Raw genomic sequence first — 144,179 nt, forward strand, 5'->3', positions numbered from 1 at the left:
GCATAGATGGTTTGTTCCAGGGCCTCCCCAGGTGGCTCAGTGGTAAAAGAATCTGCCTGCCAATGCAGGAGACACAGGAGATGCTGGTTCAATCCCTAGATGGAGGGAAGATCCCCTGGAGGAGGAAATGGCAACCCACTCCTGTAATTTTGCCTGGAGAATCCCATGAACAGAAGAGCCTGGTGGGCTACAGTCCATGGGGTCACAGAGAGCTGGGCAAGACTTAGTGAATGAGCACACACACAAGCTAGCATTGACACAATTAGGGAATATTCTGGACTTCTCACTTAAGCACTGGAATGGGATGGGAATTATCTGGGGTCTTAATTAGCTCACATTCTTCATTGTGCATTTCCTCATCCAATGTTCAGGACCAATAGGTAAACCCTGCTGGCTTTTACCTTGCTCTGTGACAGTCCATAGGATATCAGTGACCACGGGTGCATGCTTGCTGACCTAATGATGGTCAGTGGAAGAGTTCCAGCACCAAGACACTTAAGAGAATCCAGTCATTCAGTATTTATGATGGATGTTAAACACCATGGAATGCCAAGAGATTGCCAGGAGGAGGGGAAAAGATTCCTTCTAGGAATGGATGAGGATGTAGCACTGAGTTGCTTCACCCTGTCACACCTTCTGATGCTCCTTCATCTACAGCTTCCTCCAAACTCCTCATCCAGGAGTCATATTGGTTAAGTGCTTGGAATTTGGAGGGAACTGGGAAAATTTAGCTTAGTTTTTTTTGTAAAAATCTCTCATATTTCTTCACTGTTTGACACCCATGGCATAGAGTATACCTTGAATCTGTAAAAGCTCCTACATTTCTACTAGTTAAATTGCTTTTATTTGAATTTATATTTTGGTAAAACCTCAGGAGCCATGGGCACAGAGGGGATTTGTCCTAGTCACTAAAATAGTTTTCAATGTCAGAAATATTCTTGACAGCAGCAGAAATAATGCATGTGTCTGAGGGCTTTATCTTGGGACTGCACTGCTATCTCTTTCACTTTCACCAATGGGGATCCTCAGTGATGATCTTTTTTTTTTGGACACAAATAGTACTTGAATATATTCTTGTTATAATATAATAATATATTCTGGCAATATATTAGTATGTAGACCGAATTTGACAGTCCACCCTTAATTGCCTTCCCTTCCCACATCGTTCCCAATCTCACAGGTAAGTACTATTAACAGTTACCTATATCCTGTTTTTTTTTTCTATTTAGATGTACATAAATATACACAGAACTTCTTTGCATAAATGCAGTCATACTGGCCTCATTATTCAATTATTTCTTTTTTTTGAAATAGCATTTCTTGGTGAGCTCTTCATATTTGTATAAAAGTCAAACACATTCTTCTTCATGGCTGTATAACACCCATAATATGGTGGCTTCATAATTTATCCAACTATTTCCCTATTGATATTTGGAAATTAAGGGTTTTTTCCTTTTTTTTCTTTCGCATTAGCGACAAAGCTGCAACGGACTTTGTGGAATATTCATCTTTACACCTGTTTACATATTTAAATTTGTTACACAAATGTTTTTGCAGGACTCTTTCCTAAAATCAGGACATACTCAAAGGGCATGCACTTTAGATATTTATATTTACAACTATAGCTAAATTGTCTTCCAGAAAGACTTGACCAATGAACTGTCCTCCTTATCACTGAAAGATGTCAATTTAAATTTTTAGATTTTAAAACTTGGCAGTCAAGAACTTTTTCATCATATAAAATGATCTTAAAGGATATATCCATCCCAATGGTCATTACAACACTGTTTACAATAGCCAAGACATGGAAGAAACCTAAATGTCCATTGACAGAGGAATGAATAAAGAAGCTGTGGAGCATATATACAATGGACTCTTACTCAGCCATTACAAAGAATGAAATAATGCCATTTGCAGCAATTTAGATGGACCTAGAAATTGTCACGGAGAAGGCAATGGTAACCCACTCTAGTACTCTTGCCTGCAAAATCCCATGGACAGAGGAGCTTGGTAGGCTGCAGTCCATGGGGTCGTGAAGAGTCGGACACGACTGAGCGATTTCACTTTCATTTTTCACTTTCATGCACTGGAGAAGGAGATGGCGACCCACTCCAGTGTTCTTGCCTGGAGAATCCCAGGGATGGGGGAGCCTGGTGGGCTGCCGTCTATGGGGTCGCACAGAGTCGGACACGACTGAATTGACTTAGCAGCAGTAGCAGCAGCAGAAATTGTCATGCTGAGTGAAGTAAGTCAGACACAGGAGGAAAAATATTATATGACACTACTCACATGTGGAATTTAAAAAGAAATGATACAAATGAATTTACCTACAAAAGAGAAACAGTCTCACAGAGTATGTACTTTTAGTTGCTGGGGGGAAGGATGGGGGAAGGAACAGTTAGGGAGTCTGGGACAGATATGTACACACTGCTATATTTGAAATGGATAACCAACAAGGGCCTACTGTATAGTACATGGAACTCTGTTCAGTGTTATGTGGCAACCTGTTTGGGAGGGGAGTTTGGGGGAAACATGTGCGTATATGTATGGCTGAGTATGTGTATGTATATATACATATAAATATATATATAAACATAACATGTATATGTTTATATACATATAAACATATATATATAGAGCCCTTCACTATTCACCTGAAACTATTACATAATCAGCTATACTCCAATACAAAATAAAAAGTTAAAAGAAAACCTCATTAATTTGTACCCATGTACACTGAGGCTGAATACATTTACACATACACATTCTAACTTGTTCCTGCAGATAGAAAGGGAAGCTGTTAATTTTTGCTGACCTTGTATCTAGCCAATTTAAAAAACATCCTTGTTAATTTTAATAATTTTTCAGTTCATGTGTTTCCTAAGTAGCCAAATATGTTGCAAATAGTAACAGGCATTTTTTTTTCTAGCCAATACAGAAAACTATTATTTCTCTTAATTTCTATTACCAGGAGTGGAATATTCAGAACATGAATTGTAGAGGTGATCATGGAGACCCTTGTCTTGTTTCAAACTTCTTCTCTGGGAACACTTCTAATGTTTCTGTATGACCTGTAATTTTTGCTGTAAATTTCTAATATTGGGTTAGCCAAAAAGTTTGTCTGGATTTTTCTGTAACATCTTACAGAAAAAAGAATGAAATTTTTGACCAACCCAATAAATACTTTCATCAAGTTAAAGCAGTTTAATTCTACTCCTAGCTTTCCAAGTGTTTTCTTTTTGTTTTCTGAAGAACAGTGTTGAATTATCAAGTACTTTTTTTGGATTTTTATGAGATCATAAGTTATTCCTTTCTTAATGTGATCAGTGATGTTAATGTGATAAATTACATCCATAGATTAACTGACACTGAACTACCCTTACATTCTCAGCATAAATCCTGCTACGTCATGATATCTTAATGCACTGTTGAAGACAAGTTGAGTAATAATTTAGGATATTTATGTCTATGTTCAAACTAAAATAAATCTGTAAGTTTTTCAGTGATGTCTTTGGCTGACTTGAAGAACTGGAGAGTTATCCATGTCTTTCCACACTTTGTAATAGTTTTTATAACAGGAGAACTATTTGCTGAACAAAGACTTAATAGCCCTACTTGTAATCCCCAGCATTTAGTGCCACACTAGGAGCAGAGTTTTGAATACTTTCTATTTCCTCTAGAGCTATTGATCTGTTCATATTTTAAATCTATTTTAAAGTAAATTTTGATTATATTTTTATAGAAAGTCATACATTTATCTAGATTTACAGATTTATTAACAAGTTGTACATATTACATTATAAAAACTTTACATCATTCTTATGTATAGTTCTAACCCTTTTGGTTTCTAACATTTGTCTTTTTTTACCACAGGTCTATTTTATCAATCATTTTAAAGAATTATTTTTGTGTATTATTGATCAAGCTTTTTTGAATCTTTTAGTCCAAGTTTTACTTTATTAATTCTGTTCTATTTTCCTTGGGTTTATTTTGATGTTTTCATCTTATTTCTTGAGAAAACTACTTAGTTCATTTGTAGTCTTTTTCCTAATATGTATGTGCGTGCATGCTAAGTCCCTTCAGCTGTGTCTGACTCTTTGCAACCCTATGGACTGTAGCCTGCCAAGCTCCTCAGTCCATGGGATTTTCCAGCAAAGAGTAGCGGAGTGGGTTGCTATGCCTCCACCAGGGTATCTTCCTGACCCAGGGACTGAACTCTCATTTCTTACGTCTCCAGCATTGTCAGGCAGGTTCTTTACCACTAGCACCAATTAAGGCTATATATAGCTATATATTAAGGCTATATATAACAGAAGAGCTATACAAAAAAGGTTGTCATGACCCAGACAACCACGATGGTATGATCACTCACCTACAGTAAGACATCCTGGAATGCGAAGTCAAGTGGGCCTTAGGAAGCATCACTATGAACAAAGCTAGTGGAGGTGATAGAATTCCAGTTGAGCTATTTCAAATCCTAAAAGATGCTGCTATGAAAGTGCTGCACTCAATATGCCAGCAAACATGCAAAACTCAGCAGTGGCCACAGGACTGGAAAAGGTCAGTTTTCATTCCAATCCCAAAGAAGGGAAATGCCAAGAATGCTCAAACTACCGCATAATTGCACTCATCTCACATGCTAGCAAAGTAATGCTCAAAATTTTCCAAGTCAGGCTTCAACAATATGTGAATCGTGAGCTTCCAAATGTTCAAGCTGGATTTAGAAAAGGCAGAGGAACCATAGATCAAATTGCCAACATCTGTTGGATCATCAAAAAAGCAAGAGAGTTCCAGAAAAACAACTATTTCTGCTTTATTGACTATGCCAAAGCCTTTGACTTTGTGGATCACAACAAACTGTGGAAAATTCTTCAAGAGATGGGACCACCTAACCTGTCTCCTGAGAAATTTGTATGCAGGTCAAGAAACAAAAGTTAAAATGGACATGGAACAACATGCTGGTTCCAAATCAGAAAGGAGTACGTCAAGGCTGTATATTGTCACTCTGCTTATTTAGCTTATATGCTTATTTAACTTATATACATTGTGTGAAATGCTGGGCTGGATGAAGCACAAGCAGGAATCAAGATTGCCAGGAGAATTACCAGTAACCTCAGATATGCAAATGACACCACCCTTATGGCAGAAAGCAAAGAAGAACTAAAGAGACTCTTAATGTAAGTGAAAGAGGAGAGTGAAAAAGTTGGCTTAAACTCAACATTCAAGTGAAAAAGTTGGCTTAAACTCAACATTCAGAAAACTAAGGTCATAGCATCCGGTCCCATTACTTCATGGCAAATAGATGAGGAAACAATGGAAACAGTGACAGACTTTATTTTGGGGGGCTCCAAAATCCCTGCAGATGGTGACTGTAGCCATGAAATTAAAAGATGCTTGCTCCTTGCAAGAAAAGCTATGACCAACCTGGACACCATATTAAAAAGCATAGACATTACTTTGCCAACAAAGTCTGCCTAGTCAAAGCTATGGTTTTTCCAGTAGTCATGTATGGATAGAGAGTTGGACTATAAAGAAAGCTGAGTGCCAAAGAATTGATGCTTTTGAACTGAGGTGTTGGAGAAGACTCTTGAAAGTCCCTTGGACTGCAAGGAGATCCAACCAGTCCATCCTGAAGGAAATCAGTCCTGAATATTCATTGGAAGGACTGATGCTAAAGCTGAAACTCCAATACTGTGGCCACCTGATGTGAAGAACTGATTCATTTGAAAAGACCCTGATCCTCAGAATGATTGAGGGCAGGAGGAGAAGGGGACGACAGAGGATGAGATGGTTGGATGGCATCACCGACTCGATGGACATGAGTTTGAGTAAGCTCCGGGAGTTGGTGATGGACAGGGAAGCCTGGCATGCTGCAGCCCATGGGGTCACAAAGAGTTGGACATGAGTGAGCGACTGAACTGAAGTGCATAGCTGTAGGAGTGTAGGAATGAAGCAGGGAGTCCAAGCTGCCAGCAGTGGAAGTTCAGATATAGAGTCAGATTCAGGATATATATTCTGAAAGTAGATCCATCAAGATTTTGCTGAGTGTAGGAGAAAGTGGGAGGTCAAGAATAATGCCAAGTTGTTTAGCCTAATCAGGAGAGGAAGTTTTGTAGGGGAGCAAAAAAAGGCAGTTAGAATTCAGTCCTGAAAAAAAAAAAATAAAAAAGAATTCAGTCCTGAACATGTAAAGTTCGAGATCTATCATTCAAGTAGAGATGTTGAATAGACAATTGGATATGTAAGTCTATAATTTAGAGAAGAGGTCAAGGCTTGAGTTACAAATTTAGAATTATTTTTAAAACAACAACAAAAAACAAATTACATGAAGCAAATGAGTGTAAATAGGAAAATAACGACCAAGGACTCTGCTGTAGGGTAGTCTGAGCATTAAGAGCTCATGAAAAAACTAAACACCCAGCAATGGACACTGGGAGTAAGGTAGGAAAAACCACAAGATATTCTAATTTCCTAGAAGAAAAATGAAGGAAGTGTCTGAGGAGGTAGGAGTAACTTGTTTCAAACATTGCAGAAAGTTCAAGAAGGATGAGGGTTGAGAATTGATGATAGGATTTAAAGGAGTGATCACAGATGCTCTTGACCACAGCAGTTGCAATGGAGAGGTGATAAGGAAAGCTTGACTCGAAAGAGTTTCAAAGGAGGAAAAGCACTGGTGACAGCAGGTATAGACGACACCTTGGGGAACTTTGCTGTTACAGGGAGAAGAGAAATGGAGTAGCAAAGCTGCAGGGAAAAGCGAAATTGGTGGGAAGATTTCATTTGTTTTTAGGATGGAAGATATATTCATATGGTGATGGGAATGGTTCAGTATATAGGGAAAAAAGGATGAAATGGGAGGAAAAGGGAAGAATAACCAGTGTGAAATCTATGAGAATATAAGAGGCGACTGAATATGGGGGATTGACTTTAAATAGGAACACAGATGATTCATCTGTAGTATCTGGAAAGACAACAGAGTATGGGAATAGCTGGGGGAGAGTTAGACACAGGTGAGAGTCTGTGCAAGTTCTCATCTAATAGCCTCAACTATCTCCAAGAAGTAGGAAGTCAAATCTAACCTCAGTACTTGCACTTGTATCCATCCTGCAGCAACTACAATGTCTGCTGCTTTCTCTTTCAACAGTCCCCTACTTTTAGCTTCTGCAGCACAGCAAGTTCCTGACATCCCTCTTCTTCCTCTAATTCCTCTGAAGTCTTCATCTTTCTACTCCTTAAATGTTGACACACAAGATCATGTCTTTAACTCTTTTCCCTATTTATCACTCACCCCTTTAGTGATTATAGACATTACTAGTGTTCACTCTATCTGGTTCTCTTCCTTTTTGGGCGCCAAAACTGTATTTCTGAGGTCCCTTTCAGTGGGCAAGGCCATGTGACTTCCTCTGGACAATGGGCCATGAGCATGAGTGACACTTCTAGCTGGAAGCATTTAATTAACAGGGTACAACCCTTCACTTTCTCTATTCCCCTTGTAGTCATGATTGGTAAGTCTCATGTTCCAGTGGTGCAACTACAAGATGACAGAGCTTCCAAAATCCTGGAGTGATGAGCTGCCACATGATAGACAGTGGCCTGAAGATTCACCCAACACAAAATCTTGGCTTAAGAAAACTTTCCTTGTGTTAAGGGACTGTGATCTGGGGGGTTATCCCACCACAACTAGCCTAACTGAATGGTGGTGGTTATTGTTCAGTTGCTAAGTCATATCCAACTCATTGCAACCTCATGAACTGTAGCATACCAGGCTCCTCTGTCTTCCACTATCTCCTGGAGTTTGCTCAAATTCCTGCCCACTGAGTCAGCGATGCTATCTAACCATCTCATCCTCTGCCATCCCTTCCACTTTTGACTTCAATCTTTCCAACATTAGGGTCTTTTCCAGTGAGTCAGCTCTTCACATCAGGTGGCATAAGGACTACAGCTTCAGCTTCAACATCAGTCCTTTCAATGAATATTCAGGGTTGATTTCCTTTAGGATTGACTGGTTTGATCTTGCTATCTAAGGGACTCTCAAGAGTCTTCTCCAGCACCACAATTCAAAAGCATCAATTCTTTGGCACTAAGCCTTCTTTATGGTCCAACTCTAATATTCATACATTACTACTGGAAAAAACATACCTTTGACTAGACAGACCTTTTTCGTTAATGTCTCTGCTTTTTAATACACTGTCTAGGTTTGTCACAGCTTTCCTTCCAAGGAGCAAGCATCTTTTAATTTCATAGCTATAGTCACCATCTGCAGTGATTTTGAAGCCCAAGAAAATAAAATCTGACACTGATTGGTACGGTGACTTAATTAAATGGTTCTCAAAATGTTGAGACTTAAGATTTAACTCATAAAAATTATTGAGGACACTCACCTTTTTTGTAATTATAACTGAGAAATTTGCTAATGATTTTTAAAATAACCCATTATATATAAACACAAATAATATATTTTATGATAATCTTTTAATTTAGTAAAATGAGTGGCACTGCTTCACATTTTTGTAAATTCTTTAATGCCTAGCTTAATAGAAGACAGCTAGATTCTTATGTCCACTCTTGTATGTTGTTTTGCTTGAAGTATATAGAGAAAATTAGGGCTTAAAAAGATATGTAATTAGAAAAAAGTAGTTTCATACACTTTTCAGAGAATTATGAATATTATTTTCGATGGGCCACCAAAAATAAATAGCAGCTTCTGAAATGTGTTAGAAACAATGTGTTAGGCACAATCTGAAGTCATATTAGTGAACTTTACAGACTCTGTTATATTAAGTTTCATTGGCCTGTCTTATGCTTTGAGTGGATCTTTTACCCATGCCTGATTTTATAATATGCGTTGGTCATTCAGAAAACATTGGCTTGCTCAGTTTTGTAGATCTTCCAAATGTTGACACATTTCATTGTAGTAGATCACCAACAATATCATCAGAACAGTTTTTAAAGTTTTGGAGAGCTAACAAGCTCAGTGACATATCGAAATTTTCTAAAGCTCTAATTTTTGTTTGAAAGCTCATTTTTACAATTATAATATATATTGTTCATTGTTTTCCTTGGAAAAAAAAATAGGCTAAGTTCATTTTTGAGGAAATGCCAGCCTCACACTCCATTCTGAATAACTGTAGTATGTCTGCCAGTCATTTTTGAAGATAAAAGTTGTGTTCCATGAAAAAAATCCACAAGGTCAGCTTGCAACTCAATCAGACAAAGGCTCTTCCTCAAGAATGAGACTGTATTTCAATACACAGCAAGACAGACCATTTAAATTATACTCCAGCATTCCTTTCTCGGACTATTGCATTTCTACCCATCATGTTATTTGCCTCACTGCCTCTGCGAGCTCTCTGATTGTAGGAGCTATGTCCTTTTCTTCCTTGTATTCTCCATAGTATTTGGTAGTCACTGTTACTGGATAAATAAATATTCCTATATTCCCCAGTAGACTGTGAGGACATTGAAAATGGAAACTCCATGTTATTCTTCCTTGAATCACCAGCACCTAAGACAGGGTCTTGGGCACAGCAGAGTACAACTGTGGTTGCTTATGATAATCAAATTTATTGTGTCCATTATATCAGGATGTCCAGTAACGATCTCGGTAATAATTATTCTTTATTATTTTTCTTTCAATACCTACTGTGGAGGAGCAGCTTTGTAGGTTTGCAGACTGGTAGGAAGAACACACACACACACACACAGATTCCTTACAGATTCCTCCTCAAGAAAGAGAAAGTAATGGGAACAAGAAGGTGGACTCAAAGAGCAGGGCTAGATGTAGCACGTTGGTGTGTGGTTTCTGCCTCCATGGGATGTGTGGGTGACACTGAACTTTGCACAGATAAATCAGAAGAAAGTCACTATCCATTTACCTTTACATCACCATTCTGGAAAAATTATGCTCACAATCTATTTCTTCTCATTATAATGAATGTTTACAATCATTAGGATCTTCTAGCTCTAGAAATAGTATCAACAATGTCATCCTCAACCTGGGTGAAGAGCAGAATCAGTACCCATGTGTCACTGAAAATCTTCATGTCTCCAGCTTCCCAAGGTCCCAGAAAACCCACCTCACTTCAAGAAGTCGACAAAAGACATTTGCTTTTAGAATTAAGCACATTAGTGAGAAAAGTGTATGTGACCATTCTTAGCTTGAAGGAGGAGGTTAGCATGTAGTTTAAATTCTATGAATACCATGATAAGGACAGTTGGCTCTCAATCCACTGTTTAGGACAGCAACTAAATCAAGTTTTGTTAGCAATGCTTTTGAGCTGACCAATTTCATCACTTTTGCCTCTATTTTGAAAATCATAGACTTAAATATAGTCCAAGTAGAAAATTTTCATTACAATGAAGTTAAATATTTACACATTAGTTATACTCAAAAGTGTCTTTAGGATGTTTATGAAAGGCACATCAAATTATTCTTAAAAATTAACATGAGCTACCATATAACTTCTAAGAAGACTATATTCTGATATTGAATGCCTTTCTTTCTTTCTAAAAGGCTAATGTCACCTTTTGTATTCTTTATCATAGCCTTCTTGATATTTGTAATTCATATGCCATACAATTCCCCCATAGAAAGTATACAATTCAGTGGATTTTAGTATATTTACAGAGTTTTACACTGTCACCACTAATTTTAGAACATTTTTATCAATTCAGAAAGATACTCTTCTTCTCTCTAGACCCCGGCAACTACCAATTCACTTTCTGTCTCTGTGGATTTGCCTATTCTGGATATTTCATATAGTTGAGCTTATTCAATTTGTGGCCTTTTGTGTCTGACTTCTTTCACTTACTATACTGTCTCCAAGGTTTATCCATGCTGTAGCATGTTTCAATCCTTCACTTCTTTTTTTTTTTGCCAAAAAATATTTAGTTGTAAAGATAGACTACATTTTGCTTATCCACATATCAGGTGATAAGACATTTAGGTGTTTCCACTTTTTGACTGTTACAAATGATGTTTCTATGGACACTGTGTACAAGTTTTCATGTGGACACATGTTTTTAATTCCTTTGGGATATATCTATAAATGGATCAAGAAACACTTTAAGGATTAAGTTTGTGCAAAGTGAAAGTAAAAGTAAGTTCAAAGAATTTTTTTCACAGGTTTGTCAAGCCCTGAAGACTAAAGGGACATTAGAAGAGAAAATCAGTTTCTAAATAACAACAGAGAGAAAAATTAGAATAAAAGATAATAGAAAAATATTTATCTTTTCCTTGCTGTAATATAAGTAAATCTTAATATTAAGCAATTATTTTAAAATAAACTTAAAAACACTAAGAAAACAATTACAAATCTGTCCTGCTCTTTTAAGACATACATTTTTAGGTCCTCTTAGAATATAAAATATTAGTGCTTAACGAGGAAACTTTTGGTTTATGATTTACAATTTCAAAGCTATATTTACTGCTGTTTGTACAAACCCAAATTAAAGATTATAAACTATATTTCAAAGATTCCAAGTCACGTAAAATGAAGAGTATTACATAGCCTAAAGGAGTTCAAGAACAGAGATGCAGAAATATTATACTATATAAAACTGGAGAAGAAGGGGTTCTTCTTGAAACAAAAGGCCAGAATCTTGAATGCTGGCAGACAACTTGATACTCTCATCTGAGGATAAAAGAACTAATATAATTTGAGAAAATTATGGTTAAAAATAATTCCTATATTCTTAATTTAAGAATAGCATATTGAGAGTTAAAAGCATCAGGCAGCACTTGTTTGAGAAAGAAACAGTCAAATTCTTTCAGGTTTTCTACTTTTAAACTCAGACATATAGTAAATTACAGACTTGGGACACAAAATAACATTCCCTGCATGGTGGACATTTCTGTAGTCTAGTGGAAATCTATTTTCAGTATCCATTTTGTACTAATTTCCCCAAGTTTCAAAGAATGAAAGTAGTCAATGAAATTGCAAAGCTCACATCTAGGACATTAGAAAAAATAACAGCCATTATATGATGGCTGGTATTTTTTAAAGTCTGGTTCTGCTTTAAGAATTACTTCAACAGGAATGAAAGAAGCATGCTTTCCCACCAGTTACGTAATCTGCCTGGTTATACTTGTATAGTATTCTACATAAAGATAGAATCTTTGGAAAAAAGAAAAAAAGACCTGTGTTTTTTTGCAATCTATGATGTTTACTTTTTATTATAAAGTACATGAAAAATATCAATTATTTCTTTTTAACTCTGTCTGCTGATTATTTCCAGATGTTTGAAATAACATAGAAAAAGCAAAGCAACAGAACAAATTTCATCCACTGCACTGAAGGGTGACATTTGAATGTTTCATTTGTGAAGAGTCAATAGTAAAGTTGTAGCCATAAAAAGCAGAAAAACAATTGTCCCTTAAGTGCTTCCTGAATTATTTTTCCATAAAGAAACAGTAAAATATGAGCCATATATTACAGTAGAGGAGTCACTTTTTTCTTTTCATAAACTTTTTTGCTTCTTTCAAAAGCCCTTCCATATCTTCCTTCTCTAGGTCTTCCTTTTCTGGTTCCCAGTCAGAATCTTCGTCTGTTGGCTCGTATCCTTCTTCCTCATCATCTATAAAGCTGTCATTCAGGTTGTACTCATTGGGTTGCTCAACACTGTCATCTTCATCCGAAATGCTTCTCACTGAAAAATAGTTTAGTACATAGCACGTCAACTGTTACTCAACTGGGTTTAGAAACCTCTAACTGTAAAATATCTTTGTCAAGAAGATTTTACTTAATACTTAGCTAACAATTACAAATTTCTAGAAAGGGGGGCTAAAGCTATTATTTTTATTTTATTTTTTAACATTTGCTTAAATCAAACTTCCCCTACTATGAGGCTTCCAAGATTAAAATGTCTTCTGAGATTCATCATAATGGTTCCTCAATAATATCATAATCAAGCTACACCACCTTCCACAAGGGCAGAATATATTTCTGTCCCAGTTATTCACTGTCCCTCCTTGCGATGTGATTCTATTTACCCATTCCCATTGACGTCAGACTTGGCCAAAGAAAAGTAAGTAGAAGTAGCGGCTCCCATGGAGAAGCCTTAAGGGCCTCTGTGTGATTCTGCTATTGCCATTTCCCCTCTGCTAGGAGAACAGTGTGCCCCAGATAGAGGCTGATGCTTCAGCCTGGATTCAGGATGAGACAAGCATGAGACAGAGCAACGGCCAACATGCAGCCACATGCATATTAACATGACAGAGAAATACACCTATTTGTTATTATAAGGCACTGAAATTTGAGGACTGTTTATTATCACCACAAAGCTAGCACAATCTGATTGACACACCAGTGTGTGTGCGCTCAGTCGCTCCAGTCCTGTCCGACTCTGGTGACCCCATGGGCTAGAGCCCACCAGGCTCCTCTGTCCATGGGATTCTCCAGGCAAGAATACTGGAGTGGGTTGCCATTTCCTTCTCCAGGTGACACACCAGAGTTGTGACCAAATGAGGAGATATAAACTTACAGACTTTGAAAAATTTAGCTTTACAGATCTTATAGCTTACACTTTGGTAAGACTAGAATTACTATGGTAACAACCCTCAGAATTTACAGGTTTCTAAATAATATCATAATAGTAGAATTACAATTCTAAAATTCTTCTGTCTCAAAACTAATTTCTTCCCTCATTCCACTGTTTTCTTTTCACAGGGAGCAAGAGTTGGTTTAAAATAAGGCAGTGAGAGACCCTAGGGTGATGTGGAATGTTTAAAGGTTAAAAATGTTTGTACTTTTGAATATGCTTCAGTGGGGGTTTCCTCAATGGCTCATCATGTAAAGAATCTGCCTGCAATGCAAAAGACAAAGGAGATGCAGGTTTGATCCCTGGGTCAGGAAGATCCCCTGGAGGAAGAAATGGCAACCCACTACAGTATTCTTCTCTGAAAAATCCCATGGACAAAAGGAGCCTTGTGGGCAATAGTCCGAAGGGTTGCAAAAGGTCGGATGCGACTGAGCACACACATATGCTTCAGCTAGCTTCTTCCTAAAACATTCATATGTAACAGATATAACTTAAATGAAAGTTAAGAAATTTGATAGGAAAATTTTTCATGGCAGAATGATGACAAAGAAAGTGATTTATTTGTCTTTTTAACTTTCATAGCCCAGACAGTTATTTCTTTCTTAATATCACTACTCATTCCAGGAGGATTTGAGACAGCTTATAATCATGCACTTACTGTCATTAGTCACTCAGTCGTGTTTGACTCTCTGTGACCCCATGGACTGGAAACCCCCAGGCTCCTCTGTTCATGGGATTCTCCAGGCAAGAATACTGGAGTGGGTTGCCATTTCCTGCTCCAGGGGGTCTTCCCAACCCAGGGATCAAGCCTATATCCCTTAGCCTCCTGCATTGGCAGACAGATTCTTTATCACTAGCGCCACCTGGGAAGCCTGTGTTATCATGAGATAACACAAATAAAAGTAGAAATGAAGAACAAAGAAAGCAGAATGTAAGCATATCAACCTCAATTTTTAACATAATCAATATAGACTGAGCATCAAATTTCTCCCTAAGTTTCTTGGTAGCAGAAAGCCAAAAAGGCTACACAAAAACACACAATTCTCATTAGCACAAGAAGCACACCAGTTCCTTGAGGGAAGTCTGAGATTATATTTGTGTACACTTCTTATCTCTTGTAAGCCTCTTGAGGGCATGCTTTATAACAAACCTCAATTCCTCATGTAACTTTTATGACAGAAAACAATTAAAAACCATTTAGAGGATAGTTTGCAGATGGGAAAGGAAGTGAGGAAGAAAGAACACCAATGTTTCTGTTCTTGACCATTCTGCTCTTGGAAGTATCTCATATATATAAATACTGCCATCTCAATTAACAGTCTCATTTTAGATTCAGAAATTAGTTTAGCAGATTTAGAAGGAAAATATATATAAAGCTGAAACTACTTCAGGTTCTCCTGCTTTATTGGCTGTTCCTTCTCCATCTTCTTTGCTGGATCTTCCTCATCTTCTCAACCTCTAAATTTTGGAGTGCCCAAATTTCAGGCTGGGACCTCTTCTCTAAGATACTCCTTATGCTGTGTTCAGTCACCCAGGGGTGTCCGACTCTGTGCAACTTCATGGACTGTAACCTGCCAGGCTCCTCTGTCCATGGTATTCTCCAGGCAAGAAAAACGGAGCAGGATTGCCATTTCCTTCTCCAAATATAGTCCTTAGATGATTCCATCTAGTTGCATATCCTAAATTCCCAAATTTATATTTTAAGCTCTGACCACAGTGTAAATTCCAGACTCATTTATCTCACTGGCTGTGTACCATCTCTACTTAGTGACTAACAGAAATCTGAAATGCAACACTTCCAGAACACAGCTCTTGAGGTGCTTCACCCAAATGTGGTCATTCTCTTATCAATCTTGAACATATATGACTCTTCCAACCTTCCAGTTTTTTTAAAAATTAATTTTATTTACTTTATTTTGGCTATGCTGGGTCTTCGTTCTACGCAGACTTTCTCGAGATGCAGTGAGTGGGGGCTACTCTCCAGTTGTGGCACAAGAGCTTCTCTTGCAGTGGCATTTCTCACTGCGGAGCACAAGCGCTAGGGCGTGTGGGCTTCCGTAGTTGTAGCACATGGGTTCAGAGGCTGCAGACCCCAGGCTGTGGAGCACAGGTTCAGTAGTTGTGGTGTGTAGGTTTAGTTGTTCCAAAGCATGTGAGATCTTCCTGGATCAGGGATTGAACCCATATCTCCTGCAGGGCAGGCAGATTCTTTACCACTGAGCTACCAGGGAAGCCCGTTCCAATCGTTCTGGCAAGAAACCTTGGAGTTATCCTTGAATATCCTCAAAAATATTTAATGTCAAGAGATCCTATTGGCTCTACCATCAAAATATATCTACCACTTCTCACATCCACTCCAACACCCTCGATCCAATAATACCATCTTCTTCCTGATCTATTCCAATATCCTCCTAGATGGGTTCCCTACCTCTACTCTTATCTGTTCACAAAGAAACCAAAAAAACCTCCCAATAGCTTTTTATCTCACTCAGAATAAGATCTGAACTCCTCAATTATAGCTCTTGGTCTTCAGGGCCCTACAAAACTGGTTCACTAGCTTTTCTCGTCCCACCTGCCATTCTTCACTTACACTTTGTTCCAAGTCTATCCTCTCTTCACTGCTCCTTGAATAAACCAACAGGATCATCTCCAGGGCTTCTGAAGCATCCTTCCTACTGCCTAACACACCCATCCCTCAGAGAATTACCTGGCTAGGTCTCTCCTTCAGCCTTCTGCTCTAATATCAAATTATCAGAGTCCTTCTTTCACTGTCCTATTTGAAATGGAACCTGCTCCCACCCCCATACACACCCTTGCCATTCTGTCCTCTTGAGTCGTTCAGTCGTGTCTGACTCTTTGTGACCCCATGGACAGTAGCCTACTAGGGTCCTCTGTCCATAGGATTTTCCAGGCAGGAGTACTGGAGTGGGTTGCCACTCCTTCTCCAGGGGACCTTCCCGACCCAGGGATCGAACCTGGGTCTCCAGGACTGCAGGCAGACGCTTTACCGTCTGGGCCACCAGGGAAGCCCACAGCTTCCTTCCCTCTGTCCTCTTACACAGCTTTAGTTTTCTTCTCAGCAGTCATCACTACACGACATCACATAATTGTTAACATGTGCACTGTCCAGCTTTGTGAAATTCCACAAGGGCAAGGTTTTGTCTCTATTGTATCCTCAACTCCTCCAACAGTGCCTAACACATAAGACACTTACAGACACATATTTGCTAAATATATGAGTGAATAAATGAACCATACTGCTGAACACCTTCAGTTTACAGAAACGCTTTATTATAACCTACACTTTTAATCACTAGCCTGTCTGTCAACAAAATGAATTATATTACAGACTTTCATTTAAATCCCGATAACTGAAGGAGTTTTAAGCTTCAATGAGCCCTGGGAATCTTTAGCAACTTACTGGATAGGTTCATTTGCTGAAGCAATTGCAACATATTAATCAGAAGAATCCCACTCATTTCATCAAAAAATTGTTTTTATCTATAAAATCATAACATCACACTCATGTTCCTTTAGCAAGAGGTTTAGAATCTGAAATAACCATCTAACAGAACTCAGTGTAGCTGGTATTCCCGCCCCTCTACTTCATGTGAACTGGCACTCTGAGCTTTATTTATTTTTTTTTTTTTTAAATTATTTATTTATTTTTTTTTTAAATATTATTTTATTAGTTGGAGGCCAATCACTTTACAACATTTCAGTGGGTTTTGTCATACATTGACATGAATCAGCCATATAGTTACACGTATTCCCCATCCCGATCCCCCCTCCCACCTCCCTCCCCACCAGACTCCTCAGGGTCCTCCCAGCGCACCAGGCCCGAGCACCTGACTCATGTATCCCACCTGGGCTGGTGGTCCGTTTCACCATAGATAATATACATGCTGTTCTTTCAAAACATCCCACCCTCACGTTCTCCCCCAGAGTTCAAAAGTCTGTTCTGTACTTCTGTGTCTCTTTTTCTGTTTTGCATATACGGTTATCGCCACCATCTATCTAAATTCCGTATATATGTGTTAGTATACTGTAATGTTCTTTATCTTTCTGGCTTACTTCACTCTGTATAATGGGCTCCAGTTTCATCCATCTCATTAGAACTGATTCAAATGAATTCTTTTTAACGGCTGAGTAATATTAAGCTTTAAATGAAAGCACCTGAAGAACTGCTTGACATGAGCAAGGCAAAGTCACGACAAGGGCAAGTCAGTGCCAGGACTCAGCTCTATGTCCCTTCCTAGTGGTCCCAGGTCCACATTTCACGACAGGGTTTTGAATGCTGACATTTTTTGTGGAACCAATTAAATGGACCTTCTTGTAGCAAATTCTGTAGTAGTGACTTCAAATATTCTACAATACAAATGTCATCTAGATGGGAGGGCTTTTTTTTAAGTGCTGAAGGTATAACTGGGCCATAGAGATGATGAAACTTTATTTACTAGAAAATGCTGAATGCACTTGGTGATCTGAGTCATTTCATGATTTCTTGAGTCATGGGATTAATCTCAGGAAGCACGGTTCTGAATTAAATATAACTAGCACATAACCTATGAATAAAATGTCTGTCTTTACCATAACAATTGAGTTTTATGCAAATGGGCATTTGCAGAAAGCAGGACTAGACACCCATACATGTACTCCCTGAGCAAGCTGAAGCATGGTATCTGAGTATCTGGATTTAAAGTGATGAAGCCAGTAAAGTTCATATAAACCTTGCTATAACACTGTTTGCTACACAAAAAATTCAAAGAAACCCTCTCAGACAAGGAAGCATGTTATTTAGAGAACTCAGTCATGAGGAGTCACATTATAGATGATCCCAAACCAAGATCCCAACACTGTACACAGAACACCACAGTTAGTACAAAGCTTACTGAAGTACAACAGTGAGAGCCTGAGATGGAATAATAAGTGTCTAATATTTTTAAGCAATAGCAAAAAACAATTTTTGTGGCTTTATTTTTTGTAGTTGTGACTTCCAATGGATTTCCACAGAATTAAACAGTATAATGCCATTTTTGGAAAAATAAGAGCCTACATTTAGCATTTTCTTATATTACAAATAGTTTATTTGAAACCTAATTGTTGAGCATGTCTAAGAAATCAGAAATAAGCATGCTTCTTCTAAGTCAAGGTGAGCTCAGAAGCAGTCATTTTTTTTCTCTATCTTCACTTAGGTCACTTTTAAGTTTCTAGCTGCTAGTGTCTATTTATCTGTGATGTTCCAGTTCCCTCACCCAATAAGAAGTCTCTAAAAAATAACATGGTTTAAGAAAAAAATATATACTAGGAGGGTAGAAGTTTGAAGATCTGTGTCATAAATCCCTTAAAAATGAACAAGGCATTTATTAGAGTTTATCTTTTTATCTGTGAATCAAATGATGTTGATTAAATGACCTCAAAGATCCTTTCCAACCCCAAAGTTATAATTTTAAGAACAAAGCAGGAATCTTCATTTTCTCTACAGGAACATGAAGCATACAGACAAGCTGACAGCTTGACTATTTGAAAGCAGCACAAGAGAAATAAGCTGTCACATATTTTTTAAAAAGTGATGGATAATACTGTTCTACCATAATAATGAAAAATAACAAACTCTAGAAAAAGTAACAAACTCTTTAACATATTTGAAAGAACGTGCTATTAACTATTTGGTATTATTAGGATGTGGTAATTTCTGACTTTTCTTTTTTTGCAGAAGTATTTATAATATTTCTATTATATGAAATTTGTATCTAACATTTCCTGTACAACTTAAAATTTCACCATCAAATTCCTATCCAAAGAACCAAGTCTGCAGAGCTACTAAAGAGTACACTGTGTTATATGCATGCTGGAAGATGTTTATGTGGAGGAAAAAATCTTTTCAAATTGCTGATTTTTTCCAAATAGTTTTCTGGTAACAGGAAACAAGAAGACAGATGTCTCATAGCAGATTTATAGCTTAACACCAATAATTCTTCAGGTTTTATTTTCCTTTCTTGTCCAGTAAATCTTAGAATTAGGATATTAATTTTCATTTAAGTGAAAAAATATTTTAGCCCAATATTTCTAAAGATGAAAGCTTACTACATACTACAAGAATAAAGATGTTTAAATGCCTCATTTTACTACTGAACACTGATTTTTGTAATGAACCAAGCTATTAGTCGGGTATTCATATTTTAACTTTGGAAAAGCAGTTTGTACAGGTCTATCCACTTTATTATATTAATACATTAAGTTTATTTCTTTTTAAAACACCACTGCATTTGCCTTTTTCATGTTCTAAAATCTCTCAACTTTTCCCACAGTAAGCAGCAGTTTACAAAATCCCATTTAGCATCACTAACCTTACTTAATAGCTTACTTTCTAGATCTTTTAGTTTCTACTTCTGAAAATAAAAAAGCCTATATAAGCATATGTATGCATATGACTGGAGAACTAGAGAAATACTGAAATAGTTTTCAGATCGGTAGAACATTCTAAATTTCAGCCATGAATAGTACGGATCCCCTCAAATCATGACTGTCACATAATAATAGGAGCCAGAGAGAATGACTCCAATAATCAAGTGATACAACACTGATGATAATTTCTTTCAAATGTCAGCAAGTAAGGTAGCTAAGAAAGTTTAAAATAAAAATTTCCTAGCATTGATTACTCTTTTACTCGATATGCTGTGCTAAAACTGTATGTAGCACTCTGAAAAAGTGTGGAAAGCTAGTGAAACTTTAAACCAATTAATTAGATAAACAAGAGTTTAACAGATGATTACAGTCAAACCTACAAAAATCGAAATATATGGCATAAATTATTACATGTGCGGGAAAATTTTAGTCTGAAGTGTTTTAGAAGGGCTACAAATCAGAAATTAAATAATAAAATAGTTTCATATAGTTATTTTATATTATAAAATTCTAGAGTAGTTGGTACATAGTATATGGGTCTCTATTATAACTTTTATTGTTTTATTACAGATTATTGACACCCCACCTCAAATTTAACATGTATAACTTAAAAAAAAAAAAAAACAAATCCACAAACTATTTAGTTTTTCCTCCTGATTTCTATTATCATCTCTAAGCTCCTGATATGAAGCTGAAACTCCAACACTTTGGCCACCTCATGCAAAGAGTTGATTCTTTGGAAAAGACCCTGATGCTGGGAGGGGTTGGGGGCAGGAGGAGAAGGGGACGACAGAGGATGAGATGGCTGGATGGCATCTCTGACTCGATGGGCTTAAGTTTGAGCAAACTCCGGGAGTTTGTGATGGACAGGGAGGCCTGGCGTGCTGCAATTCATGGGGTCGCAAAGAGTCGGACACGACTGAGCGACTGAACTGAGCTGAAGCTCCTGATAATTTGTACTTTAATTTTCATTCATTCCTATTTCCTTTGATTCATCCCATCCCCCACACCACGGCCAATCAGTTGGAAATTCCTCATTACTCTTCTTTCAAAACCTCACTTGTATCAAATCCTGTTTTTCCGTTCTCAGGGCAGCCTGGTTCTGGTCCTTCATCCACCGACCTAACTAACATCCGTCAAGCTTCCTCTACTCTGATTCGGGCAGCTCATCATTAAGCTGTGGGTGCGGTTATTTGTCACCACCCCCACATCTCTGGTCTATCTTTCAAGAACTTCTACAATCTGACCTCAATGCATTCCTCTAGTATCATTCACAGTCAACAAACAGATCATAGAGAAAGCAAGAGACTTCCAGAAAAACATCCACTTCTGCTTCATTGACTATGCAAAAGCCTTTGACTGTATGGATCACAATAAACTGTGGAAAAGCCTTAAAGAGACAGGAATAGCAGACCACCTTACCTGTCTCCTGAGAAACCTGTTTGCAGGTCAAGAAGCAACAATTAGAACTGGACATGAAACAACAGACTGGTTCAAATTGGGAAAGGAGTATAACAAGGCTGTATGCTGTCATCCTGCTTATTTAACTTATATGCAGAGTACATCATGAGAAACTCTGGGCTGGATGAAGCACAAGCAGGAATCAAGATGGTCAGGAGAAATATCAACACTCTCAGATACGCAGATGATGTCACCCTAATGGCAGAAAGTGAAGAGGAACTAAAAAGCCTCTTGATGAAGGTAAAAGAGGAGAGTGAAAAAGCTGACTTAAAACTCAGCATTCAGAATACTAAGATCATGGCATCCAGTGCCATCACCTCATGGTAAACAGATGGGAACAAAGTGAAACAGTGACAGATTTTCTTTTTCTGGGCTCCCAAATCACTGCAGACGGTGACTGCAGCCACAAAATTAAGAGACACTTGCTCCTTGGAAGAAAAGCTATGACAAACCTAGATGGCATATTCAAAAACAGAGACATCACTTTGCTGACAAAGGTCTCTCTAGTCAAAGCTATGGTTTTTCTAGTAGTCATGTACAGATGTGAGAGTTGGACCACAAAGAAGGCTGAGCACTGAAGAATGGGTGCTTTAGAACTGTGGCACTGGGGAAGACTCTTGAGAGTCCCTTGAACTGCAAGGAGATCCAACCAGTCAATCCTAAAGGAAATCAACCCTGGCTATTCACTGGAAGGATTGATGCTGAAGCTGAAGCTCCAAAACTTTGGCCACATGATGTGAATAGCCGACTCGTTGGAAAAGACACTGAAGCTGGGAAAGATTGAAGGCAAAATGAGAAAAGGGTGGCAGAGGGTGAGATATTTAAGAGAGCATCACCGACTCAATGGACATGAATTTGAGCAAACTCTGGGAGACAGTAAAGGACAGGGACGCCTGATGTGCTGCAGTCCATGGGGTCGCAAAGAGTCGGACATGACTTAGTAACTGAACAAGAGTATCATTCATTCACAGTAACTGCAGAGACTCTCCCTGTCAGTTAAACTGACCCACCTTCTAATTCCAAACACAACTTACTATTTTCTAACTCAATGTCCTTGACCAATCTATTACTCACTTTGTCTAGGATATCCTATACCCACCTATCCAATGCTAAGAAACAAAGATAATTGAAAACCTACCACCTTAAAGACCAATTTTACTTAAAATTCCCTAAGTTATCCTGATTAACTGTAACAAAAAGTACTCCATCTCTTTTCTCCAAGACTGTAGAGCATCTCACCACAAGCAGGTGGATCCACAGCTGGTTTTCATGTATCTCTGTAGTTCTGCTCACTCGGAAGTCATATAATAAACAAATAAATGCGTGCATAAGTGGATCATTACATAAATGAGATTAAAATCTGGGTAATGCTAAACTTTAAGGATTTTGGAAATAATAAAAACATGAATGTTAGAATTATATATCAGGTATCTCTAAGAAATATAGTGAGACTTACAATATAAAATTTTAAATACCCCTGAGAGTTTAATTTATATATTTTATAGTGGGAAGAGATATCCTGACTATACTGCCACATAACAACTCTTGAAAGTACATTAAATATATAAGGCTAAATTATTATGTTAAAATATCCTATTTTTTTAAAAAAGGATTTCCAATGAAAGAAAAATTTTTCTTAAAAAAAAAGCTAAATATTCTAAAATTATGTTCTTCATTCCGAAGATACTTCAATGATAATTCAAAGAGATTTTTCAAAGAAAATTGAGGTACTTTTTAACAATACCATATGATGTATATTGACAGTTTTCAGGTAAATGGTTCCTAGTTCTACAAAGATAAACAAATCTGTCAAATGCTCTTTCATGGGAAAATGCTAAAATTTGCCAATAAAACAGAGTTTTAATCAAATATTATTATTGTTCAAAGTAATATTTTTGAACTTTTGAAACTTTTGAAAGCTAACAACCATGAATGCTATAGCTTCAGATACAGCCTCAGTAAGGAAAGTATAACATATAACCACCATATCATATTAACTGAGATAAAGTGATCATATTTGTATCTGGAGTATTAAAACACTAAAGTGTGCTTTAATAAGAAACAGTAAATAGAATTCCCTTGTGGTGAAATTAATTATCTTTATCACTTGGTTACAGGTTGGCTGTGTTTATACATATACAGATGCATGTGGGCATAGCCTGGTATACAGTTTATTCTCTCTCTTTGTGGTCAGACATACTGGATGCTGAACTGGCCACTGCGTTATATGAATGATACAAAGAAGCCAGAATTTATTAAAGGGAAAAAATACTAGAGTTCAGAAGCAAGGGAAACAGAAGGCAAAACTGGTTGATGTAAGCAGGACTGATGGTCATTCGATAGTTGTTGCTTTGGTGTTTGTCCCCTACTTCTCTTCCCCCAAAACAAGAGTTTCTATTAAGAATCTCTGGTTTTGAAGAAAGAGACTCTACTTTGGTTCCAAGGGTAGAACAAACTAATCAGTGGTCACAGTGATTCATTCAAGAATAAGAATGTGATTTAAACCAGTTTTTTTTTTTTTTTTTAAGCTAGTTTCATGATTTTTCCTAGGAATAACAAGAATCAAAGTTGTTTTCTCTCTCTCTTTAGGTGCAAACATGGATGCTTATCATCCCAGCTGAATAAGGATGCATATAGTTCCTTGCTGGGGAGAGCAGCCAGTCTTAGGATAAAAATCACTCCTCTAAGGACAGTATGATGGAAGGAAAGTGGGTTATTGGTGACATTATTAATGAGCTGAAGCAACAAATCTTGTCTAATCTAGCCCTACTTCTGGACTTTTCAGTAAAAGAAGTCAATATGCTCTCTTTATCATTCAGGCCAGTTGGAGATTTTGTTTTAAGGTACCTGCAAACAAAATAATTTTAACAGATACAAAGGAAAATATATATACACTGTTAGACAATGATTGCAGAAAAAATCTTCTATATAAAAATTTATCATTTTTAAATCAAAGAAAATCATTAAAATCAATAATTCAACAAATTCACAGAAGCAGAGATTTTTAAAAAACTCATTAAAATAAGTGGCAACTGTCTCTAGGTTTAACAAGAGAATCCATCTGAAGGTTTCATTTTGAGTTTCCTCAAGTAAAATTACTTACCTGGAAATGTACTATGTCTATATTCTATCTTGTGCTGGGGATTCTTCCTAAAAAAAAAAAAAAAAGAAAAAAAGGAACAAAAGAAAGCAAATATAAGGTCAGGTCTGACAATCACTAAAAATGAATAAGACTATTTAAATTAAACTAGAGCACTCAGTAAACTACAAATAAAATTAGCAATAAGCCTCTTGTTGGTAAACATTTGCTTTGTTACTGCTGTTAACTACAGTTACCATGCTGTACAAAGCACCTGCTTTTTAATTACAACATTTACTGAGTGCCTAATCCATGCCAGGTATAGTGTTGGATGCAAAGTGTGGTGAACCAGACAAAGTTCTTCCCTCTTGACTTACATTCTACAGAAAGGTAATATGAGACAAATAAAATACAATATACTGTATTTTTAAAATGTCAATATCATATATCACATAAAGACATGATGTCAATTAGTATATAAAATACATAACACAAAGTATCAAATAGTGTGTTTGTGTAATATCTAAAAGGATACTTTTAAGGCTCTTTTAGAACCCAAAAACAAAAGCATACAAGTCATGTGTCTCCAAAGGATACCAATCAACTGTTATGAGAAAATAAGAAAGTCAATACGCATTGAGAAACATATAACAACATATCCCAAAGCCAAACAGAAACCACTGTTTGAATATCTACTTTTGATTAAATATATTGACAATCTCTTCTATCATTTTATTAAACAAATGTTTGGGTACACTGTATACACATAAGACATTCTCCAGATAATGCAAAATTGCCCAGGCAGCAAAACTTCAAAGCATTAACTGGTCCACCATGCTCCACTTGGTGGTTACCTTTCTCTTAGGGGGCTAACAAAGGAGAGTTGGGGAGTGCTGACAACAGACATATCCTGAGATGGACATAGGAAGCTATTGTGAGGATTTCTTAAGTTTAAGGGCTTAGTAGGTGGTAAGTAATTACTGTTGGCTATTCGTTCATTCATCAGTGGTCCAAGAAATAGTCACAGGGCACTTATCACATGCGAGATTCTGTGTCAGGTGTCAGCGACATTTCTTCTTGCTAATCTCTCTTCTTTTGGGATAACTTTTCCTACAATATGAGCGTAAACACAGTACAAGAGTGCAGCCACACAATTAATTAGGGTCATAACTCAACAGTTTTGAAAAGTGGAGAAAATATTCACCAAAAGACTGTGTGTTTGGGGTAATTAACCCAAATCTGACTGAATGAAAAAGAAACCTCAAGGTTCAAAGAAATAAACTGGACAACTTAAACGTGATGAAGGGAGCTGCAAATGAACAAAGCTTCCATGATGCTTTGTGGGAAGATCTTTCCTCACTGAACACGCTGGCACAGGTCATTAATTTGTTTAATTCAATCTTTATTAAAGTACAATTAATGTTGGATATCAGGAGAGGTAGAAAAGAAAAATGAAAGACATTAATACCAGAGGTAGTTTTCATCAATAATCTAGAAAAAATTGCTGATCCTCTGAGATTATTTTTGGTAATATTCTTAAAATCTTTTTGTTATTATTACTGTGGTAAAATACTGGTGACTTTTTTTGTTTTAAATGTCAAACTACTGAAAAGTAGTCGACTGGTACACAGAAATTCCATATATCCTCTTTGAAATTCTTCAAGTGTTAACATTCTACATAGATGCCTCACTATTGTCTATCTAGAGTCATTTGCGATTTAAAGGCTTTTTGTCCTTCCTTTAATACGTTTCCTTTCAGAAAGCAGTCTGAAAGCAGTCCTATCTTTTCCTGCTTTGCCATGAACGGAGCAGGATTATTGCAAAGCTCAATGTGATATTAATTGTTTGCTACTGGAGTCTCCTTCAAAAGCTGCTTTAGAAACTCTCAAGGATCTAAAAACAAGCACAGAAAGAAATCAAGTGAGCTAATGGAGGTAAGTACAGTTTGTGTACCAAATACCAGTTAAAAGACTGCTGACATCAGTTCTCAGGCTAGAAAGACTAAGAGGAAAAGTATCCTTTTTAAAGGGCCAAATGAAGCCTGGTGGGGACAGGGGTAATGGTTCAACCTTAGAGTTACAGAAGGTGGTTATCTTGGGACACATCCACAGCTGCACTCATATACCGATCTACATAATCTAACCTCACATACGACTTAGGAAAAGGCTAGCCCTTTCAGAATAAATGAATAGGGGGAAAGGTTTACACTGGTACATTCCAAAAAAGAAGAACAGAAGTAAGTGTTATGAAATTTTGTGTTCAGAAAAGGAAAAGATTTTCAGCTCCATGTGCAGATTTTCATCTGCCTTAGAGGGGGAAAGGGTGTTTCTTTAAGGTTTCCTTAACAGTTTCTATCCTTTTGTAAGAGAACTTGACACTATTTTCATTAAAAGGCAGGTGTAAGACTGCAATGTAGACCAGAAGAAACTAGATGTGCTGGTGCTTTTCCACATTTAACTTAGAAATTAAACTTCCAATTTAAAATAAAAGAATTAATATCAATATTCTGCTAGTTATTTCATTGAAAATGAGAAAAAATATCCTTTGGGACAGGTTCAAAAGTTTTCTGTTTTAGGGTATTTTCAAATATACTTTCTTCTTTCTTGATGATATAACTCACAGGATAGATTTTAATAAGAAAATAAGCCAAAGCAGAAACAAAAATATATCATCACAGGCAAAAGCATATTCAAAATAAAAACAAATTTTAGACATTTTGTTTACATAGCAATTTAAATGTAAAAAAATTAAGTATTCTGAAAGTTAAATTCCTTAAATCATCCTCTCCTTCAAGGTCCCTCATAATCTTGGTCTGTACCTTTATTTGCAGCCCAATCCTTCATTGGGAAAACAGCTTCTGATTTTTTGCCATCGATAGGCACTTGCTCACAGCCAAGAATATTCTTCTAACTCTATACTACCTACCTAAGTACCTTCCTCAGGCAAACAACTCTGATAATTACTGGGTAATAACTCCAGAATATATTGTCTGTATCTACCATTTAGTACTCACCACATAATTTCTTATACAGTCATTTAAATTTTCGACACAAATGTGAGTGTGTGTGTGCGTGTGCATGTGTATGTATTATCTCATCATCTGTCAAATGAACTGCTGGAGGTTGTGGCTTTTTCTTACATTATAAATATCTTTTACAGCTCCTACAAGAGTACCTTTTACAAGGTGGCATTCAACTATACTTTTCATAAATTACCTACCTATTACAATATAATCAACTCTTTCCCTTCAAAGAGTTTTTTTAATTGAGCTTTTACATGAGTTTCCAAAATGATGAAATATTTTCTATTTAAGAGGAAAAAAAAGACACCTATTTTTTGTTACCTTTACTATTATTTCAAAATGATTACTGAACTTGCAAGAATCATTTGCAATACAAACCAAAGTTTAAAATTCTCATTGGCTGGTACAAAAAGCAGTTCCAATCATTTCTAGACTGACAAGTTTTCTTACGTTTTTTTTTCTTTTTCTAGTAAATCGTAATCTACAGATCCTGATGTTTTTAGAAGAATTTCCTTTGAAAGGCAGTTTTTCTATTGGGTACAAGCCTATTCTCATTATGTTGAAAAGAATGTTCACGTGCTGAAATTACTCTGTGCTCACACCTACAAAGTTAATAATCAAAGTATTCACGGAGCCTTTTTACACAAACCTAGGACTAAAATGTGTTAGAATTTCCTGCCATTAACAGTTCATATTACCTCCCCAGGAAACAATGAAAATCTGACAACCACATTAAGCAGACTCCACTGCAAACAGGTTCCTGAGATACTGATTGCTCAGCATCACATGACACTTAGCTCTCATCAATCACTCACTCCAGTCAACAGGAACACAGAGTCCTTCACAAACGGTTTAGGGACAAATGCCACGGTGACTTGGACCTGTTCTCATCTGGCTTGTTAAAGTTTAAATCACCAGCATTATGCTGTAGAAGGTGTTCAAGGTTTCGAGATTAGAAGAACCGAGTCTGAATTCAAACTACATTGTTTACTGGTTTTGTGATTCGGGGCAGGTCCTGTGAACAAGTCTCCATGTCCTGATCTGTAAAGCATGGAAAATACTGCCTACCTCACAGAGGTAGTTTGAAGTACTAAATGAAGTGATGTGCATAAACATTTGTGGACCATTAAGCATTTTACAGGTGTCAACTATTTTTACAGAAACAAATCAGTTTTACTTTAAGATAGCCAACAATGTCTGAAAACTCTATGCAAAAGTTGGCCAGTAAAAGTAACTGCCAGCTAATATTAAACAGCTGAGTTTTTCCTTCAATAATACAGTTACTACCCTTGACTATTTCCCCCATCGCCCTTCACATATTTATAGAATATTTTATAACATTTGCCCATGTGTATCCTATTTTAAAATATCAGTTATTAATAATACAGCAGAAAGTCTTTTTCATATTACCCTGGGTTAAAGCTAAGTGGCAATACTGTACAGCTCTTTGGGAACATATGAATATCCGAAATAACTTTCAAGGACAATGTAGCAAAATTCCACTCAGGACTTTTTCCTAATAGTAATTGGAAATACTTAGATTTCATTCATAAAAAATTTACATCAACCTTTTTCACAAATAGCATTTTTGTAACTCAGCAGGCCTCAAAATCCTGTTCTTTAACATTTTTTTTTTTAGTCTTCTGGTTTTTAAACACAGACATACACACTTATAACTACATCAGGTTTTTATGAGCTGTTTTATATTTTAAAATACACATTTTAGAAAGCATTTCTGGTCTTATGAATGATATGAATAACAAATACATATCTGAAGGAAAAACATTCAGAAAGAGAAAACAGAAAATGTCTTCAAATTTGCTAAGGTCCTGAGGTGGGAACAAGCTAGGGTATGTGGACAAATACAAAAAGCTTGCATAGCTCTACAGGAATGAGGGAGAGGAAAGAGTAGGAAATGAAGTCAGAGAAGAATTTGAGCCATGGTAAAGAGTTTTGTGTGAGGCTACTGGACAATTTTGAATAAGAAATCAACTTGATATGACATTTTTAGAGAACTGCTCTGATTGCTGTGTGGAAATGAACTATTAAAAGGCAAAATAAGAAATAAGGATGTCAGTTAAGAAGCTACTATTGTATGTACACCAGATCTGAGATGACTGTGGTTATGACTTAGATGACTGAGGCAGAGGAATTAAGAAATGGTCAGGTTCTAAACATATTTTAAAGGCTGAAAGGGTAAGAACTGCTGATGAGCGATGTGAAGAAAAGAGAAGGATCAAGGTTGCATCTTGGTTTGGAGCCTCGGTGTGAGAATGGTGAAATCATTTACAAAGGTGGAAAACACTTGGGAAAGAGTTGTTTTCATGACAAAAATCAACAGTTCTGTGTTGGATATGATAAGTTTGAGCTATTTTATAACCCAGTGGAGGCACTTAAACAAATGAGTCTGGCGCCATTACACTGAATGAGCTCACCTAGGGAGAAAGAACAGAACAGCAAAGGTAAAGAATCAGAGAACTGCACCCCGGGGCTCAGCAATAATTACAGACAGGAAAAAGGAGACAGCAAAGAAGGCTGAGGGAGACTAGCCAGGAGTGTTCACCGGCCTGACTTTATGAACTGGGCTATATTTCTCTCTGTTCTAGATTTCCCTACTATTGAATGGAGGCCCCCAGAGCACAAATGTTTCAACCTTCTTGTTTTCATGAGGAACTAAGGCCCAGGAAAATCAAATGGCATGCAAAGTTTTGCTACACAATTGGCATAACCATAACTAGAACCTAAGTCTGCTGATGTAAAAACTCATTATCTCTCCATCATAGAAATACCTAAAGATTAATTAGGCAGCGATAAGAACAGAATAATAATTTTTATTTTTACTTCCAAAAATTTGATAACTTAATACTAAACTTACCACTCAAAATTTTCAAATGAACCTAAAGTACTGTTTCACCTCAACTTTTATAAAATGGACTTTCATAGAAGTCTTTTACGAAAGACTTTATAAAAAAAAAACTTTTATAAAAAGCATGTCTGATGCTCAATATTCACTCAAGGAGTATCATACTATGCTTTTGTTTTCATTGCAAAACAATTTATTTTACACTAGTGAAATTCAACATTTATTTTAAAACCTAAAGCAAAAACATGAATCTTATGATTTCAAATATTTAAGTCTCAAATTTAGGAGAAAAAGAAAAATTAAAAATATGATCTTACTGAAAGAGTAAGTCAACATAAAATAAGAGAAACTAACCAATCTGCTATTTTAAAATCATTACAATTTACTATCTCTGAAAATGTGTTTATATATATATGTGTGTGTGTGTGTGTGTGTGCACAATTAACTAAATATAACAAAGAAAAACAGATTTGTTAATGTACATTCAAATAAAGAAGAAAGAAAAACAAAACCACATAAGGCACTCCAGCACATTTTGTCCAGGCTACATGACACATCACATATCAAGGAGCAATGTTGTTACTACTATTTCTCTTTTGATGCTTTTACTGCTACTTCTAAATGAAGTTTAAAAAAAAAATTACAGCCATGTCTCCAAGTAAAACTGTGTAACCAGTGATTAACATTTACTCTAAGATACTTTCTTCTAAGACTGTATTCTTACACATGATTAAAGAATTGTGAACATGACAGGTTACTTCTATATGCAGGTCCTATAAAAATGGGTGGTGTTATCAGCTTTGATTATACTTAACTCGACAGCCTAACATGACTGATTCTGCGAACCTCAACTATGAGGCAATTAGTTTCCCTATGAAAACCCATTTATTTTGTCTCAAATAATATATGAATTTATACTAAATACACATGTTCCTATTTTTATTAAGCAGCTTCAAAAAATCAGCATTTTGTAGTTTAAGGTGTACATTTGCATACATGATTAGGATAATACTGCAAAAACAAACAAAAGATAATACTGCAATAACTTGGAAATCTTTGAAAATAAAAGAGAAAATAGCAAAAGATTTTATACGATAGTTGGACTTTCCTGGTGGCTCAGCTGGGAAAGAATCTGCCTACAATGCAGGAGACCTGGGTTCGATCCCTGCGTTGGGAAGATCCCCTGGCTCTGAACAGCTATCCACTCCAGGATTCTGGCCTGAAGAATTCTACGGACTGTATAGTCCATCGGGTTGCAAAGGGTCAGACATGACTGAGCGACTTTCACTTTCACTTATATGATAGTTATAAATCTGAATCAGCAAAGAACAAAAGATAGTAATTTTAACATCAAATATAGGTTTTTTAAAATGAATTATGCTTGTGGCAAAAACACTGTGTTCTTTCACAGCATACAGATCATGTCGTAGATTCATTATAATGAGAGCACTTATATGGTGACTGACACACTTCCTTACGTCATCCCTCTTAGAAGGTATTACAATTAAAAAAAAATAGTGGAGCTCTGGCTTCTGAAAATATGAAGGTACCAACACTTTCATTCGTATAATACATGCCTTCCTAAGGTTCTGTAAATCTAAGGCAATATATGTGAGTTTGACTTTACATGTTGATACTAAGCCAGTTGAAGATGGCTTCTGCTCATTTTAGTGTATATACATTCTAAGTTTAGTGCTTAATTTAACAAATAAAAACAGGAGTAATACACTGCATAAAATCCTATTATGCGCCAGAGGAAGTGAGTCAGTGGCAAGCACAGCAATCACTGGGTTATCCTGGACAGTAAGTGTCTAATTTAGACAAGTACCTTAAGCTAATCAAATGCATTAAACTGAACGAGCCTTCTGACAGATTGCAGTATATAGCACAAAAGGGAAAAAATCAGTTAAATGGGCAAGATACTGAAAATGATACCATGACCTAGTTCTTTCAAATTACCGATTTTCAAGCTGATTTAATTTTGTTATATTTTTAAAAGTATAACTTCAGAGAAAATGTTAGTAACGCCTATAGTTTTAGGAAAAAATAAAATTTAATAATTAAGGATGGTTTTTTCAACATCAACTTCCTATATTATATGGGAATTTTTATTTTTTACTGCATAATATATTTATTAACATGTGTTCCATATCTGTCTTACTCATTGAACAAAATATTTGAAAATTAAGTATATCCATCTACATACAGTTTTATGTTTTCATATTTGCTCTATAGTGATAAAAACTTTGACCACAGATGACAATACTTGCAAATACAAAACAATACCACATAAATTTAGGTAGCTGATGCAGTGTATAAGATTAAGATTATGATTATTCAGTGTAGAATACAACATTTGAGATCACCTAGATTTACGAATAAGAAACTGACTTGGACTCATTCAAGGGATTAGAAGGTAAGACTGGGAAGCAAACAAATTAAAAACCAACCTAATATTTCACTTGAGAGAATACTTTTTACCTGAGAATAATTCTTACCCTGTTTTGTGAAGGCAAATTTTTAAAGATAAAAAGCAAAGATATTTTAGCTCATAAATTTCACCTCCTTCAAATGAATCAACCATCACAGAGTACAGGCATATCACAACTTTACTTTTAGAACACATATATTGATATATATTTACTTTTATAAATATAATAATTTCTGGCTGATTTTGTGCTTTATTTTATGATCAGTGAGGCTTCAATATTTTTCTTCTGCGGCGATAGGAAAAATCTGACATGCACTTACATAAAAACTCTTTTAAGCAAGCTAAATTAGAACATTTTTCTCATTCTGAGACAATAGGCTTATATTCTCAACACTGCTGAAATAAACATTTAGACCCAAGATGGAGCTGCTTCTGCCTAGGGTGCCATGCCAGCAAACTGAAAGTTAAGGTAACTTTCAGGTCCCTGAACATGCTCTACCTGATCAGAGACACAGTGTGTCCAACCAGCCAGTCCCCACAGGCCATACCAACTCTGGGCTCCATACTTATTTCCTTGTTCCTTCTCACCCCAAACAAGGTTGACTGTGTAGCCCCAGCCAGTCAGATATTTTCTTATTCTCTACCTTGTTCTTTATTCTTCAGCCTTTAACAGCTTCCTGTCTTCAACCCTATTTGCATTTCTCCAAATGGAGACTGCTTCATGAAGTGTTAGATAAAGTTAATTTGTATCATCCAAATTGTCTTCTTTAAATCATTTTTTAACAGCACGAAATGTGTGTGTGAGGCTAAAAAAAACCAATAGCTTATTCTTGCAAATCAAGATTGTTAAATAATAGACTGTTCATAATATTTTATCAATTTAGTTATGGCAATGATACAAAATAAATCTACCAGATCCTGTTTTCTGCCTAACTAAAAATTATAATGTGACAAAAAAGGGTATACAAATATATATCATGCTTCTACAATCTGGTTTCTAGTATCTTATTGATTTGAAAAATTCACAATTTCTTCAATCAAAGTACTTTATCTGGTTTTTTCTTTTTTTCAGCTCCAAAATATTATTTTGCCATTTGGCTAAAAAGACAAGGACTAGCAATACTTGAGAAGCCATGACTAGCAACGGTGGAAACAGGCCACACCACAGAGAAAGGCTGAACTGGAGGAGAGAAGAGACTTGGTTTTGAGCTCACTAGCTTTGGTGTCTTAGGCAACTAATTTAACCTTTCCTAGTCTCCATTCCCTTATCTGTAAAACAATAGTCAGAGTAAGTGATAACATCTAAGATTCTCTCTAAACTGTAATTAAAATTAATGAGGGAAAAAAACTTAAGATTTTATCTTCAAGTAGAAACAAGGACACTGGAGCAGCTCAACAGCTGAAGAAGAAAAGCACAATGTACATACATATAAATATATTTAGATACAGACATGAAAGTTTTTGCTATTACATGTGAGTCACCGGCCTCTGAGTAATTTCTCTTGACTACTCCCTACTCTGTCCCCATTTAAAGTGATTGATGAAATAAAGGGTGATGAAAGAAAGGCTGCAATTTTTTTACATCATTATTCTTAGCAAGGCTTTGCATTTTGTTTTTATCCTCCTAAAGAATAAGCATACTGCATTCTACTTCTGAAAAGGGTGTAGGACATCATGGCAGACAAATACTCTTGTTTTAACAACGAGGTGGGGGGGGGTGGGGGGAAACAACTCTGATATATTGTTAAAATTTTATTTATGAGAGAATTGTGGGAACAATGAGAATTTTATATTATCTAAAATTCCAAAGAGAAAAAGTCCTTCTTAGGGGAACTGACAATAACTCGTGCTTCTCTTCCAAAGAGAGCTTTGACAATTCTTAGCACAGGCTAAGGATAAGATTTGGACCAAATGGAGACACACTATTTGAGGAAAGAGAAACTAGTAGAGCTTATCATGGTCTCACGGGGCTGTCACCACAACAGTCTAGAAAGTCAGGGAATTTCAAACACAAGGCAGATTTTTCCCAAGAAATACTTGCTGAGAGGAGCTCTGAGAGGCTTAAGGTCTGAATTTGAATTTTCAAAAATGCAGAGTAAAATTTCTAACCCAGGTAGTATCTCAGAGACAAAATACCACTAGAAGGAAGAGATCTGTAACAAACACATAACTAGTCTCTAGCGAACAATTACTAGGAAATGCAAGGGAATATAATGAATGACAATCTGGTAATGCAGTCAGCTAAATCCAGACTAAGGGATACTCCTCAAAACAAAAGTCAGCTTCCTTCAACAAATGCATTGCAAGGAAAAGAGAAACCTATTGATTAAATAACTTAAGAAAAATGGCCACTTTTTTGTCATAGATGGACCTTAACTGGATCCTGATATGGAGAAACAAAAGGGGGGGGGGAATGAGACTATAAGGAAACTGGGATACCTGACAGAATATCTAAGACAACTATGGATAAAATGGGATGAAAAAGATAACAATGATTTCAACATAATCTAGGAGTAGGGATAAGATGGAAGGAAATGTGATATGTATGAAAAAATACTGGCCATGACTTGATAATTATTGAAAATAAGTTACAGCTTCATTGGAACTTATTCTACACTCCCCACGCCTGCCCCGACTTGTGTATACATATAAAATACTGCATTACAAAAGTTTTTTAAAAATGAAAAGGTCTATTATCATAGTGCCACAAATTTTGACATGAGCTGTGAAAGCTGTTTTGTTCCAAAAATCTAGATAGACAGACATAAATAAATTTGTTCTACAAGTAACCTCACTCAACATTGTTTCATCAGTCCTTGATATTTAATGATTCTTTAGGAAATATCTGTTGAATAAATGGGAGCAATGAATTAGTTACTTCAAGATTGTGTGTATGTGAGTGTATGTATGTGTGTATGCGAGTGTGTGAAATTTCCCTGATTAGTAATGATATTGAGTATTTTTTCATGTTTATTCATTCTAGATGTTCTTTTCAGCAAAAAGTCTGTATATGTCACTAAGAGAAAAACAACAGCAATTTATAAGTCTACTTTCAGGATACAGAACAGTAGGATATAAGTCTGTTGTCAATTATGTCACTGTAATTATCTTTTTCTCACTCTGTGGCTTATTTTCACCCTCTTAATGGTGCCTATTGATGGAACAAACCCTTAATTTTAATGCAGTAAAGAACTTTTCCATTTTAATTATTGATTTTTATTGAAATAGAGTGATTCAGTTGTACATATATATATTTTTTCAGATTCTTTTCCATTATAGGTTATTATAAGATACTGAATATAGTTACCTGTGCTACACAGTAAATTTCTGTTGTTAGCTACTACTTTTTATATCTTGTCTTAGAAAACAACTCCTACTTTGGGATTGTGAAATTATTCTCTTATATGTATCTTTAAAACTTTATTGTTTTCTTTCACATTTAGTTTTATGATCCATCTGGAATTCAGGTTTTGACTATGGTGTGAATTTTCTTTTTTTCATTAAATACTTGTATCCCAATAAAATTAACTGAGAAAATTCATACTTTTCTCACTGCCTGCGATGACTCTTTTCATGAACATGTCACCTGTGTATGCAGAGGTTTGTTTTTGGGTTCTGTTCTGCTCTGGCCTTCTTACTTTATCTTTGAGCATATACTGACCTGTCTTAATTACAGTAACTGTATAACAAGTTCTGCCAACTTTTAAAATTTATTTATTTTTAATTGGAAGCTAATTACTTTACAATATTGTAGTGGTTTTTGCCATACATGGACATGGATCTGCCACGGGTGTACATGTGTTCCCCATCCTGAACTCCCCTCCCACCTCACTCCCCATTCCATCCCTCTGGGTCATCCCAGTGCACCAGCCCTGAGTATCCTGTCTCATGCATCGAACCTGGGCTGTCTGCCAACTTTCTTATTTAATATTGTCTTGGCAATTTGGGGCCCTCTGCCTATCCATATAAATTTTAGAATCACATCATAAATTTCTATACAAAAACTTTTGTGATTTTGAATGTGTTTGCATACAAATTAATTTTGGGGGAAACTGCAATTTAAACAATATTGAATCTTCTAATTGTGAAAACTTCAGTCTTTATAATTAGGCTTTTCTAACAAATTTTTTCTTTCACATCTTTTATTAGATTTATTCCTAGGAACTTGATATTTTTTGATGCTATTATAGATAAAATCTTTCAAGTTTTTTTTCACAATTGTTGACTATGAAATATAAAAATATAATTGGCCTTGTGTACTGATATTTGTATCGAACAATCTTGCTAAGAACTTATTAAGACTTACAATTCATTAGAGACTATTTTGCATTTTCTATCTCTATAATAAAACCATTTGTCAACAATTAAAGTTTTACTTCTTTCCAATCCTTATTCATTTCCTTTTTTTGTCTCATTATACTATCTTGATCACTAGGAAAACATTGAATAAATAATATTAGTAAGAAAAGGCATTCTTGTCTCATTTCTGTTATCAGAAAGAAAATGTTGAATATCTCACTTCTAAGTAGATATTTGCCGTAAACTTTTTTTTTCCGTAAACTTTTTTATAGATAACCTTTTATTATATTAAAGACATTTCCTTCTGTTCCTACTTTAAAATGAATTATCATAAATGAATGGTCAGTTTTTTAAAACACCTATTGAAACAATTATATGATTTTATATAGATTTTTTAGTCTGATATGATTTTCTACTTAGTCTGATATGTAGTAAATTACATTACTTTTTAATATTAAACAAAGCAAGCATTCCTTGAATAAAACCAATTATTTAATTCACTTAATGAACCCTGTTTTTTTAAATTTACATCTAAGATCAAAGGTAAATTTTCATTCTTATATTATTCTTGCTGGATTTCTGTATCAAGTTGGGGAATATATTCTCTTCTACATTTTTTAGAATATTAACATTCTGAATAAAAATTGAGTATTTCTTCTTTAAGTGTATGTGAAAGTGAAAGTGAAAGTGTTACTCTCTCATTCATGTCCAACTCTTTGCAACCCCATGGACTGCAGCCTGCCAGGCTTCTCTGTCCATGGAACCCTCCAGGAAAGAAAACAGGAGTGGGTTGCCATTCCCTTCTCAGGGGTTCTTCCCAATCCAGGGATTAAACCCAAGTCTCCTACATTGTAGGCTGATTCTTTACCATCTGAGCACACAGGGTATTAGCCATTAGCCATTAAAGTCATATGGACTTAGAATTTCTTTAATGGAAGCCTGTTATTTTTATATACAATTTTTCTAATGTTACAGGACTATCCCATTTTCTTTCTTGTATCTTTTCTACAAGTTGTATTTTCTACAAATTTGGTCATTTCTCCTAAATTTTCATGTTTATTGATATAGTTGATGACAACATAGCCATTATTATCTGTAGGATGCTCTGCTGGAATGGAACACTTAATTTTCAAATGGTAAAGTACAGGCTTTTTGATTTTTCTTCCAGCCTCAGAAACTTACTCTGCTTTTTTATTGAAAACAAAGTCACAGAAATAGTAACAATTTCAAAAAGACCAGTGGGTTCAGTTACCTGTATTTGAAAATCACCTAAGAAAAATAGCTATCTAGAATTAAAGCTCTCCAAGAATGGAATCCTACTTCTTTCCTTGGTAACAAAGTTGCAGATAGAAAAGTACTTACTGTCAAGGAACTTACATGGCCTGGAGGAGAAGCCAATCCAGGAAAGAACCAAACAGAGCCTCGTGAGATAAATTCTACTCTGCATGACACAAATGAGCACAAGACCCTATGGAAGGAGGAAGGAGTGGTATTGTTTTCTTTTAGGGGTGAGTTTCACATGGTCACAAGAAAGGTGGAGTGGTAGGAGTTGAGGGAGCAGAGATAACATCCTGAAATGATTTATGTCAAACTAAGGCGTCACTAGTAAAGCAAAGCTCAAAATTCTCCAAGCCAGGCTTCAGCAATGCGTGAACCGTGAACTTATAGATATTCAAGCTAGTTTTAGAAAAGGCAGAGGAACCAAAAGATCAAATTGCCAATATCCACTGGATCATAGAAAAAGCAAAAGAGTTCCGAAAAACATGTACTTCTGCTTTATTGACTATGCCAAAGCTTTTGACTGTGTGGATCACAATAAACTGTGGAAAATTCTGAAAGAGATGGGAATATCAGACCAGCTGACCTGCCTCCTGAGAAACCTTTATGCAGGTCAGGAAGCAACAGTTAGAACTGGACATGGAACAACAAACTGGTTCCAAATAGGAAAAGGAGTACGTCAAGGCTGTATACTGTCACCCTGCTTATTTAACTTATATGCAGAGGACATCATGAGAAATGCTGAGCTGGAAGAAGCACAAGCTGGAATCAAGATTGCTGGGAGAAGGATCAAAAACCTCAGGTATGCAGATGACACCACCCTTATGGCAGAAAGTGAAGAGGAACTCAAGAGCCTCTTGATGAAAGTGAAAGAGGAGAGTGAAACAGTTGGCTTAAAGCTCAACATTCAGAAAACTAAGATCATGGCATCTGGTCCCATCACTTCATGGCAAATAGATGGGGAAACAGTGGAAACAGTGGCTGACTTTATTTTTGGGGGCTCCAAAATCACTGCAGATGGTGATTGCAGCCATGAAATTAAAAGACGCTTACTCCTTGGAAGGAAAGTCATGACCAACCTAGGCAGCATATTAAAAAGCAGAGACATTACTTTGCCAACCAAGGTCCATCTAGTCAAGGCTATGGTTTTTCCAGTGGTCATGTATGGATGTGAGAGTTGGACTATAAAGAAAGCTGAGCACCGAAGAATTGATGCTTTTGAACTGTGGTGTTGGAGAAGCCTCTTGAGAGTCCCTTGGACTGCAAGGAGATCCAGCCAGTTCATTCTGAAGGAGATCAGTCCTGGGTGTTCATTGGAAGGACTGATGTTGAAGCTGAAACTCCAATACTTTGGCCACCTGATGTAAAGAGCTGACTCATTTGAAAAGACACTGATGCTGGGAAAGATTGAAGGCAGAAGGAGAAGCGGATGACAGAGGATGAGACGGTTGGATGGCATCACCGACTCAACGGACATGAGTTTGGATGAACTCTGGGAGTTGGTGATGGACAGGGAGGCCTGGCGTGCTGCAGTTCATGGGGTCACAAAGAGTCAGACATGACTGAGGGACTGAACTGAACTGAAGGAGTCTGGATAGAATGTATAATGGGGTAGCATTGACAGTTCTTAAATTATCTGATTTGCAATGTTAGGAAAAATTTCAGGCATTTCTAATGTTAATAATTTCAACAACTTAGAATTGTCTAAAAGAATAATCATAATCCTACCTAGTAATAAAATGAAAACCTATTACCTATAGAAGCTTAAAAAAAAGTTAAAGGCTTGAGATGAGCAGCTTGCCTGTAGTTTCTCCTGAGTAAGTTAACAGAAATTAAACAGAAAAGCAATGTAATCAAACATTTCAGGTTTACAAACCTATAACAAGATGCTCCATAGGGACATTCAGGCCGGTCATCAGCTTCATCTTGACACGTGATGTTTACATCTCCATAATCACTATCACCAGGGTGACTGAAATGTTGAAAATGGACAGGATTTTTCCTATGAGAGTGACAAACATACTGTCAGAAAAAATAATTAATAGGATATACTAGATTTCTAGATAAACTAGAAAAAATATTAGGATATAGAAGAAAATCAAACGATACACATTGGATTATTCCAGAACATGAACTAACACTACATTGTTAAAAATAAAACTCATGATAACTAGTCAGTGCAGAACTCTCATAGTAGCAAAATTAATTTCTGGTGACATGGGAAAGACCATGATTGTCAACAGACAAACTGCAAACAGTACTTTAAATAGGATATATATAACAGACTATGTAGACTAATATATATGTAGGATAAAAATATTACAAGCATATATAGCTTTTAAGGGCTTTCCTGGTGGCTCAGATGCAAGAATCCACATGCAATGCAGGAGCCCCATGTTCAATCCCTGGGTCAGGAAGATCCCCTGGAGAAGGCATTGGCAACCCACTCCAGTATTCTTGCCTGGAAAAATCCCAGGGACACAGGAGCCAGATGGGCTACATGCAAACAGTAGGACATGATTGGGCGACTGAGAACATTTAATCTATTAGAAACTAAAAATGAGAAATTTTTAAAAATACATTTAACTTTAAAATAGCAGTAAACCCTTTACACATTATCATAAAAAGCAAATCTCAACATAAATACCTATCTTCCAAAAAAAAAAATTGATGGAGACACTGTTTTATACTTCAGAAATTTCTATAACGTCTGGCTTAAGGGAGGGCATTTGCATTCTCCTATCTGCTTCTGCATTCAATCATTAACACAAATCATAAGCCTCTGGGAAATCCTACTGCACACTTGTGAGTGAGAGAATCACAGCAGAAAGGCATATACACAGGAAGCATTATTATGAAAATGGTTTTGGCCCAACAGTTTTCCTAAAAGCATCTTGGGGACCAGGTCCTGCAAAGGCCTCTGGACCATACTTTGAGAAGCAATGTTATAAAACAGTATGTTAGTTAAGAATCTGCCTGCAACGTGGGAGACATGGGTTTGATCCCTGGGTTGGGAATATTCCCTGGAGGAGGGCATGGCAACCCACTCAAGTATTCCTGCCGGGAGAATTCTATGGACAGAGGAGCCAGGCAGGCTGCAGTCTACGGGGTCACAAAGAGTAGGAACTGACTGAAGCGACTAATCACAGCACAGCACAGAATTTAGTGAAGCTAATTTATCAACATAAATTGGAAAAGTGGTTGGGACAAAAGAATGGACGTGTCTCAGAGGAAGAAACACTAGCAAAAATCTTCACATTAAAGAAATTATCAGAGATACTTCACTACAAAAGATAAAATATTGGAAGCTAAGGAAAACTTCAAAAAGTGTATAACAATTTTTCTTTTTATTTGTAGCACATCAGGCTCTTCTGTCCATGGGATTTCCATGGACAAGAATGTTGGAGTGGATTGCCATTTCCTCCTCCAGGGGCTCTTCTCAACCCAGGAATCAAACCCGAGTCTCCTGCTTGGCAGGAAGATTCTTTACAATGAGCAACCTGGGAAGCCCCAATTAGCTCAGGCATAGAAATGATGCTTGTTCCATGCTTAATAAGTTATGTGAAGAGAATAAGACAAGTACTGTTCAAACGACTCTTGATACATTGTTTTTACAAAGAAATAAAACATCTTAGTGCCAAAAAAAAAAAAAGTCTATTAGTTTTGTCTGTACTTGAATTAAAATGGAAATATGCACTTCTTTCAGAATGACTTTTTAAGTTTATATTATTACTCCATACTGTTTCATGTAACAACAGTATACTTTTATTACTGTGCAATGTTCCAATGTATGATTTTTTGTCCATTCAATGAAGGTGCCAAGACCATTCTAAAAGGAAAGAATACTCTTTTTGACAAATGGTGCTGGGAAAACAGGATATTTACATGCAAAAGAATGAAGTTGGACCCTTCCCTCACACTATATACAGAACTAACTTAAAATGTATCCAAGACATAAATATACGACCTAAGATACTAATACAAAACTTTTAGGAGAAAACGGGAGAAAGCTTCAAGACATTGGATTTGTCAAAGATATCCTGCCAAATGCAAAGGCAAGAAATGCAAAACTAGGCAAACTGGATTACATCAGAATTTAACTTTTCTTTGCATCTAAGGATGCAATTAATAAAATGAACAGGCAACCTACAGCATGGGAAAAAATATTCACAAGCCATGTACCTAATGAGTGGTCAATAATCAAAATATACACAAGACTTGTACCACTCAATGACCAAAAAAAAAAAAACCCTTGAATCATGAATGAGCAAAGGAATGTCTATAATCCAAAGAAATTTCTATTCACTACACAAATGAGCAATAAGTATAAGAAAAGATGCTCAAAGTCAGTAATCATTAGAGAAATGCAAATCAAAATCACAATGTATCATGCTTCATACCCATTAAAATGACCACCACCAAAAAAACAGAAAATAGCAAGTGCTGGTGAGAAAGTGTAACACTTTTTGAGTATTGTTGGCAGAAAATGTAACAAGTGTGGAGAAACTGTAATGCTTTGTGCACTGTTCCCAGAAATATAAAATGGTTTATCTGCTATGGAAGATAGTATGATGGTATCCTGCAAAATTAAAAACAGAATTGATCCAGCAATTCAACTCCTGGATTTATATGAAAAAATAATTGAAAGTAGGATCTCAAAGAGTTATTTTCATACCAAAGTTCACAGCAGCATTATTCACAACAGCCAAGAAATGGAAGCACCCCAAATGTCCATTGAAAGATGAATGGATAAACAAAACAAGGTATATACATAAAATAGAATATGATTCAGCCTTAAAAAGAGGAGAAATTCTGACTCATGTTACAACACAGATAAACTCTGAGGACCTACATAAAGAGTTGGGTCTGACTCTTTGAGACTTGTATAGACTCTTTGAGACTGTATAGTCCATGGAATTCTCCAGGCCAGAATACTGGAGTGGGTACCCTTTCCCTTCCCCAGGGGATCTTCTCAACCCAGGGATCGAACCCAGGTCTCCCACATTGCAGGTGGATTCTTTACCAGCTGACCCACAAGGGAAGCCCAAGGATAATGGAGTGGGTAACCTATCCCTTCTCCAGCAAACATTCCCAACCCAGGAATTGAACTAGGGTCTCCTGCATTGCAGGTGGATTCTTTACCAACTGAGCTATTAGGGAAGCCCACATAAAGTTAAGACAGTTACGAAATAACAAATATGGTATTCTTCCACAGGTATTGTAACTATAGCCAAAATTTACTTGTTTTAATCACTGACCACGTCTGTACTATTTTCATGTATTTTAAACAAATACATTACATAACACAAAAGTTATTACTGCTTTATATAGTCATATTCAATTTTATTATGCTTCTATTTTCCCTCCTGAATGTCTATAACTTCCATATAGGGTCCCTCCCACTTGGCAAATACTGAACTCCATTGTTGTTGCCTAAGCTCTATGAGACTGCCCAAAGCTCTGCCTGTTCTCTTAGCCCTCAGCATGAAACATTAAAAATTTGGCAAATGCCACAAGGGAAAAAGAAACCTTAAAGTGTGACTGCCTCTAATGTTCTCAAACATGGGTGTTCAGTTTTGTTAGTTGTTCGCAGTGGGAGGTTTGGTCCTCAGTGAGACACTGCACATGTATTAGAGATTAAAAAAACCCTTATTTTATACACTATTAACTCATAATTTTTATTATCTTATTCAGATAAAACTACAAGTTTTAATTAAAGTATTAATTTATTACATGCTAATAACAGATGTTTCAATTTCTGCCCAATTTTTAAAAAAATCAGTTTACTAATGGAACCATATGCTATTAAACAAAAAAACTATATGACCCCAGAAGAACAAAATCTTTCAAAACAAGTTTTTTGGAAACAACAGTTTCTACAAAGTTAAATGCTTGTTTTGTTGTTTTCAGTTTCACAAAGGATTGAAAGAAGATGTGACTGCTTTAGACAAGGCTGAACTTGATGTGTCTGTGATATAAACAGTGATTATCTGGATCTAAAATTTAGTACAGAAATCTCTGTTGGAGATACAGACTTGGGAGTTAATAGCATAATATCAAGGGAGAGAGTAAGACTTCTTGTGTGCAATAATTTTCTGTTATGACAGAACATGTAAATAATTGGTGGTGGTGGTGGTTTAGTCGCTAAGTTGTGTCCGACTCCTGTGACCCCCATGGACTGCAGCCAGCCAGGCTCCTGGCTGGGATTTTCCAGGCAAGAATACTGGAGTGGATTGCCATTTCCTTCTCCAGGGGATCTTCCTGACCCAGGAATCGAACCTGAGTTTCCTGCATTGCAGGCAGATTCTTTACCGACTGAGCTATGATATTAAATATCAGATCTATAAGCACACTTTAGAAACTGTACGAGGAAAAAAGTTGTGTAGGATAGAGGCTGAGCAATGTAGGGAAGAATAGGCATATCAGAAAAGGATGAAAAAAGGAACTGAATGAGGCTTTCAGCAGGACAGAAGGGAGGAAACAGCAACAGCGCATCCAAAGGACATAACAACAGCCAGACAGCATGGTGCAGCTGAAGAATCACTGGCAGTTCAGGGCCTTCTGGACTCTGCTAAGAAATCCAGCCTTTAGACACTGAAGGATTCTGTATAAGAGAGTAATATTGTCATATTTTTTTTTTCTCTCTTATTTTTTATCTTTGCTTTTATTTTCTCAGTCAGATCATTCAGGCAAGAATGAGGAAGAAATATGAACCTGAGGGAAAGTGTGGAGACTTCGGAGATTATTTACTAGCTCCAGAGGAATCATGGCATGAGCTGAAGCAGTGGCTTTGAGGCTGGAAAAAAGATACATTGAACTGATTGCTATGATATACATGTATAACAAGAACTCAATTCGGGTTTTTTTTCCCCTTTATTACAAATATAAGCGTTCTGTCGTCAAGATTTCAGTTGCAAATATTTCATGGGTATTAATTACGTATATCAAAATGAGGGAAAAGGTAAAAAAATATTCATAAGCTATGACTGATTAACGTGTCATTGTCAAGTATGACTGAATTCATTATGATCTTGATAGAACATTAAATCATGTTTAACAAAGACAAATACCAGCTGAACACTGTCATGGACTGAACTGTGTCCTCCATCCTCAAACTTATATATTGAAGCCCTAACCCCTAGTGTGACTATATATGGAGGCAGGGCCTTTAAAGAGATAATTCAGACTAAATAAATTCATAAGGGTAGGGCCCTTTAATCCCAAATGACTGACGTCCTTGTAAGATGAGGAAGAGGCTCCAGGGATGCGCATGCACGGAGAAAGCCCATGTGAGGACACAGTGAGAAGGCACCACCTGTAAGCCAGTGAGAGAGACTGCGGGAGGACTCCCCTGCCGACACCTCGATCACAGGTTTCTGGCCTCCTGAACTGTGGGGTAATAAATTTCTGCTATTTAAACCACCAAATCCGTGGTATTCAGTTATGGCAGGTCTACTGAACTGACACAAATACCAAACAGGATTTTTCAAAAATTCAAAATAACAGATGGTTTATATACTTCCAGTTCACAAGTTTATCAATTATGGTCCATACGCGGGACTAAAGCCATCATAAATAAGACAAAATTGTGAATAAATGCATAAATTATAATGGCTAAAATTGGTTATTCAAATGTTAAAATGGCACTGCACTTTAAAGAGATACGGTGAATGAGAAATTAACAGAATATGTGATACACAAATGTTATTGCATAGAAGATAAACTATACTAGAATGTATTCCTAAGATATTTGGCTTGATAAGTTGCAATAGCAAAGAAAAACTTCTGAAGTAGGGCTATGAAACATAGAGAAAACACAGTATAAACATACAGCGTAAAACTAATTCACAAAGTATGAAATTAGAAAATATGATACAATATAATCAAATGAAGTAAGTAGAGGAGTAGCCAATCAATCCAGAAAATATATATTCAGTTGTTTTAGACGGCATCATGGTGATTTAAAAGCATTTTTAGAAAAAAATAAAAGAAAAGGCATAAGTATAATAAGATGCCTAAACACAACTTAGAATTCTCTTGAGAGTTATACTGTATACATAAACTACTTATGAAGCTATCTTTCTAACACCTAAATAAGACATTAATAAACAGGTATTTAGGTCTGAGTGATTCTGCTTTCAAGTCTGTATTCCCCAGTTCAGATTCTTGTAGTAGTCAGCGTATCTACAGTAAAACATTTAATTCCCCACTATATTTTAAAAGCCTCTAGAAGGATTTGCTAGAATGCATACTGAAAAAGTATAGACCAGCAGAAACACAATAAAGCTCCTAACCTTTAGGCCAATGGGTCTTATTAGTCTTTTAACACACTACAGCATATATTTACATGCTACATGCTATTCAAATAATGGAATTATATGCTACCTGCAATTTCGCTTTACCTGTAGCAGTTTGCCCCATACATGCAGGACGTTCTCTGGACCTTGTTTTCTTCAGAACCATGTGAAACTGAATCGGTTGCCTTCTGCACACATTCAGGACTGGGCGGATTAGAGCTGGATTCAGGATGAGATTTTTGAGGCTCGTCACAGAAAGACTTGCTCTGGGTACTGGAACAACTCTCAGAACAACTTCTCGCCATGCTGTCTTTATTTGAACTTCCCTTAGTGATGATTTTATGTTCAGAAGCCTTACCAAGTGCCTCTACTGGGATTTTGCTTCTCTGTGGATTAGTATTAGTGTTATTTACCTCTGTGTTATGTAACGTGGCTGCAGAAAATGACTGTGGCACTTCCTATAAGACAAATCAGGAAATAAATCATAAGTAAAGCATGTTTCAAAGGAAATGTGTAAATTTAAGCATAAATGCATGAAACTGTAAGATTCATGCAATATGTATATTTTAAAACTTTAAGATCCATATTTTAAAGTTATTAAAAATATCATTGTCTATGTCTCTAGTTTAATAACTTTGAAATAATCTGTTATTAGAAAAGGAATTTACAGCTATGTCAAACCTTTACAATCACAAGCATTCAGCGAAAAATAACCAGAAAAATACAAATGAAACATGAGAAAATCCAACACTTGCTCATTTGAATATAATCTTTCCCCCAAAACCTACATGGCTCTTAAATTTCCTGTTCAACAATGTGCCACACTCTTCTGCACTGTTCTTTTAATTTCTTACAAGCTACTGTAATACTTTATTTCTACCCTCTACATCAAGAGTTTTTCCCCTCAGCTAAATGATGAAAATGATCCTCCTTCACAGAAAAATTCACATGAAAACTATCTTATGACCAACTTAGAAAATAAGATTCCTTTGAAGTGGTATGAATAACAGTTTCAGTTTAACGAATTAAAGGTATTTTGAATCAAGTAAGTATTCTCATTAGCATTACAGAACCTTTTTAATATGTACTTACCACAAGTACAAAGAGTAAGCCTAGTCTTATCCTATTAAAAATGACCTCTTAATTACTTATACTTCCTGTGCAGCGGAGACATTGCTCAGATAAACTCCAGTCCTCATGGTGAGGATGTGATGAAAACATATTAGAATGAAATTAGATGAAAACACACACAAATGTTCACCCCTGCATATAATAAGAACTCACGTATGCTGGCTGTCTACTGGAAAAAGCTGGTTTTAAAGTTATTTGATATCCAACAGCTGAAATTTCTTGAAGATATTATCAACATGACTTTTTTAGACTAATTCCTTAGGTGTTTCCATAGTTTTTTCTTTTTTAAGAAATATAGTAGGCCAACTTTCAAATGTTATCCAAACTGACTATAAAGACCTTGCGAAAAGAACCTAGATCAAATCATGGTTCCTGTATAGTAATAGATAACCAGGTGGAGCTGGCCCTCAGTTGATGGCATTCATACCACATCCTGCCGACATATACACTCTTTCCCCACAAGCTGCTCAAGTACACCCCAATCTCATCTCCCTTTACTATAGGACCCCAACTAGTCAGGATCTGTAACTGTGGGGTGGAAACAGAGCAATCCTGACCCACCTCCTTATCTGCAGTCCCCGACTGGCTCAACTCTCACCAATTTTCTTTTTCTCTGTTCGGGTAGTAATGGGATAAGTGAGCAAATCTTTACTGGCTAAGCAGGGCCAGTAAAACGTCAGTCTCTTGTTGCTGTTGGCATCTCAGAACTCCACAATAAACACTCTTTGAGCACATCTCTTCTCTTGATTTTAGAAAGGGAGGAAATAACTTCTTCTACCAAACACAGCACTCTCCCAAATCTTACAACCTTCTTTTGTCTCAGTTCTCTAAGTATAAAGCCTGGGGGGGGGGAGGGACAGTGAATTTTTCATCCCTTTCAAAAGGTCCCATAGTAAAAAGACTAGCTCTGACTGCTGAGGGCTCCTTTCAAATATGAGATGCTTACAGTTAGTACTTCTGCCCCGGGTGTTGGGCCGCAGCAACAGTTTGGCGACAACAGGGGAAAATATCCCACTCCTGTCATATTTATTATAGGGGAAAAAAGGACACAGCTAGGAAAGCGTTAAATAAAGGAGAATACATTCATGAAACACTGTGCAGAGACTGAAAAAAATGAGGTAGATCTCTCTCTACATATATCCAAGGATTTTTTAAATTAAAATATATATACATTACACACACACACACACACACACACACTATGATTCTATCTAGGTTGTAAAAAAACATTCCCTACATATCTATTTGATTACTTACCTATGTAAATCCAAACGAAAAGATTTAGAAGGGCATAAACCAATATATCAGTACTAAATGAGATGGAAGGAAAAGGCGAATCAAGATTTTCATTTTACTTTAACATGCGTCTGAATGCATTTTTGACAAGCATCTACTATATTACCATTTAAAAAAAATGAAAAGCAAACCAAGAAATACAATAAAAGATATGAACTATAAAGCATCATATTTCAACTCTCTCTACTTCTATGAAATGTAAAGAAGGATTTATTTTTTTAATATTTTCACAAGGAATATGTTTAACATGTTAATTTATTCCAAAAGAGAAAGGAGTAATAAAGTCACAGATATCAATACTATGGATCGGGGGTTATCAAATATTTTAAGAGGCATAAAAGCTGGAATTCATAATGTTCATTATGGAACTCCATGAAATATTGATATTCAGTAGGCCCTTGGCATTCAAGAATTTAACATTTGTGGTTTCAATTATTCATAAATGGTCCCAAAAATCCATTACATGCAGTAATTTGTAAGTTTGCTGAGACTTAAATTCGTACTATGCCAGTTAAAAAGCTCATGAACCAGAGCAAGTCACTGAACTGGCAAATGAGAGAAGAGGAAAGATGGAAGGTTCTCTGTAACTGGAAGACGTAGGGGAAGGCAGAGAGCTCCATATTTTATTTTATATCTGAGACCCACATGGCTTATATCCCAGATGACATGAAAATGTGAAGAATAAAGTGTAGGAGGCTAGAGATTCACGACAGAAGAGGCAGATCTCCTACACTCTCTATAAAAATACATGCTACAGACCTCAGGAATTGAGGAGCATGGAGCTGGTGGAAGGTGACCTTGGTGCTTGAAGTTGGCTAAAATGTACTATATTAAGGTTATTTGGGCAGGTAAAACAAAAAAATCTGCCTGCCAATGCAAGAGACGTGGGTTCGATCCCTGGGTCGAGAAGATCCCTTGAAGAAGGAAATGGCAGTTCACTCCAGTAATCTTGCCTGGGAAATCCATGGACAGAGAAGCCTGGAGGGCCACAGTACAAGGGGTCACAAAAGAGTCAGACATGACTTAGTGACTGGACAACAAACTTAACAACAAGGCTATTAAAGTAGCCTGTTAAGTTCCCCAATAAGTCCTTCCTTATCTCTCAACTCTCTGAAGGTTTCTTTTTCTTTTTGCAGCTTGTGGGATCTTTAGCTCCTAGACCAGGGGATGAACCTGGGCCCACAGCAGTGAAAGCCCTGAGTCTTACCCACTGAGTCTAGACCACCAGAGAATTCCCCATCTGAAGTTTTAATATACTTCAAAGGAAAGAATAAAGAACTTCCCCTAAAACAAGCTCAATGAAGCAATTTGCTATCGTCTCCAAGCTGCCCTTGGAAAGAATGTTTGTGCTAATAAACTATCTTAAAAGTCCTGCATCAATACATTAGCTCCCACATGTTAAGGAATAAAAAGTTCTCAACTCCAGCCTTAACTTCACTCTTGAACTTCAAACTCATTCACAGCATACATGAACCGTGAACTTCCAGATGTTCAAGCTGGATTTAGAAAAGGCAGAGGAACCAGAGATCAAATTGCCAACATCCACTGGATCATTGAAAAAGCAAGAGTTCCTTGCTTTTACCTACTGCTGCTTTATTGACTACACCAAGGCCTTTGACTCTGTGGGTCACAATAAACTGTGGAAAATTCTGAAAGAGATGGGAATACCAGACCAGCTGACCTGCCTCCTGAGAAACCTTTATGCCGGTCAAGAAGCAACAGTTAGAACTGGACATGGAACAACAGACTGGTTCCAAATAGGAAAAGGAGTAGGTCAAGGCTGTATATTGTCACCCTGCTTATTTAACTTATATGCAAAGTACATCATGAGAAACACCGGGCTGGATGAAGCACAAGCTGGAATCAAGATTGCCGGGAGAAATACCAATAACCCTAGATATGCAGATGACACCACCCTTATGGCAGAAAGAGAAGAAGAACTAAAGAGCCTCTTGATGAAAGTGAAAGAGGAGAGTGAAAAAGTTGACTTAAAGCTCAACATTCAGAAAACTAAGATCATGGCATCTGGTCCCATCACTTCATGGCAAATAGATACGGAAACAGTGGAAACAGTGACAGACTTTATTTTGGGGGGCTCCAAAATCACTGCAGATGGTGACTGCAACCATGAAATTAAAAGACGCTTACTCCTTGGAAGAAAAATTATGACAAACCTAGACAGCATATTAAAAAGCAGAGATATTACTTTGCCAGTAAAGGTCCATCTAGTCAAAACTATGGTTTTTCCAGTAGTCATGTATGAATGTGAGAATTGGACTATAAAGAAAGCTGAGTGCTGAAGAATTGATGCTTTTGAACTGTGGTGTTGGAGAAGCCTCTTGAGAGACCCTTGGACTGCAAGGAAATCCAACCAGTTAATCCTAAAGGAAATCAGTCCTGAATACTCATTGGAAGGACTGATGCTGAAGCTGAAATTCCAACAATACTTATGCCACCTGATGCAAAGAACTGAATCATTGGAAAAGACCCTGATGCCATTGAAAGTGGGAGGAGAAGGAGACAATGGAAGATGAGATAGATGGTTGGATGGCATCACCCACTCAACAGACATGAGTTTGAGTAAACCCGGGGAGTTGGTGATGGACAGGGAGGCCTGCCCTGCTGCAGTCCATGGGATCGCAAAGAGTTGGACAAGACTGAGTGACTGAACTGAAATAAACTGAGTCCCATCACTTCATGGCTAACAGATGGGGGAAAGTGGAAACAGTGACACTTGTGACTAAACAACAGCTAGACATTTCTTCCTCAATATTCTATGCATCTCACACTCAAAATGTCAAATTCCGAAATCCTCCCTCTGTATTCTGTACCAGTTTTGGCCAACATAATCAATTTGTTTTCGCCAGAAGATGTGGATAAATTTCTTGGATGACTATCTTTCATTTCTTCTTTACTTTCCCCAGATCTAAACAAGTGCTGCAGTGTCTCTTAAATATTTCTGCAATTCATGCCTTTCATACTTAATATTAGTGCCTCAGTAAGATTCTCTTCATGACAGTGTCAATGACCTTATCCCTCTGTTTTTAATCTTATTCTCTTCCAATCTCTCCTTTGAAAAGTCGGTAAGATTATCTCTGGCTGAAAACATTTCAAGGTCCTCCTTCAATGAGTTTGTTCACACTACCAGCTTCATCCTCATCTTGCCCTGCCACCCAGCTCTGCACCAACAACGCTAAGAACAATGGTCCCCAGCATAGTCTTTGGACCCTCTCTGCTCTTATACCAGCTGCCTCATCTACTTGGATGGATTCCTACACCTGGTTCATGCCCACTGCCCTGAGGATTGGCTCAGGGTCACTTCTTTCAGGAACCCCTCCCTAGAAGCTGGTTTATGGAGTCCTCCTCAAGACTGCCATAAAAATCAATGTGTTGTCACTTTATTTTAGGATTTGAATCATGTGCCCCACAAGACTATTTGCTCCTCATCAACTATGTCTTTTTCATCTTTATGCATTTAACCCCATGTTCCAGGATACTGCCTTACATATAACAGAAAGACTGCTTAGGGTAATGATTATTAGAATGGTCTTTGAGCTCAATAAATGGCTGTGGGTAATTTTTCAGGTGTTGTTGTTAACATGTATTACTATTATTTGCTTAATGAATGCTTATTAAATGAATGAATAAATAAATGTTTCTGTGGGACTGATCAGAGACATGCTATAAATGGTACAACCCAAATAGCCAATCAGGAGCAAAGGATATAAGATTACTTGATGTAGTAAACCAACACTAAGGAGCTCTGGGGATACAGTCTTAATTGAAAGAGAGCTATGTGAATAAGAGTTATATTCTTTACCTCTCCTATTATTTTGGTCAGTCAAGGTAAAAATCTAGTGTACTAAAGACAAATGAAGATACTCTTAAAATATCACCTCCCTCCCAGCTTTCAGGAATAAACAACCTATTTTTGGTAATGTTTCAAAGATTTTATTGTACATCTAGATCTTCTGATATTCCTGATAACTTAAGTTTTTTCTTTCTGAACAACCTAGATTGCAGTTTTTATAGCTGGCAGAAAAGGCTTGACCTTTCTTAAAAGTTTCACTTGTGATTATCAAACTTTATGTGTTGCTTTAAATACAGTAAGACATGTATACTACAGATTTTCTTCTGGGGGAAAAAAAATTTCTCTTCTTAGGAAAAAAAGGCAGTTATATTGCTATTGTAAAGAATCAATAAAAAGAAACCTCAAATAGATAGAAGATGGAGCCCTGTGATGATAGCAAAGCCCAACAAGAAGAAGACTCCTCTTCTTTCCTGGCAATGATTCAGCCAATAAAAGAGCCACAGACTCTTAGTTGACTATAGTCCTGCCAACCTCCTTTTCCTCTCTCTACGAGTTCTCCTTCCCTTACAGTGAGGGAGCTTGCAGCAGAGGCTTGCCAAGGTTAAAGACCTCAAATTGCTGATCCCAAATAAACACCTCCTTGCTGGAGAAATATCTGGAAGTCCATTTGTTTCAGGTCAACAGTTTGGTGGCCTATACAGGGATCAGAGAAGACCTTCAACAGCTCCAGGGCTGGTGAGCAAACAGGTGCAGCATCCACAATCAAGTCCACTGTAATCATTGCTTTTTCTCACAGATCCTGGAGTTTGAAGGTACATGTTTCTCCAGGATGTGAGCTCATACCTTCTTTGCATTTGAAGCTCTCTGAGCTTTGTTTGGAATCTACTTTGAGTTTTAATCTCCCAGGTTAAGGCCTTATTCTGCATGAGGGTACCCACTTGGCACTTTGTCTGACTTTGAGATCAGACTGTTTCAACTGGTCAGCTAAGAAGTCTTTAGCTTGGCTTCTCCAGGACCAAGTTCTTTCTTTAGAACTGGCTGTTATTAGGCCTGCAAGTTGTTTGAGTTGCAAGGTGTTTGAATTGAGCTGTTTAAGTTGTAAATTGTTTAAGCTGCTTGAAAATTATTCTTTTATTATAGAAGAAAACCTCTGAGAAGTAAGATTCCAGTTACCTAAATATTTTGAGGTTACCTCACCCCCCACAATAGATACTTCAACTGATTCTCTGCTTAAAAACTAGTCCTTCTTTATGTGCATTTCCAACTAAATGGACCAACCTGACCAAAGGCAATTTAGAATATCAATGGCCATTGTGGGAAACTTTTGAAATCCCCAAATTTAATTCTCTTAAAGCCAAGATGGATTACAGTGGCTCAAAGTTTCCAGGACTGAATGTAATGACGATTTTGACTGGTATTTTGAAGCTTCCCAATGTTATCAGAAGTTTAAAATTGCTTCTCTGCAAAATAAGATTTTAAGATTAACCGAGGCATATGATTAAAGAAAAATAGAATGGTTTCTGAAGCTTCAGGCTTTTCTTCCTTAGCTTCTTTTTCTCAGGTTCCACATCTGGTGCCAACTTGCCTCTGCTTTAGTTCCTACACCTTTGGCACAATCTTCCTCTTCTCTTCTACACTGTCGACACCTCCTCTCTACCCTCAATGACCCCACACTCATTCTCCTGCCAAACTTCTTATTTTCTCTGAAACTCTCCTTACTCTCTTCCTCTGAAACTGCCAGAACCTGTCCCTTTAAAATTAAGCCTTCTGAGAATCCAGATGTTAAAGTCTTAGTTTCTTATATTCCTTGGACTAAAGCTGAACTGTGAGCCATAGTCAAAGACTTTTCCAAAGTAACAGAAGATCCTCATTGATTTGCAGAGGTATTTAATATAGTTATTCAAACTTATCAACCTGGTTTCTGACATATATCATCTAATTTTATACTTGTCAGTGAAGACTAGGCCCAGCACTGGATAAAAGCAGCTAGTTGGGAAAATCTTGAAAGGTCTCTAGAATTACAGCTCAGAGACCAGACCACTAACTTATTATATTATGTGTGCATGCTCAGTCTTTTCCAACTCTTTGCAACTTCAAGGACTATAGCTGGCCAGGCTCCTCCATCCATGGGGTTATTCTGGGTGGAATACTGGAGTAGACTGCCATTTCCCACTCCAGGGGATCTTCCAGGCCCAGGGATCAAACCTGTGTTTCCTGTGGCTCCTGCACTGGCCAGGTGGATTCTTTACTCCTGAGCCACCTGGGAAGTCGATTATATGATCACACTTCAGCGATCATGAGGCAATTTCATCAGGTGATTTCTATGGCTTTCTCAAAGTCTGTTGATTGGAACAGAATTCAGGCCTGTACACAAAAATCTGACGATCCTATTCATGACTATTACAATCAACTTCAGATTGTTTTAAAGGAAAATTCTACTCTTCTTTCAGGTGTTGATTCCACCTGGGTATCTATTAACCCCATGTTTATTACTTAAACATAAACTGAACTGGGTCCTTTCTTTTCTAGTAAAAAGGACCAGAACAGAATGGGAAACTATCAGTTCCATACTTAGCTCATCTGGCAAGCGAGCAAGCTCAAACTCTAGATGGATCACCCAAAAGGAAGTCTATCTTCAAACCACTAACTAAAGACTCCAAACAAAACCAAAACCCTCCCTGTTTCTGCTATTATTGCGAAGAGCCAGGACATTCGAAAGAGACTGCTACAAATGTACTGTTAAGTACTTCAGATGCCTTCAGTCCTCTAACCAGCCTTTCCAACATCTGCCCAATTCTCAATGACAGGACTCTAAGAAACAACAGGGGCTCTTCCCAGCCTCCCCTCTCCATCAACCTGGAAAAACATTTCTACAGATTGGGGGCAAGTCTATTCTAGTCCTAACTGATCCTGAAGTCATACTCTCAGGGCTCAACACCACTACCATAGAGCAGTCCGAACACAGATCAACTAGTGGGATTTCTTTTTTTTTTTTACTTTTATTTATTTATTTTTTTAATATTATTTTATTAGTTGGAGGCCAATCACTTCACAACATTTCAGTGGGTTTTGTCATACATTGACATGAATCAGCCATATAGTTACACGTATTCCCCATCCCGATCCCCCCTCCCACCTCCCTCTCCACCCGACTCCTCAGGGTCCTCCCAGTGCACCAGGCCCGAGCACTTGACTCATGCATCCCACCTGGGCTGGTGGTCTGTTTCACCATAGATAATATACATGCTGTTCTTTCAAAACATCCCACCCTCACGTTCTCCCCCAGAGTTCAAAAGTCTGTTCTGTACTTCTGTGTCTCTTTTTCTATTTTGCATATAGGGTTATCACTACCATCTATCTAAATTCCGTATATATGTGTTAGTATACTGTAATGTTCTTTATCTTTCTGGCTTACTTCACTCTGTATAATGGGCTCCAGTTTCATCCATCTCATTAGAACTGATTCAAATGAATTCTTTTTAACGGCTGAGTAATATTCCATGGTGTATATGTACCACAGCTTCCTTATCCATTCATCTGCTGATGGGCATCTGGGTTGCTTCCATGTCCTGGCTATTATAAACAGTGCTGCGATGAACATTGGGGTGCACGTGTCTCTTTCAGATCTGGATTCCTCAGTGTGTATGCCCAGAAGTGGTATTGCTGGGTCATATGGCAGTTCTATTTCCAGTTTTTTAAGAAATCTCCACACTGTTTTCCATAGTGGCTGTACTCAACTAGTGGGATTTCTAATGAGCCTCAAGAGGTTCCTGTCTCTGAACCTATTCCCTTTCACTTGGGCCCTCTGAGAAATGCATACCCCTTTCTCCTTAGTTCCTTGGCCCCCAACTCATTTATTAGGCTGAGACTTCTTAATGAAGTGTCATGCTGGAATTTCTTTTTCCCAAAAAGGGAAAATAATTCTAGAATTTGACAACAGTTATCAAAGTAATGAACCAGGTGAATGAAATGATCCTTTGACATCTTTTATTTGGTTTGCCTCTGATAGTACTAGAGCTAATACTGATCTGGAAATATTGATCACTGGTCCCTAGTTACCACTCCCCTTATGGGTAAAATCTCCAGTTGATACCGGCAAAACTCACAGCACACATCCCAAGATTCAAATAGATCCCTCAAAAACCACTTAACCAGACTTAATTAATATTCTATAAGAAAAGAAAGCCCTGAAAGGCATAAAGACCATAAAAGAACATTACAAGGCTCAAGGGCTCACTAACCCTTACACCAGTCAGGTGAACAAAACCTAGGGGCGGAGGGTGGAGGTTCCTCCAGGATCTCTGAGCAGTAAACAACATTGTTATCCCTTGACACTGTTGTTCCTAATACCATAATTACTAACATCCATTCCAGTTGATGAGGCTGACCAATATCTTTCTGCCCTCACTTAGGAAGAAAAGCAATTTACCTGAACAGTAATGACTCAGGGTTTTGCTGAGAATCCTTATTTCTTACAAATACTAAAGGTTGATCTGGATTATGTAAGGTTCCCTAGAGGTTCTACTTTGTTGTAATATGTGTTTCATTAGCTTCTTTGCTCTCCTTCTCAAGCCTCCTCACAAAAAAGACAGTATCCACTAGCCAAAGCTTTTAGGAACATAAGGTCATCAAAGGAAAATTACAGTTTACCCAAACCCAGGTTTGATATTCAGGGCATCTGATATCAGCACAAAAGTTTTAAGGAGATCCAGATACACTTCATGATCCTAAGCTTCCCCAAACCCAAGACTACCCTGCTATATGCTAAGTCTTCTCGGGCTGGTTGGTTATTTCCAAAGCTGAATTTCAAATTTCTCTCTTATGGCCAAACCTATGTATGCTTTATTAAACAGTAACAATCATGACTCAAACTTAAGGAAAGAACCAAACAACACAGCCTTTAAAGCCTTAAAGTTGTGTCTCACGAACCCATCTGCCTTTGAGAATCCCAATTATCAGATTCTCTTTTTTTCTTTCCTTCTTATATGTGAAAAGGAAGAAAATGCCCTTGAGGTACTCACCCAAAACCAGGGGTCCACCATCAGCCCACACTGCATTACAGCCAGGAACTGAACTCTGTGGCATAGGGACACCCTGCTTGCCTTAAAGCCGTTATGGCTACTGCTCTTTTGGTTAAGACCACCAAGAAAGTCACGGGATCCCCTTTAACCATTTTTGTACATCATGCAGTAGAAGCCCTCCTGAATTCTCATCACAATTAATATTTCTCAATCAGGTGCCTTATGTCCTAAGAAGTAAGTCCTTTCATTAACTTCTCCTCACATAACTCCTTTATGCTGGACCTGCTCCTCTTCTCGCCTCTGTCACCAAAGAAGCCCCTGACTGACCACCACAGAGGACACTGACTGACCGCCTCCTGACTCATAGCGGTTTACAGGAAAGACCTCCGGGTAACACTGACTTCTCAAGGTTCACTGACATTCTTATTTAAAAGGTAACAACGGTAAAGACGCTAGGCATGCTTTGCCACTCCTTTTGATGTTGTTGAGGCAGCACCTTTACCTTTGGCTACTTTGGCCAAACAGGCGGAATTATACACTCTCATGTGGGCTTGTACTTAAGCCAAGGGCAAAGCGGCCAATATTTATACTGATGGTATACACTTATACAATATTATACACAAATATAATAGTTATACACTACACAGCAGCTTATGATTTTGGAATCCTGTGAAGCAATGTGACTTCCTTACTTCCTGCTGAAATAAAATTTTAAGTGACCCTTATATTTACTGGATGTAATACTTTTATCTGCCACTTTAGGTATTATGAATATTCTGGGACATTCTACACTTGAGTCTCTGGAAACTAAGGGAAATAACTTTGATGACATTTCTGCAGGGAATGTTGCCAGTAGCAATGGGGCCAATAGCAGGCTGTTGGTCCAAAGAGAAATTTTCCCAAATGATAACTTTAAAAAAGAGACTAAAGAAGCCTAACAACTGGCTTCAGAAAAGGAAAAACAAGATTGGAAATTTAAAAATTGTTGGTTTGATAAAAGAGGAAGCTCTGGTTTAGACTAACAACCCAGTCCTCCTGGACACTCTAAAATCCCTATTCTTCAGCACTGTACATGCATTAAACCACTGGTCTACTGACAAAATGATAGCATTCATCAATCAATATTGATGTGCAAATATTAACAAGGCCATCAAAAATATCTACCTCACTTGTCCCACTTGTCTGAAATACAACCCAAGAAAGCTTGTTTATAATGTTCCCAGACAATTTAAACAGCCCAATGAACCATTCAAGGTCTCAAAACTTCCTCTGGCTCATGGATACAAATATGTTTTAGTAATGGTCTATGTGTTTTCACACACAGACAGGCATCCCTTGCAAACATGCTACTGCTTCTTCCGTGGTTAAAGTCCTTTTAGAAAAGATTATCCCTATCAGGGGAATTCCTCTCAAATTTCATGGCGATCAAGGAACACTTCTTATTGGTCAGGTACTTCAACAAGTCTGTGCTATTTGGCCAATTTTCAACACTTTCACTGTGCTTACCACCCTCAGTCCCCGTTTAGGTGAATGCACTAATGGCATTATTATTACTCAGTTAACAAAATTAGTAAAGGCCCTCCAAAAATTGGTCAAAATGCCTTGGCCAAAAGCATTGTCATTGGTCATTCTGAATCTCAGATCCACCCCTTTCAGAACTCATAAGCTCTCGCACTTAAAGATAGTCACAGGATGCTCTTGTTTCTTTTGACTCACAACTGGTAAAAGGAAAGATACTCCAATATAGCAAAAGCCTAAATGCTATTAAAAATAACTGTGTTTTAGTAGAGCAATCTTTTCACAGTGTACTCTTGGGGGGATAATGACCTAAAATACACCTGATAAACTGGATATTTTGTCTATTGGAAAGAAACACCTCCAGAAGAACTCTCTTCAACCTCACTGGAAAGGCCCCTATCACGTACTGCTAACCAGCCTTTGTGCCACCAAACCCCAAGAAGGAGACTCTTGGATTCACACGACACATATAAAAAATGTACCAAACTCTGACTAGATCTGCGCATTATCTGATGACCTGAAAGAAAAGATTTCCCAGAACTGAAGCAGATGACATCTGATGAGACAGCCTTCTGAAGATATCCAGACCAGGCCTGTTGGCAGCTTGTCTGTCAAACCTTTGATGATGACAGAACACTTCAATACCCTCCAATTTCTATGATTTTTATAACATACAAAGTTTAGATTAAAAGTGCCTGAAAATTCTTCCTCCTACCTCTCCTTGATACTTGAATGTGACTTCAATAGGTTTCCAATCTGTGTACTTTCACTCCAATGTGAGATGCCACACCCAGCAAAGGTCCCTCCTGGCACTAAAGGACAAAAAGTCATTGAAAACCTGACTCTTGATTAGCAATGCTTTCAGAGAAAAATCTTGACCAAAATGGGGAAATATAAAAAATTAAATAGAGTTGAGAAACCAGGAAGTACAGTTCTCATGCCCTGAGATAACAGCAGAGCGCAAGAGGAAGAAGAAAGAGTCCTCTTCCTTCATGGCAAAGACTCAGTCAATGAAAATCCATGAAATTTGTTTATTATGGGCTATAAAAGCATTCTCTTTCCTCTGCTGTTCAGGAACTTGCACCCATAGCTGAAGACTCCAAAATACAATTCTTGGCTGATCCCAAATAAACTCATCTTTGCTGGAGAAATATCTGGAAATCTACTTGCTTTAGGTCAATAATATGTTTAGAGAGTAGAGCAGAGAATATTAGGGCTCAAAATTCACATAAAATGTACAGTTAAGTTTTTATGGTCAATATATGTGAGCTAGAATACATTTTGTTTTCATTTATTAAGCTTGACTCCATAAATAAGCAGAAGAGTTAAGCCTATAGTGATTAGACCCTGCTTTCTAGCTGGAAGAAAGGATTCTGTTTCTCACTAGAGAGGAGGCAGGAGTGAGGGGAGAACTATAAAAAACCTGATTCTCTGGGATAGTGGGTGAAGTTTCAATCAATCCAGTGCATACTATTCTAAAAGCAATCCTATTCCTTTGGCTCTCTCTGAGACTAAACAGATGGAGACCCACAGAGCTTAGCCACAGGACTACAAGGACCATGAACATGATCATTTAAAGCCACTCTTCTCCTGAAAGGAAGAATACCTGATCTTTTTGTCCCAGAGTCATCTCTCTCTTTTTCCCCTCCTTTCTTTTGAAATTCATCCAATAATTTCATTTTCTTAGAGTAACCAGTATCAAAGAATGCTTAAGTCAGCCAAACCATTCTAATGAATTAGCAAAAACTGAAAGAGGATAAAAAGATTTATAAATACTGCAAGTAAACCCAGAAGTAATTCTGCCACAGGCTGTTAGGAACTACTCATTAATTGTTCCTCTCTTAATATCTACCAAGAGAAAAGTAGTGACAGGCAGCCTGAGAATGACCAAAAACCCAGAGTTTCAAAAGGGAGGTACCAAATTATGTCCAGAGTCAAGTGATCTCCACCTATTTTTCAGTCTGAAAATTTCTAAATTAAATAGCACTGTTTTCGACATTGCAAGTGCTATATTGCAAAGCCAAACAACAAAATCAAACAAAATAACAAATCTTGAGAAACAATATAAAAAGCATTTTTGGTTTTTCACTGATATATATAGCATATAATTATCCTAACTAGAACACTCGATGGAGAAAATAAACAACCAAATAATGAATATTTTAAAAATCACCTTGGATGAAACGATAGACTCTTCCTGATCACCGTTTTTGCACTTTTTTCCTGTGTCTTGCTCTGCTGATGTACTTTCTGAACTTCCTGATGAAATTAATCGCTTTTTTCCTTGCTGTGTTATGTTTACTTGGGTTTTTTCTTTGCAGACTCTTTCTTTTTCACTTTCCCGGGTTACATTATCATCTTAATCATACACAAGCACATAAACACAAGGAAAAAGAAGAAGAAAATTATCTCCTGTACCTTCAAATGTCAATAATCCATACCCCCAAAAAAAGAAATGAAAGCAAAAGTAAAAATGATAAAAGAGCAAATACTAAAGTTCTATCTATATTAAGGCCAATCTGAAAATGCATATTTCCAAATCTCAAGAAGTATTAAGCAACACCATGGCCAAGAACTCCAGTCCTGAAGATATCCAGGCCAAGATGCTAATGTGGGCAAGCACCATCCTTTAACTGTTTAAACTTACCTCTCTGAACTTTGGCCTCATCATTTAGAAAAGGGGAATTATAAAAACTCATGGAGTTATGAGGAGGAGTAAATCAGGTAAGATACATAAATTATCAGAGTATCACATGTATATTAGTTATTATATGGATAGTTTCTTAATTTTAGCAATGAATTTTTCTAACAGAAAATCTGACCTATAGCAATCAATGAATTTTACACATACTTACTGAGCCCCTACCACCCATGGTGAGAAATGCACCTTAAATTACCTTAAAGACAGATTAAAAACCTAAAATAACTGAAAAGGGAAAGCAACCTCTACAAACTTAACTAATAAAAGAAAATAAATCTCCAATAACAATGGACACTGCATTGTCATAACCCTTATTCAAGGTTCAGTGTAGTGGAGAAACTTAAGTCAGTATCATATTTTGTTAAAAAATTCATGAACTGTCTAATCAGAAAAGAAAAAAGACCTAAAGAGGGAAATCTTCATGGTTAGTTGTCTTTCTTCTCTAATTTATGAGGGCAGAGGCTTCCTGTGCCTTCTTCACTATTCCCTACTTTCTGTCTCCAGCATCTAGACCTGCGGCTAACACAAAGTTCAGTTCAGTTCAGTTCAGTTCAGTTCAGTTCAGTTCAGTTCAGTTGCTCAGTCATGTCCGACTCTTGGTGACCCCATGAACTGCAGCAAACCAGGCCTGCCTGCCTATCACCAACTACCAGAGTCGACCCAAACCCATGTCCATTGAGTTGGTGATGCCATCCAACCATCTCATCCTCTGTCGTCCCCTTCTCCTCCTGCCCTCAATCTTTCCCAGCATCAGGGTCTTTTCCAATGAGTCAGTTCTTTGCATCAGGTGGCCAAAGTATTGGAGTTTCAGCTTCAGCATCAGTCCTTCCAATGAACAACCAGGACTGATCTCCTTCAGGATGGACTGGTTGGATCTCCTTGCAGTCCAAGGGACTCTCAAGAGTCTTCTCCAACACCACAGTTCAAAAGCATCAATTCTTCGGTGCTCAGCTTTCTTTATAGTCCAACTCTCACATCGATACATGACCACTGGAAAAACCATAGCCTTGACTAGACGGACCTTTGTTGACAAAGTGATGTCTCTGCTTTTTAATGTGCTGTCTAGGCTGCTCATAACTTTCCTTCCAAGGAGCAAGCGTCTTTTAATTTTATGGCTGCAATCACCATCTGCAGTGATTTTGGAGCCCCCCAAAATAAAGTCAGCCACTGTTTCCCCATCTATTTACCATGAAGTGATGGGACCAGATGACACGATCTTAGTTTTCTGAATGTTGAGCTTTAAACCAACTTTTTCACTCTCCTCTTTCATTTTCATCAAGAGGCCTTTTAGTTCCTCTTTACTTTCTGCCATAAGGGTGGTGTCATCTGCAAATCTGAGGTTATTGATATTTCTCCCAGCAATCTTGATTACAGCTTGTGCTTCATCCTGCCCAGCGTTTCTCATGATGTACTCTGCATATACTGGCACTCAATGAATATGTATGAGTAATTAAACTGTGAGCATAAACAGAAAATTGTCCAAAGGTCCCTTGAGAGCCTGGATACAGGTATGTAAGGCAATCTGTAGTCACTATTCTAATGTTCTAAAGCAAGGGTTAGCGAACTTCTGTAAAAAGCCAAAGAATAAATATTTTAAGCACTATGGGCTGTATATTTATCACAACTACCCAATTCTACCTTTGTAGTGTGAAAGCAACCACAGATAATACATACATAGATGAGAGTGGCTATGTTCCAAAAAAACTTTCTTTATAGAGACAGGTAGTGGGCTGAATTTGGCTCATAGGCTATAGTTTGCTCACAGGTGTTCTAAAGGATATTGAAATGACCTGAAATTGATAATAAAAATTGATAATATGACTAATAGAATATTATCCATGTTATTAAACAGGAAAATCACTGAACCAATATAAAAGTAATATATTTATCAAAAGAAACATGTATAAACTAATAAGTAAACTTGGCCTCAGTTACTTACATCTTTGTTTTAAACCTAAATTAGGAAACATTTCCTTCCATTTTAGAAACTGTCAGAAATAAAGCTAAATGGAACTGACTATATAGTTTGATGACACAACAGATGTGAATTGTCAAACCAAGGGAAATAATCAATTATGATATTGTCTACTATGCTAGGACTAAAAACTCTAAATAAGACACAGTTTCTGCACAAATGGCAGGTTACCACATTCTGTGTGTCACAGATCTTAGTTGTACATAAAAGTCTAAAATTTAAAAACACACATTTATAATATTCAATTCTTTAAAATTCCAAGCGAGATACTATAAATATTCCTTCTAGGGACCAGAGCTCTTTCTTTTTGCATAGCAAGAAGTCATTTTGATATTGTTTAAATGCTCTTCACAAAGCATATATAAGATAAATAAGTTAGCTGGCTCATCTATCTATTATGCTGTACTCAGTCGTGTCCAACTCTTTCTAATATTATGGACTGCAGCCCATGGGATTTTCCTGACAAGAATACGGGAGTGGGTTGCCATTTCCTCCTCCAGGGGATCTTCCCAACTCAGGGATCAAACTCGTATCTCCTGCATCTCCTGCATCACAGGTGAATTCTTTACTGCTGAGCCACAGGGTAAGCCCAGTGGCTCATAACAATCTTTATATCTGGTATATAAAATACATTTTTCTAAATTCAGGATGAGTACAGTTAAATGATAAAAATGTAAAAGAAATTAGCTATTATTACAAATTAGTTTATTTTGAACAATTACTAATTGCATTTACTTATATGAGCCAATTACACTAACACTACACGAGTGCTAGCTCAACTATATGTAATGTCATTAAAATCATATCCATCTAATTTTATCCTTCAAACAAACCACTCCTAACAGCCATATTAACAATTTTATATATATTTTTCTCAGCTTTTTCTTAAGTTTAAGTAAATACAAGAATACACACAGGACTAAAAGTATACATGCTATTACTTCTCTGGGATAAATATCTAGAATTGGAATTTCTGGACCAAAATATGTCTGTCAAATTTTCCCTTATTTCTAGGCTTCCCATCATCTTAGGAAAGTCTCCCAGAAGTAATAAAAAACTGTTTCCCTAAATTTTCTTCAAATGCCTTAGCTTCAATTTTTAACACTGGTTATTAATTCAGTAGAAGCTTATTTATAAATGTGACATGAGCAGTGAGTGCTCTGTTATTACTTTCTTCTAGATGGAAATCTAATTCTCCCACATTGTATTTAACAATGATGCATCCTTTCTCCACCAATTTGAATTGATAATTCCTTATACATTAAATGTGTGTTGTTCTAATCTGCTTTGAGGTGTTTCATTCTTTTTTACTGGTCAACTTAACCTATTCCTATTCCAGAACTATCAACTACTAGAAGTAGGCACTAGGCACAGATTGTGATAAAGGAAAGCTCTATTAAAAAAAAAAAAAAAAAGATATTTCTGTCCTTGAACATATATTAAAAAATCACTTAATTCATTTTCTACAATGCTGACATACCTATAATGTCAAAATCTGACATGGATGGCACATATGGAGAAAAATATTAGCCATACTTACGAATATAGATGCAAATGTCCTAAATATTTATAAATCTAACAACATAAAATAATATGCCATCATGATAAAATGAACTTATCCCAGGAACACAAGCATAGTGCAACAATAGGAAACCTACCAACATCATTAATTACATTAATATATGAAAATGCAGAACTGTTTCTATGCCAAAAATTTTTTCAAAAAATTCAAGTTATCCCTGAATCAATCAACCCAAACATAATAAGAATATCAGAATCAAATACCAATCATATTAAATGCTGAAGTACTAACACAATTCCTGTTAAAATCAGGAACAGAGATGCCAATTTTATCCATTTTTATTTAAAATTTATAGGATCTAACTTATGAAATAAATGCTTTTAAAGCTACAAATAGATAAGAAGAGTCAAAATTATCATAATTCTGTAGATATGACTATACATCTAGAAAATCCAAGAGGCTAAAAAACAATCAGAATTAGTTAGACCACTCAGCAAGGTTGCTTGAAATAAACAGAATAACTCATACTATAAGTAAACACTGAACTATAATCAAACTAAACAATGTCAGTTAAATATTTATCATCTGTATTGTCACAGAGAAAATATTCACTGTACAAAATTAAATGTAAACCTAACAGTTTGGGGACTATTTACTACTTCAACCTTTATCAGCATCTGTCACTTTTCATTACTTCATGTTGGGGGGTTAGAAGATGGGGAAAGAAGAATACTAAAGGGTAGCATGAAACCAGTGAAAATATAAAAGCTCCTTTTAATCTACCAAGAACATCAAACCCTAGGAGTTATACCTTGTCCTGGGCCCTAGAGAGCTAAGGAAGCAGACATAAGCAAAGAGAAGGGAAAGCTCTGATAGTCTTTGCCCAAATATACTCACTTACCAATCAGTAAGGGACATGGAAAAAATTTCAGCTCAGGTCTAGGAAACTCATGATAACATCCAAGGGATAATACCTGGGGACCCAGGAAACTAAATAAACTAGAAGTATATTAGCTGAAAAACAGAAAGGATAGCCTGATAACAGCAAACATTCATGTACATATAAGAATTAAAACAACAGTTAAACTGAGAAAAGATCTAGAAGAGAATGCAAGAGCATATTAATAAAATAAAAAGCAAAAACAAAACTAAACTTCCAAAACATACAGAGGGTAAATTTAGGTGGCTATAAAGTGATATGGTTCAGAGCATGTGATTTACAGTCAGGCAGAGCTACATCTCATTATATTTCTGCCATTTATTATGATCTTAGGTAAGTCAAGTCAGTTAACATCAATTAACATTATTATTTTTCCTGTATTTAAAGACACAGATGGTTCAAAAATATTAAGACTGTTTCAGGTAGTCTAAATAAAGATCAATCAACACAATGTAGTATTAAAGCTGTAAAAGACTTAAAGTATCCTATACCTAAATGAACCTAAAATGCATCCTGGAAATTGATTTTTAAAAATCACTAGCATTGGTCTATTGATCTGGGTGATAAACTACTTAAACGAACATAACAACAACAATAAAAACTACAGAGCAGAAAAAGTCAAAGTACTCCAAACTTTAATTAGCTGGATCCAGGTACTAAACTGTTATTTCCTTCTAAATCTCTGTCTTTAAAAACGTTAACCTATTTTTTTTCTTATATTTCCCCAAAGTAGGAATTTATAAGATATGCTTAAATGCAAAGACTTCATTTTGAAGCTTTAGCTTTGTGCACTATATAATGGGGGCTGCTTCCCAGGTGGCGTTAGTGGTAAAGAACCTGCCTGCCAATGCAGGAGCCATAAGAGATAGCGGGTTCCATCCCTGGGTTGGGAAGATCCCCTGGAGGAGGGCATGGCATTCTTGTCTGGAGAATCCCATAGACAGAGGAGCCTGGCAGGCTATAGTCCATAGGGTCATAAACAGTCGCACCTGACTGAAGCAACTTAGCACACACACACTCTTTAATATGCCTGTCTAAAGCAATGTCAAATTACTCTCATTTGTGTTTTCTAGGTGAAGTGTCAAAAAAAGTGCTTCATATTTTATATGGTACATTTACCAAGTGAAAATAAAGGGATATATTCATAACTGGAAGTAAATATATTCTGGACAATTATAAGTGATGATAGCATAGAAGCAATTACAGTACAAAACAACTCTGAAAGAAAAGAACTTGCTTGCAAGGAAGAAATTCACACTGGTCAATTTTTGGTTAAATAGTTATTCTTTCTATATTACAGAAAATGTTCTAATGAGAGGAAGTGTCTGCCCCCTCTCCACTACCATCCCCCATTCCCACTCCCTTCCTGCAAATTGAGAGGACCCACACTTAATGAGAAATGTTACTGATAAAGATATATATGTAATGATAGGGGGAGTAGGGAATTCAAAACCCCTGTCCTGGAATAAATAAAACTCTTACCAGGAAATCTTAGATTTAAATGTGAAAATGCTCCAGATTAAATCACATCTCCCTTAAAACATAATATATAACCTATTCTCGCCAAAAGATCATTCTGATCCTACTATAATCCAAATTAGCATTTTAAGTAAGGAATATTCTGTACAGATCCCTGAGTTGTTAACTGAGAAGGAAAGGAAGGAATGGGTGGACAAACAATGAAATTTCCATCAGCTCTGATGCTTCTTTCCTTTCTAGGGCAATGTAGACAGAGCTAAAAGGAGTGGCATGGCCAAAATGCTGCCCCTTCCACTTCTGCTGCTGCAAAGTTGAGATCGAGGCTTGCAATGAGCTAGGAATAATCCTTGCGCACATGAATCTCCGGCTCTTCCATCACTGACTTCATCACACATTATTTTATGCCCTGCATTTGTGTAGGTGAAAGATCACATGAAATTTTGAAAATATATTTTTTAAAAGTAAAGCATAAGATTTTCATAATCTTGGGGGAAAAAAGAAAACAGGAAGAAAATTTCCTATTTTCTATTAGGCCAAGTTAACTGCCTATTAGAATAAAAATATTTATTCAGAAGGATATAAAATCAAAGTCTCTATACTGTATCATTCATAATATCCAACATCCAATAGCACAATAGGAAAATGCGACCCACATGAAGGAAAACAGGCAGCCAACAGAAATTAAACCTCAGATGACTGAGAAGTTGCAAATGAAATGCTGACTGAATAATACAAGGTAGCAAAAAGTTTAATAATCTTTAATCAATGGGAATATCCAGAAGATGACATAAATCACTGTGGTATCTGCCACGACAATGAACTGTGCTAGAACACTGGTCTCATCATCTTTGACTCTTTCAGCACATAACATTGTGTGCTTGTAGTTTTTTAATTTAATTTGAAATGTTTTTACTGTGCTTGTCTTTTATCATAGACATGACCCTAATGGATTTGTTTAAAAATCTATTTTAATGACATCCGGAACTAAAATTAGTATAAATCAAAAAACCATCAGAATTTAAAATAAAATAATAATAATAATTAGCAGAATTTGCAGAGGAACTAGGATTCAATCCCTGTCATTTGGGCTCCAATGAATTCTCTCACTAATGGGGTGTCCTACTTCTTCTACATTTACTTTTACTACTTTTTTACATATATAAATGGCACATATTGTTATGGGTGAAACCTAGAGTTGACAGGAAACAATTTTTCAAAATGGCTTTTTTTCCCACTATAGTACAAAGGGAATATTTTAGTAACATGTCATGATCCTTTAATACTTGTAGTTTCTGATCAAGTAATTTCCTTTCTACAGTTAATACAATAGCAACAAAATAATGGTAGACTTCTAAGACAGTCACACAGTTTTTAATCACACTTAATGACACTAAAATTTGGGACAGTGACAAAAGTTAAATAATAAGATAATGCTTAAATTATGATATATTAATATTAGGAGAGTGGACAAGTAGAGAGACATTAGTGTGGTCTGCAGAATTCTAAAATGACCCTTCCCCAAGATTTCCTGCCCTAATCCCCAGGACCGTGAATGTGACATCATACCCATGATTGTGTTTGGTTATATGGCAAAATAAATGTTGCACCTATTTTTAAGTTTACATACCAGTTTATCCTGAGTTAATTAACTGGGAGATAATGTACATGGGCCTGATCTAATCAACAAATTCTTTAAGCAGAGTTTTCTCAGTTGGTCACCAAGGAGAAATTAGATGCAAAGCAGGAGGAAGGTCTGTTGGGCCATTCTGGCCTTGAAGATGAAGTTCAGAACTGAAAAATGCCCTCTAGTAGCTGAGAGTAGCCATGACCAACAGTCAGCAGGAAAACAAGTCCTCCGACTACAAGGAAGCAAATTCTCCATAAAAACTTAAATGATCTTGTAATTGTATAGCCCATGACACCCAGGTCAGAGCCCAGCCTGACACTTGGATTTGTCTCGTGAAAATCTCAACAGACAACTAAGTCAAATCTGCCCAGACTTTAAAACTATGAGTTAATAATGGGTATTGTTTTAAGCTGCTAAAAGAATAAAAAATTAAAAAATAATAGTAAGTAGTAGCATGGTGTTTGATAAATGGCATAAAATAATAATTTATGATTTAAATTAAACTTCATGAAGATGCCTAAAGAAATGTTAGGCTAAGTTACACACATATACAACTACAATTTTATCTTCACTTGTTCAAAAACTTTCAAATTCTGTCAAATATTTTCTTAAAACAAAACCTACCTTCACTGATGACTGAAAGGTTCTGATCACTTGAATTTTCTGTCAACATCCATGCTGGGAGGATTCTTTTCCTCTGGGAAGGATTTGGCTGTTGCTGACTCAAGTCTCTACTTTCTCCTGTGAAAGACTAAAAGGCACCTATATATTAATTGCTAAAAATAATCCTGCATCCTTAATGAAACTTCATAACAATTTACTTTGAAGAAAGCTACCATTAAAAAACCCATCTGCAGCTGTGGACTGAACTAGTTAAATTTCTCAAAGGAAGAAATTCAACATTTCTATTAGCTAAAGGGTTGGTCTAGTGTGACCTTCTCTAGAGTTTTACTTAAAAACAGGAAAAGCAGGTCAACGCTAGAAATTTTGTCAAGATATGTCTAATATCAGTTGTCTTCTCTCCTCAATACAACTTAAGTAACATGTTATAAATGGATGAGATCTTAAGTTTCTTACCACATTATTTGCAGTGGTCTGGGTCTTTGCTGTTTCTATGCTGCTTCCCAGTTGTGGGGCACTGGGTGTTTTATCGGGCAAATCAACTGAGGAAGATTTTGGTGTTTCATTCAATATATCATCTTCATCAAGCATTTGACTGTTTCTATAAAATACAATTGAAATTCATTTATTAATCATTTAAACTGAAAACACTTCTATTGTGTACCATGACATTCTGTGATTCTCCCAAGTATATCTAACTAATGAGTCACGTACTTTTATCAGACTTAGAAAGACAAAAAGCAGACTATAATATACCAGAATAAAATACATAGACTAGAATATGTTCTTCATGTTCTTCCCACTGTATCACCATCACATTAATCTTCCCAAAGCACAGGCCTAGAAACCACAGCTATTTATAAGATGGGCAGTAGCCATCTCTATGAAGGATGAAGAGCTACTTACTTATTTAGTAAATAGGCAAATAAGTCCAGATTGTCTAAAAAGGTTAAGATCACCTCCAAGTTTCCAAAGAGAAAATGCAAACTGTAAGAACATCAGCTAAACTAGTTAGGCTTTGAAGAAAAAACAAAACCCTGAGGTCAAGTTCACACACACCTGCTACTGAAGTCCTGGCCATTACAGCCACTTATGAAATCTCCCAACTTGCAGTCCAACAAAGGAGTATCCAAGATCATATGTGGAACATACTAGCAAAACTAACTTTCTCCTACTTGCTGCAAAGTGTGGTAAGATTATCCAAAGTTCTAAATCATTCTTTATGTATGCATAGACAGGAATCAACAAACTTATCTTTTTGACAATTTGAAAATGTAGATGGAAATACTACTCAGAAATAAAAAGAAAAAAAGTACTGATTATAAAATATCTTGGGGATTTTAAAGGCAGTTTGCTAAGTGAAAGAAGCCAGACACAAAAGTATGTACCATATGAAACCATTTATGTGGCATTCTGAAGGTGTAAAGCTGAAAGGACAGAAATCAGACTGGTAGTCACCAGAAGCTGGGGTGGGGGAGAGGAATGATCACAAAGAAGCAAGACGGAATTTTGGGGGGAAATTAAAATGTTCTATATCTCATTGTGGTGGTTCTTACGTGACTATATAAATTTGTCAAACTACATCAAATTATACACTTAAAGGGGGTAAATTTTACTATGTATAAAATGTTTCTCAGTAAAAGGGAAATTTTTTAAATGAAAGATATAAGATTTTTAAAATTTGTCTAGCTGAGAATAATTAGTGGCTTATCTTATTTGTTTTGTGTTATCTCCTAGTAATAACCTTCCTCAAAGGGAGACGAATTCATGGCAGGAATCAGCCAATAAAAAAACTTAGACTAAGTTTCTGTGTAACACTACAGTTTTTGTTCATTCAATAAATATTTTTAAAATACCTAGTGTATGTTAGATACTACTCCAGATACAGGGGATTAGGAGTTGAAAATGTATGACTGTTTTACCCATAAAACTGCACTCCCACAAAACAGTCAAATCTTTTACTCGCAACACACAAGTGTGCTTCCAAATTCTAATTTTTTCCCTCAAATTTTCTTAACATTTATTTTATTTGAAAGATATTAAGAAACACTCTAGAGAAATGCTATGGCTTTTCACAACTTACAGTGTTAGAAATTGAGCAACATCATCCATTCCATTTCTAGTTTTTCTATTGTGACATAAATCCACTAATATACATCCTATGGCCATAGGAAAATTTTTTAGTATTTACCAAGAATAAATGTAACAACAAAAAACCCGACCCCCCCAAAAAATTCTATTTAACATTTAGTTCCAAACAGGTCAAAGTACAAATGAGTTTAGTATACTTTTATTTAAATATAAATATTGCCACTATAACATGAACATCTTCCTATTTTTAGCTTCAAATATTAATACTTCCTCGAGCAATCAACTATCACAGATTTATAATACAGTGAACTAGAATTTGTTAAAAATTAAAAACTTGGAATTTAAATATAATAAACAAAGATAAATGAATTCTCCTTTTCTTTGGCAATAGCGATCAAGACATAATTTACATAATCATGAAATTCATGCTTCTGAAGTATAAAATTTAGTAGTTTTCAGTATATTCACAAAATTGTACAATCATCAACAATATCTAATTTTGGAATGTATTCACTGTCTCAAAAAGAAATTCCATATCCATTCAGTTCAGTCGCTCAGTCGTGTCCGACTCTTTGAGACCCCATGAATCCCAGCATGCCAGGCCTCCCTGTCCATCACCAACTCCCGGAGTTTACTCAAACTCATGTCCATCGAGTCGGTGATGCCATCCAGCCATCTCATCCTCTGTCGTTCCCTTCTCCTCCTGCCCTCAATCTTTCCCAGCATCAGGGTCTTTTCCAATGAGTCAGCTCTTCTCATCAGGTGGCCAAAGTTGGAGTTTTGGCTTCAGCATCAGTCCTTCCAATGAACACCCAGGACTGATCTGCTTTAGGATGGACTGGTTGGATCTCCTTGCAGTCCAAGGGACTCTCAAGAGTCTTCTCCAACACTACAGTTCAAAAGCACCAATTCTTCGGCGCTCAGCTTTCTTCACAGTCCAACTCTCACATCCATACATGACCACTGGAAAAACCATAGCCTTGACTAAACGGACCTTGTTGGCAAACTAATGTCTCTGCTTTTTAGTATGCTATCTAGGTAGGTCATAACTTTCCTTCCAAGGAGTAGCGTCTTTTAATTTCATGGCTGCAATCATCATCTGCAGTGATTTCGGAACCCAAAAAAATAAAAGTCTGACACTGTTTCCACTGTTTCCCCTTCTATTTCCCATGAAGTGATGGGACCAGATGCCATGATCTTAGTTTTCTGAATGTTGAGCTTTAAGCCAATTTTTTCACTCTCCTCTTTCACTTTCATCAAGAGGTTTTTTAGTTCCTCTTCACTTTCTGCTATAAGGGTGGTGTCATCTGCATATCCGAGGTTATTGATATTTCTCCTGGCAATCTTGATTCCAGCTTGTGCTTCTTCCAGCCCAGCGTTTCTCATGATGTACTCTGCACATAAGTTAAATAAGCAGGGTGACAATATACAGCCTTGACGTACTCCTTTTCCTATTTGGAACCAATCTGTTGTTCCATGTCCAGTTCTAACTGTAGCTTCCGGACATGCATAAAGGTTTCTCAGGAGGCAGGTCAGGTGGTCTGGTATTCCCATCTCTTTCAGAATTTTCCACAGTTTATTGTGATCCACACAGTCAAAGGCTTTGGCATAGTCAATAAAGGAGAAATACATGTTTTTCTGGAACTCTCTTGCTTTTTTGATGATCCAATGGATGTTGGTAATTTGATCTCTGGTTTCTCTGACCTTTCTAAAACCAGCTTGAACATCTGGAAGTTCACGGTTCACGTATGGCTGAAGTCTGGCTTGCAGAATTTTGAGCTTTGCTTTACTAGCTTGTGAGACGAGTGCAATTGTGCAGTGGTTTGAGCATTCCTTGGCATTGACTTTCTTTGGGATTGAAATGAAAACTGACCTTTTCCAGTCCTGTGGCCACTGCTGAGTTTTCCAAATTTGCTGGCATACTGAGTGCAGCACTTTCACACCATATGCATTAGCAGTCACTTATTCTCTTCTCCAGCCCTGGCAACTGCCATCTACTTTCTATCTCTAGGCATGTACATTTTCTGACACTTCATATAGATAGAATCATACAAGTTTTTGTGTATACAGTTGTTTTCAGTTCTTTTGTGTATATTCCTAGGAGTAGAATTACTGGGTCACAAGTAACTCTACATTTAAAATTCTGAGGAATTGCCAGAATGAGTTCCACAGAGGCAGTGAAGACTTGCAACCCCACTACCAAAATATATGAGTTTCAATCTCTCCATAACCTCACCAGCACTTCTTACTGTCTTTCTTACTGTAGTTATCCTAATGACTGTGAAATGGGAGCTCATTGTGGCTTTCATTTACATTTCATGTTGAGCATCTGTTTTCATGTGCTTATTGGCCAGTTGGGTACCTCCTCTGAAGAAATGTCTACTCAAGTCCAGTATGCATTTTGGAAATTGGGTTCTCTTATTACTGAATTATAAAGCTTCTTTATATATTCTGGATAGAAGTCCCTTATCAGATATGTGACTTGCAAATATTTTCTTTCATTCTGAGGGCAGTCTTTTTACATTCTTGATGACACCCTTAGAAGTACAGAAGTTTTTAATTGTGATAAAGTCCAATTTATCTACTTTTTTTGCTTGCTTGTGCTTTTGGTGTTATATCTAAGAAATCACTGCCTAATCCAAGTGTTTTTTCCTACGGATTTCATAGTTTTAGCTCTTTTAGTTAGGTCTCTGATCTATTTTTATATGGTGTGAGGTAGGAGTATTTTGCATTTGTCTCAGCACCATTTGTTATTCTTTTCTCCATTTAATTGTTTTGGCACTCTCATTGTAAATTAATTGGCCATAGTGCAAGGGTTTATTTCTGGACTGTCAATTCTATTCCATTGATCCATATGTCTTTCCTACACAAGTATCACACTGTCTCGATTACTGTAGCTTTGTAGCTGGTTTTGAAATTGAGAAGTGTGAATCTTCCAACTCTTTTCCTCTTTTTAAAGACTGCTTGGAAGTCCAGTACTTGCCTGCTGCAACTACTGAAGCCTATGCACCTAGAGCCCGTGGTCTGCAACAAGAGAAGCCACCACAGTAAGAAGACCATGTACTACAACAAACAGCAGCCTGCACTCACTGGAACTAGAGAAAGCCCACACACAGCAACAAAGACTCAGCACAGCCAAAAATAAATATATACATAGTTATAGCTCAACAAAAATAAAGATTGTGTTGGCAATTATTTTTAAAACTATAGTCTGTTATATTTAAATATAAGTTATATATTTTGTCTTTAACACAAAATATATTAATATGAATGAGTTAGACTTAAAAGTTTAAAATAATTATAAATAAATTATAAACATGCATGTTTTCATACTACAATGGCATTTTCATCAACATTTCATTATTTTGTCCAAAATTAAATAGTGATTAAAAGTAGCTATTTAAATGGAAACTAAGTATTAAGCACTTTAACAATTTGAAAGAAAAAATAATTTGGCACAAATGATTTACTTTCCTTTCCTCAACGGTGTTTTAAAGAAAACAATCACTCCAGAGAGATAATGTTGTACTTGCTTACCAGCAATGAGATTCAGATGAGGAAAATATTATAAAGTATTTCATTCATGTATTCAAGAAACCAAGGAGGAGAAGGGGGCAACAGAAGATGAGACGGTTGGATGGCATCATCAACTCAATGGACATGAGTTTAAGCAAACTCTGGGAGATAGGGAAGGACAGAGAGGCCTGGCGTGCTGCAGCCCATGGGGTTGCAAAGAGTCGGACATGACTGAGCAAGCTAACAACAAAATGGCTGCTGAGCACCCACTACTGGGAAGGCAACAGGAATGCGAAATTAATGTTGGCCCTTTTATATGGAATACGTCATAATTTAATTGAACTAAAATATAAAACTCTTTTTTTTCACTTTTTCTTACTTTGAGTTGTGAAAAAAGTACAGCTTTTCGTACAATAATTTCATTATTGTAGGAATTCATATACAGAGTGAAAAATGAACACACTAGAGCTAATGTGTATATACCCATAAGCTCTAAGTCAGTGATGAATGGGCTTTACTTATACAGAATCTAAATACTACGTGAAAAGCATGCTGACATGAGTAAAATAAGAACTTGAAGAAACGACAAGCTTTTGCACTATTATTTTGTTCTTCAAACCTCTTTCTTAAATTCATAGCTGGTTGGAAGAAAAAGTTTAAAATGAAATCAGGGTCCTTATACACAAAGCACATAGGTTTTCTATTCTGATTCAAATTTTAAAATATTTCGACATGTATTATAAAAGTATAGAGAGATTAACTGGAATGAGGTATCCCAGAGGTCCACATCTCCACACCCAACTGCCTGCAAAGTCTACTGCTGGAAACCTCAAGGCAAAGAACTAGTAAGACAGGAACACAATCCCATCCATCAAAAACAAAAAGAAACGAAAGACTATATATATACATGTTACAGATGAAGGAGCAAGGTAAAATATATATAGTCTATATATATATATAAGATTTTATAAAATATATATAGACTATATATATATATAGTCTATAAAGACTATATATATATATAGTCTATAAAGACTATACAGTCTTTATAGACTATATATATATATATATGTTACAGATGAAGGAGCAAGGTAAAAAACTACGAAACTTAACACATAGAGAGGAAACAGGGAACCTATCAGAAAGAATTTAGAGTGATGACAATAATGTCATCTGCAAATAAAGACAGTTTTGCTTCTTTCTTTTCAATAGGATGCCTTTTGTTTCTTTTTCTTGATTTACTGGATTGGCTAGGACCTCCAGTAAATGGATATCTCTGTTTTGCCCCCAACAGTAGGGAGAGAACTTTCCAATACTTCACTATTAAGTATTTTTTTATAGGATGGAAACTTCCTTCTTTTCCTAGTTTTCTCTAAGGTTTTTAAAACTTAATCATGAACATATATTAAATTTTTGTCACAACTGCTTTTATGCATCTACTGAATTGACAGTTCTTTAATCTGTTATAGTAAATTTCATTGATTGATTTTTATATGATAAACTCACCTTGCAGTTCTCAAATTTCACTTGGTCTTTTTACACATTGCTGGTTGTGACTTGTAAATATTTTCTTATAAGGAATTTGGGTCTATATTTACTTCTTTTGTAATGTTCTTATCTGAGTTTGCTATTAGGATTATAAAAGCTTCATAAAATGAATGGTGAAGCGTACTCTCTTCTATTTTGGAGAAAAAAGTATAACAGTGGAATTATTTATTCCTTGTCAGCTAAAAAGAATTCACTGGTGAAGTTCCTTGTGGGAAATTCTTAAATTAGGAACTCAATTTCTTTCATGAATATAGGATTCATCAGATTTTCTATTTCTTACTGTGTCAGTTATTGTAAATTGTGTTTTTCAAGAAATGTTATGTATTCATTTAGGCCATCAATTTTACTCCCATAGAATTTTAAATAATAATTTCTTCATTATTCTTTCAAGCTCTGCAGGGTCAGTAGTGATACCCCCTGTTCCATTTCTGGTATTTATAATTTGTTTTCCAGCTTTTTTTTTTCCTTAGTAATAAGCCTTACTAAGGTCTTATCAATTTTATTAGTCTTTTCAAAGAATTAATTTTAGGCTTTGTTGATTTTCTTTGTTATTTGTCTATGTTCTATTCACAGATTTCTAGTTATTTTTCTTATTATTTCCTTTTTGGGATTAATTTACTCCTGATTGTCTATCTTCTAAAAGTAGAAGCATATAGCATTCATTATATAGCTTTCCTCTCTCCTAATAAAAGCATTTAATATAAATTTTCCTCAAATGTTTACTGTCATAAATGTTTCTGTTATGCTTTCAGTATTATTTTGTTCAAAATGTTTCCTAATTGCCCTTGAGATTTCTCTTGGACCCATGGGCTACTTGGTACGTGCTGCTTAATTTAAAAATACTTGAAGATCTTCCTAGATATTGTATTTTCATTGATTTTTAATTTAATACCAGTGCAATCAAAGAATATACTCTATATAATTTTGCGCATCTACTTCTACAGGTCCAGTTTAAATATTCTATAATTTAAAAGCTAAACAAAGGCAAATAATCTGCTAATGACTGCCTCAATAAAACTCACCGCATTAATTATAACTTTACATCAGCTATTTATTGTAATACCTCATTTCATCAGTTTCCTTATTTTATATTTTCTGTTATTCTTATAAGAAAGAGGAATTACACAAGTATAGTCTAAACCAGAGGTTAATACCTTAAGAAAATTTTTAAAGTTAAAAAAGAAAAGATTAAGAAAATATAGTCAGTTTCATATCAATTATCCTGATTATTATTTGATGGAAAAAGCATTCTAAACACAATGTTTGTAAAAGATGAAATATATAGAAGCAATCACTACTGAGGCATAAGTTTCCAAAACCAGCTGTTTTCTAGAAACACACTCACACACACACACACACAAGCACATCAAGAAAGACCTACATCGCCACCATATTTAAATTCTAGAGTGGTTTCAACTGAAGCTTTTGAGGATGACTGAGGAATTAGATTACAAATATCATTACTTTAATCACACTTCATCAGGCAATCTTACCTTAAAGTACACTCCATTTCCATTTCAGAATGTGTAGACAAGACACAGAAAATGTATTTGTCAACTAATAAAGAAAAACGATCTCCAGGATTCAACCAGCACCACATATTTGTCTTCAAAGGTAAGAGCTGGCTCTTCTCAGAAGACTGATAAAAACATGGATTTGTGTGTAGCTAACAAATTTAAAAAACAGAATACAGTGATGTTATAATTCAAAATCAAGACAAAAATACAACTAAATATGAACTGATTCAAAATCTTAGTGTCAAAACAATTTTAAGTATAAATTTACACTGAAAAGTCTAATAAATTTGGCACTTCAAGGAACCATATAATTATAATCTAACCATACAAAAGATTAGTTGTATTATACTTCTGATTTCTCTAGGAATCAAAGAAAAAAGCAAAGTTATTAATTAACTGGTTAAAAGATACTTTGCTTGAGAGATGACTGGACACTGGAAAGAGAAACATGAAAAATAATTATCAGTATGGAAACTGTGTCCCCCAATTTTTATCTAAAATTCACTAATCCCTTGAAAATTCTTTACTGTTTATTTTCCCCTAAGAATTACTATAATTAAAAAATGAGAATCTATGGGAAGGAAAATTCTGACCAAATTTCTCAAGCAAACAACATACCTTATTAAAAAAAAAAAAATCCTCATAGAAGAATCTTATTTTATTTCAATGAAACTCCCCTCTGAAGATCATCATCCATATTCAAATTGCAAGAAGCAAATATATCTCACTGTCAAAACTATTACAATAGCCACTATTTTGAGTTATGTTTCCACTAATTACCTCGTGTTAGCAAAGACAACGAGAGCTGCCTCCATAACTAAGACCTATTGAAAGGCATCTTAAAAATTCTAACTAGAATCAAACTGAAAGTAGCCATTTCCAGATAGCCTTCTTGTCATCAATACTACTGGGTCTTTTAAATAAAGAAGCTTTAGCATATAACAAAGCAATCCACATTAATGCAGATTTTCTTTTTTTTTTTAAGAATTTTATATAGAGCAACTCCCCCTACTGCCCATCTGTCTACTTTATCAGTTTAAATGACATTTTTTTCTGGAGACATCAACCATCTCTCCAGCACAGAAACGTTATAAACATCACCTTGATATTGACATATGCTGAACATTCTCAATTTTTCTATTTATAATTCATTAATGCAGAAAGTGAAGAGGAACTAAAAAGCCTCTTGATGAAAGTGAAAGAGGAGAGTGAAAAAATTGGCTTAAAGCTCAACATTCAGAAAACTAAGATCATGGCATCTGGTCCCATCACTTCATGGCAAATAGATGGGGAAACAGTGTCAGACCTTATTTTTGGGGGCTCCAAAATCACTGCAGATGGTGATTGCAGCCATGAAATTAAAAGACACTTACTCCTTGGAAGGAGAGTTATGACCAACATAGACAGCATATTAAAAAGCAGAGACATTACTTTGCCAACAAAGGTCTGTCTAGTCAAGGCTATGGTTTTTCCAGTGGTCATGTATAGATGTGAGAATTGGACTGTGAAGAAAGCTGAGTGCCCAAGAATTGAAGCTTTTGAACTGTGGTGTTGGAGAAGCCTCTTGAGAGTCCCTTGGACTGCAAGGAGATTCAACCAGTCCATCCTGAAGGAGATCAGTCCTTGGTGATCTGATCCAACCAGTCCAATGAACACTAGAAGGATTGATGCTGAAGCTGAAACTCCAATACTTTGGCCACCTCATGCGAAGAGCTGACTCATTGGAAAAGACCCTGATGCTGGGAGGTATTGGGGGCAGGAGGAGAAGGCGACGACAGAGGATGAGATGGCTGGATGTTATCACCGACTCGATGGACATGTGTTTGAGTAAACTCCGGGAGTTTGTGATGGACAGGGAGGCCTGGCATGCTGCGGTTCATGGGGTCGCAAAGAGTCGGACACGACTGGGCGACTGAACTGAATGTATCTTGAGACAGAAGCATATTTTCATTCATACATTAAAACCTTTTCTGACCCCAACCATTTAATCTATAGGTGTTACGATATGTCTTATTCACTGTGAGTTTGAAAAGACTTGAACTGAGTATAAATTCAAAAGGTAAAACCTTCTGTTACTATTGTAAAAAATATTAATTAGAGAAAAATTAAGGAAGCTTATAATAGGCTTCTTTTTAAATGTATTTTGAAATTCTAGAAATGCATTAGTATTTTTTTTCTTTTTACCCCTCAAAAATTTTCTTTCCATTGGGAAACTCAGTTTAAAATTTTTATTAAATATAGTTACTTTCTCTTTTAAAAAATCTTAATCATTTATGGAATACAAACTAAGTAAAATATAAGTAAGTTTAGAATATTATTATAAACATGAAGCAAATACTGTTATTAACTTTGGTATATTACTGTCCATTATATTTTTGATTTATTTTTAAAAAATGTCTATTTCTACAAAAAAAGAATAGGGTATTTAAAGGGTAAATATATTCTGATTTAGTTTCTATATTAAGCCACAGCAAAATATCCACAAACTTTTACTGAACATCTATAACCTTTTTTCATTCCATTTTCAAATGTCAAGTTCCAGATCATTTACCTCTGAAGAATACCAGGTCCATTTCTCTTCACCATTTGCAGTCATGGCCCTAGTTCAAGCTCTTACCCACTGTGTGCATTTCTTACTTGTGCTAACATCACATCAAGTCTCCCAGTCTTCTAACACCTCACTGCTTCCCAGGTTACTTTTTACATTTTTCTACATAAGCCCTCTGAGGCTTCTCCAATATAAAAAAGCATAGAAATGAAGGATCTTCATAAACCTATAGAGGTTTCCAACCCCAACTTCCACCTTCATACACCAAAATCTTTGCCCTATACATACAATCTTTGATCCAATCATTAAGACCTACTCAAAAATGCTCTATTGTTTATTACAGCCTCAGTAATGTCTTATCCCAACCACCTTTCTCCTTGAACTATTAGAACCAGTTTCTATCAGTCAAAGATTACCTATAATCATCTGACAAATCACCATTAGGCTCTAAGGTCCCTGGGTGCAGGTAATTATCTACCACAGTTCTTACAGTCTATGATTAAAATGACTACAGGTGTCTCTAATAACAGGAAGAATCAATGATATTTCAACTGTCAGTCATTAAATGAATAAACTCAGGAATGGTTCCAAATAGTTTACTACAAGAAGTGAGGCTGGCAATCCAAAGTACTTACTAAAAATGCTACCTGTTGAGTCACTTAAATAGATTCATCCCTAAAATTGGTTAATTCCATTTTCTACAAGATACCATATTGTATGATTTTTTAAAATTATAATCTATACAATTAGGTAAACTAAATTTTAAACAGAATCCACTTTCATCCTCTAAAAAGCTCCTGGTGGCCAATAGCTCAGCACATGAGCTTACTAGTTTTCAAAATCCCAAGAAAATCACACAAGTAACATTAGCTGTAACTTCATATGACTTCATCTGCTCAAATACCATAATATACTTTTAAATTAACCACAGAATCATAGAATTTGGGTAGAGGAATCAGAAAGTATTTAGCTAAATTCTTTTTAATGGCTGAGTAATATTCCACAGTGTATATGTACCACAGCTTCCTTATCCATTCGTCTGCTGATGGGCATCTAGGTTGCTTCCATGTCCTGGTTATTATAAACAGTGCTGCAATGAACATTGGGGTGCATGTGTCTCTTTCAGATCTGGTTTCCTCAGTGAGTATGGAAAATGACTACATTTTAGAAGCTAAGCCATCCAAACAGTACATTTAACCCAGGCCTGTGGCTAGTGTGGGGGGTGGGGAGTGGGGCAGTAGAGGGGTAGGTAGTGTGGGGAGGAGACCTACTACAGGATTGGGAGTATTAAAGTAAAAGTTGCCAGGAAAATAAGCATTGCTACCTACAAGCTCAATTTTAAAAAAAGAAAAAACTCTGAAAGCTGCAAGGAATATAATTTATCTAGTTCCAGCAACTGAATTTCATGAGGATCTAGCCTTAAGTCCTCCCCAGGTGTATCTGCAAGGGGAAACATTTCTATTTCTTGTCTGTGCTGAAAAAGATAAAAAAGCAGTAAAATAAAATTTGGAGGAAAGGATAGAATTAGAAATTTAAAATAGAGGATATATATATTTGGTGTGTGTGTGTGTTAGTCGCTCAGTCGTGTCTGACTCTTTGCGACCCTGTGGACTGTAGCCCACCAGGCTCCTTTGTCCATGGGATTCTCCAGGCCAAGAATACTGGAATGGGTTGCCATTTCATTCTCCAAGGCATCTTCCTGACCCAGGGATCAAACCCGGGTCTCCTGCATTGCAGGCAGACTTTACTCTCTGAGCTACTAGCTGTTGCTGCTGCTAAGTCACTTCAGTTGAGTTCGATTCTGTGCGACCCCAAGCCTAACAGGCTCCTCCATTCCTGGGACTCTCCAGGCAAGAATACTGGAGTGGGTTGCCACTTTCTTCTCAAATGCGTGAAAGTAAAAAGTGAAAGTGAAGTCACACAGTCATGTCCGGCTCTTAGTGACCCCATGGACTGTAGCCTACCAGGCTCTTCTGTCCATGGGATTTTCCAGGCAAGAATACTGGAGTGAGCTGCCATTCCCTTCTCCTCTGAGCTACTAGGGGAAGCCCTTAAATTTGGTAGGTAATTATTTCACTGGGCTTCCCTTGTGACTCAGCTGGTAAGGAATCCGCCTGCAATGTGGGAGACCTGGATTTGATCCCTGAGTTTTGGGAAGATCCCCCTGGAGAAGGGAATGGCTACCCACTCCAGTATTCTGGCCTGGAGAATCCCGTGGACTGCATAGTCCATGGGGTCGCAAAGAGTCGGACACAACTGAGTGACTTTCACTTTATTTCACTGGGTCAGAGTCATTTTACAAACTATAATAATTTAAATTTTACAAATAAGATGGCATAAGAATAGAGATGCAGTGTAATTTATGCAACATTATATTACTAAAAAGAGCTGTGAATGTTTGATATTTTCTAAGTTATAATTGAAACTTAACCTTTCATTATGTTATCAGCCACCCCTAATTTCTCTCTCAATGTGGCGCTCTGGCATACGGTCAGAGTTTTTGAGTGCTTTCGCACGTTGCTGGGCCTGGAAATGTTCCCTGTTATGCCTCAGCCTTTTAAGTGAAGCCTCCCCTTTCTTGATATGTCATGGTAACCAGTGAGGAATGCTGGGTAGCGGGAAGGACAACAGTCAAAATACAAATATGCAGAGTTTCTGCCTGAACTCTGAGGTTTCCTTCTCATAGGTTAAAATAAGATGATGTTCATGAGTATTTGAAAGATTCAGATGAATCTCTAAACAATAGTATATAATGATACAGCCCTAAGTTTACAAAAGCTAAGATGTTAAATACAAAAGCATAAAATTCTAAGAGAAGAAAAGGTTAAATATTTAAGAAAGGAAACTGATGATGTCTTTAAAAAGACATCAAAAACCCAAAGTCAAACAAAAATCAACTTGAGTATTTTTTCCTCAGCTGAAAGCACTTAATATTTAAATGTAGGTGGTTAAATACTAAGCATTTAGCAAATCCATCCACAAAGTAGGCCAATCTGTGTGGTCCATCATTATCTTTTTCTTTTCCTAAAAATGCCCATACCAGGAGATCCCAAAACTAAGCACAAAAGTGACATCTCAAGAGATCTGATGTTTGATCCTATAATTAACATCTAAATAAATATTACTCATTCAGTAAGCTAAAAAAAAAAGAAAAACTATGTCAAACTATGTACACTCCAACTAAAAAGCCATGTATACAAGAAATCCAAAAGATAGTTTTTTTAAGTAATAGACAAAAATCTAGTGCTATTAATAAAAAGGGAGAATATATATAGAATATTTGGAATGAAAACAATGACATAAGTACTCATAAAACAAAACTTTTAAAAATTAATAGAATACTATAAATACTTTAATATCAATATATTTATAAATATGGCCAAAATTGACAACTATCTTAAATGTACACTAAACTGACTTTTTAAAAAAAGCATGTATGTTATGTGCATGTGTGGCCTGTTTAAAAAGTGTTTAATAACAAAAAAGAAAAGCAGACTGAATTAGACTTATATTTAAAAAAATATATTCAATAACTAAAAATCTTTCCAATTCTTGCCCCAAGTCAGACTTAAATGTATTTAAAGATTCTTCTTAAAATTCAAACTCTGAGACCAAAAAAAGATGGAAGGCTCTGATTCCTTCAATGAGGCTAGCAGAAAAGGGCAGGGAAAATACTGGCAAACCCAAACCCACAGTAAATAAAAGATACAAGCTACCTGTATGAGAGGTATACATGAGGTATGTGCCTTTTCACAGATCCATGTGATTATAAATATGAAGTTAAATGAGTATGCTGTATTCTTCAAGGTGGTACAAAGGATGCATTATCCCTGAAGGAATGGAACTAAAATACAAATCAATTTCCTATAGCTTTCTCTTGGAGTTACCATTAAATATTAAAGAAAGATTAATGTGTCAAAAATTAAAAAAAGCTCTTCAATATTGTGTGTTTTTTTTTAATTTAGAAAGTCATTTGTTTTTTTTTAAACAAAATGAGTTAGATGGGGGTTGCACCTGAAAAATAAATTTCTTAAACTCCATATACATGTTTCAAATCTGCTGGGTCCCAAGTCCATCTATGAACTCCCAGGCTGCCAGTATCATGTGCAGCATACTAAAGCTACACTATCTGAATAGCTTATTAATTCTGCATAAATCAGGTCAAACAATGTGTCAACCTGTAACAGACTGTGCACTTTTAACTGAACATTGCAAAATATTCATTCTCTTGAACTTTTATTTTCCAGGTGCAACCCCCATCTAAATTTTTTCTTCACCTTGTACGCTTGACAGCTGAAAAGACCATAAATAACATGGGAGTAATAATGGGTCAAAATTTACAAAATAAAGTACTGTTTTGGTGTGGGAGCTGTCATGAGGTTATGTTGAAGTGACTTTAATTATGTGGGATATTGAGTTTTTAATGGATTGAATATCCATTAAAATGGTTTTGTTCAGTCATTTACATTAATGAGCACTTAAATGCAACAGATACCATTTCAGGTGACTTAACATGAATGAATAAAAGTCAATGCTATTGGAAAAAAAATACATAAATAAAAAAATAAACAAAATGAGTTGTGGAAAAGCTACTGTAATAGCTATTTTACAAGTATAGTCTTAATTTCATGGGATGAAAATAATCACAACTCAGAAATTTCACTGTGCAATAGAAAAAATACAATCACTCAAAGCTATATATTTTGAGAATCAATATGAAATGGCAAAAAATAAATATCTTTGCAATTTAAAGTTATAGAATTACTCTTTCAGTCATCCAAGAACCAAGACGTAAGTTTTTATTAAAATGAAATAACACCCGGAGGATATAACTAACCACTGGTGATATAGTCTTTTATAGAGAACATTGTCATTTTGCCTTCATAATGCATTTTCTCCCTGCTGATACCAGACTGTAGATTAAATTTAAATGACACACAAAAAAGCTAACATCATCTCCTCATGAGTTAATATTAATCTCCTCATGCACTATTTCCTAGAACTACTAAGTGCTACAGCCTTTTCTAAAGGAAAATATTAGAAGGGGAAAAAAGAGACAGATTCACCCAATCTAAAAGTCTAAATTAGCTCTTGCCCTAATTGCATTCATGTATCACTGACAAAGCTACTTTTTTATTTAATTTGAGGAAAAGCAAAAAAACACTTAATTACTTACACATAACATTACAATATTTAATTACATAAACATAACTGTGAAATATATAGCTTATGGAAGGGATCATCATAACAAAATATTTGCTATATTTATTTATGCAATTTTACAAAGCTTTTTAAACTAAAACTTCTCAACATTTTATTATAGTGCATATATAACCTGCTTTAGTAGATCAAATAATTTGTAATTGACTAGGAACAGAGAATAAGTGATATTTAGCATTACGATAAAGACTAGAAGTTATCTGTCCATCTCATACTCATTCCTACTGATCTTAAATTTCATTACCAAAGTCTGTATTAGAATTCCTCTAAATTTCTCTACATTACACCTTGAAGGTACAGTAACAATAAGAGGCTGATTAAATAAATAAATCTATTTCAAGGGGATAGTTATTTTATTGACACTATATTAATATAAACAAGAAATCAAGCATTACATAAAGCAAAGAAACTACACATATGTCACTAAATCCAACAGTCAGTTTTCCTTCAACTAATATAATGTTAATTTAATAATTCTGGGAATAAAACAAAAACCCAATTAAATATTTTTCTAAAAGAGGAATCAAATCCTAGTACTAGAACTGCACATTTCCATAAAAAAACTTTTCTTGTATCTTCCAATGTTTGGTAGTCTGGCATTATAGAAATAACTGCTGTAGTATTCATAACTTTTTTCATGTTATAAATATTCCATATTTTCAGAGCAATAACTAAAGTAAGGTAACATGTGTAGACCCACCACCCAGTTTAAGAAGAATATTACCATTACCTTTGATGTTCCCTGTCTTTCCTATTCACTCTCTTCTCAGTTCCCTCAGACAAAACTACCCTGACTATTGTACTTACTGTTTCCTATTCACCACCTATGTCTGACTACAGAATATATTGTTAATTTTGCAGGATTTTTAATCTTATATAAATGGAGCCATACTATATATATATTCTTCCAATGCATGCTTTCATCATTCAATACTTTGTTCCAGATTTTAATCTATATTTTCTCAGCTTTCACAGTATCTTCATTGTTTGGTATTTCATTAAATGAATATATCACAATATATTTATTGATTTTACTGTTGGTGGAAATTTCTGTCGCTTCTGGTGTTTTGCTATCATACAATTTCACTCTTACAGCTCTTATATATATCCTGTATATGTATGAGGTCTGGCTTGGAGGGAATACAGCTTTCAACTTCTGGAAATAACACTAAGCTATTTTTCAAAGTGGCTGCACCATTTGAGCTCCCAACCACAGTTCATCAGTATTCCACTTGTTCTACATCCTCACCAACACTTAAATTGTTAGACTTTGTATTTTTGCCAATCTGTTGTGTGTACAATGGTATCTCACTGTGGTTTCATTTACTTCCCCAGCTAATAAGAAGACTGTATGCCTGCTTTTCATGTTACTAACCATCAGATTTTCATTTCTGTAAGGTGAAACTCAAGTCTTCAGCCCATTTTTCTACTGGATTACCTTTTTCTTATTAATTGAAAGCATTTGCTATAAATTTTGGATATCATCCCTTAAAACATTTTACATGTTTTAAATATCTTCTCCCTGTGGCATTTTTCATTTTCATTATATTTTGAACAGCAAAGGTTCTTAATTTTAATGTAATTGGCTTTTTCTTTCCACTCTTTCTTTTACAGTTTCTGCTTTTTATATCTTATTTAAAAATATTTCCCTACTCTAAGGTCATAAAGGTTTTCTCTTATATTTTCTAATAGTTTTATAATTCTGACTTTCACATTTAATTTAGCTGGAATTGATTTTTATATATGGTTTGAGGTACAAGGTCTAATTTTTTTTCCCCAAACAAACAACAAACTGTCCCAGTACCATTTACTGATAAGAAATTCTCTTCTCCACTGATAGGCAATGACAGTTCTGGTCCCAATCAAATGAGCACATACATAAGCCTGAATACAAGATTGCTTTCAGTTCTAAAGTTCTATTCAGCTGAAAGCACCAAAATATTTTGTGAAGATAAATCAACAATTGGTTTTAACTTCATGAATTTTTTTTTTTTAAAGAACACCAAATGGTAAAAAAAATCCGGACTTGGAAAATGTGATGGAAAAAAAAACCCCTACTGCATAGGGTTCAAAGAACCTGAGTTCTACTTCCCACTAAACAACTTACTATGTAGAATTAGACATTCTAAGCTGTCAAAAACAACAGTATCAAGAAAAGCGTAAAATTATTTACTTTTTCATGTATATAATTCACACACTAAAAGTTCAGTAAAAGTATACCAGATAATATTTAAAAGATAAACAAAGGTATAATTTAAGTAAATAAATGTTATCATCCCAAATTTTAGTTTTATATCTATAACCTAATGTGAAATATTTGCTCTAACTACTAATTTTGTATCTACCACAATTTGGTGCTCAAAAAACAACTCTTTACTTATATAATCACAATCTAACTAAAGACCAAGTAAGGTGAAGACTGTTTTCTAAAAGGTGTCTTCTTTGATTAACCATTGATTAAACTCCCATACAGAAATTTGACCCACTTTATAGCAGATGAAGTTTAACTCAAAGAAGAAATTTTCCATTAATAAAATCATCTTTATTTATTTTACATTATCAATACTCTTTTAAATAGTCATAGAAGTTCAGAATATATCTGAATACTTTTCATCCAGGGATGGACAACTCCAACTAAGCATCTTTTTTAAGCCAATTTGGAAAATATTCTAGGTATAGAAATCCATTAAAACAAGCCTAGAACACTTAAGTGACTTTGGTTGCTACCCCATCCCCCCAAAACTAACCATTACACAGTAGGTACTTTCTTGTAGAATCTTCTTTGTAATATCCACTCATGAACAAAATCATAATGCATACATGAACTGGAAGTCACCTTTCAATAAAATTCTAACTACTTAAATGTAGCACTGCTCCATGGGAAAAAAAGAAGCTTAAATAGTTTAGATCTTTATCTCCCAGTTATCTTCTGGCAATAAGGGAAACACACTCTAACATTAATCCCCTATTTTCATAACTTTAAGAATAAGCCCCTCCAATCAGGAGCTTGAAAAAGGTGAGAGAGAAAAAGTTAAAATAAATCATTAATGACATATTTACCGGTTTGATTCGAAGCTTACCATCCACCACTTCAAGAATGGCATGTCTTCTGGACACTCTCTTATCTGTTATCTACAGGGGGAAAAAAATTAACATTTCAAACACAGCCACCTTCCTAAAAACAAACAAACAAAAAAAAACAATAACAACAACAAAAAACCCCACAGCAACGTTTCTGAAATTAGTAGACTAGATATGAAATCTATTACTCATTCAATGACTGTATATTGAAATGACTGTCCTTGCTGAATACATATCGCAAACAACTCAGAGATTAAGAGGCCTCCTCAAAGTCACAGAAAAATAAATAGTGAAGCAGAGACTCAAGCTTGGAACCTAACAGATCCCAAAACCTTTCACGATCGTTTCAAGACATATCTTTAGCAGGGATTATCAATAAAATTAACAAGATGAGAAAGAAAAAAAATCTATATAATATGTATGTATCAGGAAACATTTCAAATACAGAAAATATACCGTGTGTTATAATGACAGAAGATCTTAACAAGCAGCAGTCTGGTAAATGTAAAAGGTTTGAGTACAAACACTGGGGTCACGCAGACCCAATCAAGCAGACCTGCATTTGAGCCACGAGCAGCAGTTAAGAGGGCAGGAAGACAGGAGGAGCAATGAGAACCAAATATTTGCAGTGAAGAAACATTTAAAAAATACATTTGCTTTCTGTTTTGAGACAACTACTGTAAGTAGTGTTTTACTTATGCCCACAATCACTTCTGCACACCAAAGTTTAAAAATTGCTTGCACTTTTAAGTGTTGAAATTGCCAAGCAAGCCTTCCCTACATGGCTATTAACACAACAGTTAAGACAGATTATCTTCATGATTTGTAGTTTTATGTAATGAAAATGTTTCAATCACCAACTTTACTTAATAGCATAATTATTTGGCCTATCTCGACACTACCTTGGTATCTGTCACTTCATCTCTAACTTTATCCACATTAGGACCAAAATTATCAGTAAAAACAGACTGCAGCAAGGCCTAAATTCAATTAAATCCACTCAGTTCAATTCAGTTCAGTCCTACTAGTTCTGCAAAAACTTGCAAAAAATACAAAACTTTCCGGAATCAGTACTCATTTTTTTAACCAAAGAGCAATTCCACACTTATGGCTGTTCAGTTCGGTTCAGTTGTGTCCAACTCTTTGCCACCTCATGGATGGCAGCACGCCAGGCTTCCCTATCCATCACCAAATCCCCAAGAATACTCAAGGTCATGTCCATTGAGTCAGTGATGCCATCCAACCATCTCATCTTCTGTCATCCCCTTCTCCTTCCACCTTCAATTTTTCCCAGCAACAGGGTCTTTTCAAATGAGTCAGTTCTTCACATCACGTAGCCAAAGTATCGGAGTTTCAGCTTCAGCATCAGTCCTTCCAATGAGTATTCAGGGCTGACTTCCTTTAGGATGGACTGGTTGAATCTCCTTGCAGTCCAAGGGACTCTCAAGAGTCTTCTCCAACACAACAGATCAAAACCATTAATTCTTCAGCGTTCAGCTTTATAGTCCAACTCTCATATCCATACATGACCACTGGAAAAACCATAGCCTTGACTAGATGAACCTTTATGGGCAAAGCAATGTCTCTGCTTCTTAACATGCTGTCTAGGTTGATCATAACTTTCCTCCCAAGGAGCAAGCGTCTTTTAATTTTATGGCCGCGGACACCATCTGCAGTGATTTTGGAGCCCAAAAAAATAAAGTCACTGTTTCCATTGTTTCCCCATCTATTTGCCATGAAGTGATAGGACCAGATGCCATTCAGATTTCCTGAATGTTGAAATTTAAGTCAACTTTTTTACTCTCCTCTTTCACTTTCAAGAGGCTCTTTAGTTCTTCTTCACTTTCTGCCATAAGGGTGGTGTTATCTGCATATCTGAGGATATTGATATTTTTCCTGGCAATCTTGATTCCAGCTTGTGATTCATCCAGCCCAGCGTTTCTCATGATGTACTCTGCATAGAAGTTAAATAAGCAGGGTGACAATATACAGCCTTGAGGTACTCCTTTCCCAATCTGGAACCAGTCTGTTGTTCCATGTCCAGTTCTAACTGTTGCTTCCTGACCTGCATACAGATTTCTCAGGAGGCAGGTTGGGTGGTCTGGCATTCCCATCTCTTGAAGAATTTTCCACAGTTTGTTGTGATCCACACAGTCAAAGGCTTTGGCACAGTCAATAAAGCAGATGTTTTTCTGGAACTCTCTTATTTTTTCGATGATCCAACAGATGTTGGCAATTTGATTTTTGGTTCCTCTGCCTTTTCTAAATCCAGCTTGAACATCTGGAAGTTCACAGTTCATGTATTGCTGAAGCCTGGCTTGGAGAATTTTGAGCACTACTTTGCTAGCATGTGAGATGAGTGCAATTGTGCAGTAGTTTGAGCATTCCTTGGCATTGCCTTTCTTTGGGATTGGAATAAAAGCTGACCTTTTCCAGTCCTGTGGCCACTGCTGCGTTTTCCAAATTTGCTGGCATATTGAGTGCAGTACTTTCACAGGATCATCTTTTAGAATTTGAAATAGTTCAGCTGGAATTTCATCACCTCCACTAGCTTTGTTCATAGTGATGCTAAGCTCAACTAGACTTATGGCTGTGACTATATAAAAATAGTAATATCAAGCATCACAGTGAAATAAATTCCACATATGTGACTTTTCCACAAAGCTACAGTTAATTTTTAGGACATTTTCGAAAATAAAATACCTTACAGGTGCATGTGTGTTTGTTCATTCAGTCCTGTCTGACTCTTTGCAATCCCATGAACTGTAGCCTACCAGGTTCCTCTGCCCTTGGGATTATCCCAGCAAGAATACTGGAATGGGCTGTCATTTCCTCCTCCAGGGAATCTTCCGGACCCAGGAATCAAACCAGCATCTCCTGCAGCTGCTGCATTGGCAGGAGGGTTTTTTTTTTTTTTTACCACTGAGTCACCTGGGAAGCCTATTTAAAATACACCCATTATTAGCTACAAAGGCTATTTCATAAAATTAAATATAAACTATTAGCCTATTCAATCAGAAAAGAGGATAGAAATTTGGAGGCTCCTATATTCTTCCCATAATGTGTCTTAGTGGGCCCAAAACAGCAGTCATCTGATATTCCACTTCACCATTCACACAGATTTTATCATTTGCATAGAACTTTCACTTAAATGAATGCTGTCATAAATGTTATTCACATTTTACATATTGGAAATTGAAAGCCCAGAAAATTTTAGTTGCTTGTGTAGGTCACTCTTCATAGTTAGTACTCCAATTCCATAATTAACAAAAATAAATACATGAGAAAAAGTCATGTATTATTACTTTACACCTACATGTAATCATTCAGAAATAGTTTCAAGAACTGCAAATTATTCTTGGGTGAGGAGTAAGAAGTTTCTATTTATAACTTGGGGAGTAATATCTTATTGTTAACTTCAATTATACAAATTGATCTTCTACAACAGAGTAACAAACTGTCAAATATAAAACCATGACATATAATTACAGTTCCTGTAATAGTCCAACTTGGGTTTCTTTCATTTTCAAGCCGTATTTTTGCAGAAAGCAATAATATAAAGGTTTAATGACCTCTAGTGGACACATGTTTCTTCAACAGTGTGATTTCACTGCAAGCTGTGTATTTCTATAGCACCCACAAAAGTGCTTTAGAGAGTCTCTGAAATCAACATCATTCAGGCATTCAGCTACAACTGTCCCTTTTATGCCCCACCTCTAAATAACGAGCAAGTTACAAAACAATCAGTTCAGTCGCTCAGTCATGTCCGACTCTCTGTGAACCCATGGACTGCAGCATGCCGGGCCTCCCTGTCCATTACCAACTCCCAGAGTTTAATCAAACTCATGTCCATTGAGTCAGTGATACAAAACAGTAATTTATGCTTTTTCAATAGAAAGCTTAAAGGTTTAACAAATGATGTTTAAAGCTTATTTTAATTTCAGGATGGGGGTGGTAAGGGGCTTAAAGGAATAAGGTCATAAACAGATCCTAAAGATCTGATGACCTGCTTTATGTAGCAGCAATCACTGCTTTTTGTGCAGAGTAAATACCCACACATTTTTACTAACATACAAATTGTAATGGCAATATTTATCAAGACCACAGCACTGTTCTATATTTATCACATATATTTTTTCCCATCATCACAAAACCTGTGGAAGATACTACCATCTTTATTTTACAGGTGAGAAATGGAACAGCCCAGAGGTTACAGAACCAATAAGCAAAGGAGAGGGGCCAGAATTTGTGATTTAAAGGCACCTTCACTCTTAGTGCTATACTTCTTCCCTCGTTATCATTATGTAAAACATCTTTTTTAGATGATTCAACATCAGCTTAACTGTCTAAACTAGGACATACTAAAAAACTAGAAATAAGACGGAATGGCTATTAAGCAAGTAGACATTCTGGGAAAACTGAAGCCCTACATAAAGCTTCAAGAAGCCTTCAGACTTTCATGCGGTCCTGTGTATTCTAAGAGCACACCCAAGTCTAACCAAACGAGTTATGTGAATTCCCAGTTGTCTATTCACAGCAGACAACAAAGTGCATAGGGTTTAGTAGGCAGTGCATTGACAATGATGTTGGTCTGCAAGTGGAAAGAGGTTAAAGAAAAGTGAAGAAATGGAAGGACTCAAAGTAGTACACTGGTTAGAGGCTACTGGAGTAGGCTGAAAGGCGTAACATCCTTCAGAAGGTACTAAAGGCTTACTATGGAGAATAGTATGGAAGTTCCTTTAAAAAGTAAAAATAGAGCTACTCTAAGACCCTGCAATCCCACTCCTGGGCATATATCCAGAGGAAAACATGATCTGAAAGGATACATGCGCCCCGGTGTTCATTGCGGCACTGTTTACAATAGACAGGACCTGGAGGCAATGTAAATGTCCATCATCAGGAGAACGGATAAAGAAAATGTGGTACATATATACAATGGAATATTCAGTTCAGTTGCTCAGTCATGTCCGACTCTTTGTGACCCCATGAATCGCAGCACGCCAGGCCTCCCTGTCCATCACCAACTCCCGGAGTTTACTCAAACTCATGTCCATCGAGTCAGTGATGCCAACCAGCCATCTCATCCTCTGTATTAGTCAGCCATTGAAAAGAGTGAAAAGCTGCCATTTGCAGCAACATGGATAGACAGTGTTATACTGAGTGAAGTAAGTCAGAGAAGGAGAAATATCATATGACATCCCTTATATGTGGAATCTAAAAAGAAATGATACAAATGAACTCATAAAACAGAAAAAACTTAGAGGATGAACTTATGGTTGCTAGAGGGAAGGATGGGGGAAGGAACAGTTAGGGAGTTTGGGAAGGCCATGTACACACTGCTATATTTAAAATGGATAATCAACAAGGACCTACTGTTTAGCACATGGAACTCTGCTCAGTGGTATGTGGCAGCCTGGATGGGAGGAGAGTTTGGGGGGAAATGGATACATGTATATGTATGGCTGTACCATCCCTGTTCACCTGAAATCATTACAACACTGTTTGTTAATCAGTTACACCTCAATACAAAAGAAAAAGGTTTTCTTAAAAAAAAAAAAAAAAAAGATATTTACAGCTTGTCTGTTGCTAACTCACTAATGTGCAACAGATAAAGTAAATGTGGCAAAATGTTAACAATTAACTAATCTAAGTTAAGGTTACATAGGTGTTTTGTACCAGCCTTTCAACTTTTCAACAGGCCTGAAATCTTTCAAAATAAAAAGTTGAGAGGAAAATAGTTAATATTTTTAAAATGTTGATACATTTTTTTTTTAGTGTGACATTTCCTGGCTCTCTTTTTTTTTCTTTTATTTATTTATTTATTTTTTCAGTGGGTTTTGTCATACATTGACATGAATCAGCCATAGAGTTACACGTATTCCCCATCCCAATCCCCTCTCCCACCTCCCTCTCCACCCAACTCCTCTGGGTCCTCCCAGCCCACCAGGCCCGAGCACTTGACTCATGCATCCCACCTGGACTGATGAACTGTTTCACCATAGATAATATACACGCTGTTCTTTCGAAACATCCCACCCTCACCTTCTCCCCCAGAGTTCAAAAGTCTGTTCTGTACTTCTGTGTCTCTTTTTCTGTTTTGCATATAGGCTTATCATTACCATCTCTCTAAATTCCATATATATGTGTTAGTATACTGTATTGGTCTTTATCTTTCTGGCTTACTTCACTCTGTATAATGGGCTCCAGTTTCATCCATCTCATTAGAACTGATTCAAATGAATTCTTTTTAATGGCTGAGTAATATTCCATGGTGTATATGTACCACAGCTTCCTTATCCATATTTTTGTTTGGTACTAAAAGGATTATCATTAGGTTACTGAAAAAGCAGTAAACATGATAAAAGCAGTGTGACATGATAATTGAAGTATGATTCAATTTACAGCTATGCCACTGAAATTAATAGGCTTCTATTAGTTTTATCTACTTTTTCTCTTAAACTTCTTTGATTTAGACTACGCACCACCAACTGGTAGCCAACACACAGGAAATCACTCAGTCTCTTTTTTAAATTTGTGCTCTGAAGAGTACACGTACCCTCCATCTCCTCAGAGTCCCCAGCACTCCCTATAATCTTCCATTTCTGAAGATTAGCCCACCCCACTTCTGAATACCTGGCCTCCGCAGGCATTTCAATTTCTAACTCATGATGGGGAGGGAGGTGGGAGGGGGGATCAGGATGGGGAACACATGTAAATCCATGGCTGATTCATGTCAATGTATGGCAAAAATCACTGCAATATTGTAAAGTAACTAGCCTCCAACTAATAAAAATAAATGAAAAAATATAAAAATAAACTACACCCAAACTTTTTAGATGCTAATTCTTCACATATATCATGTATACCAGATGCTGCTAGTTGCTTAATCAGTATCTATTCATTTCTTCTTTAACACTAATTTTACTTAAATTTTGTTTAGGGTAACATTATACCCGGTTAAAAACATCCAAAAGCAGAGAATTCCTCATCGTTGTAGATGGCTCAGATACTTAGTTCAAGCCAAGCACAAATGACAGACTGTGTATTAACCATGTTTTCTAGTTTCTATATCTGATGCTTTGACATCTAAGACTTTGCTGACTAGAGAAAGACTACTTCTAAAGAGGCAGTAAAAGACTTACCTGCAAGTGCAACCTTCATATGCAAATAAAGCCACTCAAAGCCACACCCCAATCTTGGCTTTACCTGATTTTTACACTGCCCTAACCACCTGGCTAGCATCAGACAGTGAGAGGTGGCCCTCACAGCCCCGAGTCCCACATAATTATTTAAATTAGACGATACTGTTTCCCTGCCTTGCCCATTCATTTCCAAGAAAACCACAAGAAAGGCTTTCCTGCAGTTCCCCGAGCTCTGCCTTCTGCCCTCCTCCAATCCTGTGTGGTCCTGTGTGGCGCAGTGGGCCCTTATTTCTCTCTGGAATTGTAATTCTCTCTTCAACGACTATCATCTCCTGGTCCGTGGGCCTCACCATACCTAACAAAACAACAAAATTATATTTCAAAACCGAGTAGAGTGTCTAGGAAGACTTGTGTGTTCCTGGTAAAAAGGAACAGGCGCAACTGGCCTACACCGTTTTCCTTCTGCCTTCTTTTCTTCCTGCTCACATGTAAATACCTCGAAGTACAGCAGCTGTCTCGTGAGTACAGACAGGAAAGCCATATGCAAAGCTCGACCAAGAAGGAGCAGAGAGCAGCGGTTTCTTGAACAGCTGCACTAGCCCTGGACCGATTGCCCCTGCGATTTTGTTACAGAAGAAAAATGAATTTGATTACACTGCTGTTTGTCACATTTGTTACTTGTAGCCAAAGTAATTATGATTAACACACACTACTCTAACAACTGTTACATTGATACTGGACACTGACAATAAATTCCTTTATACTCAGCCAGGCAGAGAAGGAATATTAGAAAACAGAAAAGTTAACTAAACTGCTCAGTTTAGTTAAGTACAAGTACAAGTACAGGAACATTTTACTATTGAAAGAACTGCAGAGCATACAGCAGAAGCTTAGAAAAGAAATTCTGAATACACAGGCTAAAGAATTACACTGAAATCACTCCTATCCTTTGTTAGCAACAGCCAAAATGATGGTAATTTTTCTTCAGATACTACAGAAAAACCCTTTTGCTTAAATTCTTCATGCTGTGTCTTGAATGAGGACAGGGCTCTCTGTTTTTGTTATCACTTTTGTATTTTACAGTGTGGATCCCTTATCTTCGATTTTTTAGTTTTGAATTGTGTATTTCATGTATTATGATGAAGTTTTCTCCATTTTTAAGACATGGTGTTTGTGGAGGAAAAAAAGACATGAAAGCTTAAAAGAACCATTTGTGATTTCTTTGCCAAATATTTATTTTTGGCATTTACTGAAGTCAAACAAAATGAAGAGTTCCTTATGCTACCAGCAGAAACGTTTAAGTGTTTTGAACCAAGGTCTCTGACCTATTTGTTTGTTCCTAAAATTCTAAAAATAAAAGTAAACCTGAATAAAGCAAAAGCAGAAGTAGAAAAGCTACTAGACCTTTCATTTCGTCCATATATAATATTTACTGACATGTTACATTCCGGGGGTCACAAAGAGTCAGATAACTGAACAACAACAGTATTTACTGAAAAATCAACATCATTTAATTTTTCTGACAATGTTTCCTAGAGAAATTTCTGAATATCATAGACAGGAATAATACATGTCATGAATTCAATGTTACCATTTAGCCTGGTTCCTATAAACAGAAGAACAGAGAGAAGGGGCAAAATTAGTTTTTTTCAGAATAAACTACATAGCAAATCAAGGACTGAGATAATAAAAATTTTCTTGTACAATGCTTTATAATTTACAGTACTTTTCACATAAGATTACCTGGTTTGTTCTATCAACAACAGACAGATTCAAACTATCATGGTAGAAAACTACAGGAAATCATCTGCTATGAGATTTGAGCCTCTATTATGAGAAAACTGGAGAAGGAAATGGCAACCCACTCACTCCAGTACTCTTGCCTGGAAATCCCAGGGACGGAGGCGCCTGATAGGCTATAGTCCATGGGGTCGCAAAGAGTCAGACACAACTGAGCGACTTCACTTTCACTTCCACTTTATGAGAAAATACATAAACCTAAAGAAGCATGGGACCTAGTTAGGCATAATTGGCATAAAATTCTTTCCCCAAATTTATATTGTGCAGCAAGTAAGTAAAGTGTAAAATTAAGAGCCAAACTGAAGACAGACTGGTTACTATAAACCAGTCGACACACCATAAACTCTTCTTATCTAGAGTGCTTCCCAGTATCGGGTCCAACACACACTCCAGAGCTCACACATCCACACCAAGCCTGCCATAATATTAGATGATAAACGGACCTTATTTTGCAACAGAGCAAAAGCTAGTTGATACAAGATGTTTAATATCATTGTACATGCTGCATCAGAGTACAGGTTCTGATACTAAGAAAGGACAAGTTTGAGAAAATGGACTTGATTTTAGTCAGAGGCAGACTCCAGTTTATCAATTCTCTCTCTTTAAAAAGGTTATTACTATATTGCATGTGGCCTTTGAAACCTGTCAACATACTTTCTCCTATGACTAATGGTATAAATTAGAGTGAGTTTATCAGGCTACCTCACAAACACCTGCGTAATCCACAATAGTAATGAAATATGGATCATTTAGACTTTTAAAAGTAAATTCCAATACTTTCTGAGCTCCTAATTCAAGGTTGCTGAATTGTTAGCCAATATAATGGAATTGTGCTGACTTGCTGCTGTTGAAATGTCAACTCACTCAACCTATTTGGCTTGCAATTCCGCTTACAGAGTGAATGCTATTCAAATTTGAGAACATCATCCTCATCTTTAATATGTTACGATAGAGGCAACATAGTGAATAAAAACATAAACACAGCTTAGTAAGATAAAACAGGGTCTAAATCTCCACTTGGGACTTTGGTAAAACACCTGTGAAAGACTATTCTGTGCAAAGCATTCTACTTAGAGCGTCTAGAAGTGGTTTTCAAATCTGGTTTCTCAACAGGATCATCTCCACAGCTTTTAAAAATACAGATACCCAGAAACTATCTACAGAATCAAATAACCAGAGAAAAGAGTTTGGACAGAGGTCTGGAGGCAAGTGAGAAGGCAGCATATTCACATCCAATAGTCCACAAAGGATGATAATTTAAAGACATTGACTTAATAAACACACATGAAAAGCAATTCACTACACACCCATTAGAACGGCCAAAATCCAAACCACTGACAACACCAAATGCTGGCGAGGATGATGAACGACAGGAGCTCTCGTCCACTGATGGTGGGAATGAAGAATGGTGCAACCACTCTGGAAGACAGTTGGCCGTTTGCTACCACACTAAACACTCTCACCACACCAGCCAGCAGCTGTGCTCCCAATTATCACTTCTCCACAAGAACTGGAAACGTGTTCACACAAAAACCTGCAATGGATGCTTAACAGCCAAAATGTGGGAGTGACCTAGATATCCTTTGGTGGGCAAATGGATAAACTGTGCAAAATCCAGACTGTGAAACATATTACTCATCATTCAAAAACCATGAAAATACATGAAAAGAAGCCAATCTGAAAAAAAGTCTACATATACATACTGTATGATTTCAACGATATTATTTTCTGCAACAGGTAAAACTATGCAGATGGTTAAAGTTCAGTAGTTGCTAGGGGTTGGGGAGGGAAGGAAAGATGAACAGACAGAACATTAAGAATTTTTAGGGCAGTATTCTCTAATACTACAGTGGTAGATACATGTCATTACATATTAGTCAAAATCCATGGAATGTACACCAAGAGTGAACTCTAGTGTAAACTGTGGGTTTTGGGTGATGACAGGCCAAAAAAGGTTCATCTAATGCACCACCATGGTAGGGGATGCTGATAGAGGGGAACATGGTACATGCGTGGGAGCAAAGGGTTTCTGGGAACTGTATTTTCTGCTCAGTTCTGCTGTGAACTTAATAAAGACTATTTTTAAAAAGAAAGAAAACTAGTGCATACTGTTAAATGTTTGTAAAAGTTAAACAGAATCACTGCTGTAATGTGATCATCCCACAAGTCTACTCACCCTTATCCAATTATTCAATATGCCATACACTTTCCAAACTCAGAGCCTTAAGTCATACATTCATTTAGCCTGAAGGGCCCTTCCCTTCCTACCACTCACTCTCCACCTACCAAAACTCTAGCTGTTCTATCACTTCAAAGTCAGCTCAATACGTCACTGATTTCACAAAGTCTTCTCCGACCTCCTCATCTAAATTGTGGGTTCCTTCCTACACCTTTCTGTAGGTGTAGGATTCTTCTGTTTGGCTCAAGGTACTGAAAAAGCTTTTAATGTAACCTTTTAAAAATCAGAGGTTATAGTGCAAGTTTAATGCATAAAGCAGGGCACTCAAAGTTGGTGCTCTAGGACAACCCAGAGGGATGGGATGGGAGGGAGGGGGGAGGGGGTTCAGGATGGGGACACATGTGCACCTGTGGCATTCATGGCAAAAACAACCAAAATATTGTAAAACAATTAGCCTCTGATTTAATTTTTTTTAAAAAATCAGAGGTTATATCTAAAAATCTAGATTTCTTACTACCTTTGAGAAAAACAATGTTACCAGGTCCCAATAGTTACTCCGTTACCAGGAATGGGGACAGGCAGCAGATCCCTCTCCTGGTGGCCCCCCAAGCCCAGAGCAGTGTCATTCATGATACTGCTGTCATCTATCACGTCTCCATGCCATTTTCCTTACTCTCTTCCACTTCACTCACTCGAAGGGTCTGTCTAGCTCCCCTTTCTAGTTACTTGCTTCTGCATCTCTCGTACCCACTAACTATAAGTCTCCTGAAAGCAAGGACTGATTTCTCCTTCATTCTTCCCATCTAACTAGAGTAAATATTCATGACCTATTTCCTGAGTTTGCTAATTAGTCAACAAAATAGGAAAAGTGTAAACAATCCATCATCGATGTTGCTCCTTAAGCTTTAGCAGTTGGCAGCACTGCCTCTTTAAAATATTTATATCCACTTCAAAACTCTATGCTGTCCTCTTTACACCTAAGTTGCAAGTAGGCTCTTAATGAGGTTTGGAAGAGTGGATCTGAGAAACAGAAATCATGTGTTGAAGGCCTACTACGTGTCAGGAATTATACTAGGCTCAATAACTGAGGGAGGGGCAAAACTCCCCCGCAGCTAGGAGTGCTTGGCACATCCCCAGGGACAAATCTTGCTGGACCAAGGAGAACTAGCATTCCAAGACAGTGAGTGAGGTTTGGCAACAAGGAAGAACAGTGCAGGAGCTCCCCAGACGGCACTAATAATAAAGAACCCACCAGTCAATGCAGGAGACATGAGACCCTGGGGCTCGATCCCTGGGTCAGGAAGATCCCTGGAGGAATGCATGATAACCCACTCCAGTATTCTTGCTTGGAGAATCCCACAGACAGAGGAGTCTGGCGGGCTACAGTCCAGAGGGTCACACAGAGTCGCACACAACTGAAGTGACTTAGCACACACACACAGTAACAGTGCAGAGTTGCCAGGCTTGGGAGTGGTTACTTTGTATTAATATAAACTTCCTGGGACACTTACAACAGTAGTTAACTGATGCCTGGTGAAGAGTCTGCACTAGAGGCCAGGACTATCCCCACCCCTCACTGGGCGCCCCTTCCCTTTTTAATTAGAGCAATAGATTCAATTACATCTGCCTTCAGGAAATCTCACTAGATACTTGGTGCTATCCTATTTCCTTGGAAGAAAATAGATTAAGGAATGTGCCCTATAATCCCTGCTATCAAATAAGGAAAATGTGAAACTGAAAAGAGTAGTTTTCATTAAGAGTATAATCAGATTTAATTAAAGAAAAACCACAAAGCAAATAATTTGGTCTAATGGTATTCTGCTGAGATGCTGTAAAATCTTTAATTTTTTATTTAAGATAGTTGTAGGTTCATGGTGATATTATTACAAAAAGATCTCTTGTACTGCTCACCATTTCCCCCAGCAGTAACATCTTGCAAACCTATATTACAGCAGCACAACCAGATATTGATATTGACATAGTGAAGATACAAAACAAAGTCCTCATTACTGTTTTACAGGCAGACCTGATTCCCTTCTTGCTCCCCTCACCTCTTCAGTAAGCCCTGGCAACCACGTTAGTCCCCATTTTTATAATTTGTCCTTTCAATAACATCATGTAAGTGAAATCATACAATATGTGACCTTTGGAATTGGCTGTTTTCATCCAGGATAATTCCCTGGAGATTCATCCTGCTGCAAAACCTTTTGTTTGGTGATCAGGAACCAGAATTACAACTTAGTAAACAAAAGACCTTGGGTTCCCTGAGGATTCACTCTAAAGCAATGGGCACAAGAAAATGAAATTTCACTGTGTTCTGTTATCTACAAGAGTTCGAAGCTTTCCCCCCACTGTAAAAACATGAAGACATTCCCACTGCCAAATTATTTTACCACAAAGAATGCTTAACACATTGAAATTATAAACGTAAAGGTTGTGGCCATGAAGGTTTGTGAAATTTGTTTCCAAAAGACATGACTAATTAAGAGAGTAAAAAAAAATCATCCTGATTATTATTATGCACTTCTGATAGATATGAATTAAAATAAACTCCCTGAGTTTTCTGACTTAGAACTATGTCTGTGCTCTCACACACCATGAAAAAAAAAAAAAAACCCTCACTGGAATTGCTGTTGTTTGAAACTGCAGCCCTCAGGTGAAGTTTTAAAACACTGTAGAGAAGAAACACCTGTCAGCTCCAAAATCTTGAAAACCACAAGGTGATTTGTTTGTTCTTCAAAGTTTTCCTTCAACACATCTAGTATCATTCACTTCTAATACCCACCAAATTTGGCAACAGAATCTCATCATCAATGACTATTCCAAAAGGAAAAACTAAATCCTGACCAGGTAACTGACTTCTTATTCCTTACCATTTTTATTTATTTATTTTTTCCTTACCATTTTTAAAAACAGAAACCAAATAAGCTTGTCTCACATTAGCAAACCTATTAGCAAAGATCAAGCTACAAATAATGAAGGGTCTGAGACCTGGTGCCAAATTTAGAAAACAGGGGCCTAAAATTCACCCATCATTTAACCCAATCCATAGTACTCTACATTAATTATATGATTTGTTGAGTAAATTAAAACTTATTAGTAACCAGACATAAGATTTCTAGATGAAGCAGATACTCTATTTCTAATTGAGATAAAATGAGAGAAAGAAGTAGGCAGTGAGAGAGAAAGAGGAATAGACGGGGAGGGAAGAGAGGAAAGGACGGAAGAGAATAAGAAAGGAAGGAAAACAGAGGAAGAAAACCTCCCAAGCAGTTACTCCAAAGGTTTGTATATAATAGACTATGGAGAAAAGTAATACACATTTAAGTGAGAAAAAAAAAATCAGCAAGTGAACTTGAAGTCTCTCAATCCCACTACATACACATACACTCACACTCCTCTAAAACTAATTTCCCCATCACCGCCTTGAATCACCTTTCCTTTTTCTGCTCAGAAAGGGGTCCTAAGCCTAATACCAATGGTTCCATTTAGACACTGGCGGATAATCAGGGTAAGTGACCAGACTCCTTACTCCCTGGTATAGGCTCACTGACACGCTTTGTTCAGACAGTCCAAGAGAAAACTGGAGGGCAAGTATCCATTGTATCTCTGTGTACCCCCGCAGTGCTAGGGTCTGCAGACGCGCAGCATAAAGTGGCCAGTAAACAAGACACGTTGCATGTCGAGAAAACAATATATATGTATTTAGTGAGAGATCGACAAATTTCCAGAACGTTACAGGCAAGTTTTCTAACTCCTAAACACCCCAGAGGAAGAATACATAATCCAGTTGCACTGTAACCCAAAATCTTGTGTGTGTGTCCCTTAAATAACTCGCTCAATTTTCTCATCTGAACAATGAAGATACGAGCACCCAACTCAAAAAGTTTGGAAAGGTTTAAAGAAGCTGGTACAAGTAGTCTTTAGATCAATGCCTGGAATTCTACACACTACATAAAGGTGAGTCACTGACGTTACTGAAAAAGATTATTACAATAAAAGTAACGCCCAGGCAGTACCACCAGAGCGGCCAAAGATTAAAAGAAATTATTCTAGAAAAACTAAAATCAGAGGTTGGCAGACTTTTTCTGTTAAGGGCCAGAAAGAAACTACTATAAATATCGTGGTTTATCAAGCTAACAGGCAATATTCCCAACCCTTAGAGAAATTCTTCTCCCTTAAAGGCTAATATGGGTTTTTTTGTTTACATTTTTTAATCTGAGAAGCATTCTTAGTATGTGGGTCCCAACAATTGCTGGCTGGATTTGGAGCCAGGGCCATAGTCTGCCGACCTCCGGGTAAAACACTAATGACGATAATCCAGGTCAGTGCTTTTTAAAGGCAGCAGAAGGAAACGTCTGCGAGTTAGTTCAAGTTGACTGAAAAACGTGCTGCCTTCAAACTTCTAAAATCCAGAACGGCCTGGCCGGAGCGGTGGGGAACCCGGGCAGGACCCAGAATAGGGCCTCAGGAGCCCGCCCGGACCTCGCGGTTCTCCGGGGCCGCCGAACCCCCGCCACACTTACTCCCAGCAGCGGCCCGCGGCCGATGACCGTCTCCCCGGGCGCCAGGGCCACCCGGGGGCCGCCGTCCTGCGGCTGCAGCTCGAAGCCCCCGGACATGGCGGCGAGGATTAAACAGACCCCTTCGCAAGGGGCGAGACCCTGCAGCCGTTTCCGCCTTCCTACGACAGGCGCGAGGCCCAGGCAGGCCCCAAGAAACACAGCCGGAGGCAGAGCAAAGACTGACCTCCACTGTGCCCCGGCTGCGCGGAGCTGGGGCCCCACCGAGGGGGACCGAACCCCGCCCCTCCACTCCGGCCAGTGACGTACTCAGGGAATCCCCTTTCACACCGCCTCCAATCGGGCTTTTAAAAGCCCCGGTTACCCAATTTCCCCCCCCCCCCCACCCCAGCGCTTCTCACCGCCCACCCGTCTCGGAGGACGCCGGTCTTTGTAGTCCATGACGCCTTCCCTTCTCCTCCACTGCCGATCTCAGGCGCCCCTGGAAAACTACCAATCCCAAGAGGCAACGCGCGCCCCTCTCTGCGCCTGTGCGAAATCTGAGTCAGCAAGGCGGGGCTAGAGTGGGTGGGAAGAAAGGGACTGGGGGAAGGATTCGATTTCTAAACAATTTAAATCGCGGATCGAGAGGTAGCAGCTTTCCAGTAGGTAGGAGGGGGTCCTCCCTTTGCGCTGACGTCTGGCAGACGTAATCCGGGGCGCAGTCCTGGCGCTCGCACAGCCTCTGCTCGGCCGACCGGAGCTGCGGTGACAGTCGGGGCTGACAGTTGTTACTGTTTACCTGTCAATGCCCAGGTATTCTTTGGACTCCGACAGCTGCTGTGGGCTCCGGGCATGCCAGGAGGGTGGTTCAGATGGGACGTGAGGTCTTTCCCGACGGCCTGCAGTGTCTGCCTGGGGTGGAGGCTCCCCGAGAGCCGAGCGTCTGCCCTGCTTTACGATTCCTCCCTCCGTGTGACACCTTAAAGAGGGGTGACCTGTCACCTAATTAGAGAGGTAATTTAGCAAAGTTTGGTTTAGAAAGAAGAGGATAGGTTTCTAGACATCCAGGCAAAATGGGACTCAGAAGAAGAAAAATGCCTAGTGGGGTTTAGGCACCCCCATCTGTTAAATTCAAATGCTTTCATCTGTCTCGTGTGGAGTAATTGTAACGGGAGGACGTATTTATCTCCAGGGAGATCTTAGGAGAAACAACAAATGTGCGTTTAAATGCACAGTAACTTTCTCCTAGTATGAGATTCTTTTCAAGAATAGTTTGGCTTTAGTTTATATTGATGAGGGCTAGAGGGTGGAAGGGCAAAATTTGACTTATGAACTTATTTTTTTGCAGTTTGCTTTCTTACTTCCCCAAACTCTCAAGAGGAAATCCTCTGTCGAAGTCAGACATTAAAATTCTGACCACTGTAGCCAACTTGGATCATAACCAAATGAACGGGAGCATCTGTGGTCTTGACAGGTATAGAAACATATAGGTGAGTAGCACATCTAGATCATTGGAAAAGACCCTGATGCTGGGAGGGATTGGGGGCAGGAGGAGAAGGGGACGACAGAGGATGAGATGGCTGGATGGCATCACCGACTCGATGCACATGAGTTTGAGTAAACTCCGGGAGTTGGTGATGGACAGGGCGGCCTGGCGTGCTGCAATTCATGGGGTCTCAAGGAGTCGGACACGACTGAGCAACTGAACTGAACTGAACTGAACTGAGCACATCTAGAAAGGGGAATTTGTCATTAGCTAAGAAAAATAAAGTATTAGGTATATCTGAAACCCCTCCTGCGCCAACACCCCTCACTATAAAAGGCAGTACAAACTGGAATAAACTGATTTTAAGTAAATATGAACTGTCTTTATATGCCAAAATACCTCCATACTTTCAACTGATATCGGGAGCCTAAACCATGCACCTTCGGTAAATTAGCTCAGACTGGACTTTCAATCTTTAGTCATGTGGTTTACATAGATGCATTATAAATATTGTTTTTAGTTGTTAGTCACTGTTGTTTGATGGCCTTAATGACTAGTTATCTTAGTTCGTAATTAACTATACATGTGGAATAGCCTCAAGAAGCTTTCTAAAACACAACTCTTATAACTAATTGAATATTTGCGATTTTGTCAGTATAGCCCAGGCCTCAACCTCTTGTCCATTTCAGACAGCATTTGTGTCAAATGTGAGCACTTACCTATTAAGTGCAAGTAGATAAACAATTCTTATATAAACTACTGAAAGTTCATTAGGTTTGTCATTAAGTCACAAGTTATAAGTGAAAAACTTAAAGACACGGCATTTGTTCCCACAGACTAATATTCAATGAGTTGAGTAGAACTGAAACATATACATTTTCAAAAGTTTTTTCAATCAATACTTGGAATAGCATGTGTTCTCACCATAGTTATTTCTACTACTAAAAATAAATTATAGACTGAATGTGAAGAATCACATCTCTTTTTCAGATAATTTTCTTTGGGAGTAGAAAAACAAATGTTTAGAAAGAAACTCATTTACCAAAAATATCTAAAAAGAAGAAAAGGAGTAGCATGTGTTGCATGTCTCCTGCGTGCAGTTCAGACGTAGAGCTAAATTCTTCACTCATCATCTCTGGTCATCCTTGTAGGAAGACACACCAGATTAGCATCACTGGCTCCATTTGACAGACTGAAGAGTTCAAGTCAAGAAAGTTAAAATTCGTTAAATCTAACCACGAAAGTATCGGGCTCAAAGGGGCGTCTACAGTCTGGTCTAAAGGCAGTGAATATATTTAGCCTTTGCCTTTCAGGTTATATATGAGGATAATTCACTAAAATACCAAGCTATGAAGAAAAACTCCAAGAGAAACCACGCTTCAAGAGTTTCTGACATAGAATTGAACTCTGTGGATGCTGAAAAGGAAAAAAAAGAGTGTCAAAATAATTTTGTTGAACTGCTGCCTCCAGAAGTTACTTTTAAAATTTTCAGTCAGCTAGACATCCGGAGCTTGTGCAGGGCTTCGGTGACATGCAGGAGCTGGAATCATGCAATAAGACACAGCGACTCCTTGTGGAAACCTCACTGCCTGACTGTAAGAGCTGTCTGTCAAAGAGAGATAGATGACGATCTAGAGAGTGGTTATCCCTGGAGGGTAAGTTTAACCTTTGCAATCTGAAGCCCTCTTGACAATATGGTGGTCTGTTTGAGCCACACTCTACCTTCTGGCTTGAAGGAGGGAGGATTTCATATATAGAATGACATACAGAGTGGGTTGACTTTGGGAGTTAAAGTCGAATTATATTCTTTTCCTGTAAAAAGGATATCTCCCATCTATCCTTTTGAATTTGGGGGGCGTTTACCTCATAAACCACAATGGCTACTTCATTTTACTCCACCTATCCAAAAACCCCAGCAAACTGTGTAACTCACACTATTCTGTATTTGCACACACACACATTTATTAATAGATGTGTGTATCAATGCAAATATTTAATCTTTTCAGCTTTTCAGTCAGCTTCTCTAGCGTCAAACAAACTCATTCACCAACCCCTGACTACCTTCTTTAACAATGGTGGTAGTAATAGTAGTAATAGTGTTAGTCGCTCAGTCATGTCTGACTCTTTGCCGTGGACTGTAGCCAGCCAGGCTCCTCTCTCCATGAAATTCTCCAGGCAAGAATCCTGGAGTGGATTGCCGTTAACAATGGTGGTTTACTTCTTTCAGGTCATACTACTGAGGAATTACCAGAAGAGTAAAGTGAAACATGAATGGCTAACTGGCAGGTACAGCAACATATGTTCTCCTATCAGCCTACCAGAAAAAATCATGTACCCAATGGATGCAGACACGTGGGGGGAAATTCTAGAAGCAGAATTGGAAAGATAAACAGAAAACTCTCCCAACTTTGAGAGTTTAAAACCAAAATGACTCTTAGAGTATAAAAAGTATGTCTTTAACCGTCCATTTTTTTGTTTGCATTTTTATTATTTAACACTTAAAAGAAAACTAAATAGAAAATATAAAAAATAAAACTTTGTTTTCATTTTGCACTTTAGGTAAAATAATGTTTTACCTAAATGTTTCTGGTTATACTGTGATGTGGAAAAATCATGAAATGCTATTTATATAAAAATCCTATACTGATAGGGTGATTTCAAAATGTATTATTTCGTGTATTTGACTTGGTCTGTTGTAGTACTTCAGTATTTTAATGATTAAAGAGTTTTATTAATGAAAATGAAAATTAATGAAAATTGAAAATTCTGCTTAATGAAAATTTGAAAATTCAAGAAACGATGTGAAGGAACTGATTTAGAGATTTATTAATTAGTAGACATAGTTAGGCTCATGGGAAAAATCCCTAAATGAAATTAATAGCAATATGTTTAAGTGTGTAATAAATGTATATTTTAATAATTTAAAATTTTCCAGTTCAGTAGAATCAGATTGAATTGTCAAACACTGAAAACATTTTGTGTCAAATATGTGGTTTAATTTTAAATGAGTCCAACCAGAGAACTAAAATTTGTGAGATTAAGTTCCCCATTACTTGCCTACAAACCTTGAAATACTTCTCAGGGACTGAAATGTATAGAAAGTGCCGTCAGAACCTCCACACTGTTTTTCTTGGTAAAACTTATCTTCTTTCTGACATCTTGTAGCACCATCTAGTGTACTTCTTGTAGATAACCAAGAAAAAGGACCAGCTCCTTTTTGTTTTTCCACATTTAAAAGAAAGGAAAATACTATTTACAAGAAACCTATATACTTGACTTTGTTAGAGTTTATAGCTTTATAGGAACCTTTAACTTTTGTTCTCTTTTACTTAAAAGTAGATGATGTATTATTCATGGTACCAGATTGTTCAGTCTGAAACTGTGATCAGCACCATAGGTAACGTGACTACAAAACATTATAGTTAGTATGGGATTTTCTTCTTAAATTATGGTCTATCACATGAAAAGTGAGAGTCCAGGAACTCAATATTTAACAAGTCAACAAATCTGAGGAATATGTCCTGCTCTATACAGATTCCCTTTGTTGAATCAGTAGGTGATGATTGGTTCAGTTCAGTTCAGTTCAGTCACTCAGTCGTGTCCGACTCTGCGACCCCATGGACTGCAGCACGCCAGGGTTATCTCCTACTATCTTCTTGTGGGTGAAAGGGACCTTGAAGATCAGACAGTCCAGTCTCTACGATTATTCGGTAATCCCCACTATAAGAATGTCCTTTTCACTCACCATTAATTCTCTTCTTCGTAAATTCTTTTGTACAGTGTATCATCTTAACCTGGAAACCATTCCTACCTTCTGCCATTCTGCATTAAGTGACCCTTTTAAGGTTCCATAGTTCTTTGTACATACCATTCTCAAAGCTGTCATACTACATTAAATTGTCTGTTTGATTTGTGTATCTCCCCCGTTAGATTGTGAGCCGCTTAATGGCAGGGACCATTTATTTATTTTTGTGTTCCCAAACCTGGAACATATTAGATATTTCATAGAGTTGTTAAATTATTTTTATATTATTTATTTTAATCCTACCCAGAATGTAAAATAAAAACATATTTTAGTAGATAATATTGTACTGAAATGCAATGTACAAACCCATAAGATATATGGGATGCTTAATATTAATGCTAGTGTATGAAGAATTATTCTTGTTTTCTTAAAAGCTGTAAGAGAAAAATAGGAAAGAAGAAATATTTTTTGAATAAACACTTGAAGATATACTTCACCCAAAAGTATCATTCATTTTTACTTATTGGATCACTCCAATCAATTTTAAATTTTGTTAAATGAGTAATCTTTGGGTTTTGTTTTATACCATTTTTATACCATTAAAATAATTCTTTGTATAAAAAGTTATTACTGTGATTACAGTCTACACTGAAAGGAAAGTTTTGGAACTTAATGATAAATTTATAGAATGGGTTTAGAATGAGTTGTACATTTATCAGATCGAGTCATTAGCATCTGAGAATGTGTGTGGGTGTATTCAAATGAAAAGGAGTGCTTTAACTCAGAGATAAAATAACGTGTTATATATACACAATCTGTAAAGAGGCAAGTTTATTAGGGAAGAGTATTAAGGAATTTCCAGTGTTGCTTAATGTTTGATCAGTTCAAGATCTAGTTTTTTGTTGTTGCTTTTAGCAACCTTTTTTCAGTTGCTTCTAGTTTATAACTCAGTCTTCAGTTCAGCTCAGTTCAGTCATTCAGTCATGTCCAACTCTTTGCAACCCCACAGACTGCAGCATGCCAGGCCTCCCTGTCCATCACCAACTCCCAGAGTTTACTCAAACTCATGTCCATTGGGTCAGTGATGGTATCCAACCATTCAACCATTGTCCCCTTCTCCTCCAAGCATCAGGGTCTTTTCAAATGAGTCAGTTCTTCGCCATCACGTGGCGAAAATATTGGAGTTTCAGCTTCAGCATCAGTCCTTCCAATGAATATTCAGGACTGATTTCCTTTAGGATGGACTGGCTGGATCTCATTGCAGTCCAAGGGACTTTCAAGAGTCTTCTCCAACACCACAGTTCAAAAGCATCAATTCTTCAGTGCTCGGCTTTCTTTATAGTCCAACTCTCACATCCATACATGACTACTGGAAAAACATCTCTTTGACTAGATGGACTTTTGTTGGCAAAGTAATGTCTCTGCTTTTTAATATGCTGTCTAGGTTGGTCATAACTTTTCTTCCAAGGAGCAAACGTCCTTTAATTTCATGGCTGCAGTCATGAAATCATCTACAGTGATTTTGGAGCCCCCAAAAAATGAAGTCCATCACTGCTTCCATTGCTTCCCCATCTCTTTGCCATGAAATGGTGGGACCAGATGCCATGATCTTGGTTTTCTGAATGTTGAGCTTTAAGCCAACTTCTTCACTCTCCTCTTTCACTTTCATCAAGAGGCTCTTTAGTTCTTCTTCACTTTCTGCCATAAGGGTGGTGTCATCTGCATATTTGAGGTTATTGATATTTCCCCCGGCAATCTTGATTGAAGCTTGTGCTTCATCCATCCCAGTGTTTCTCGTGATGTACACTGCATGTGAATTAAATAAGTAGGGCGACAATATACAGCCTTGACGTACTCCTTTTTCTATTTGGAACCAGTCTGTTGTTCCATGTTCAGTTCTAACTGTTGCTTCCTGACCTTCATACAGATTTCTCAGGAGGCAGGTTGTGTGGTCTGGCATTCCCATCTCTTGAAGAATTTTCTACAGTTTGTTGTGATCCACACAGTCAAAGGCTTTGGTATAGTCACTAAAGCAGAAATAGATGTTTTTCTGGAACTCTCTGGCTTTTGTGATGATCCAACAGATGTTGGCAATTTGATCTCTGGTTCTTCTGCCTTTCCTAAATCCAGCTTGAACATCTGGAAGTTCACATTTCATGTACTATTGAAGCCTGGCTTGGAGAATTTTGAGCATTACTTTGCTAGCGTGTGAGATGAGTGCAATTGTGTGGTAGTTCGAGCATTCTTTGGGATTGTCTTTCTTTGGGATTGGAATGAAAACTGACCTTTTCCAGTCCCATGGACACTGCTGAGTTTTCCAAATTTGCTGGTATATTGAGTGGCAGCACTTTCACAGCATCATCTTTTAGGATTTGAAATAGCTCAACTGGCATTCCATCATCTCCACTAGCTTTGTTTGTAATGATGCTTCCTAAGGCCCACTTGACTTCACATTCCAGGATGTCTGGCTCTAGGTGAGTGATCACACCACTGTGATTATCTGAGTTGTGAAGATCTTTTTTGCTTAGTTCTTCTGTGTATTCTTGCCACCTCTTCTTAGTATCTTCTGCTTCTGGTAGGTCCATACCATTTCTGTCCTTTATTGAGCCCATCTTTGCTTGAAATGTTCCGTCGGTATCTCTAATTTTCTTGAAGAGATCTCTGAGTGAGTGAAAGTTGCCCAGTCGTGCCAACTCTTTGTGACCCCATGGACTATATAGTCCATGGAATTCTCTAGGCCAGAATACTGGAGTGGGTTGCCTTTCCCATCTCCAGGGGATCTTCCCAACCCAGGGACTGAACCCAGGTCTCCTGCATTGCAGGCGGATTCTTTACCAGCTGAGCTACCAGGGAAGCCCAAGAGAATATTGGAGTGGGTAGCCTATCCCTTCTCCAGCAGATCTTCCCAACCCAGGAATGGAACTGGGGTCTCCTGCATTGCAGGCGAGTTCTTTACCAACTTGAGCTATGAGAGACTAGATCTTTAGTCTTTCCCCTTCTATCGTTTTCCTCTATTTCTTTGCGTTGATCACTGAGGAAGGCTTTCTTATCTCTCCTTGCTATTCTTTGAAACTCTGCATTCAAATGGGAATATCTTTCCTTTTCTCCTTTGCCTTTCACTTCTCTTCTTTTCACAGCTATTTGTAAGGCCTCCTCAGACAACCATTTTGCCTTTTTGCATTCCATTTTTTTGCTGATGGCCTTGATCCCTCCTCCTGTACAATGTCACCAACCTCGATCCATAGTTCTTCAGGCACTCGGAGCTGCAGCTATGCGGCGCTGGAGTGCCTGTGAGGAGATACCCCATGTCCAAGCGCAGAGAAGCCCCAGCAAGACAGTGGGGTGGGAGGTGGTGAAATCGTGTTTAGAATCCAACCCAATCTTAGAGCAGGGTAATCATTAATAAAATCTATGGGAATATAAACTTTAGACCTTAGAATAGTCATGTATAGAAGCCTAATTTGAAAAATATACCCCTAACCACTTTAATTTCATCTTTGCTTTGACTTTACATAATAACTTCTCTCCACAACATCAAGTGCCCTAATAATATTAACAAAAATAATATGAGTAGTAACACTAGGAAATGACTTGCAAAGAATAATATATAACAATGGAAGATCCCACATTTTTATTTAAAGTAGAACTGAAAGAACAAACCGTCAAATGGATGAAATTAGGTAAGAAATGGGCAAAGCTGATCAATTGTAATAGCCAACATTCATTGAATGCTTGCTCTGCTCCAAGCATTGAGCTAATGCAGGGGTTACTATTATTCTATATCCATTTTATGCATGAGGGAACTGAAAATTAGAGAATAATCTTACCTATTTAGTCCAACCTCACTTCCCAGCACCTATAAGCATATGTAATACATAGTAGGCACTCATTAAATTTTTATTTTGAACAAATTAAAAACTAATCTGAAAACAAGTCAAATGGAAGAGCCAAGAATATTTCTTCAACTTTTTATTTTGAAAAATTTCAAACCCACAGAAAAATAAAAATATATAACAAAAACCCTTTGTATGATCTTCACCTAGCTTACTACTTGTTAACATTTCCACATTTATTAATTACTTTTGCCAAAGCATTGAAAATAAGTTGCAGACATGATACTTCACCCCTAAATACTTCAGCATGCATCTCCTAAGAATATGTAGTCTCCTAAATATTAATGCAACTTCATTAGCATATCTAAAACTTTTTATATTATTTCAGTAGTCATCTAATTTACAATCCCTATTTAAATTTATCCAGTAGTTCCAAAAATATCTTTTAATTTTTTCAAATTAAAAATCCAGATATGGTTTATGCATATCATTTTTTTATATTCCTTTGATCTCTTTTAACTAGAAATATCTCCATGCCTTTGGTTTTGTTTTTTAGGATATTGACTTTTTTTTTAAGAATTCAGGTTGGTTATCTTATGTTCTGTAATGTTCTGTAACTGGTTTCTCTGATTGTCCCTTCATGATCTGATTCAGCTAAAACATATTCAGCAATTAGACTACACAGGTGATGTAATATACTTCTTACTGTACCTCATTAAGAAACAGGTTATACCCCATTGTTGCACTACATGGGAGTATAATTTGATCAATTGCTTGAGGTGATAATCACCAAATCTCCCTATTTAAAGTGATAGAGCTAAGACTTTCTTTCCATAGAGCTAAGACTTCTTTTCCATAGAGCAAAGACTTCTTTTTTCAACAACTCATTTCTAAATCATTGCCTTACTCTATGCTAAATGCTTTATAAGACATTATCTTACTTCATCTTCACAATTAGACTTTTAAAGACCACAGGAAAGCATCACTAAATTCTTTGCCAGGCAGTCTAAAACATAAAAAGAAAATGTAAACCTACTATTTACACCCAAATCTCTCCAACTTCAGATATCAAGCCTTTAACCCCTATGGTGGTGGTAGTCGCTATGTCGTGTCCTACTCTTGTGACCCCATGGACTGTAGCCTGCCAGGTTCCTCTGTCCATGGGATTCTCCAGACAAGAACACTGGAGTGGGTTGCCATTTCCTTCTCCTTTAACCCCTATATAGTATCTTTTGTAAATTCAACAATTCGTTCTTACGTTGAGACAACATGACAGGGTAAGACTAACAAATAACATCTCCCATTACAAATATATAGAGGTTCTATATGAAATTAATTTTAAATACATAGTACTTACATTTCTGCTAGTAGCAGAACAGATAATTCTGACAAGATTTCCTACTTAGGAAAATTAGAAAACCAGATTGGGATGGGGGTTAATCTATTTGAAGGCATCCCAGAGCTAATAAGATAGTAAAGAGATATTGGACCAGTTTCTGGGGAAAGAAAGAAAATCAAAGAGGTAAGCCAATGATTGAGGTTAATCTTGCCATGAAAACATTTGCCAATTTCTGCAGGGGGAGCTGAGAGATTTAATAGATTTTGAAAGCCTGCAAGACTACAAGGACAATGAGTGGAATCTAGAACTCACTAAGCAAAGGAGAACCAGTAACCCCTCTCCTTAGTAATCTACTTTCTTATGGTTTGGGACTCAGAAGGACAGCACCCTAGGAAAGGAAGTGACCTGGAAGTACATAGGACCTCACAGAAAAACTATGCACCTTCAAAACATCTCAGCCTCTGAAACTGGAATAATAGGATCCGAGAATTAGAATGCCCTAGACACCCTGGCAAAGAAAAGAAAGTTCTTCCTGGAGAAAGATATCAACATTATCAACATTTTAGGCTTTATATTATAAGAGCATTGTAAAATATTGATGTTGATGTGTATACACACACACACGAGGAGACATTATAAAGAATAAAACCAATATCATTGTTGAAGAACACAATAGAAAAAATCTACAGTTGTAGTTAACATATGAAGTCTCCAAAATAACAAAGCTTGAGGTAATCAGTGACATAAAATGCATGTTGAGAAATTCAGCAGAGAAATGAAAATTATAAAAAGAGCCAAGTGGGAATTTTACAGCTAAAAAATAAAATGACATGTAAAAAAAGCAATAGATTGGTTTAGCAGAAGATTAAACACATCTGAAGAAAGGAGAAAGTATGAATGAATCTGAAAATAAGTACAAAGAAAATATCCAGAATGATGCAAAGGGCAAAAAAGGAGGAAAAATACAGAAAAGGGAATAGTGGAAAAACATTTATAATGAAGTGAGAAACTCTATACATGTTCAAAAAGACAAGGAAGTTTAGAATGAGGTAAAAATAATTTTGAAACAATGACAGCTAAGAACTGATCAAAGATCTTAAGTCACAGATTCAAGAAGGCATGCAATCTGCAAACATGCTATACAAAAGACATACTAACTAAGCTAAAGCTGCTGAAAAGTGAAGACAGAAAAAAATGAAAGCAGTCAAAGAAAAAGGACAAACTACCATTGGATGAAAAATAATTGGATGATTTCTTGTTAACAAGAACAAAGGAATGTTATCTTAAGAAAAAGGATCCAAAAAAGGGAATGTGTTCCTAGATTTCATCTGGTTGGACTATAGGAAAGAATAGAAATCAATAAAAGTGTAAATATGTGGACAAATCTCAATGAATACCAAGTATAAGGCAGTAATAAAATCTGCAGTGGAAAAACAAAGATGTTAGATTGAATTTTTAAACTATGTTATCAAACTGAACTTGAATCTGCTTGCCTCATGCACAGCAAAGCCAATTTACTGATACCAAGTTGTGGTGAAGGGAAATGCAGCATTTATTGCAGGCACCAAGCAAGAAGTACGGCAGCTCATGCTCAAAAGTTCAGAACTCCCTGACGGCTTTCCTCCCTGATACCTCTCCAGGAAGCATTTTTAAAGACAATATTTGGAGGTGAGGGTGCAGGATGAATGAACTTCGTCTGATTGGTTGGTGGTGAGTAACAGAGTGGTTTTCAGAAATTTTAATCACAAGCCTTCTGGGTCCAACCAGTCTGTGGGGCTAGTGCTTGTGCTCAACATGTGGTCACCAAACTCCACCTGAGTGAGGGAAAGGAGTCTTAGTTCTTGAAGAACAACTTAAAGATATCCACATCCATCAGACTGTGTATCCTTTGAGAAGGAACTCAGGCTCTGTTTTATTGCTGAATTATTGTCATTGCTTTTCTTAACTTCTGCTTTTCCTTTGTTTCTGCATTCTCTCACTTCCCTAATTAGTAACTGCTTGTGGGCCTGCTCTTTGAAACTCAGGGAAAAGAGTAACCTAGGAGAAAAAAATAAAATAAAATAAGGGTGGAAAAAAAAAAGGGGTAAACTAGGAAAGAGTTTACTAGAAGAGTAAACTCTTTTGCTACAAACAAGAAACAGGGGGCACAGAGGGGCTTTTTACCCAGGAGGGCCCCAAAGTGTTCTGCTCAGTTTCAATCCCCCTTTTCTTTTCTATGATACTCCTCAATCTTGAGGGAAACATGTGGGACAAGAAAGGGGATAAAACTTTGAATAGAGAGGTTAATCACAAACTCAGCAGAAGAACTCAGTTTTAGGGCGACTTGGTTTCAGCTATCTGCATTTTAAGAAGAGATACGTCAAAACTTAAGCGTACAGAAAAGTTTAAAGTAAAATGATGGAAAACTATATGCTATGCACAGACTAACAAAAGAAAAGTTGATGTATCTAACTTATATCAGACAAATTAAATTTTTAAAGGAAAAATATATAACGAGAGTATTTTTTACAAAACTATACAATTATAAAAAGGATTAAATTTTTTATATGTTGTGAATTTAATAATACAGCATGAAAACATACCAATAAAAAATTATAAGAACAAGTAGAGAAACCCATAATCACAGTAGGAGATTTTTATCACACCTCTGTCAGCAACTGATAGGGAAAATAAGGCCAAAAAAAATGCAATGAGGATATATAAGAGCAATGCTACTGCCTCAAATAAGTAGAAAAGACAGAAAACAGAAAACATCAATAGAAAGGCATTGGAAAGCTGCCAAAGCAACCAGAGCTACAGGGCCAAGATTCTGGAGAAGGATCGACCTGGAGAGTAAGTTGATATTCTACTTTCTTTTTCCTGAAAACATTTGGCAATTCCAAGTGTGATGCAAAAAATAACTAAGAATATGGCTTTTGTTAAGGTAGAGGGCCTTGGCGGGGGAGGCAGGGATTCTAACAAATCTGTGGGTGTTCTCAAGAGTGCTGGAGAGACAAAACTGGAGAGTTGAAGGCTCAACAAGAAGGTGGAGAGCTAAGTTTTAGGACATTGGCCAAATTCTGAAGCCCTGCAGAATTGGAGGCTAAGAAGCTAGGCCGAAAGCCTCTGAAAAACAGATTGGAGTTTTCATATGGCCTCACTTTGCTGACGAGATAGGAATTAGAATTGAGGCTCCACCTGGGCCCAGGTGAACATCCAGGTTCTTAATTTAAACCCCTGGAGGGCCCCACAAAATTGTCTGCAGCCTCAATTCAGCTAAATCTCTAATTTGATTAGAATGAGCAAACCCCTGGACCTAGGAGAAGACACTTCTTCTCTAGAGGAAGATAAAGTCACCTAGAGCCAGATACAATGTCTGCATCCAATAGATAACTACTGAGCATACTGAAAGACAGAACTAAATGATGGAAATTCAAGAAAAAGGACCCAAGTCCAAGGGAGTTAGTGGAGTTTGCTGACAAAAACCTCACAATATAGTAACCGTGTTTATGTATACTGCGTGCTTAGTCACTCAGTCATGTCTGACTCTTTGCAGCCCCATGGACTATAGCCTGCCAAGCTCCTCTGTCCATGGGGATTCTCCAGGCAAGAATACTGGAATGGGTTGCCTTGCCCTCCTCCAAGGGATCTTCCCAACCCAGGAATCAAACCAGGGTCTCCTGCATTGCAGGAGGATTCTTTACCAATTAAGATACCAGGGACATCCAGGTAAATGGGAGACAAAATGAAGAAAAGAGATAACAGTGAAGAATTTTCATGAATATTCAATGGATAATTTAAAAAGAACTAAATGGAAATTCTAAAACTGAAAATTACAACAGAAATGAAAACTCAATACATTGGTTTAATGGCAGATTAGAATACCACAGAAAAAGACATTTGTGAACTGGGAAGTAGAACAATAGAAAAATGATTTGAGTCAAAGCACAGAGAGAAAAAATGTTTTTAGAAAAGGATTTGGAGATTATGAGTCAGAATACAAACGTTTAATAGTTTCTAATAGGACTTCCAGAAGGGATGGAGAGAGAAAAGTAACATTCAAATTTCCTTAGCCCAGGCAGGAGACCACTGAAAAGGTTCCCGTGCTATAGAAGCAGCTGAAAAACCAGGCAAAAGAACCCCCAAGCAGAACCCTGCAATTGGCAACCAAAACCAGAAGCCAAATAGTGGGTGCCACAGAGCCCTTACAGCAACATAGAGATGTGCGGTGGGCCAGAGGCAAGCAGCAGGAGGACCCCATGCCCTGAGCCCTGACTGTTCCAACAGAAGAGACATATTATAGGGACAAAGGATACAGTATCAGAAGAAACTGTTACTCAGGCTTCCTGCTCACAACCCCCCCCCCCCCGCCCCGTTTCCAAGAAAGAGGAAGGAGAAAGGAAAAAGAGGAACTCCAAATAGGATTGCCAGATTTAGCAAATAAAAACCGAAGTTGCCCAGTTAAATTTGAATTTTTGATAAACAGCGAATCATTTTACTATAAGTATATCCCAAATATCGAATAGGATATACTTATACTAAAACATAAATTTTTCATTTTTAAAATCTGAAAACCAAATTTAACCAGGCATCTGTTTCTTCCCTAGCAACCCTAAGCCTGAAAGATGGAATGAAGGGCTGAGTTTGAATTAACCAGGAAATGACTGGAGAATACCAAGGTTGAGTCTCATGGTGTGTCCCATCTCCACTCCCAACTCCACACCCCTCACTGAACACAAAATAGTTTCTGACTGAGCGTGACACCGTAAGGTGACCCGGCCTCTCCTCAGGCCCCTTGGCCTGAACACACTCGGCATGCCCCTTTCCACTCCGCGGTGGCTGCCTTATAGTTATAAGACATCCTTCTCCCAGGTCTTTGGAAGAACACAGAATGTTCCACCATGAAGTCCCTCAGATGCCTCTGGGGGCTTCTACTCCCCAGTGGGTAGGAGAAGGGTGCTCAGAGGCACCCCTAGAAACTTCCCTTAGATTTCTCTGACTTTCTTTCTTCTGTTAGGGGAACCACAGACAGAAACAGCTCACTCTGGCCAAGCACCACAGTAACCATCTGCCTGAGTTGTTTTAGGATAGGAGGTCTTATTAAGGACCATGGAACTGACAAGCCACTATCAATCAGAAGGATTCAGGAATGATCAAAAGCAAAGAGGAGATGCCAGTCCACATGTCCTACCAACCTCCCAGAATCCTGCTTGTTGGAATCCACCCTGGCTCAGCAATGTGCTCACCGCTAGGGAAGACCCTGAGTCAGGATGATCGGCCAGAGACAACCCGGAAACCAAGCCCATCACCGTAAAACCTCAGACTGCGAGTCACACGGCAGAGCAGCTCCCCCGGGCTCCCCTGACCTCCTGCTCTCCCCCCAGGCGCCGCTTCCCTGTGAGGTCTCTTGCTTGGCCAGCATTACTCTGTGGCCCTAGAAGAGGTCCCCCTTCTTGCAACATTTCTACCAGCTGGCAAACGCCTCAATCGCTTTTTGAATGGGAATGCTGAACTTTGGTTGTATCTTCCATCCTTCCTATTTAATGGTAGTTCAGTTAATAAACAATGTTTTTGATTTATTTAAAGTGAATCTTTTGGAATTTAGAAGACCCTTTTCTCAAGTACCTGAATCTTTGCATTCAAAGCCGGATTATGAAAACTTTCATTTCTTCTGTGCTTTTTTTTTTTCCTTTTTCTTTTAGCTTTTTGAAATTCAAAACAGTTCTGACTTCTTTATTCTTAGTCATATGTTCCATCCTTCCTACAAAGACTTGGACACCTGCCTTCACAGGTGGAGAAGGCAGAGAAACAGGACTTACTGGGAATGGAAAGTACAGTGGGAAGTGATACCAAGAAATCAACTCATTCTACTGTTATTTTTCATGATAAAACAATTTGGGAAAAGAAGGAACAGTGAGAACAGCAGAGACTGAGATGAGACGAAAGACCGTCAAAGCACAAACGAAGGGTGCAAGTCAGATCTGGTTAGAGCTCAGCATTTTTACAGTCAACTCTTCTAAAACTAACCCCCCTTTTTTGTAGACCATTGCACACTTCCCAACACCTTCCTAGTCCCTGCCATCTGGGCAGAATGGATGATAAAATAAGATAAAACTAGAGGTTTGCAAACCACACCAATTATGATGTGTTACTATAAACATTAACCTGGCAAGGAAAATTTTTTAAATAGCTGTTTTCTAAGGTCTATTTTTTAGCTGTGGGTCTCTGAGCCAAGTAAGGAAGAAATTCACTTCTGGCTTCCCAATTTGCTTGTTTTGATTTAGTTTTAAAAAGACAAAATTATCTACTTGATGATCAGTGAAAATGTGGGAGAAAATACATACATTATAAAAAAACCTTTATAAAAGTCATGCTTGATCATTTTCTCAACTTAAAAGACACATACATGCTTCTTGGAAGAAAAGCTATAACAAACATAGACAACACATTAAAAAGCAGAGACATTACTTTGCCAACAAAGGTCTGTATAGTTAAAGCTGTGGTTTTCCCAATAGTCATGTATGGATGTGAGAGCTGGACCATAAAAAAGACTGAGCACCAAAGAACTGGTACTTTTGAACTGTGGTGTTGAGGAAGACCCTTGAGAGTCCCTTGGACTGCAAGGAGATCAAACCAGTCAATCCTAAAGGAAATCAATCCTGAATATCCATTGGAAGGACGAATGCTGAAACTGAAACTCCAATACTTTGGCCACCTGATGCGAAGAGCTGACTCACTGGAAAAGACCCTGATGCTGGGCAAGACTGAAGACAGAAGAAAAAGGGGAAGACAGAGGACGAGATGGTTGGATGGCATCACTGACCCAATGGAGATGAGTTTGACTAAACTCTGGGAGTTGGTGATGGACAGGGAGGCCTGGCGTGCTGCAGTCTATGGGGTCACAAAGAGTCAGACATGACTGAGTGACTGACCTCAACTGAACTGAACTGATACAGAAATTTGAAAGAATAGCATAATGATACACTCACCTAGAATGCCCGATTGTTAACTTTAGCCACATTTGCTTTATCCACATCAGGTTTCTAGGCCTTGGCACTATTGACATTATGGGTTGTTTAGGGGCTGTTCTGTACTTGGTATGCTGTTTAACTGTATCCCTGTTCTCTACTCATTAGATTCCTAGAGCATTCCCTTCCCAAGTAGTGACACAGACATATCTCCAATCATTGCCAAATGTCCCTGAATCAGAACTGGTCTATAATAAAAGCACACAGTGCTTCCACTGAGCTGAAATATTTGAAAGTAGATTTTCAGGCCTCATATCTTACCCATAAATACTGGAGAATATTTTTCCCTCAGGACACATAAACATACACTCTTTCATAACCATAACCCCATAATCACATCCAAGAAATTTTGCTTTCATACAATAATACTGGGTTGGCCAAAAAGTTTTTTTCTGTAAGATGTTATGGAAAAATGTGAATATATCATCTAATACCCAGCTCAGTTCCAAGTTTCACTCAATTGATCACTGAAAAGTATGATTTCATGCTTTTGAATGCTTGCCAATCTGTCAGTAAGAAATGATATCTTCATGTGGCTTTTTGAAATGATTTATTATGAACTTTTCAACATACGATAAAGTTGAAAGAAATTTCTCATTGTAGATTTGATTTGCATTTCTCATCTCATAAATAAAGTTCATATGTTTAAAGGAGCTTGTATTTTTTAATGCTTGTAAATCTGCATTTCTTGGTGTTTGAATGCTTTGTAAATATGGAAATTAGTTCTTTATCTACAGTATATAATGCAATTACATTTTTCCTAGTTTGTCACTTGTCTTTTGGTTTTGCTTTAGTCACTTTTCATAAAATTTCACTTTTCAAAAAACGTTTTTTTCAAATAGCTGTGCAATTGTCCTAACACCATTTTTTAACAAGTCTGTCTTTAACCTTATGGTTTGAGATGCCACTTTACTCATTAGTAAAGTTAGCTTGGTTCTGTTTCTGAATTTTCAGTTATGTTCCAGATCTACCCATCTATTCAAGCCACATTGTTTTAGTTATAGAAGATTTAGAGTGTATTTGTACTGAAAAAGGTTGTGTGTGTGTGTGTGTGTGTGCTCAGTTTTGTTCAACTTTTTGCAACCCCATGAACTGTAGCCCCCTAGGCTCTTCTGTCCATGGGATTTTCCAGACAAGAACACCGGAGTGGGTTGCCATTTCCTTCTCCAGGGAATCTTCCTGATACAGGGATCAAACCTGAGGCTCCGGTGTCTCCTGCGTTGGTGGGAGGATTCTTTACCAATTGCACCACCTGGGAAGCCCACTTAATAAGGTTATCTCTCCTCATTGACTCTTCCCTGCCCCTAGGTTCCCATATATGCATGTGTGTTCACTTTTCCATGCAAACTGCCATACGACCCAGCAATCCCACTGCTGGGCATACACACCAAGGAAACCAGAATTGAAAGAGACGTGTGTACCCCAATGTTCATCCCAGCACTGTTTACAAGAGCCAGGACATGGAAGCAACCTAGATGTCCATCGGCAGACGAATGGATAAGAAAGTTGTGGTACATATACACCATGGAATATTACTCAGCGTTAAAAAGAATGCATTTGAATCAGTTCTAATGAGGTGGATGAAAGTGGAGCCTATTATACAGAGTGAAGTAAGTCAGAAAGAAAAACACCAATACAGTATATTAACACATAATATGGAATTTGGAAGGATGGTAATGATGGCCCTATATGTGAGACAGCGAAAGAAACACAGATGTAAAGAATAGACTTTTAGACTTTGTGGGAGAAGGTGAGTGTGGGATGATTTGAGAGAATAGCATTGAAACATGTATATTATCATATGTGAAATAGATCGCCAGTCCAGGTTCGATGCACGAGACAGGGTGCTCAGGGCTGGTGCACTGGGATGACCCTGAGGGATGGGATGGGGAGGGAGGTGGGAGGGGGGTTCAGGATGGGGAACACATGTACACCCATGGCTGATTCATGTCAATGTATGGCAAAACCACTACAATATTGCAAAGTAATTAGCCTCCAACTAAAATAGATAAATTAATTAAAAAATAAAATGAATTCATCTAATTTCAAGAAATATACTTGTTGAAATTCCATGGAAGTAATGTTAAATTAGGGATAAGTTTGAAGCTGAAACTCCAATATTTTGGTCACCTGATGCAAAGAGCTGACTCACTTGAAAAGACCCTGATGTTGGGAAAGATTGAAGGCAGGAGGAGAAGGGGACGACAGAGGATGGGATGTTTGGATGGCATCACCGACTCAATGGACATGAGTTTGGGTAAGCTCTGGGAGTTGGTGATGGACAGGGAGGCCTGGCGTGCTACAGTTCGTGGAAACAGTTAGACACAACTGAGCAACTGAACTGAGCTGAAGGGATAAGTTACATCTTTATGATATCAAGTTATCTTATCCAAGATCAAGGACTTTATCTTTCAGGAATGTTTTACATTTTTCCTCACACTATAATTTGTCTACATTAGTTTTGTAGCCTGTTAGCTTACTGAAGTCTTTTGTTCATATTAGTGTTATCACTGACTCTATTGGGTTTTCCAAGTGTATTATCATATCACTTGCAAGTGGAATTTTTCTTTTTTTAATATTTATATTTTTTCCTCAAATGAATATACTGACTAATGCATCCAGTATGTTGTTAAACAGTGGACATTTTTGCTTTGTTCCTTACCTTAGTGGGAATGCTTCTAGCATTTCTCCATCATAACATTCCCTCACTATCATGTATATGTGATATATGAATATATCCTTTATATAATATATATGTGCATAATCATGTTAGGGGAATAGCCATTAATTTATATTTTATCTAATGCATATGTATTTTATTATTAAAGGATCTTTTATTATCTAATGCATCTGTATTTTATTAAAGGGCTGTTTGGCATCTATAAGTTAAGCATTTCTTACTGACAATTTTTAAGAACTTTACAAATAACATGTTACTAGTCTACATTCTGCAAGAATAGCTTCTTAGGCTGACATAACACATGCATGTTTTCTCAAATCCAGAAAATCAACAGTATTGAAGATCATGTTACAATTTTGAAAAGCTTGATGAACAAGCTGAATCTTCTCCAAAAGGGTCTTATGATCATATCTTTCATTTATAAAGTACCTTTTATGTGGCCATCTATTCATAAAGCAGTCTTTAAAGGTAGTTTTTTTAACATTATTATTTTAAAGATGCAAAAATTAAGACTCACAAAAGCAAATTAACTTGAATAATATCAAACAGCTTTTACACGGAGCGAGATCCCGACCTCAGGTCTAACTCAAAACTGTTTCTGCCACACCATCCTTGAGACCTGGCGATAGCTAACTTCTGCCAGCAGAGGGAGCAATGTTCCTATTGGAATAGAGCGGGAGCGAGCCAGCAGAGTTCATTCCAACCGTTTGCTGATTGGAAATTTTCAGATGTCAAACTTGTCCAAACCCATTTAGTTGCAAACGACAGAATCGAAACTAGTGTTGCCCATCTCAGGTGATAGGGGTGGGCTGAGAGTGGAGTGAGGCTTTCCTGGAAAAGAACATTTGTCCATCCAAAAATGACAGACTCTACAGCTAGAAAGCTAAGATGTCAGGAAACAAAATACTCCAATGAAGAGAATTCTCATCCACACCACCCTCCATCCACAACACCCTCCAGTCCTGGCCTGACCTTTCAAAGGGTTTCTACCTTAATCTCCAAAGGCACAATTAAGAACATCTGAATTCTTTTTTTTTTTTTTTTGTCAAGGAAAATAAAGTCCAAGTCATTATTCTGTGCAGATGTTTTTCCAAAGGAGTATTATTTCATTTTCCACGAGTTTGTTCTTCAAATCTCCAGCTCAATGCCTCCACTGATTCTGTAGCTCTTTAAGGTTGAGCTGTAATTGTGAGTGTATTCTACTGAAGTAATGAATGCAAGTTCTGAGTTTGTTGGCTCCAAGAGCTTAGAATTAGACGTTTATGATTTAACAGTGTTAAGGTGTAAAGAAATTTCTCACCCTTTTACTAACATTATGAATAAATTCCACTCCTATATATATGAAAAGACTATAAAATGAATTTACCCAGAGGTCAAGACACTTCTGGGATCATATTTTATTCTTTTCCTTTGAAACTCATTTAGGCAGGAAGATTGAGCCAGGAACCTTGAGGAATTGAGCAAGGTTATAAGAATTCACATGTAAGATTCCATTTCATTTGAAAACACACCTGTCACATGTAAGTTTTGAAATTCATGTCCTGAGTTATACACTTTGTTATGTAAGAAATAGCTACATCTCAAAAGGGAAAGAAAAGTGTGTCCAAGTATGATGTAGAATTTTGTCTCAATATGACTTAGCTTTGACTCAATGTGACTACTTTCCTGACTTTGTCTAAAGCACAGTATATTTGTGATACAAGAATCACCACTCTAGGCTTCCCAGGTGGTGCTAGTGGTAAGGAACCCATCTGTCGATTCAGAAGACCTCAGAGGTGCAGGTTGGATTTCTGCATTGGGAAGATCCCTGGAGGAGGGCATGGCAAAAATCACCACTCAAGTTGAAGGTATAGATATTCATAGCTTCCCTAAGTTGAGTGTTTACCTTGGAGAAGGCATCTTCCCAACAATCCTTGGAGATATTTCATTCCTGCTACAATTCTTTATTAACTGTGTGAGTAAGTTGGCTCTGCCTCTGCTTTTCATCTGTAGAATGAACATTACAAAAGTATTCACACTCATGGAGCTGTTATGAGGATTGCCAGTCATGTCCCATCTCTCATACCTCCTCCTGCCTTGCCTCAGTCACCACTAATCAACTTTCTGTATCTATAGCTTTGCCTATTCTGGACATTTCATTTTTAGTTCATTGCTTTATACAGCTAACACATAAACAACACGGGCTTGAACTGCAAGGCTCCAGTTATACTTGACTTTTTTCACTAAATATTCACTACAGAATTGTATGATCCACAGTCGGTCAAACCTAAGGATGTGGAATACGGAGGGCAGAGCTTGGTGTGGATTTTGGAGTCTGTGGAGTGGGCACCCCTCTCTCATCCTCAAGGCAACTAGATGTGTGAATTAAGGAACTTCATTCTTTTGCATGTGGCTCTCCAGTCATCCCAGCACCATTTGTTGAAAAAAATTGTTTCTTACCCATTTGAATAGTCTCAGCACCTTTTTGAAAATCAATGACCACAAATGTACGGGTTCATTTCCGGACTCATAATTCTACTCCACTGATCTCTCTATCCTTATGCCAACACTGCATTATCTTGATTACTCTAACTTTGTACTAAGTGTTGAAACCAGAAAGTGTGAGTCCTCCAGTTTTGTTCTTTTTTAAGGATTGTTTTGGCTATTCTGGGTTCCTGGAGGATAGTGGTGGTTTTGTTCTTGTCTGTTTGTTTTTAACATTACCTTAGTTGGCTGAGTGTTTCACAAAGAGGAGAGAGAAAAGTGTCCCAGAAAAAAAAAGAATTGAGTGATTAGACTATCTCTCCCGCCAATCTCTACCTCAGTTATAACTCTTTTATAGCTGAAGTTGCAAAGTTGTTAACAATTCGTTGATACTCAAGGAATATTGTCCTTCTGGTATTTTCTGTATTACACACTTTTGTGCAGTAAAAATAGAAGCAATTAGGGCAATAGAAATATTACTAACACCAGTTAGTAGTGACTCTCCAGGCAGATTACTTGTTGACCTGTAGTTACTGGTGTTAAAAAGGCACTTGAAGAATCACAGACCCTGGCATTTCAGGCGATCTCTGCCTTCAAGCTCTGCTGAAGCTCTGCTCCTAACCTGTTACTTCAGTCCAGGGATCACTCCGAGTAACTCATGTCACTTGTCAACTTTGGTCTTGTTTTTTTTTTAAGTAACAGGAACTAATTTTTCCAGACCTTCATTCCACAAATGTTTGGGGACTAGGAGATTTGGGGTTAAATTCTAACAAATTTTAACATTTTGCTTCTGCACACTTCTTTCGTCACCTCCTTATTTTCGCACTCTATATTTATCCTCTAGCTTATTTTAGCTTTGTCATGATTTTACTCTTCTAAATCTTGGGGTCACAATTTTTACTTTTCACCATATCTGTAGTTGACTTTGCAGTGTATATTTTATCCTTTTTATATCCTAAGCTATAATGGTAGGCAGGATTTATGGGTCTAGAAGTAACACAGCTGTGGTGAGGTCTACACCACAGACAGAAATGTTGAGTACCTTTTTCCTTCTGGCCATTTCCACACTTACCTCTCTGGTTCTGTTTGGCAGATCATCTGTCTTAATTAGTGTTTTCCTCCAAAAATAAATGTTCGCTAGGTTATACCAGAAACTCAGGAATGACAACTCCTTCACATGGCTCTAAACTTCCTACTTATGTAAAAAAGCATATTTGAAACGCTGGAATGGGTGCCCTTTATAAAGAGTTACATGTTCTAAAAATCTATGGTCTATGACACACATAGCTAGTCGATATAAGGGGCAGAGATTTAGGCAGAAAGTACCACTTATTCCTCCAGTTTTCCCTTTTACAGCTAATCAGGTATCAGCAGCTCAAACCAGAATCCCAGGAGGCACCCTGCAGTAAATTCTATCCATTCCGCCCCTGTATATGCCATCAGTTCAGTTGCTCAGTCATGTCCGACTCTTTGAGACCCCAGGGACTGCAGCACGCCAGGCTTCCCTGTCCATTACCAACTTCCAGAGTTTACTCAAACTCATGTCCATTGAGTCAGTGATGACATCTAACCATCTCATGCTCTGTCGTCCCCTTCTCCTTCTGCCTTCAGTCTTTCCCAGCATCAGGGTCTTTTCCAATGAGTCAGCTCTTCGCATCAGGTGGCCAAAGTATTGGAGTTTCAGCTTCAGCCTCAGTCCTTCTAATGAATATTCAGGACTGATTTCCTTTAGGATTGACTGGTTTGATCTCCTTGCAGTCCAAGAGACTCTCAAGAGTCTTCACCAACAACACCATATATCCCATACTCATCCCCTAATCTTCAGTTTCACTGCTCACCTGAGCTACTGCCTTATCATCCCAACTTGATTTCTAATGCTGACCCCTCTGTACATAAAACAGCCAAAGTGATTTGTTAATGTATCAAACCATATCACTCCCTGAATAAAACCTATCAATTTCTCTCTGCCCACTGTACCTCAAGTAAGTCAGAACTCTTCACCAGATCTCCACGTGGAGACCTGGTCCTTGCCTGTCTCTTCCTCCTCACCTTGCTGTTTGCACTTCTTCCCTGCACTGACCCTTCCCTGACATGGCAAGCTCTTTCCCACCTCAGAGCCTTTGTGTCAATACTTGGTGATTCTTTCTTCCTGGAGGGCTTGTTTCCTACTGTTTGTAAAGCCAGCTCCTTCTCATCCTTCAGGTAGGGTGACTGACCACCCTGGTTTGCATAGGTCTAAAGGGATTCCAGGGATGCAGAACTTTTAGCTTTAAAACCAATAAAGTCGTGAACAAACTGAGTTGGTCAAATAGATCACTAACTTTCAAGTCTCAGTTCAAGTCTGATTCCTTAGCAAAGCTTTCCTAGCCCGTGAAGTCCACAGTGGGTTCCCCGTTCAACCACTGCTCATGGTTCTCATTTCAGCCTCCTGTTTCTTTTCCTTCATGGGGAGGACTCACTACACATACTTTGCACTTACTTTATATATGTCTCTATTTGCTTTCTCTTTGTCTTCTTCCCAAACGTCTAAATATCATGAGTACCAACATACCCATCTTATTGCCCAGTATTTCCCCAGTGCTCAGCACTGGACCTGACAATACTTGTTGAAACAAGGAAGGGAATAAGGAAGGATGAGAGAAAGAAGAGGAAGGACCCCTTAGTGTAACACTCAGGCTTACCTTTGTAAGGAACTATAATCTTCTGGCAAACCCTTGTAGAATGAGGCAAACCTATTCCTCACAAGCCTACTTCTGTGAATTTTAATTGGATTTGTGTCCATTGTTGGGGAATTTCTTAAAGAATCTTTTAATGTCTGAGTCTACTTACTGTATGGGTTTTCTTCACTCTCCACCCTTTGTATTCTTTTCACGGTCAAGTTGTTCCTAGAGAGTTATTTGATTTCTTTAAATACAAAATTATAAACCCAAATGCCTTCAGAAATCAAATTGGCAATATATAGGAATGAAGCAGGCTGAACGTAGGAAAAGTCAACAGAAGAAAGACATAGTTAAATTTATCTTGTTTTGATTCAACTACAGCTTAAGCACACAATCTCGTATACATTTGTAAAATATTGGAAGTTTTATTTTGAAAATGAAATGGAAACCCCACCCAAACAATGAAAAATAATTGTAATTATATGAAATGTAAACATTTCATATAATGTTTTTCATTATATATAGAAATATAATTATCCTGAATACTGTCACAGGTTTTATACATAACTTACATACACATAGGAAGGTGTTTTTCCTTTATTTAGCTGACATAACTGTGCTCCTTGCAAGCCCATAACCTCTGAGTTTCAGAAGGGGAAAGATTTACTATTGAATTCATTTCAAATCTTAGACCTATCCAGTGACAGAAGGCATTATGAAATATCCAACTTTTGAGAAAAATGCTCACTACCTTGAACTTTGTTGCCTTATACCCTACTGCCATTCAAAAAATTGTAAAAAGCACCCAGGGACAGAGGGATTTATGTGATTTCACATCAGAAGAAGTCATGTCACATCCATTCCTCTGTCATCATCTGCTCGTACGGCTGCTGGAAGCATGGTTGACTGGTACTGTCCAAGGGCTTTCTACTGCTGTCGACGGCTGACTTACCTCTGATGGATATGTGATCTTTTCTGTGCAATCTCATGCTTCTCCAGTTTACTCTTGGCTATTGTTTGGCTGTAGACCTGAGTTTCTTCCAGCTCCACCACGCAGTCACATAGCCAGCTGGTCTTCCTCCAATATTTGCTGTGGGGCAACCTGCTCCTTCCAATGGCAGGTGTGATAACAAGGCCCCTGGCTCTCAGCACGGACCCAAGGGAGACTTGGGGTCTAAACTAGAGCTACTCTCTTCTTGACCATGTCCAACGGCTCTTTTGGCTGTGCTGGTTGGCCCATATTGGCATGGAGCCTCTCCACGGGAGTTTCCTACAGAATCTCAAACTGGGAGCAGGAAAAGCCACTCTCTCTTCAACTTACCTGTCTCTTCCCACTGTCCACACCAAGAGTCAAACGTGGGCAATCCCAACACACTCCTTCACTCCTTCCTGATTCTTTCTCTCTGCCTTTCCCCACAATCCCATAACTAGAACAGGTGGGTTTCCATAATCACTGGTGTTTCCTGTGCTTTAGCCTCACCACCTCACCATCCCCACCGGGGTCCCTTCTTTACAGTACCTCTACAGTCTCCGTGTTCAGGCCTTAAAAAAACATAAACCCTCTCTCCCACCATTAATTGGATTTTAAGCCTGCTGTCTTGCTGTAAATTTCAAAGAATGTCAGAAAAGAAGTATTACCTTGTTCTTACTCTCACACAGCTTCTGTAATAGGTTGAAATCTCCTCCAAGACCAACCAGGGAGACAGTCATATACTAGAAAAGGCACAATGATACTTTTCTCTAAATATCACTTCTATTAAATCACATTTTTTTTTTAAAGTGGTTACCCCTTCCATTGGGAACTAAAATCTCACACATTTCCTTCCTCACTACGATGTCACTGTCAGTTTGGTGGGGGTTTTTTGTTTTTTGTTTTTTTGCTCCAATTTGCAATGCAGGATTTAGCCTTAAACCCTTTAAACAAAAGGGATACTTATTTTCATTTATAGTAAAATCTGCTGATCACAAATATAGTTATTTCCAAATATGGATGCAATCTTTGCACCATGGTTTTTGTATCTTCACTTGCCACTCAAGATATCTGTAAAATTCTGCCCTTCTGAAATCTCCTTATTTATTCTTTATGATCTTGTTTAACTGCAATTTCATAGCCTCTCTTTGTAGTAATTTTCTATAATATCAATATTCAGTTAGATGGTAAAAAGGATCTTAGCTCATTTTCATAAACTTTGAAATCAGAGAACTTTTTGAAGTTTAGCTCTTAGTTTTCACAATCATACTTCATATGACAATTTTATTTTTGGAGATTGACTTCAGTGTAGCAGAAGTGGATCAGATTTTTATGTGCCAGTTGAGTTTCCTCAAGAAAGATTTTTCCAAGAATGAGTAGGTTACATAATATATTTATGTCACCGCTTAAGGATGCCAGGGCAAGATGATGTTCAGTGTGATGAGCTGAAATGACAACTAAATGACAAACCTTCGATCCAACCTTGCTGGTTATCTAAGGCAGGGATTCTTTTGTAATAGCATGAAACAAGTTGGTTGTTTTGATTTACATTTCAAACCGTCTTTTCAACGTTTTGTAGAAGTAAGTCATTCAATTGCTGCTGCCACATTGTGCAGCCAATTTTTAAACAGAGTATAGAATTATTTGGGTATTAAGCAATGGTGTCATATTAGTTCATAGTGATGCATCCACAGTGTTTTCTATATCTTTCTAGTTTTTAGAACCATTTTTTCTTAATATTTATTTATTTGGCTGTGTCATTTCTTAACTGTGGCACACAGGCTCAGTAGTGGCAACACTCGGGCTTAGTCACTCCATGGCATGTGGGATGCGAATTCCCTGACCAGTGATCGAACCCATGTCCCCTGCATTGCAAGAGGGATTCTTTATCACTGGACAGCCAGGGAAGCCACTCCTATTTTATTTTAAAGACGGTATTCTTGGTGACCCTGTAATGAGCACTTGTATGTATCAAATCCTTGGGAAATATTTTGTCTTTGAATTTAAATTTTGTAGTAAGTCCAGCATTAATACCAACCATTGCAGAAGCATAAGTCATTTTGATCAACTTAAATTAAAAATTATAAGACTTTTCACAACACAAGATTAAGTAGATAAAGTCCGTGGACTGGGCCTTGAGACACACCATGATTCAGAAATGAAAATGATGAAGAAGAGTCAGCAAAGGAGACTGAGGAAGGAGGTAGAGGGAAAACTAGGAAGTGAAAAATGCTTTAAGGAGGCAGGAGAAATCAATGACTGCAAGTGCCACTGAGAAGTCAAATAATAGGGTGACTAAGACCATTGATTTTAACAATGTAGAGGTCATTTATGTGTCCAAAAAATTAACAGGTACCATTTACTGCATATATAAATTCAATTGGAAATATTGTTGCTCAAGAGTTGAGAAGATGCCTGAGAACTTATAGGACACATTGCATGGAATTTTCTAAGTGGTCCCATGTGACCTAGACTCCACAGATGCTTGATCTCACTTTCAGGACCTTTTTGTCCCCCTTCCACTCATATTTTGCCTTTCCTGTATTGGCATCATTGATGTTTCTCAAGCACACTCCCACCTCAGGGCCTTTGTACTTTCTGTTCCTTCTGTCTAGAAGGCTTCTTCTTCCAGATAGCAACATGGTTCAATCTCTTCCTTTAGGCCGCGGCTCCAATGCCATCTTACTGAAGAGGATTTCCCCAACTCCTTTCACTAAAAGAGCACCACCAGGCCCTGACCTTCAATCCTTTATTCCTATTATCTTTTTGCACAACAATTACCATATAATTTATTTGTTTATCAAGAATATAAACTCAATGAGATTAGCAGCCAAAACAGTAGCTGACACTGATTATCTATTAAATATTTTGAATGAACATTAATTAAATAAATAAAATGAATGAAAAACAACTGACCAGGATATTTTCAGAGTAACTAGATGCAGCATAATTATTCATTCACCAAGAAGGGTGAAAACCCCAACTTTGGTTAAGGGACATATTTTTAGAATCCACAAGGCAAATGTCTTGCAAACATCCCCACCCTCACGTTTTGACCTAACAAGATATAAATGGCTACCTGAGAGCAGTCTCTTCAAAGCTCTAATGTGGATTCTTTCCTCTTCTCTAAATACCCTCCAATAACAACAGTTTCTGAAGGTTTTTTTTATTCCATTTGGGATGAATAAAAAATATATACTGTATAAGCTTTTGTTTACACACTAGTTAATAGAAGAATTATACAGCTCCCTGTTGGCTCAGTGGCAGAGAATCTACCTGCCAACGCGGGAGACAGGGTTTGATCCCCGGGTCAGAAGATCCCCTGGAGAAGGAAATGACAACCCATTTTTTGCCTGGAGTATTCTTGCCTGGAGAACCACATGGAGCCTGGCAGAGTCCATGGGGTCACAAAGAGTCGGATATGACTGAGCAACTGAATGGCACGCAAATGTATCACTTTAGAGTTTCTTTCTTTATAAATGATAATTTTGTCAAGTTAACTTTTTAATAAACTACATATACCGTATTTTATTTTGAGGCTTCACTTTTTAACTTCAGCTTTATTGATGTTAGAAATTTCAGTTTTTAAAAAAAAAAAACCTTCAAACTTTGTAAAAGAAAGTACACAAAGCATTCAACCAATTAGCATTTGTAGCCAACAGCTGCATGTCCAGATGGAGCCGAAAAGATAAATAGGTGCTTCATATGTGCACACCATATGTGCAGACACGATGGACCTCAGTACAGCATCCCTGGCATTGCTGCTTCAGGATCACATTGAAACAAGTCAAATAAAGGGACATTTACATCTTTGCGGACTCATTTGACAAAAGACAAGAAATTCATCGATAAATGCAAATGAAGAGCGAGGATTGAGAGGATGTGGGATGGGGTGTGAAAATGTACAAGAAACAAGATAGTGTTCACAATTTGAATGTGCTTTATTCTTTCGCCTTCCTGAGAATTAAAGCCTGACCTACTCATCTACTGTGGGCTTCCCCAATGGCTCAGCTATAAAGAATCCACCAGCAATGCAGGAGTCACAGGAGACTCAGGTCCAATCTGTAGGTCAGTGAAGATCCCCTGAAGGAGGAAACGGCAACCCACTCCAATATTCTTGCCTGGAAAGACTCCATGGACAGAGGAGCCTGGAGGGCTACAGTCCATGAGGTGGCAGAGCCGGACACGACTGAGCGACTCCGCACTACCCTGAGTCATCTACCTGCATGGGAAGAACAGGATGGAAATAGAATCGCAAATAGATTGTAATAAAGCCATTGGGAGCTTACCTTTGTTTTATTCTCTCAGGATTGCTGACAGCAGCAATCAGTATCTGCTGAAAGACTGAATGAATAAGTAATACAAATAAAAATGAACTTTCCATCTTAAAGGAGCATGAGAAAAATTTATGGGCTTGCTTGCAGATTACCCCAAAACAAGAAGAAGTAAAAGAAACAGCAATACAAATTGCATCTTCATTAAGACTGCATTAAGATATGGTATGGTGGAGTAGGAAATGGCAACCCACTCCAGTATTCTTGCCTGGAAAAATTCATGGACAGAGGAGCCTGGCAAGCTACAGTCCATGGGGTCACACAACTCATACACGGCTAAGTGAATTTCACTTTCAAAAGAAAGAATGAGAAAGGAAAAACAAGCATCAGCTAATAGTCACATATTTTGTTCTGAAGGACAACTGTTATTTGATACTGTTTTGATTTCTGGAGAAGATCAGATTTTTTTGTACTTGTGTATAGGTTTTCTCCTTCCCTTTAATATTAAAGGGACAAAGCTGAAAGAGTATTCTATGTATCTATGAAAATTAAAGTGCATACCAAATGCATATTTGGTCCCACAAGGATTGATTTATTAATATTTGCACAGCCTTGTGAGAAGTGCATGATGCACCAGGTCCCTTGGGGGCACATTCAGTCTCATAGAAAAGAGTAGTATTTCAAGGGTCAGGAACTGTACTTTCATGGGGAGAAGTTCTATAACTGACATCCAAAATATTTTGGAAAACAATTATGTTAAAAATTTTAAAATAAATGGGAAATGTATGCCTTAAAAGGACACAAAACCAAAGTCTACAGTCACAACATAAATCTTTTTGTGTGTGCTGTTTTCTCAAACAAATTAATTCAATGATGTGTAATAAAGGTTTTCTCAAGGGGAAACAAAAAGACATGGTAGGGGAACAGAAAGCAGCGAGAGGAATGTGAAATGGTTTAGCAGAGGAAGAGGGAGAGGAATCTTAAGTGCCTGCAGGGGGAGATACCAGAAAGAATCCAAGGGATATTGCTGGGTCATATGGCAGTTCTATTTCTAGTTTTTAAAGAAATCTCCAGCAATCCCACTTCTGGGCATACACACTGAGGAAACCAGATCTGAAAGAGACACGTGCACCCCAATGTTCATCGCAGCACTGTTTATAATAGCCAGGGCATGGAAGCAACCTAGATGCTCATCAGCAGATGAATGGATAAGGAAGCTGTGGTACATATACACCATGGAATATTACTCAGCCGTTAAAAAGAATTCATTTGAATCAGTTCTAATGAGATGGATGAAACTGGAGCCCATTATACAGAGTGAAGTAAGCCAGAAAGATAAAGACCAATACAGTATACTAACACATATATACGGAATTTAGAGAGATGGTAATGACAACCCTATATGCAAAACAGAAAAAGAGACACAGAAGTACAGAACAGACTTTTGAACTCTGTGGGAGAAGGTGAGGGTGGGATGTTTCGAAAGAACAGCATGTATATTATCTATGGTGAAACAGATCACCAGCCCAGGTGGGATGCATGAGACAAGTGCTCGGGTCTGGTGCACTGGGAGGACCCAGAGGAGTCGGGTGGAGAGGGAGGTGGGAGGGGGGATCGGGATGGGGAATACATGTAACTCCATGGCTGATTCATGTCAATGTATGACAAAAACCACTACAATACTGTAAAGTAATTAGCCTCCAACTAATAAAAATAAATGAAAAAAAAAAAAAAAAGAATCCAAGTGAGAAGCATAGTGGAAATCCAGAATGGCTCAGAAACTGAAGGTACAATGCCTTAAGGGAGACAAATACAGAATGCCAGGTCAAAAATAAACTCCACTCAGAATTTTGAAGGCATTGATCCATTGTCTTACACTTTCAATGCTGCTGTTGAGGAATCCAGTAACATTCTTATTTCCAGTTCCATCTGTGTGCCCAATTTTTTTTGTTGTTCCTCTGATGTTCTTGAATTTCACAATGATGGGCCTAGAAAAATCAATACTACACTCTCTGTTTAAAAGCTTCCATTTTTATACCATAAACTCTTTTCTTTTTTTTATAAAGTGTAAGTCAAATCCAAACTTAGTATTTTTTCAGCATTCATCCCATTGCCTTATTTGTGATGAAGCTTCATGTCATTTTTTTTTACCTGTAAATTACAGAGGATTAAAAAATTACCAGAAATTATAGAGGATTACAAAATTACCAGAAATTACAGAAGATTACAAAATTGCCAGGTAGGGGACTTTCCTGGTGGTCCAGTGGTTAAAACTCCATGTATCCACTGCAGAGGGCAAGAGTTCAAACCCGATCTAAGAACTAAGATCCCACAAACTATATGGCCTGGCCAAAAACAGAACAAAAACAAAACAACCGGGTAGTTTAGCACCATCCACTCCAGCATCATAACTGCAGTGCTTCAAAAATGGAATTTAAAGATCTTATGTAGTTAAGAGAATGAGGACTCACAAATCAATCTTGTTTAAAATTAAAGCCATATAAATCACCTTACTTGTATGCCTTGTCTTACCTAGAAAATATATTTTTTCTAAGTACTGTGTAAAATTTTGGAAAACTTTCCATGTATGCTGGATCATTACCACTGAAGAACATTTGCGGGACTGTCTCTCCAGGAGACAGGGGTAACAGGTAAAGTGCAGAACTCTCAGAAAACAAAGGCCCAATCAACACCAATGAGAGAGCCAGGTTTCTAGGAGTGGTCAAGGTGGTCAAACAGCCTCTGCTCCTTGAAGGGTGAAATGACTTTTGAGCTCCTTGAGAAGGAAGTCACAGCCGATTTTTTTTTTCTTTCTTGATATGTATTTTGCTATGTTTTTTCCCACAGAAACCTGTGTAGCTCATTCATTATAGCTAAAAATTTTCTGTTATATTTCAAAGAATGGCTAAGACAAGAGATAAGATCGTCATGAGGCATGTTATCGACATGGGAGCCCTAGAGTCAGAGGACTCTTTTATCCAAGAGTAATTGGTACTAGGAAAAGTCTACTTAAGGAGATGCCACTTGAAAATGCGATCAAATATGATAGTGAATAGTTAAAAAACATTTCAGGACTTCATCTTGAAAATTTTAATTGTAAAGTAAGGAAGTCTCCGTCAGTTCAGTCAGTTCAGTTGCACAGTCGTGTTCGACTCTTTGCGACCACATGGACTCCACCACACCAGGCCTCCCTGTCCATCACCAACACCCAGAGTTTACTTAAACTCATGTCCATTGAGTCAGTGATGCCATCCACCATCTCATCCTCTGTCATCCCCTTCTCCTCCTGCCTTCAATCTTTACCAGCATCAGGGACTTTTCAAACAAGTCAGTTCTTCAAATCAGGTGGCCAAAGTATTGGAGTTTCAGCTTCAGCATCAGTTCTTCCAATGAATATTCAGAACTGATCTCCTTTAGGATGGACTGGTTTGATCTCCTTGCAGTCCAAGGGACTCTCAAGAGTCTTGTCCAACACCACAGTTCAAAAGCATCAATTCTTCAGCACTCAGCTTTCTTTATAGTACAACTCTCACATCCATACATAACTACTGGAAAAACCATAGCTTTGACTAGACTGACCTTTGTCGGCAAAGTAATGTCTCTGCTTTTTAATATGCTGTCTACGTTGGTCATAACTTTTCTTCCAAGAAGGAAGTGTCTTTTAATTTCATGGCTGCAGTCACCAGCTGCAGTGATTTTGGAGCCCCCAAAAATAAAATCTGTCACTGTTTCCATTGTTTTCCCATCTATTTGCCAGGAAGTAATGGGACAGGATGCCATGAACTTCATTTTTTGAATGTTGAGTTTTAAGGCAACTTTTCACTCTCTTCTTTCACTTTCATCAAGAGGCTGTTTAGTTCTTTGCTTTCTGCCATAAGAGTGGTATCATTTGTGTATCTGAGGTTATTGATATTTCTCCCAGCAATCTTAATTTCAGCTTGTGCTTCATCCAGCCCAACATTTTGCATGATGTATAGAAGTTTAATAGAAGTTTAATAAGCAGGATGACAATATAGCCTTGATGTACTCCATCCCTGATTTGGAACCAGTCTGTTATTCCATGTCCAGCTCTAACGGTTGCTTCCTGACCTGCATACAGATTTCTCAGGAGGCAGATCAGGTGGTCTGGTATTCCCATCTCTTGGAGAATTTTCCACAGTTTGTTGTGATCCACACAGTAAACGGCCTTGGCATAGTTAAAACAGCAGAAGTAGACGTTTTCTGGAATTCTATTGCTTTTTCTATGATCCAATAGATATTGGCAATTTGATCTCTGGTTCTTCTGCCTTTTCTAAATCCAGCTTGAACATCTGGAAGTTCACGGTTCACGCCCTGTTGAAGCCTAGCTTGGAGAATTTTGAGCATTACTTTGCTAGCGTGTGAGATGAGTGCAATTGTGCAGTAGATTGAGCATTCTTTGGCATTGCCCTTCCTTAGGCTGGAATGAAAACTGACCTTTTCCAGTCCTGTGTCCACGGCTGAGTTTTCCAAATTTGTTGACATATTGAGTGCGACACTTTCACAGCATCATCTTTTAGGATTTGAAATAGCTCAACTGAAATTCCATCACCTCCACTAGCTTTGTTCATAGTGATGCTTCCTAAGGCCCACTTGACTTCATATTCCAGGATGTCTGGCTCTAGATGAGTGATCACACTATCATGGTTATCTGGGTGTGAAGATCTTTTTTGTACAGTTCTTCTGTGTATTTTTGCCACCTCTTAATATCTTCTGCTTCTGTTAGGTCTATACCATTTCTGTCCTTAATTGTGCCCATCTCTGCATGAAATGTTCCCTTGGTATCTCCAATTTTTATGAAGAGATCTCTAGTCTTTCCCATTCTATTGTTTTCCTCTATTTCTTTGCATTAGTCACCGAGGAAGGCTTTCTCATCTCTCCTTGCTCTTCTTTGGAACTCTGCATTCAAATGGGTCTATCTTTCGCTTCTCCTTTGCCTTTCACTCTCTTCTTTTCACAGCTACTTGTAAGGCCTCCTCAGACAGCCATTTTGCCTTTTTGCATTTCTTTTTCTTGGGGATGGTCTTGATCCCTGCCTCCTATACAATGTCACAAACCTCTGTCCATAGTTCTTCAGGCATTCTGTCTACCAGATATAATCCCTTGAATCTATTTGTCACTTCCACTGTATAATCGTAAAGGATTTGATTTAGGTCATACCTGAATGGTGTAGTGGTTTTCCCTACTTTCTTCACTTTAAGTCTGAATTTGGCAATAAGGACTTCATGATCTGAGCCACAGTCAGCTCTCAGTCTTGTTTTGTCAGAGTTCTCACAAAAAGTGGCTCACTGGAGAAGGGAATGGCAAACCACTTCAGTATTCTTGCCTTAAGACCCCCATGAACAGTATGAAAAGGCAAAAAGATAGGAAACTGAGAGATGAACTTCCCAGGTCAGTAGGTGCCCAATATTCTACTGGAGATCAATGGAGAAATAATTACATAAAGAATGAAGAGATGGAGCCAAAGCAAAAACAACATGCAGTTGTGGATGTGACTGGTGATAGAAGTACAGTCCAATGCTGTAAAGAGCAATATTGCAGAGGAATCTGAAATGTTAGGTCCATGAATCAAGTCAAATTGGAAGTGGTCAAACAGGAGATGGCAAGAGTGAACACTGACATTTTAGGAATCAGTGAACAAAAATCTCCTGAAGTGGGTGAATTTAACTCAGATGACCATTATATCTACTACTGTGGGCAAGAATCCCTTAGAAGAAATGGAGTAGCCATCATAGTCAACAGAAGAGTCTGAAATGCAATACTTGGATGCAATCTCAAAAATGACAGAATGATCTCTGTTCATTTCCAAGGCAAACTATTCAATATCACGGTAATCCAAGTCTATGCCCTGACAAGTAATGCTGAAGAAGCTGAAGTTGAATGGTTCTATGAAGACCTACAAGACCTTCTAGAGCTAACACCCAAAAAAAGATGTCTGTTTTTTTATAGGAGACTGGAAGGCAAAAGCAGGAAGTCAAGAAATAGCAACAGGCAAATTTGGCCTTGGAGTACAGAATGAAACAGGGCAAAGGCTAATAGAGTTTTGCCAAGAGAACGCACTGGTCATAGCAAACACCCTCTTCCAACAACACAAGGAAGCCTAATAGGATAATAATTATGGTAGGATAACAAGCTTCTCAATGACATTCATATCCTATCTCCTGGAACATGTGAGTGTATTGGGATACTTGGTAAGAAAGAATGAAGGTTGTTATTCAACTGCCTTTGTTTTTCAGGTTTTTTTGCTTGTTGGCTTTGGGGGTTTGGCGGGGGGTCCGTACCACACTATTAGTTCCTCCATCAAGGACTGAACCTGTGCCCCCAGTGGAAACACTGGGAAGTCCCGTTAACCAACTAACTTTGAAAAAGAAATACTCGACTGGATTATTCAGGTGGGCCCAGTGTAATCACAAGGGTATTAAATAGGGGAAGTGGGAGGCAGAAGAGTCAAAAACAGGAGATGGCATCATATGGCCATTTTTGGCTTTGAAAATGGAGACAGATTCTGAGCTAGAGAATGTAGGAAGCCTCTACAAGCTCATAAAGGCAAAATAAAATACAGCTTCTCCCACTAGAGCCTTCAGAGGGGAGCACTACCCTGCCAACACCATGATTTTAGCCCAGTAAAGCCCATTTGGACTTCTAACTTTCAGAATTAAAAGATAATAACTGTGTATTATTAAACAAGTCATTAAACTTGTGGTAATTTATTACAACAACAGCAGGAAATTCATACAATAAATTTTTACTGAAAGACAGAATACAATTACATTTTAAAAGCATCAAAATTTTGTCTTCCACATATTATACCATCTGAGCCACCGGGAATGGTAAAGAATCTGCCTAAAATGCAGGAGACCCAGCTTCGATTCCTGGGTCAGGAAGATCTCCCTGGAGAAGGAAATGTATTCTTGCCTGGAGAATTCCACGGACAGAGGAGCCTGACAGGCTATAGTTCATTGGATTGCAAAGAGTCAGACACAACTGAGTGACTAACACTTTCACATATTAATATATCCAACCCCTAGTTATCGAACATTCCAGCATCCTACAAATTTCCTTCCTGCAATTTCACAGATTATATACCACACCCCTTAAAGTAATCAATATTCTGACTTTTACAGTCATTCATTTTTCCTGACTGTATCCTAAGGGAAAAGGCTGGCATTTTGAATATTTACAGCAAATGAGAAGAGAATCCAGAGAAGATTCTTTTTCTAAGGGCCTAATTTTTATGACTTAATAGTATGATTCCATAACACAAGATCGTTATTTTCAGTGTGAACTTAAGATATTTTGTAGAAATCTTTGTGGCTTTAACATCTTGATCTTCAGATCATGTTCCTTTGAAGTGACTATCCAACATCACCTTGCTGATTTCTGCTTCTTCCTAGATAACCATTATCACTGGTTTTCATATTCTTGGAGCTGCTATTGAAACACTTTTATTAGTCTCTTAGAATCCCACATCTTTTGGAATTCTTGCAATTTTTTTCACCCTACTACCAGATGTTTATCCCAGACAGCACCGTGGCTGACCAACAATACACTCATGTGATGGGAGGACATGGGTATTAGTTTAAGTGGGAGGGATGTTTGAGAGGGGCATAGGTTTTTTTAAATAGTCTGCTTTGCAGTAAAAATTTTTGTGTTGAATTGATTTTCTCTCCATTAGAACCTTCTGGATTTGGTGATTGAAATCATTAGTGTTTGACTAAGGTGAACTCCCTATAGTTCACGAGTGTTCATTAGAGTTTAAGCAAGGGATGATTAGAGGGGAGGGCAGAGATTTGTGAAATACATGGGATTAAATCCTTGAGTCCTTCATCCCAGGTGGAGGAGTTTAGAGTTAAAACATCTGACTCTGTATAGAAAATATGTTGAAGGGAGCCAATAATGAGGCAAGAAAAACCAGTTAGAAGGTCTTGACAAAATCCAGGCATTCTTTTCCTATGGCTGAGGAGTATTCCATCTTGTGTGTGTGGACTAAGTCACTTCCATCATGTCTGACTCTTTGTGACCCCATGGACAGGCTCCTCTGTCCATGAAATTTTCCAGGCAAGAATACTGGAATAGGTTGCCATGCCTTCCTCCAGAGGATCTTCCCAACCCAGGAATTGAGCCGGGTCCTTTGTCTCCTGTACTGGCAGATGGGTTCTTTATCACTAGGACTAATTGGGAAGACCCACATCTTCTTTATCCATTCATCTGCTGATGGACATTTGGGTTGTTTCCATG

General features: G+C 37.4%; 2 protein-coding genes across 5 annotated transcripts; one reads left to right on the forward strand and one right to left on the reverse strand.

The window, feature by feature from the left end:
- Window positions 1–12,001: 12,001 nt before the first annotated feature.
- Window positions 12,002–105,812, reverse strand: APLF (aprataxin and PNKP like factor). Of its 3 annotated transcripts, none has more exons than XM_065927247.1 (10): window positions 105,488–105,702; window positions 89,820–89,891; window positions 78,968–79,140; window positions 70,776–70,920; window positions 70,323–70,449; window positions 61,628–61,812; window positions 46,783–47,135; window positions 40,257–40,382; window positions 24,512–24,558; window positions 12,004–12,648 (listed from the first exon to the last, which is right to left on the reverse strand). In XM_065927247.1, exons 1-10 carry the CDS (start codon window positions 105,581–105,583, stop codon window positions 12,446–12,448), a joined length of 1,527 nt encoding a protein of 508 aa, XP_065783319.1. In that variant the 5' UTR covers window positions 105,584–105,702; the 3' UTR covers window positions 12,004–12,445. The 3 variants fall into 3 exon arrangements, with proteins under 3 accessions (XP_065783321.1, XP_065783319.1, XP_065783320.1); XM_065927248.1 differs by lacking the exon at window positions 105,488–105,702 and adding an exon at window positions 105,794–105,812 and having other exon boundaries at window positions 12,012–12,648; XM_065927249.1 differs by lacking the exon at window positions 78,968–79,140 and having other exon boundaries at window positions 12,002–12,648; window positions 105,488–105,623.
- A 261-nt stretch (window positions 105,813–106,073) lies between these two features.
- Window positions 106,074–111,292, forward strand: FBXO48 (F-box protein 48). Of its 2 annotated transcripts, none has more exons than XM_065927250.1 (4): window positions 106,074–106,279; window positions 106,815–106,956; window positions 108,266–108,607; window positions 109,180–111,292. In XM_065927250.1, exons 3-4 carry the CDS (start codon window positions 108,302–108,304, stop codon window positions 109,339–109,341), a joined length of 468 nt encoding a protein of 155 aa, XP_065783322.1. In that variant the 5' UTR covers window positions 106,074–106,279; window positions 106,815–106,956; window positions 108,266–108,301; the 3' UTR covers window positions 109,342–111,292. The 2 variants fall into 2 exon arrangements, with proteins under 2 accessions (XP_065783322.1, XP_065783323.1); XM_065927251.1 differs by having other exon boundaries at window positions 106,815–106,940.
- Window positions 111,293–144,179: the final 32,887 nt, after the last annotated feature.

Source organism: Muntiacus reevesi, chromosome 3 (assembly GCF_963930625.1).
Source record: "Muntiacus reevesi chromosome 3, mMunRee1.1, whole genome shotgun sequence".
In the NCBI taxonomy this organism is placed as follows: Eukaryota; Metazoa; Chordata; class Mammalia; order Artiodactyla; family Cervidae; genus Muntiacus; species Muntiacus reevesi.

What these genes read in the sequence shown, in the direction of transcription:
- FBXO48 (XM_065927250.1), top strand. Translation starts at nt 108,302, where the DNA reads ATGAAGAAAAACTCCAAGAGAAACCACGCTTCAAGAGTTTCTGACATA. An exon ending in AGAGTGGTTATCCCTGGAGG is followed by an intron (nt 108,608 to 109,179) that starts GTAAGTTTAACC and finishes TACTTCTTTCAG; the next exon opens with GTCATACTACTGAGGAATTA.
- APLF (XM_065927247.1), bottom strand. Translation starts at nt 105,583, where the DNA reads ATGTCCGGGGGCTTCGAGCTGCAGCCGCAGGACGGCGGCCCCCGGGTG. An exon ending in AGTCTATCGTTTCATCCAAG is followed by an intron (nt 47,136 to 61,627) that starts GTGATTTTTAAA and finishes TTTGTCTTATAG; the next exon opens with GAAGTGCCACAGTCATTTTC. An exon ending in TATGGAGCATCTTGTTATAG is followed by an intron (nt 24,559 to 40,256) that starts GTTTGTAAACCT and finishes TTTTTTTTTTAG; the next exon opens with GAAGAATCCCCAGCACAAGA.